The following is a 121,983-nucleotide window of genomic DNA, read 5'->3' on the forward strand; positions in this document are numbered from 1 at the left end:
CTGCCTCCTGGCCAGCCTGCCCACCCCAGGTCCAGCCTGTGGAGGCCGCGTCCTGGGAGCCGCCCCCTCCCGCCCCAGCCCTGTTCACCTGCAGTTCATCCTGATGACAGCAAAAGGAAGAATGGACCGGTCAGCGAGGCACAGCTTCTCCACAGCGCTGCTGTCAGCACGGTGCTCACCAAGCTGCTCAGCCTCGGCACCCAGGCACTGAGACTGGGTGTCCCTGAGGTTGCTTTAGTCTGGACAGGTATTGACGTACTGCACTGAACAGCCAGGTCTACACCGGCAGCATCCGGTTACTAGTGCTCCACCCTGGGCCACCCGGGAGACAGCGGATCTGCCACCCATGCCTCACAACAGGTGTGAGGTGACGCTTCCTAAGCAGGGCCCCCTCCGGGGTGCTCCCAGTGAGCTGCAGTCCACCCTCTAAGAAGGGTCAGCTGTGCACGGTGGCACTCTCCTGCAATCGCAGCACTTGGGAGGCTGACAGGATCGCAGGCTCTAGGCCAGCCTCAGCAACTCAGCGAGACCCTGTTTCAAAAAAAATAATAAGCCAGGCGTGGTGGGCACGCTTGTAATCCCCACGCTTGGGAGGCTGAGACAGGCGGATCACACAGTTTTGAGGCCAGCCTCAGCTACTTAGGCTCTCAGCAACTTAGACCCTATTTCCAAATAAAATTTTTTTAAAAAATAGGACTGGGAGTATAGCCTGGAGGTAGGAAGTCTCTGGGTTCCACCCCCAGTACCACCAAAAAATTTTAAAAAATAATAAATGGGGTAGGGAGTGTAGCTTGGAGGTCAAATGCCCCTGGGTTCTATCCCCAGACAGGCAAAAAAAAAAAAAAAAGATGATGCCGGGCGTGGTGGCGCACGCTTGTAATCCCAGCATTTGGGAGGCTGAGACTGGAGGTTCGCGGTTTGCGGACAGCCTCGGCTAAGGCCCTCTGCAACGTAGTGAGACCCTGTTTCAAAACAATAAAAAATAGGGCAGGGGGTGTAGCTCAGAGGTCGAACGCCCCTGGGTTCCATCCCCAGACCCACACACAGAAAAGATGTATTCAAAACGTGCCGAACTGCACCAGTGGCCGGCTTTGCCGTCCCAGCCCAAAGCGGCGCTGCTGCCCACGGCCGCGTTTCCATGTCATCTGCCTTTGTTCAAACAAGTGTGAAGACAACGCTTGCCCTCGGCTTGCCCAGGGAAGCCGCCCGTCTCCAGACCCATGCCTCCCGCGTGGTCCCGTCCTGGGGAGACGGGAGCTTCTCTGGCCCGCACGCCCCTCCCGGCCTGCTCACCACTCTGCTCGCCCGAGCTGCCTTCAGGGCAGAAGCAAGGGGCGCACTGTTGCGCACTGGGCCCAAGACAAGGCCGCCCTCAAGCCCCGCAGAGTCCCATCTGCGAGGAAGCCAGCAGCTCCAGTCCGGTTCTTGGTACTCCTTCGCCGCCCCTCCCTGCGGTGGCTTCCCGGCGCCTCTCCACCCACTCCCTCCTGCCCTGTGCCCGTGAAAACAGCCGCCATTGCCAGTTCCTTCGCCGTCCTGTCCCCAGTCTCTGACACCAGGAAGCCACGCGGCAGGCGTCCAGTGAGCGAGGGGTGGGCTGTGCAGCTCGACTGCGCAGCTGGGCCACTGGCAGCAGCCAGATGCCAGGCGCGGGTACCACAAGGTCGTGGGACCCTGCCTCCCTCTGAAGTTCTGGGCAGGGCCCGAGCGGCAGCCTCCTCCCGCTGGGACAGAGACCCAGGAGGCCGGGCCTCACAGCTGCGCACATGTGCACCAAGTGCACACTTGCTGGTGTGTTACTGCTGCCCGGTTAAAAGTGTTATGCCAAGCCAGGCGCGGTGGCACATTCCTATAATCCCAGCACTTGGGAGGCTCAGATCCATCGCCAGCCCCAGCAACCTAGTGAGACCCTCTTTCAAAATAAGCTGGGCATGGTGGCACACGCTTGTAATCCCAGCGCTTGGGAGGCTGAGACAGGAGGATCGCACAGGTTGGAGGCCACTCTCAGCTACTGAATGAGGCTCTCAGCAACTTAGGCCCTGTTTCCAAACAAAATATAAAAATAGGTCTAGGAGTATAACCCGGAGGTAGAAAAGCTCCTGGGTTCCACCCCCAGTCCTTCAATAAGTAAATAATAAAATAGGGCTGGGGGTATAGCTTGGAGGTAGAATGCCCCTGGCTTTAATCCCTAGTGTATACATACATATATATATAGCTATGCTAAGCCAGGCACAGCGGTGCACGCCTGTAATCCCAGTACTTGGGAGGCTGAGACAGGAGGATAAAGTTGGAGGTCACCCTGGGCAATTTAGCAAGGCCCTCCACAGCTTAGTGAGACCCTGCCTTAAAGAATAAAGTGGGATTGGAGGTGCAGCCAGAGGTAGAACACTCCTGGGCCCGGCATCCATGCCAGGAAAGTTACCACGGTTAAGAACGTCTTCCCTGAGAAGCTCGCCCTCCCCACAGCCCAGCGTCCCCAACAGCGCCCTGTCGTCACAGGTGGCCGTTCACGCACCCGTCCAGTCCTCGCCTCTCAGATGCTGCTGCCGTTCTGTGCTCGTGAAAGCCGCCCGCGCGAGCTCCGGGCGCCTGCCTTTGCCTCCAGGCGCCCGCTGCCAGCGCGGCACAGCCTCGGCTTGGTGGCTGCAGACTCATGGAATGCGCTGCTGAGGCTGAGGGCAGCTGGGGTGGGTGCATGCCTGGCGAGCCTGCACCGAGGGGCACACACCTGGAATCCCGGCGCTTGGGAGAGGGAACCCACCGCAGGGCAGGCCTAGGTGGAGAATGGCTGGGCCGGGGGCAGGTCCCAGGGAAGGCATCCACCCAGTGGAGGCCCGGCAGAAAGCCAGCCGAAAGCCACTTGTTCAAGTCACACGCAATTTCCGTAACATTTGATTCCAGTACCAAATGGCTGGAGAGGTCTTCAAAAAATAGTCTAGCCAGGCGTGGTGACACACACCTGTAATCCTAGTTCTTAGGAGGCTGAGACAGGAGGATCCTGGCTCAAGGCCAGCCTCAGCAACTTAGTGAGCCCTTGTTGCAAAACGAAAATAACATAGTGTTGAGGTGTAGCCCGGAGGCTGAGTGTCCCTGGGTTCCATCCCTAGCAGCGCAAACACCAGCCAGGGGCACGCGTCTAGGAAAGGGGCCCCTTGGAGAGGCGTGGCCCATGCCCCAGCCCACACCTCCCTGAGGGGTACAGGCGCAGGGCCATAGGCCTCAGGAAGTAAGGGTGAATCCTCAAAACAGAACTACCAAGATGAGTTGTTTAAACAGAAAAGTGACAAGAACATACCAACAGCGAGATCCGGACTTTACTGAGCAAAGGGGAAGGAAGCACACATCTGCTCTCCAGGCAGGAGACTCCGGAAGGGCAGGACGGGCGTCGGGGGCACAGCCGCGCAGTGTCCCGCCCCACGCACGGGCGGCCTAGTGTCTTATTCGTGGGGTGTTTTGTTTGGTGGTACTAGGGCTTGAACTCGGGGCCATGCCCCCTCTGAGCACCTCTCCAGTCCTTTGCACTTTATTTTTATTATTTACTTATTTTGTGGTACTGGGGATTGAACCCAGGAACATTCTACCTCTGAAATACACCAACAGCCCTAGTTTTCTTTTTCCTTTTTTTAAAATAAGGTCTCACTGAGTTGCCGAGGCCAGCCTCGAACCTGCGACCCTCTCGTCTCATTGCAGCACCCCGGGTGAAGGAGAGACCTCGTACCCAGCACCCAGTCGATGTACTTCAAGAGAGATGAACAAGTACTGGGGTTACAGGAGTGCACCTGGCTAAATTATTGTTACTTTAAACAACTTCGATGGTGGGAAAAGACTTTTCTTTTTTATGGTACTGGGGTTCCTGGAAACCCTCCTACCTCCGAACCGCGCGATCCTCCTGTTTCCGCCTCCCAAGTGTGGGGATTACAAGCGTGAGCCACCACGCCCGGCTTTTTTTTTTTTTTTTTTTTTTGGTGGTGGTACTGGGTTCCTGGAAGCCCTTCTACCTTTGGGCTACACTCCCAGACCTATTTTATACTTTTTTATTTGGAAACAGGGTCTCTTAAGCCAGCGCGGCTGGCTTCAAACCTGCGTGATCCTCCGGTCTCAGCCTCCCAAGCGCAGGGATTACAAGCGTGCCCACCACGACGGCAGGAAAAGACCTTTTGCCCTTGTCCCTTCCTTGACCATAAAACTATGAAGAGAAAATTCGGGAAAGCAAGCTTGCAGGACTTTGCAGGAGGAACCAGGAGCTCCGCTGGGGTCGGGCGAGGCTATGATCTTAAAGGCCCCTCACAGGCCGACCCCGGGCCCAGCAAAACGGCGCAGGGAGGGCTCCTCGGGCCGGCCGAGGCGGGGACAGGCTGGAGGCCTTGTCGCCAGCCTGTGGAGCCTGCAGGGCCTCCGCTGGATCCCCGTCCTCCTCCCCGGGAGCTGGCAGAGTCTCAGGAAAAGCCAAGACACTGGAGAGGAAAGGCTCGGGGAGTTGAGCGGCTCCGGAGAGAAGGAGGCAGACACCTGTCACCCTGCGTCTGCGAGGCTGAGGGGAGGCTCGGGCTCAAGGCCAGCCTCGCAACTTAGTGAGAGCGGTTCGGGACTGTAGAAAGGTGGAGGGGATGGATGGAGGTAGAGTCCCCGGGCTCCACCCCCAGCACCTCACACGGGAAAACGCAGCGGCCCAGGGCCTCACAGCGGGCACCAAGGACCAGGAGGAGCCCGCTTCCTCCCGAGGGGCAGAGGCGATGCCGTGGGCCCAGCAGGCAGGAGGGAGCTGGGAGCTCGGGCGCAGCAGAGGGGAGCGGGCCGGAGCGCGCAGCCTCAGCTCCTGGCGGGCTTGGGTCAGCGGGCGCCGCCTCCGCCAGGCAACTGGGCGCAGCAGGGACTTCTGAACTCCACCGGCTCCTCCTCCGTTCCTCGCCTCTTCCTCCTCCTCCTCCTCCCTTTCTTCTGTGACTTTTTTGCAGGTGAGGTATCTGATTACAGATAGAGACAGTTTAGCTCTGGTTTTCTGAGGAAACAGACCTGGGGAGCCCTCCACTCACGGCAGGCCACACACACACACACTCACGCACACACACGCACACCAGCCAGGGGCTCCGCACATGCCCAGCAAGAGCCAAGGCCGCGTGGCGTGGCGTGGCGTGGCGTGGCGTGCCTGGACTCCAGGCCAAGGTCTCTGGTGGACCCCAGCGTCAGCAACGTGGACAGATCAGCAGGGAGGGCTCTGGTTTGTCCTTTGTTGTTTCTTTTTGTGGCACTGGAGATGGAGCCCAGGGCTTCACTCCCAGACCTATTTTATACTTTATTTGGAAACAGGGTCTCGCTAAGTTGCTGAGAGCCTCACTAGTAGCTGAGGCTGGCTTCGAACCTGCGCGATCCTCCTGTCTCAGCCTCCCAAGCGCGGGGATTACAAGCGTGCCCACCTCGCCCGGCTCCCCAGCCCTTTCTACCTTGTATTTCTGAAACAGGGTCTTGCTAAGTCACTGTGCACCAACCTCCAATCTAACTTCCCTGCCTCAGCCTCTCAACCACTGGGCTGGCTGGCAAGAAGTTCTTGCAGACATGTGAGGTGGACATGGCGGCACACACCTACAATCCCAGGTCTTCGGAGGATCGCAGGTTCCAGGCCAGCCTCAGCAACGTAGCAACACTCTGTTTCAAAATAAAAAATAAAATAGGGCCAAGGCTGTAGCTCAGAGAACACCCTGGGGTAATCCGTAGCACAACAACCAAAGACACGAGGAACCACGCAGCTGGCTGGTGGGCCACAGACAACGGGCCCCAGCAAGGTCCCCGAGCTGCACCTGCACGGCGCAGCAGCTCACGGGACCAGGAGCTCGAGGAGGGAGGCCGGGGGGGTCTCTCAACAGTCTCCTTTGTAGAACGCACCCCACAGCCATGACCAAGAGTCGACGCCCGGCTGAGGACAGCGAGGTGCTGGGCTCACAGACCTGCCGAGGGGTGAGCGGCTTTGCACTGAAGTGACGCGGGGCGGCTGGCACCGGCTTGCAGCAAGAGAAATAAGGACACAGTGTTTTCCACAGGAGCACAGGAGTGCACGCTGGGCCTGGGGCGCACTCCTGGCACCCGGGACTTGCAAGGCTGACTCAGGAGGGTCGCAGATTCGAGGGCAGCCTCGGCAGCTTAGCAAGACGCTCCGTAAACAAGAAAGACCCTATTTCAAAAGTTTTAAAATTTTTTCAAAGGGTTGGGAGTGGGGGTTGGGGTGTAGCTTCAAGGTAGAACACCCCTTCAATTCCAGTACCACAAAAGAAAGGAGGAGAGAGGGAGAGAAAAGAAAGACCCCCCATCACAGCCACCCTCTCCTTGGAGGGTACTGGGGACTGAAGCCAGGGCCACTCTACCTCTGAACTATAGCCTATTTTATTGTTTATTTTGAAAAGGGTCTTGCAAGCCGGGCGTGGTGGGCACGCTTGTCATCCCAGCATTCGGGAGGCTGAGACCTGAGGGTCGCGGTTCGCAGACAGCCTCAGCTACTTAGTGAGGCCCTCAGCATCTCAGTGAGACCCCGTTTCAAAATAAAGAATAAAAAATAGGGCAGAAGGATAGCTCGGTGGTCAAATGTCCCTGGGTTCCATCCCCAGACACACACACACACACACACACACACACACACACACACAAGGGTCTCGCTAGGCTGCTTAGAGTCTGGCTAAGTTGCTGAGGCTGGCGGCGAACCCGCGACCCTCCTGTCTCAGCCTCCCAAGTGGGGTGCCAGGCCGCACCCCGGCGCCGGCCTCACGTGGCTTCGCAGCTCACAGGGGCCTCCTTGTGGACGCTCCTTCTCTCGCTGTGTCTGGCTAGGAGGCACAGGCTGCCCTGCAGGCTCTGAGCATCTCTGGCAGCAGAGGCTGCTTGACCTTCCTTAGAGGCAGCAGTTCAAGTGTCCCCTGAAAATAAATCCTGCTGTGAACCAAGGAACTGAGACCGCCTGGAGCTGCGGTTTGGTTCTGCCTTGCAGACGCTCAGGCTGCCGAGGGACACCTCCCACGTCTTCACCCTCACACGCGCCCGCGCACACGGCAACGAATCACTGAGCGTCCACACCCGTACCGAGCACATAGGTACCGCCTCGATGCGGGAGCAGGCGCGGTTAGCTGACGGCGCTTTCGGAATGTTCGATTATCCACTCGATGGCTGCCCAGCCCTGCAGCAACACAGGCGATTTTCAGGGTGAGCTTCACAGCGTGGCACCTCCTGTCGCCGTCACGGAGGGGCAGTTCCTCGGCTCAGAAAGAAGGCGGCATATTTTAGGGCTAGAGCTCTCTGCCGTCAGCAAGAGTGCGCAGCTGGGGTCCCGCAGGCAGCCCAACACATCCCAGAGGCAGTCCTCATCCCAGAGGGGCTGGGGAGCGGGGGCCCTGCTGCCCCCAGCACCCAGCCTACACCCCCACCCCGTCCACCTCCATCGCCACAGCGGTTCCCAGGCATCTCAGAACACATGCCCAGCCGGGCGTGGCAGCACACACTCATCCCAGTACTCGGGAGGCTGAGACAGGAGGATCACAGGTTCACAGCCAGCCTCAGCAACTTGGCAAGACCCTCCGAAACTTAAAAAAATAAAAAGGGGGCATAGCCTGGAAGTAGAATGCTCCTGAGTTCAATCCCCAGTACCCGAAATGAATTAAAATTGGTTAATTAATTAAAAATATAAAATACATGCCGGGCATGGTGGCGCACGCTTATAATCCCCGTGATTGGGAGGCGGAGACAGGAGGATCGCACAGGTTTGAAGCCAGCCTCACTGGCTTAAGAGACCCTGTTTCCAAATAAAATATAAAATAGGTCTGGGAGTGTAGCCCAGAGGTAGAAGGGTTCCATCCCCGGTAACACCAAAAAAATACAAAATACAAAACGGCCAAAAGTTCACAAAGCCGTGCTTGACGGCCTGCGCAGACCCTCTCTGCTGTGGCCAGTCTGCTGCTGCTGAGCCCGACCCGTGAGCTCTGGGCGACAGTGTGGCTACCCCTTGAGCTTTCCCTTTCAAGCAGGGTGGCCCTGGGACTCCCCTGCACCCACAAACACAGGCCCCTCAAATCCTGGCCAGCCCTTCCCTAGCACCCCTTCTTTCCCTTTGGCAGTGGGGACGGAGCCCAGGGCGTTCTACCTCTTAGCTCCACTCCCCGTTTTGTCTTTTCTTTTGGGTCCCACTACATTGCTGAGGCTGGCCTTGAACCTGTGATCCTGCCAGCCTCTCAAGTACTGGGATCGCAGTGTTTGAATGAAATGGGGGCATGGTGTGGGCTTCGGAGCTGGGGGGCAGGCAGCGCCCCGGCACTCAGGGCCTCGCAGCACCAACACATCCCCTCTTCCCGGCACCTGACGCACGCACCTTCCTCGCGTTGGACGATATGGTGCTGGCCATGAGGCTCTCCAGATAGCTGCCCAGGCCAAGCCCCTTCACGGCGATGACAGCCTCCTGTGTGAGCACCGTCCTGCGGGGTCAGGGGTCAGGGTCAGGGGTCCCACGCAGGGCTCCGCCCGCCCTGGGTCAGGCCACTCACTTTCCAGGGTTCTCCGGGTGAGGCGTGTACACCAGCCGCTCGCTCACTGATACCAAATTTGTGAGAGTGATCTTAAAAGAGGAAAAGAACGACTCAGTCTGTTTCCCTCTCATTTCTTCCCAAGCCGCCTGCCCGGATGATTCCATCCCCAATGAGCCCTTAGCAGAGCAGAGCGGACGCTCGAGCCCCAAAGGCGCCGCGCGCGACTCCAGCCCCGGGCCTGGACCCAGAAGGCTGCGAGGCCGCAGGCATGCCCAGAAATAAAACAGCCTTCCTGCTTAGCTAGGTTACGTCTGCTATTAAAACCCTTGTTTTTTAGCCGGGCGTGGTGGCGCACGCTTGTCATCCCAGCATTGGGGAGGCTGAGACGGGAGGATCACGATTCACAGACAGCCCCAGCTGCTTAGTGAGGCCCTCTGCAACTCAGTGAGACCCTGTTTCAAAAAATTGTAATCTCCGTGCTTGGGAGGCAGAGACAGAAGGATCGCGCAGGTTCGAAGCCAGCCAGCTGGCATAAGAGACCCTGTTTCCAAATAAAAGTATAAAAATAGGTCTGGGAGTGTAGCCCAGAGGTAGAAGGGCTTCCAGGAACCCCGGTATCACACACACACAAAAGCATCTGGAGGTGTAGCCCAGTGGAGCTCCCCTGGGTGCAATGCCCAGCACCACATTCCCACGTGTGCGCACCCACCGCGCACAAGGAGGCGCACTCTGGGCGGAGTACCCGCCTGCACACACAAGCGCCCGCTTCCATCCCCGCACCACCACCAAACCAAACAAAGCCAAGCCGCTGAAGGGGTCGCGGAGGCTGTTCTGGGCGGAGGCTGGCCACGCCGGGGCCCGTCAGCCGGCGATGTCGTCACTGTGTGCCTTTCTGTTTGCTCTTCCCGCGCACCTATTTATTTTTGTGGCCTGAGGATGGAACCTAGGGGCTAGTCCACCTCCGGGCTACACCTTTGGCCCTATTTCATTTTTTACTTGGGATCAGGGTCTCACTAAGCAGCTGAGGCTGGCTTCGAAGCTGCGCGATCCTCCTGTCTCAGCCTCCCAAGCGCGGGGACTACAGGCCCAGCCAGCACACCCGGCTCTTCCAGTGTTTGTGAAACACACGGGGCCTTTTCGTGACCTGCCATCCCCTGCTGTGCAAACACACCAGAATGGACCCTCACGTATAAGTTTATGTTCCTAGATGTTTATTGTACTTGAATAAAAAGTCATAAAATAGTCAAGTGTGGTGGCACACACTTGTACCGGGAGTACTGAGACAGAAGAATTGCAGGTTTGCAACCAGCCTGTTATTTACTGAGGCCTCTGCAACTCAGTGAGACCCTGTTTCAAAATAAAGAATAAGAATAGGGCAGGTGGTGTAGCTTGGAGGTAGAATGCCCCTGGGGTCCACCCCCAGTGCTACAAAAAAATTCATAAAATACTGTTAAATAAATTTAAACTTGCTACTAAACATGAGCCGTCACGTAGCCCCGAGCTGGGCTGGAGCAGCTCAGGGCTAGGGAAGGCAGCGGGCAGACAGGCACTGCCAACCCGCTCGCTCAGGCCGGCGCTACGCCATTGCTTACGTTGGTGGAGGACAGCTCCATTTTCTTCCCCAGCGGGTCCACGACGGAGTGCTCTCGGATGTACGTCACGGTCCTGCTGGTCCCCAGGATCTAAAACACACAACCACACTAGCAGAGTGCCGGGTGACGCATCCCACTGACCGGTGGGTCCACGCTTAGCAAAGTGTAACAGGAGGCGGAGGGGCCCGAAGAGGCCAGACGCTGCCTCCGGAGAGTGAAAAGTGACCGCAGGCAGAGCGCAGCTCCAGAGCTGGTGCTGTGGCAAGTAAGGAAGCAGGTGGCGCTCTCCTGGGGGTCAGGGGATCCTGGGGGCGGGTGATCCTGGGGGCGGGTGATCCTGGGGGCAGGTGATCCTGGGGGCGGGTAATCCTGGCGGTGGCACTATTCTTGGGGGGGGCGGGTGATCCTGGGGAGCGGGCAATTCTTGGGGCAGGTGATCCTGGGAATGGCGCTATTCTTGGGGGGGGGGGCTGCTGGAGCCACAGGTCCACGCCAGGTGTCCGAGTCCTGGTCGTGCTGCTATGCAAGAGCCAGCAGGGCCCCGAGGGGACGGTGAGCCCCGGCCGGCGCCAGGCCAGCCCCAACTCTGGGGAGGGAAGCGGGGTGCCGGTGTGAAGAAAGGCCTCCTCTGATTCACGCCCCGCCTGTCAGTTCTGAGAAAGAGCTGGCTTGCAAACAGGCCTGTCCCCACTCCTTAGGAGGCTGAGACGGGAGGACGGCGGCTGTGAGGCCAGCATGCATCAGCTCTGCAGGTCCCGTGAGCAGAGCCGGCGTACAGGGACCCCTGGTTGGACCCCAGAGCCAGGCGCGCACACCACTGCCGTGGACTACACTGCGCTGGGAGCCGTGTGCACCAGGCCAGGAGCGCTGGCCTGTGCTCTGCGGTCATTCTTTTGGTACTGGACATGGAGCCCGTTCACCCCCTGCCCAGCCCCAGCCCTTTTACTTATTTACTTTGAAACAGTCTCCCTAAGCTGCTGGGGCTGGCCTGGAACCTGTGACCTCCCGTCTCCGGTTCTGGGTTACGGGCGGCCCCACCACCCCGGCTGGCCGGCTGCAGCCTCGAACCTGCGGCCCTCCCGGCCGTCCGCTCACCGCGCGCACCAGGCCGGGCAGCCCCCACTCGGCGCGCAGCAGCCGCAGGCTGTGCAGCCGGCCCGCGCCGTCCACGCCGCGCTGCAGCACGTCCACGCCCACCACGCTGGGGTTCAGGGGGTTCGGGTACTTGCGCATGGCCGCCGCGATCACCGCGTCCCACGGGTGGCTGCGGAGAAGCAGAGGGAGCGGGGGTCGGCGGTCCTGCCGCCAAGCCCCAGCCTGGGGGTCGCGGGGGGGGGGGGGCGTCCCTGGCTCAACCCCAAGCCCGCCCACCGCGCTCACGAGGCCAGAAGGGCTGGGCCAGGCCCTGGCACAGAGGCAGAGGGCCCTACCCGGTGGGATCAGGGCTGGAGGCCGGGACAGAAGGACCCCGGGTCGGAGGCCGGGACAGAAGGACCCCGGGTCGGAGGCCGGCTCCGGCGGCGTGGAGAGGCCCCGGCAAGTGGGGGAGACCTTGTTTCATAAAAATAAGATCGGGCTGAGGATGTAGCTCAGAGGCTGAATACCTGGGTTCAATCCCCAGCACACACACACACACACACACACACACACACACACACACACACTTGCACTATTGTCGTGGTTGTGTAGAAAATTGAATATTTAAACATTTTTATGTGTGGCCAGGCGCGGTGGGCACGCCTGTCATCCCCGCTCGGGAGGCGGAGACAGGAGGACCGCGCAGGTTCGAGGCCAGCCTCGCTGGAGTAAGAGACCCTGTTTCCAAATAAAATATAAAATAGGTCTGGGAGTGCAGCCCCGAGGTAGGAGGGCTTCCAGGAACCCCGGTGCCACCAAAAAAAAAACAAAGTGTGTGGGCTGGGCCTGAATCCCGAAGCAAGCTATCTCCGAGCCACACCGCAGCCCCTTTAGACAAGACTTGTTTCGAAGGGTCTCGCCGGGTTGCTGGCCTCCTCTTGCTGAGGCTGACCTCTAACTTGCGATGCCGCCGTCTGGCCTCCCCAGTGCTGGGCGTAGAGAGCAGCGCCTCCCTGCCCGGCTTAAATGTTCTAGTTTCCAAGCCGGCATGGTGGCCTCCCAGCTCTTGGAGGGTCATGGGTTCGAGGACAGCCTCGGCTACTTAGGGAGGCCCTCTGCAACTTAGCGAGACCTGGCTTCCAAATAAAGAATAAAAAATAGGGCTGCGGGTGCAGCTCGGAGGTAGAATGCTCCTGGGTTCCACCCCAGTACCGCAAAAACATCTTTTTCTTAAATTCCCCTAAGCACGGCAAAATCGGCTTAAAATGGGCGACAGATCACAGCGAGCGGCCGGCGGTGCCAGCTCTATTGCAAGGGCTTAGGCCGCGGCCCGGCGCCCGGCGCCCTCCTCCCTCCAGGCCGCCCAGGCCCGAGGGGCGCCGAGGCCGGCCTCCGCGCGGCCTCCCCACCCGGCCTCCCCGGCTCCGGCCGCTCACCCGAACACGTGCTCGGCGCTCCAGGTCCGCATCCCCCGCCCGCGGTGCTGGCTGCTCGGTCGCCGCCGCCGCCGCTCCGCAGCCCCGCCCCGCCACGTGACCGCGCCGCCCGCGGGGGGGGGGCCGGGACGCGGCTCGGACGCCCCCGGCGCGGTGACACCGGCTTCGGGGAAAGTCACCTAGGGCTGCGGTGCCGCTCAGAGGCAGACGGCGCGGGGTTCAGTCCTCAGTACCCCGCACACACCCCAAGAAATTTAAAAAGGTCAGTTTCCTGGCCTGCAATGAGGGTAGCAACCCCCGCTGGTCACACGAGGTCAGCAGGTGCCGCTGTCCACTGGGACCTGGGGATCACACGAGGTCAGCAGGTGCCGCTGTCCACTGGGACCTGGGGGATCACACGAGGTCAGCAGGTGCCGCTGTCCACTGGGACCTGGGGGATCACACGAGGTCAGCAGGTACCACTGTCGTCCACTGGGACCTGGGGGATCACACGAGGTCAGCAGGTGCCGCTGTCCACTGGGACCTGGGGATCACACGAGGTCAGCAGGTGCCGCTGTCCACTGGGACCTGGGGGATCACACGAGGTCAGCAGGTGCCGCTGTCCACTGGGACCTGGGGGATCACACGAGGTCAGCAGGTGCCGCTGTCCACTGGGACCTGGGGGATCACACGAGGTCAGCAGGTGCCGCTGTCCACTGGGACCTGGGGATCACACGAGGTCAGCAGGTGCCGCTGTCCACTGGGACCTGGGGGATCACACGAGGTCAGCAGGTGCCGCTGTCCACTGGGACCTGGGGCCAGGCGCTGCGGTGGAAGCTGGGGTTGCCCTGTCCCCACCCTCCTGGGGCCTGTCTGCCGGGAAGTGGCCCCCACAGCCACTCCACGCGGCACCATGGCCTTGGCGCATACAGCAGGCTCTGCTTCCCTGGAGAAGGACCCGGTCAGCATCGGACACCGCCACAGGTCAGGAGGACCTCGGGGGGCGAGTGCGTTGTCCCAGAACACACAGGCGGGAAGGAGATTAGAACCCGGACCGGCCTGGTGCCATGGCCCCGCCTGGGTTTTGTCTGCCTGGTTGCTGGAGTCTGAGGAGGCTTAACAGACCATAATTGGCATTCATCAGGCCAGCGCGGCGGCCCACACCTGCAATGTCAGCACCCGGGCTGAGACGGGAGGATCGCAGGCGCAGGCCAGCCTCAGCTACCTAGTGAGGCCTCCACAACCTAGTGAGAGCCTGATTCAAAATAAAAAATAACAGTAGGCGTGGGGGTGTGGCCGGCAGGCAGAGGCCTGGGGCCGTCCTGCTCAGAGCCCTCCGGCCGACCCCGTGCTGGCCGCTGCCTGCCTGCTCTGCTCATAACCCCTGACGACTGCTGGAGGAAGCCCAGCGTCCCGGCCACGCAAAGCCCACAGGTGCCCTGCTTGCTCACAGGCCCTCCCGGCCTCCGGTGCGGCCAGCCCGGCCTGCGACTGGCTCCCGGTGTCCGCCCCGGGCTGGCGCTCGCTGGGCTTCTTCCTCTGAAGTGGAGAAGATCAAGGCAAGAGACCCACTGTCTGCTGCCGCCTGGCCCTTGGCTTCCAAACTGCGGGTCCACGCAGACTCGTCCACCCAGGCTGCCCTCGCCAGCCGCCACGAGTCAGGCTCCCGGAACGACAGACTGCGGCGTACAGTTCCCGGGAAGGAGAGCCGGGAAGGTAAGATCAAGGCCCCGGCTGCTCCGTGTCTGGTACGACTCATGTTGCTGGAAGGCAGAAGGCCCTGGCGTGGCCTTCCCAAGTGTTGACTCCTGAAAAAGCGCGTGTCTGACCTTGAAAAATACTCGTCTGACCTTGAGTAGGTTGTTGTAACTTTTCTATAAAGTGATCAAAGCTAGGTGTGGTGGCGGGCCTCTGTCTTCTCTCTCAGTACTTGGGAAGCTGGGACAGAAGGATTGCAGGTTGGAGGCCAGCCTCAACAACTTTGTGAGGCCCTCGGCAATTTAGTGAGATCCTGTTTAAAAATAAAAGATAAGCCAGGTGTGGAGGCACACATCTTTAATTTCAGTAATTGGGAGGATGAGACAGGAGGAACGCAGGTTTGAGGTCATCCTCAGCGAATCAGCAAGGCCTTCAGCAACTTAGTGAGACCCTGTTTATAAATAAAAGATAAAATGGGTCTGGCAGTGTAGTCCAGAAGTAGAAGGCCCCTGAGTTCTAGCCCCAGTATCACACACACATACACAAAATAAATAAATAAATAATAAGCTGTGCTGGGTGTGGGGGTGCATGCTTGTAATCCCAGTATTTGGGAGGCTGAAACAAGAGGATTGCAGGTTCAAGGACAGCCTCAGCAAGGGGTGAAACATCATACTAGCAAGCCCCCGTTTCAAAATAAAAGCTGGCCTTGAACCTGCAATTCTGCGGTTTTAGCCTCCCAAGTTCCAGGATTACAGGGCTGCGTGTCTGAAGTGGTACTTTCTTTTTTTTTTTTTTCAGTACTGGGGATGAAACCCAGGGGCATTCTACGTCCGAGCTAAAGCTCCAGCCCTGTTTTTTATTCTTTATTTTTGAAACAGGGTCTCACTGAGTTGCAAAGGGCCTCAAAGTAGTAGCTGAGGCTGTCCCCAAACTGCGATCCTCCTGTCTCAGCCTCCCAAATGCTGGGATTACAAGCGTGCGCCACCACGCCCGGCTTGAAGTGGTACATTTTATTTTTATTTTATTGTATTTATTTATTTGGTGGCACTGGGGTTCCTGGAAGCCTTTCTACCTCTGGGCTACACTCCCAGACCTATTTTTTATATTTTTATTTGGAAGCAGGGTCTCTTAAACCAGCGCGGCTGGCTGGCTTCGAACCTGCGCGATCCTCCTGTCTCTGCCTCCCAAGCGCGGGGATGACAAGCGTGCGCCACCACGCCCGGCATTTATTTATTTATTTATTTATTTATTTGTTTGTTTATTTATTTTGGTGGTACTGGGGTTGGTTCCTGGAAGCCCTTTTACCTCTGGGCTACACTCCCACACCTATTTTTTATATTTTTATTTGGAAGCAGGGTCTCCTAAGCCAGTGCGGCGGCTTGAACCTGTGTGGCCCTCATGTCGCCCCTCCCGAGCACGGGGTCACAGGCGCCCCACGCCCTGCGAGTGGTCCATTTTAAGGGCCCGGCGACCTTGGCTTCCCTAAAGCCAGGGAAGCAGGCTCGGACTCGGGCTCTCGAGGCAGGGCCGAGCCCGTTCTCCACTGCGTCCTGGCCCTGGCGCCGACCGGCCCCTGGAGCGCAGGTGTGAGCGAGGGCGTGTTTGATGAGTCAAGGTCACCCCAGGAGGCCGTGTATATAACGGGATGACTCCTGGCAGTGCTACGGGCGTGTCTTCAGTCCTGTTTGGGGAGACCCTCCCGACCGCCTGGCAGCAAACTGAGACGCTCCCACCCGTGGTCTTTCCCTTTTTCCTATTTATCTATTTATTTTTAGTACTAGCAATCAAACCCGGGGCCTCGAGCGTGCTCCACCGCTGAGCCACGCCCACAGCTGCCTTTCATTTAATCTATTCAGATGCTCTACACTGAGATCCCATGTCAAAATTCATTTTCTTAGCCGCGCGTGGTGGCGCACACTTGTCATCCCAGCACTCGGGAGGCTGAGACCGGAGGATCGCGATTCACAGACAGCCTCAGCTGCTTAGTGAGGCCCTCTGCAACTCAGTGAGACCCTGTTGCAAAATAATGAAAAATATTTTCATTCTTGAAAAAGACTGCAAAGTACTGCAAATAAACAAAAACAAAAACCGAGGAGCTTTCTGATGTTGAGTTTAGAACACCGCGTGGCCAAGAGAGCCACGCGCTCACCTGGGGCGGGGTGATCGCACCTAGCCTCTGCAGCCTTCCTTGGCTTCCACCCGCTGCACCCCCAGCCCTTTTTATTTTTATTATTTATTTATTTATTTCCAGGCCTGGAGATGGAGCCCAGGGCACTCAACCTCTAAGCTACACCCCCAGTCCTACATTTTTATTCTTTTATTTTGAAACAGGGTCTCATTAAGTTACGGAGGGCTTCACTAAGTAGCTGAGGCTGTCCGCGAACCGCGATCCTCCCGCCTCAGCCTCCCCAATGCAGGGATGACGAGCCCTTTTTATTTTTAACTTGGAAACAGGGTCTCATTCTATTTGCGGCTGCCTCTACCCGGCGCATCGTCTTAGCGATACGTTGACCTCTCCTGCCATCTAGTGGCAAAAGACGCACAGCGCGGCTCCCCTGAGCAATGGCCAGTCTTTTTATTTCTATTTTGCGACACTGGGGGTGGAACCCAAGGGCATTCTACCTCTAAGCTACACCCCCAGCCCCATTTTTATTCTTTATCTTGAAACAGTCTCAGTGAGCTGCAGAGGCTGGCCCCAAATCCGTATCTTCCCGTGTCAGCCTCCCAAATCTCCACTACTGCAAGGAAGAAAAAAAAAAATTCTGCCAGAGAAACAAAATTTAAAGCAATGAACATTGTATTTGAAACCATCCTACAGAGGTAAACATAATCTTGATTGACTACTTACCTAGGGAAGAAAGGACTGTGTTCATAATTTATTTTTTATTTTTAATTTCTTTGGTGGTACTGGGGTTCCTGGAAGCCCTTCTACCTCCGGGGCTACACTCCCAGACCTATTTTATATTTTTATTTGGAAACAGGGTCTCTTAAACCAGTGAGGCTGGCTTTGAATCAGCGCCATCCTCCTGTCTCCGCCTCCCAAGCGCAGGATTACAAACGTGCATCACCACGCCTGGCTATGTGTTCATAATTTTAAGGACATTTTTACTTTAGTCTCATGAACAAATCTTAAATTTACTCAGTTGTAAGATTCATTTATGTACTGGTAGTGGGAAGAGGTTTTAAGATTTATTAATGAAGCCGGGCGTGGTGGGCACGCTTGTAATCCCTGCGCTTGGGAGGCGGAGACAGGAGGATCGCGCGGGTTCGAAGGCAGCCGCGCACGCTGGCTTAGGAGACCCTGTTTCCAAAAAAAAAAAAAAAAAAAGAGTAAAAATAGGTCTGGGAGTGTAGCCCGGAGGTAGAAGGGCTTCCAGGAACCCCAGTACCACACACACACACACACACACACACACACACACACACACACACACTTATTAATGTGTCAGTATTGGGAAAGATTTCCAATTTTATAATATGTCTTCTTTACTAAGAAAGCCAGGGTTAGCTAACAGGAAGAAGAGACTTGTAATTTCCATTTGTAAAGGAAGGAAGGCTGGATCCAGGAGAAAAATATGTCTTTGCACTCCTAAGAAAAACTTCACACATTTTGGGGGATAAGACAAAAGGTAAAAGCCTGTGTCTGGACACAGAGATGCCTCCCCTCAGTCCATAAATCTGGCTGGGGCTGGAGGTAAGGGGTCACATTATCTCCAAAAACCAAAGGCACCTGCTGGACTTAAACAGGATAAAAACACTCAGTAAACTGGAGTTCTTTGGCATCTTCATTCGAATTGCCCCCCTGTGCCCCGCTGTGGCACAGGGCTGTTAACTACTTCTGTATTTCTATCTTTTTAATAAATTTCTTTAAGTCCTCAGCAGCTGTCCAAGCGATGAATACTTATTCTTAGCTTAGGACAAGAATCCGCGGTTTTTCTGTCTGTCTGTCTGTGTGGTGGTGGTGGGGATTACTTCTCCCCAAACACACCACGCACACACCCCCACCCCGCAACAATTTAGGTTGTGGAACTCAGGGGCATTTTATGTTAATTTTCTGAGTGTTCATTTATAAATGCCAATTTTGGGTGCCATGTCGACAATATGTAGATACATTACACCTAATGTGCTGGTATTGAAAAATTACTCTGGTATTGATTTCAATAAAAATGTAAAAGGCAGTCAGAGCCTGGATGCTATACAGGCCTCAGGCAGAAAATGCAGCTTCCTGTCGCACTTCAGAATCCTCCAGCCCCTCCTCTGCCTTGATGTTAACGCATAGTAAGAAGGTAGAGGCAATTAAAGCCTTTAGCCCTAAAGATATATCGAAGCAATTAAAAGCCCTAGGTCACAGGGACTCTGCCTGCACACTGCCCGCTCCCCTCCTCTTACATGTGACTTCAAGGCCCCCGTGGCTGATAGGCTGATACAGCAGGGTAGGAAAACCAGAAGCCACCACCTAAGAGATGTTACTACCCCAGCATTGTCTTCAGTGCTGATAAGAACATCCCAATAAGAAAGCAGCGTTAAGGGCCAGGGGCCAGGGGGGCAGAGCTCCACTCCCAGGCTCTCTCGCGTCTTCCAGGCTGCTTTTCTCTTCCCTTTCTCTTCCCTTCATTACAAATTAGCAATACATTTGTAATAAAGATTTGTTTAAGCTGCGACCTCGCTGTCTATTAGTTTTAATTTCCTGATTCAACATATCTATTTGAATGGAAGAAAAAAAGCCCACAGTGCTGTTACAACTAACACAAAGCACGACAAACGCGATCCTCCGGTCTCAGCCTCCCGAATGAGCATGCGCCACCACGCCCGGCATTTTCTCTTTGAAAGGGCTCCTGATGGGGCCAAGCTAGAGGTTACTGTCCCAACACTTTTGTTATTGCGTTTGTGACTTTTTTGCTTTGCCCTCCCAAGTTAGTTGTTTGGGCAGCTCCAGGGCCTTTCACCGTGCTGTCAGTGCCACTGAACTTAACTATTTGATGAATGAGAGAGAATGCTAGAACGTTAAGGATGGCTGGGATCCCCCGTGGGAAAGGACCTGCACCCAGCTGCCCTCCTAACCTGATCCTCCACGCCGGCCCACGCACCGCCCCGGGCCCGCCCTCCACGCCCCAGTCCTTAGGCCCCGCCCTCCACGCAGCGTCCTGAGGGCCCGCCCACCCGTGCCCTTCTCGCGGCGTCTCCCGCCCCGCCCCGCCCACCGCGCTGTGAGCTCTGCTAGGCCCCGCCCACACCCCGCCCTTCAGGCCTCCGCCACGCCCATAGCCCGCCCACCGCGCTCTGTGAACCCCTTTCCCTAGGCATCTCCCTCCAGGCACCTTCTTAACCCGCCCACCGCTCTCTGCGTGCCCTTCCTAGGCCCCGCCCCACGCGCCTTCCTCGCCCCGCCCACCGCTCTGTGCGTGCCTCCCTAGGCCCCGCCCATTGTGCGCTGCGCGCCTCCCTAGGTCCCGTCCCAAGCGCCTTCCTCGCCCGCCCACCGCGCTCTGCCTGCCTCCCTAGGCCCCGCCCGCCGCGCTCTGCGTAACTTCCCTAGGCCCCGCCCTCCGCGCTCTGCGTGCCTCCTAGGCCCCGCCCGCCGCGCTCTGCGTGCCTCCTAGGCCCCGCCCACCGCGCTCTGCCTGCCTCCCTAGGCCCCGCCCGCCGCGCTGTGCGTAACTTCCCTAGGCCCCGCCCGCCGCGCTCTGCGTGCCTCCTAGACCCCGCCCGCCGCGCTCTGCGTGCCTCCTAGGCCCCGCCCCGGCGCTCTGCGCGCCTCCTAGGCCCCGCCCGCCGCGCTCTGCGTGCCTCCTAGGCCCCGCCCGCCGCGCTCTGCGTGCCTCCTAGGCCCCGCCCTCCGCGCTCTGCGTGCCTCCTAGGCCCCGCCCCGGCGCTCTGCGCGCCTCCTAGGCCCCGCCCCGGCGCTCTGCGTGCCTCCTAGGCCCCGCCCCGCCCGGCGCGGGGAGGTCGCGCGGGCTGCCGGAGGACGTCGGCACGCCGGGCGGGCGGCCGTGGGCGCGCGTGTGGAGAGCGTGGGTCGCGCAGAGCCGCGGCGCCCGCTGCCGGCTCCGGGCTGCCGACGCGCACCGCCCGCGCGGGCCGGCGGCCATGGCGCACCGCTGGCTGCTGCTGTGGGGCCGGGGCGGCTGCCGGGCCCGCGGCCTGCCCGCGCTGCTCCGGCCCGGCGGCGTGGGCCCCCGCGGCCGGCCGGGCCTCGCGACGGTGAGTGCGGGCGCCCGCGGCGGGTCAAGGTCACGGCGGGCCGGCGGCGAGCGCGACCCCGGCCGGCCCGAGCCTCTCCCCGCCGAGCCTCCGGCCGGCCCGCGGGGCTGGCGGGCCAGCGGCGCTCGGCCGCGCGCTCCTCGAGACCCTGGAGCCCGTAGCTCTGTGTCCTTTTCTTTGGCTTTTCGCGGGGCTGGAGATCGAACCCAGGGCCATGCTACCTCGAGCCCCGTTTCCAGTTCTACTTTTTATTCTGCCTTTTTTTTGCAGTACTGGGAATGGAACCCAGGGGCATGCTACCTCGGAGCCACACCCCCAGCCCTATTTTTTATTTATTTTGAAACAGGGTCTCACTGAGTTGCCCAGGGCCTCGCTGAGGCTGAGGCTGTCCGCGAACCGCGATCCTCGTGTCTCAGCCTTCCGAATGTTGGATTACAAGCGTGCTCCACCACGCCCGGCTTAGTCTTTTTGGTTTTTGAAACAGGGTCTCACTAAGTAGCTAAGGCTGGCCACGAGCCTGGTGAACCTCCTGTCCCAGCCTCCCAAGTACTCGGATCACAAACGTGCGCCACTGCGCCCGGCCCAATTAGCTCTATTTGAAAGGGAAAATAATAGTGCAGTGGTCCCTCAGAGTGCGCAGGGAATTGGTTTCAGGATCCCCGTGGATGTCAAAGTCTACTGTGCGCGGGTTATTTTCATGAGACCCACGCATATCCTCCCATAGACTCTGTGTACGGTACTGGGATTGAACCCAGGAGCATTCTGCCTCTGAGCTACACCTCACCTCTATTTTATAACTTATTTTGAAACAGGGTCCCACTAAGTTGCTGAGGCTGGTCTAGAACCTGCGAGAGACAGAGATACTCCTGTCTCAGACACCCAGATACCAAGACTACACAACCCGCGGCTTTCCATATACTTTGAGCCTCCTTTAGATTATTCATAATACCCCCTACACTGTAACTGCTACGTGACGTGTTCAGTACACTTTTTAAATTAGTGTTTTGACCGTGTGTTGGTGGGATCAGAGGCTGCAGGACTCAGGGATGGGGGCTGAGGGCACCTGTGTTGATGGTTTTACTTTGAAGCTCCCTTGTCAGTTGAGTTTGTTCCTTACTCCATTGCTTTCTCACCCATTGCTTCCCCAGCAGAGCCCTCTTCCAGTTCCTTACATGGCATCCATTTTTCGTCTTCACTTGCTCGATCCTTTTCCTGTTGCTGATAGTGGGTATTGGACTCCGACATAGAGTGGGCAGTAAGGATCTGCCTAGTGAGTGTGCAGTTCTGTTGATAGAATCTTATCTGAGAGACCTTTCCAGTGACACTACTGCCCTGTGAGTCACCAGTGCTGATACAAGGAAGTCCTCTGCAGCTGACAGGGCTGGCTGACTGGAGGTGGTCTGTGACATAAGGGGGGGGGTTGCTGTGCTGCCTGGCAGAGTCTAAAAGAACAGGTTAAGTAGTGTTCTCACAGCAAAGTCATGGGGCAAAGATTTTGACGTGTGATGTGTTGAGACTGACGGTAAAGCTAGGCTTGGTGGCACATGCTTGTAATCCCAGTACTTGGGAGGTTGAGACAGGAGGTCGCAGATTAGAGACCAGCCTCAGCAAGTAGTGAGACTCTCATCAACCTAGTGAGACCCTGTTTCAAAATTAAAAAATAGGGCTGGAGGTGTAGCTCGGAGGTAGGTTAAATCCCCAGGAACCCCCCCCCCCCCACACACACACACACACGGTAAAGCAACTGAAAACTATAGTGTCAGACAGAAAGCTGTGGTGCTCTAAACTTTGTGAATTGCTAGCTCATGACCATTGAGGGATGAGACACCCGTAAGGAGTTACCTCAGTGAAGATGTGCTCATGGGGATTCTAGTTGAGAGTACCCCCTCAACACAATTTGAAAACAGCCCAAAGAGGGCTCTGCGTCCACAAACGTTCACGAAGTGTATGGTGTGCGCCTCGTTCTACGCCAAACACTGAGGTATAAAAGACTACCCCATGTTACCTCTTCCTTGCTTCTGCCCTGCATGCAGTTTGCCCTCCATATCCCATGGTGGGTTGAAAAGATGATATATCAAAAATATTCAGAAAAAATTTCCTTTGTATTCAACAGGCATAGGCTTCCTATGTTATTCCCTAGACAACACTGTAACAGCCTACGCAATGTTTGCATTGTATTAGGTATTGCGAATAATCTGGAGATGATACATAGAGGAGGTTGTGTATCAGTTTCCTATCAGCTACTATATATAAGAGCTGTAGATTTGGTATGTACTTAGAGGTTTTGTATTGTTGCAGTTATTGTGAGGTGTGAAACTGATTTGTTCCCAGGATTTTCTTCCTGTGCTCAAAGCTGTTTAGGGTAGGAACTGGTTCTGATTCCCCTGTTGACTAAGGCTTGGCGCTACCTGCCCCAAAGTAGCTGGTCAGAGCACAAGCATGATTTGTTGAGTTGTCTAACATGAATGACATTTTATTTATTTATTTATTTGCGGGTCTGGGAATGGAGCCCAGGGGTATTCGACCTCTGAGCTACACCCCTGCCCTATTTTTTATTCTTTATTTTGAAACCGGGTCTCACTGAGTTGCAGAGGGCCTCACTAAGTAGCTGAGGCTGGCCGCGAACCGCAATCCTCGGGTCTCAGCCTCCCAAATGCTGGGATTACAAGTGTGCGCCACCACACCCGGCATTTTATTTTAATCTATATCCTTACTGGGCTTAACACTGGAACTACTGTATTCACTTATGCTACATTCTTATTTATTACCATGTTTATTTTATGGGCTAAATGCTCCAACTGCTCAGGAGGGCCTGAAGCAACATAAGCCCTTATCCTCTCAGGCCAGCACTGGGGACAGCCACGTATGGGTCAGTGTTTCTGGCCGGTTCTGCAGTGTAGGATTGTATATTTATTGAAGTCAGATCAGCTATTTTTTTTTTTTTTTCCGTACTGGGGTTCGTGGAAACCCTTCTACCTCCGGGCTACACTCCCAGACCTATTTTATACTTTTTATTTGGAAACAGGGTCTCCTAAGCCAGCGCGGATGGCTTCGAACCTGAGGGATCCTCCTGTTTCCACCTCCCAAGCGTGGGTATTACAAGCGTGTGCCACCATGCCCGGCCTCAGCCTGATTTTTTTATTCTCTATTTTGAAGCAGGGTCTCACTGAGTTGCAGAGGGCCTCACTAAGTAGCTGAGGCTAACCACAAACCGCGATCCTCCTGTCTCAGCCTTCAGAATGCTGGGATTACAAGCATGTTCCACCATGCCAGGCTAGCTCTCTTTTTTGTTGTTTGTTTTGTTTTGGTACTGGGGGGTGGAACCCAGGGGCTTTCTATCTCCGGGCTACACCCCCAACCCTATTTTATAACTTATTTGGAAATGGTCTCACTAAGTTGCTGAGAGCTTCACTAAGTAACTGAGGCTGGCTTCGAACCTGTGTAGTCCTCCTGTCTCAGCCTCCTAAGCGCTGGGATTACCACGCCCAGCTAGCTCATTTATTTTAATTGGCACTTTTATTCACATACCATAAAATTCAATTTTTTGGGGGGGTGTGGTGCTGGGGATTGAACTCAAGGACATTCTGCTTCCAAGCTATACCCCCAGCCCTATTTTATTTTTTATTTTTTGGTGGTACTGGGGGTGGAACCCAGAGGCTTTCTACCTCCGGGCTATACTCCCAGACCTGTTTTATATTTTATTTGGAAACAGGGTCTCACTAAGTTGCTGAGAGCCTCACTAAGTAGCTGAGGCTGGCTTCGAACCTGTGCAATCGATCCTCCTGTCTCAGCCTCCCAAGCGCAGGGATTACCGGCGTGCGCTGCCACGCCCGGCTTCCCAGCCCTATTTTATATTTTATTTGGAAACAAGATATCACTAAATTATTGACTCTGGCCTCGAATCTGTGATAGTCCTGTTTCATCCTCCCAAATACTGGGATTATAGCCGTGAGCCACGGTGACCAGCTGAAATTCATCACCTTATTTAAAGTGCGTTTCAGTCAGGTGTGGGTCCACACTTGTAATCACAGTACTTGGAAGACTAAGACAGGAGGATCACAGGTTCAAGGCCAGCCTCAGCAACTTACTGAGGCCCTTACCCTGTTTCAAAATAAGAAATAAAATGGACCTGGGGGTGTAGCTCAGAGGTAGAATGCCCGAGTTCAATCTCAGTACCACACACAAATCATTAGTGTGAGATTCAGTGGTTGTGTAGTATTGTACTACCATTACTACTATCCCTAATTCTACAACATTTTTATCACTCCAAAAACCACTCTGTAGCCATTAACAGTCACTTCCAGTTTTACCCTAACCACCTCCTTGGCCCTAGACAACTCCTGGTCCGTTCACCATGCATATTTCTAATCTGGAACTTCATATAGTGTCAGTACTTCACTGCTTCTAGTGAGTGAGTGATATTCTGGATGGACACGCTGCTTTTTATTTGTTACTGGGTGGTAGACATTTGAGTGGGGACGCACCCGGGGCATTTCACCTCTGCGCCGCACCACGCCCGGCCTGCCCACTTCTATTTAAAAACGTCCCCGCCCCAGAAATCTGTCAGGAATTTCCACTCTGCAAAAGTGTGGGATTACTTAAACTTTCTCATGGCCAGATGTGGGTGTATTCCCTCAGTGCCTCTTATCATTGATTGCTTTTAGCTGAGAACTTCTTTTATCTGTTTGTTATATTTTTATTTACCTGGACTGTGTTTACAAACAGCTTTTTAGCAACATGTTATATAAAGTAGAGGTGCATCTTGTAATGGGACTTATACAACCATGGTTCCTACCAGGATGACAACTGGTATCAGTGTGCTTGTGTGTGTGTCTGTGTCTCTGTCTGTCTGTCTATGCGCACCTGCACTACTAGAGATTAAAGCCAGGGGCATTCTACCTCTGAACTACAACCCTGGTCCTATATGATTTTTTATTTTGAAACAGTGTCTCACTGGGCGTGTTGGCGCACTTGTAATCCCAGCATTCAGGAAGCGGAGATCTCAGTTCATGGACAGCCTCAATTACTTAGGCCCTCCACAACTTAGTGAGTCCCTGTTTCAAACTAAAGAATAAAAGATAGGGAAGTGGGTGTAGCTCGGGAGTCAAATGCCCCTGGGTCTCATCCCCAGACTTGCAAAAAACAAACAGAAAAAGACTCACTAAGTTACTGAGGCTGGTTTCGAACCCGGGATCCTCCTGTCCCAACCTCCCAAGTACTAGGATTACAGGCATGGGCTACCATGCCCAGCTATACGGAATATCTTTAGCAAATGTTGCTAGTGTAAAGATTATCAGTGGTGTTGGGCCATTACTTCTTACTGAATCAAGGTAAGTTTAGTATTATCTTTGCAAGCAGCACAGGTATGTAATTGCGGGTGAATACCTTGCAGTCACGGTGGAATTGGAATTCGGAGTGACTCCAGTGGCCCATGTTATCGGCCTCTTGGGTAGCGCTGCTGGGAGGAGGTGGGCCTGGTGGGGTGTCCTGGGGTGGTGGGGGCCCTTGAGTGGGTGGTAGCTCCTGGCTCTGAAGGGATCTGCGCCTCCACACAATCCCACATGGCATGCTCCTTGCTCAGCTCCCGGAGCAGCGGAGACAGCAGATCACAGAGTGAAAAGCCCACAGCTGAGGTTAGGAGTAGATTCTTCTCTCTCTGTAAGTTGGCTGTTGGCTAGGCCATTGCGGTGACAGGAAGCTGACTGGCAGACGAGTCACCAGGAAGCAGCAGGTTCTCTGTCAGTCTCTTGAATGCTGTAGTTAGGTGAACGTTGTTTTCAGATAATTAGAAATGGGCTGCAATCCTAACTATCCTAACTGTGTCTGGTTGTGAAGTTTTCTTGTCTCCTGCTTCTGTGAGAGTAGAGTGGCCCAGTGCCAGAAGACCCTGGCCTTTCTGAAAGGAGCGCTACCATGCGTGTACCACCTGTGAAAGGGAGAGACCGCTCGTCTACTTTGCAATATTAGGAGATGAAGTTCTTTCACTTTTTTGGGGGGGCGGGTCTGGGGATGGGACCCAGGGGCATTCAACCTCCTACACCCACAGCCCTTTTTTTAGTTCTTGTTTTGAAACAGGGTCTCACTAAGTGTCTGAGCCCGATGGCCAACCCGATCCTCCCGTCTCAGCCTCCTGAATACTGGGTGACAAGCCTGCCCTCTACGCTCTTTCCCATTTTTTGTCTTCATGTAATCCTCACGCTTCATTTTTACGTTGTGTTACAGCTTTATCGATATGCTACCTCTCCAGCAACAAGCAGCAGAAAGTCTCTGCTGACAGATGTCATTGCTGCTTATCAGAAATTCTGTTCTCGACCACCCAAAGGTAATGCTCAGCGACTGTGTTCTCTGGTCGGTGTGTCCTCGGCAGGCCTTTCCTGATAGCGTGCGCACAGGCTCAACTGAGGCTGGTCTTCTCTTCACTGCAGTGTATGTCAGCTTCATGGAACACTCTTGTATATGAGGAAATTGGCAGCAGGAGCCTGTTTCTTAACGTCTCTGAGCTGAGAACTCTATTACTTAGAGTCTAATGTACTTCCACACAAAAACTTTACTCTTTAAGCCAGGCACGGTGGTGCATGCTTGTAATCCCCGCGCTTGGGAGGCTGAGACAGGAGGATCGCGCAGGTTCGAAGCCAGCCTTAGCTACTTAGTGAGGCTCTCAGCAACTTAGTGAGACCCTGTTTCCAAATAAAATATAAAGTAGGTCTGGGGGTATAGCCCGGAGGTAGAAAGCCTCTGAGTTCCACCTCTAGTACCACACACACACACAAAAAAAACTTTTTAGATTATGCTTTTTAATGTGTCAGCCTGTTGAAAACAACATATATACACAAAAGCTTGTGAATTTTAGTTTGTTGAAATATAATCATCTTTTTTTTCCTAACAGGATTTGAAAAATACTTTCCTAATGGGAAAAATGGGAAAAAAGCTAGTGAATCTAAAGAAGTTACAGGAGAACAAAAAGGTACCTTCAAAACGCTTCTGTTTGCCTTTTTGCTTCCCCCAGCTGACCTTCTCTGGCTGAGCAGAGATACAATTCCGCCCTGAAGGCAGAGCCACCAGCCCATCGGCACTGGCCCTTCCCTTTCACTTGGCTTCTGTTGTTTTCCTTTCATTTTTCAAACCTAACTTAAGGTCGCCTTAGAGATATTGACTGAGATAGAATTCAATCATAATTTAAACCATTGAGGAAAGACTTAGAAACCTAATACCTAATACAAGCCGGGCGTGGGGGCGCACACTTGTAATCCCAGCATTTGGGAGGCTGAGACAGGAGGATTGTGGTTTATGGACAGCCTCACCTACCTAGGCCCTTTGCAACTCAGTGAGACCCTGTTTCTTTTTTTTTTTTTTTTTTGGTGGTACTGGGGGAACCCAGGGACTTTCCACCTCCGGCCTACACTCCCAGACCTATTTTTTATATTTTATATGGAAATACGGTCTCAAACCAGCTGAGGCTGGCTTCGAACCTGCGCGGTCCTCCTGTCTCAGCCTACCAAGCGCGGGGATTACAAGCGTGCGCCACCATGCCCGGCCGAGACCCTGTTTCAAAATAAAAAATAGGGCTGGGGTGTAGCTTGGAGGTAGAATGCCCCTGGGATCCATCCCCGATACTCAAAAAAATAAAATGAAATAAAATAGGGCAGGGATATAGTTCAGAGGTAGAATGGCTGTGGGTTCCATCTCCAGTACTACTAAAGAAAAACCTAATACTTAAAATTTATTTGAGACATACTTTAGTACAGTGAAGTTTTTTTATTCATTTTTTTTTTTTTTTTTGTGGGTCTGGGGGTGGAACCCAGGGGCATTTGACCTCCGAGCTACACCCCCTGCCCTATTTTTTATTATTTATTTTGAAACCGGGTCTCACTGAGTTGCAGAGGGCCTCACTAAGTAGCTGAGGCTGTCCGCGAACCGCGATCCTCCAGGTCTCAGCCTCCCGAATGCTGGGATTACGAGCATGCGCCACCACGCCCGGCTTTTATTCATTTTCTTTGTGACACTGGGGATTGAACCCAGGGGCATTCTAACTCTGTACCTCTGAACTACATCCCTAGGATTTTTTTGTTTTTTTGTTTGTTTTGTTTTTGGTGGTACTGGAGATAGAACCCAGGGGATTTTCTACCTTCGGGCTATAAACTCCCAGACCTATTTTATACTTTATTTAGAAACAAGGTCTCACTGATTTTCGAGCCACACTAAGTAGCTGAGGCTGGCTTTGAACCTGAGCGATCCTCCTGTCTCAGCCTCCCAAGTGCTGAGATTACAAGCGTGCACCACCATACCCGGTCCTAGCTTTTTTTTTTTTTTTTTTTATTATTAAAACTTTCCTTTGTGGTACTAAGTATTGAACCCAAAGTCATCCTACCTCTGAGCGATACCCCCCCCCCCCAATCCTTTTTCCCTTTTTTTGTGTGTGGCACTACGATGGAACCCAGGGACATTCTACCTCCAAGCTACACTCACAGCTCTATTTTTTATTTTGAAACAGGGTCTCACTAAGTTGCAGAGGGACTACTTTTTACTTTTTTTAGACAGGGCCTTGCTAACTTGCTGAGACTGGCCTTGAACCTGCCACCCTCCCTCTGTACCCAGCTTAGTACAGTAGTTTATTTTGAGGCGGAGTACTGGGGATGGAACCCAGGGGTACCTTGGAGCTACACCCCCAATCTTATATTTTATTTTGAAATGGGATCTAAGTTGCAGAGGTCCTTCCTTACTAAGTAGCTGAGATTCGCTGCAAACCTGCACTCTCCTTGTCTCATCCTCCCAAGTACTGGGATTGCAAGTATACACCACCAGGCCTGGCTTACAGTGTTTTGTCTTTCTGTCTGTCTGTCTGTCTTTCTTTCTTTTTTTTATTTATTTTATTTTGCGGGTCTGGGGATGGAACCCAGGGGTATTCAACCTCCGAGATACACTCTACCCTATTTTTTATTCTTTATTTTGAAACGGTCTCACTAAGTTGCAGAGGGCCTCAGAAAGTAGCTGAGGCTGTCCGTGAACCATGATCCTCCAGTCTCAGCCTCCCAAATACTGGGATTACCAGCATGCGCCACCATGCCTGGCTTGGCTTACAGGGTTTTAAAATTGCTGATGGGGCAATATGTGAGCATAGAGCCTCCAGCTCCTGTTTCAGCACTGGCAGCAGGCACGTGTTGGCATTCAGCTGACTTCTTTGCTTTTTAGGTAGTGCAAGGAAAAATATGTCAGCCTTTGTGGGTTTGTTGGTGATGGTGTTGGCAGTCACCTGGGGCCTCTCAAATGCTAAGTAGATGCTCTACTACTGAACTACATTCCCTGCCCTTGCTGGTCGTGTGTGTGTGTGTGTGTGTGTGTGTGTGTGTGTGTGTGTGTGTGTGTGTGAGTGATTCTGGGAATTGAATCTAGGGACATTCTACCTTTGAGCTACACCCCAGCCCTGTTTTTTATTTTTTGTTGTTCCTTCCAAGTACTGGGATTACAAGTATGTGCCACCATGCCTGGCTCCAGCCTGTGTGTGTGTTTTACTGAAGATTAAATCCAGGGACATTCTACCTCTGAGCTACAACCCCAGCCCTATTTGATTTCTTGAAACAGTGTCTTGCTAAGTGTTAGTGGGCCTCACTAAATTGCCGAGGCTGACTGCGAACCTGCAGTCCTCCTGTCAGCCTCCCAAGTCCTGGGATTTCAATCGTGCACCACCACGCCTGGCTCCAGCCCTTGATTTTTAAATACACTTGGCACGTAGTTGGAGAGAGAGGTATATGCTCAAAGAACACCGAGGAGTGAGAGCAAGGCCAGGGACGGGACAAGGCACGCTGTGTGGGCTGACAATGGCTAGAGCACTTTTAACTTTGAATGGAGACTCAGAATTCACTTGGCTGGGTTTAAATACCACTCTTAATTCACCTGGCAGCAAGTCACTAGCAAGTAACTTTAACTCCAGTTTCTTCTTCTATGAAATGGATAGAGCCGGGCGTGGTGGGCACGCTTGTAATCCCAGCGCTTGGGAGGCTGAGACAGGAGGATCGCACAGGTTCAAAGCCAGCCTCAGCTACTAGTGAGGCTCTCAGCAACTTAGTGAGACCCTGTTTCTAATAAAATATAAAATAGCTCTGGGAGTATAGCCTGGAGGTAGAATGCCTCTGAGTTCCACCCCCAGAACCACAAAAAAAAGAAAAAAAGAAATAGATATAATAATAGAATATTTTACGGCTTTTTTGTTTTCTGGGTTTTTTGTTTTTTTTGTGTGTGTGGTGGTAGGGATTGAACCCAGGGACATTCTACCTCTGAGCTTTATCCCAGCTCTATCTTATTTAATTTAATTAATTAATTTATTTTTTGCAGGTTTGGGGATGGAACCCAGAGGCATTTGACCTCTGAGCTACACCCCCTGCCGTATTTTTTATTCTTTATTTTGAAACAGGATCTCACTGAGTTGCAGAGGGCCTCAGTAAGTAGCTGAGGCAGTCCGCGAACCACGATCCTCTGGTCTCAGCCTCCAGAATGCTGGGATTAAGTGTGTGCCACCACGCCCAGCTTTATTTATTTATTTATTTATTTTGGAAACAGAATCTCACTAAGTTGCTGAGAGCCTCACTCAGTAGCTGAGGCTGGCTTCAAATCTGTGCGATCTTCCTGTCTCAGCCTCCCAAGCGTGGGGATTACAGGCGTGTGCCACCACGCTCAGCCCAGACCTATTTTATTTTTTATTTTTGTTTGTTTATTTTTGCGGTACTGGGGATGGAACTGAGGGTCATTCTACCTCTGAGCTACACCCCCACTCCCATTATGTATTCTTTATTCTTTATTTTTATTTTTTTGGTGGTACTGGGGGTGGAATCCGGGGGCTTTTCTACCTCTGGGCTATACTCCCAGACCTATTTTATATTTCACTTGGAAACAGGGTCTCACTAAGTTGCTGAGAGCCTCACTCAGTAGCTGAGGCTGGCTTCGAACCTGTGCGATCCTCGTGTCTCAGCCTCCCAAGTGTGGGGATTACAAACATGCACCACCACACCCGGTTTGTATTCTTTATTTTGAAACAGGATCTAAGTTGCAGAAGGCCTCACTAAGCAGCTGTACTTGGATTACAAGCATTTGTCACCATGCCCAGCTCTTTATTTTGAAACAGTCTCACTAAATTGCGGAGGGCCTCACTAAGTTACCAAGGCTAGCTGAAAACCTGCAGTCCTCCTGTCTCAGGCTCCCAAGCACTGGGATTACAGGCCTGTGCCACCGCACCCACCCCTACTGGGTTATTGTGTGTACTCATGAGATGTGTTGGCCAAGGACTCTTGAGCCTCCCTGAGTGCTGATGCATTGCATTGGTGTCTTAGTGTTTTACATAGTAACTGATCATTTGACTCAATGCAGTGACCCTTTATTAAAGTTGTGTGGAAACCTTGTTGATGCTACGAAACTCTGCAGTGCTGCTGTGTGTGCTCTTTTTCTGTGACAGAGGCAAAAACAGCTGGCACCCCACGCTCTTCTGGAGGAGGTGGAAGTGGCGGAGGGAAACGCCGGGGCAAGAAAGATGATTCCCACTGGTGGTCCAGGTTCCAGAAGGTTCGATTCCTAACCATGTGCTAATGTTGGAGCTTTGCTGGTGGCCCCGGGACAGGTCGGGAAGGCTCTGTGTCTCAGATGTGCAGATCATGCTGTGGGACTTCACTTTCACAGAAAGGGTCTCCCTCTTGCCTAGGGCGACTTCCCCTGGGACGACAAGGACTTCCGAATGTACTTCATGTGGACGACTCTGTTTTGGGGTGGAGTCGTGTTCTACTTCCTATTCAGGAGCTCCGGAAGAGAAATCACTTGGAAGGATTTCGTCAATAATTACCTTTCTAAAGGAGTAGTAAGTATTGTATGGAGTTGGTGGCTGTAGTGGTTCAAAATGTGAAATTCAGTCGATTTGACCGAGAAAGTGATAGCAAGTTAGCTTAGCCAGGCTTAGCCATTGCCATCCGTCCGTCCATCCTTCCTTCCTTCCTTCCTTTTTTTTTTTTTTTTTTTTTTGTGGTTGAACCCTGGGACATTCTACTTCCAAGCTATATCCCCAGCCCTATTCTTTATTCCTTTTTTTGTATGTGTGGTACTGAGGAATTGAACCAGGGGCATTCTATCTCCGAGCTATACCTCAGCCCTATTTTTTTTTTTTTCTTTATTTTGAAACAGGGTCTCACTGAGTTGCAAAGGGCCTTACTGAGTAGCTGATCCTCAAACTTGTGATCTTCCTGTCTCAGCCTCCCAAATGCTGGGATCACAAGCTGCGCCACCACACCCGGCCCACACTGGTTTTTTTTTTGGGGGGGGGTACTGGAGATGGAGGTGGAACCCAGGGGCTTTCTACCTCCGGGCTATACTCTCAGACCTATTTTATACTTTGTTTGGAAACAGGGTCTCTCTAAGTTGCTGAAAGTCTCACTGAGTAGCTGAGGCTGGCTTCGAACCTGTGCGATCCTCCTGTCTCAAACTCCCAAGTACTGGGATTACAAGCGTGTGGCACCATGCCTGGCCCACTCTGAGTGTTTTTTTGTTGTTGTTGTTTTGTTTTGTTTTGTTTTTGTTTTTGGTGATACTGGGGTTCCTGGAAACCCTTCTATCTCTGGGTTACACTCCCAGACCTATTTTATATTTTATTTGGAAACAGGGTCTTTTAAGCCAGCTAGGCTGGCTTCGAACCAGCGCGATCCTCCTATCTCTGCCTCCCAAGCGCGGGGATGACGAGTGTGCACCACCACGCCCGGCCCACGCTGGGTTTTTACAGAGCTGAAAAGTGCTGTAGTCAAGACCCCTTTCTGACCCGCCTTTCCCAGATTTACCAAGAGCCTCTTGTTTCACATTACACCAAACTCCTTTGGAAGCGCGGCTTCCAGCTTGCTCCTGGCTGTCCTCTGCTGCTCCGTGCCTCTCTGTGCCTTGGCGGCCTTTCTTCTGGCTGTCCGGGCGGCCTCTGGCAGCCTTGATGCCTCTACTGCTCCTTATCTCCTGGCTGGAGGTGGGCTCCAGGAGGCCCGGAGGGCGGGTGGACTTGAGCGGGCCCGCCTGGTGGGGAGCTATGTTACTACCTGCTGGGTGTCTGCCCAGGTAAGACCATGCTTTATATATTTCATAAGCCAGCGATGAGGAGGCACATATTGTTTTATGTACTGCCAAGAAAAATTTAACAAGCCATCAGTGAGACTTCAACACAACACACTATCAGTTTTTGTAAAGTACTAAATTCTCTCTTTTTGTGTTGTGTGTGTGTATGTGTGTGGTCCTAGGATAGAACCCAGGGGCATTTTACTTTAGAGCTGTACTCCCTCCCCACTTTTATTTTATTTTGAAATAGGGCCTCACTTAAGTTTCTGAGGCTGGCTCTGAACCTATGATCCTCCTGTGTCAGCCTCCCAAGTTCTGGGGTTGTAAGTGTGGGCCCTCACGCCTGGCTTAGATCCAAATTTCTGAGGTATTAAAATATGCAAAGCATATGTCTGGAGTTGGAGAATGTAGTGTGAGAGGACCGGCATTGGGTTTGCTATGACCTTCAGGAAGTTGCTTAACCTCTTTCTGTTAATTCCCCTAAGTGACATAGATAAAGAGGCAGTATGGAACCCTGAGCTGCTTCTGAGGACTGTGCAGGGGCGGGGATGACAGTAGTTTGCTCTCTCTGTGGCTGCGGTACAGACCCAGCAAACATAGGTGGTCAAGCACCATTGCTCCAGTGGGACTGTGCAGTGGCTCTGGCTGGCCTCAGACCTGTGAACTGTCCTGTCGTCGACTCCCAAGTTCTGCAGTTACAGGCCTGCGCCTCTATGCCTGGCTGACTGTTAAGACCAAGATTATCTAGGTCAAATTCATGTTGAGTCAGATGAAAGATGTGCTTAACTGTAAAAGAACACAAATGAAGAGGACAGAAAAAGAAAAGTCAAGGCAGGCTTGTCTTCCTAGTGAAGTCAAGCAGATTAAACCATGCAGGCCTCCGGCACATGCCCATGGTCCAGTGACTGGGAGGCTGAACTGAGGCAGGGGGATGCCACGTTGGAGGCTGGTCTCAGCAACCTAGAGAGACCACATCTCATAATAAAATTAAGGCCGGGTGTTGTGGTGCAGGACTGTAACCCCAGGACTCTGGAGGCTGAGACTAGAGGATTGTGTGTTAAGAGTACAGTGGTGAGACTCTCGGCAACCTTTTTATTTTCAAAATAAAAAAGGGCTGATATTTAGCTCAGAGGTAGAATTCCCTGAGTTCAATCTCTAGTACCACAGGAAAAAATAAAATAAAAAGAGCTGGCATGTAACCCACGCCTGGATTTCATCCCTAATACCATAAAAGAAAGAAAATGAGTGAAAAACCCAAAAATTAAAAAAAGAACCTGAAAAACCAAATGACTACAATTATTAATAAAGGTAACACCCAGCACTGATAGCTTACTTGAAATAGGCAGTCTGCGGTAGATTTGGCAATATATAAGAGTTTTACATCTTCACGTAGGGCCGGGCGTGTGGGCACTCTTGTGAATCCACGCTTGGAGGCGGAGACAGGAGGATCGCACAGGTTCGAAGCCAGCCTCAGCTACTTGGTGAGGCTCTCAGCAACTCAGTGAGACCCTGTTTCAAATAAAGTATAAAATAGGTCTTTACTACCCAGAGGTAGTAAAGAGCCCCTGGGTTCCACCCTCAGTACCACAAAAATAAAAAGTAAATCCTCACCTCCCTTTGACCCACTTCAGTGTTTAACCATAAGATAGATTCATAGGGGGATAAAGGAGGAAACCAAGTAAATGTCCAGTAAGAGGAAAGGTTAAATAATTGTACTAAAACAATCTATTTCTCTTCTGTGTCTTAGTCAGGGTCACAGAACTGAATAATGATAATTATAAAGGGTAATTTGCTTTTTATTTTAAACATACATTTCACCTTTGAAACAAGTAGTTCTTCCTTTCAGATACATGCTTTGTTTGTTTGTTTGTTTGTTTGTTTGTTTGTTTGTGATACTGGAGTTGGAACCCTTCTACCTCCAGGCTATACTCCCAGACCTATTTTTATATTTTATTTGGAAACAGGGTCTCTTAGGCCAGTGAGGCTGGCTTCGAACCTGCGCGATCCTCCTGTCATCGCCTCCCAAGCGCGGGGATTACAAGCGTGCACCACCACGCTCGGCTCAAATATGTACTTTTTTAATTTATTTTTTATTTTTTGTTTTTGGTTGTACTGGGGTTCCTGGAAACCCTTCTACCTCCGGGCTACACTCCCAGACCTATTTTTACATTTTTTAAATTTGGAAACAGGGTCTCCTAAGCCAGCGCGATCCTCCTGTCTCTGCCTCCCAAGCGTGGGGATTACAAGCGTGCGCCACCACGCCCGGCCTCAAATACGTACTTTTTTTAAAAAACTATTTTACCTGTGGTTCTGGGGATTGAATCATTCTACTTCTGAGCTATTTTTTAGTTTTTTTAAATTTTGAAATAGGATCTCACTAGGTTTGATGAGAGTCTCACTACTTGCTGAGGCTGTCCTTGAACCTGCAGTCTTCGTGCCTCAGCCCCCCAAGTACAAGGGTTACAGGAGTATGCCACCAAGCCTGGCTGAGGCACTGTCAAAATACAAAATAAAGTAGGGCTGGGGGCATAGCTCAGGAGTAGAATGCCCCTGGTCCAGTCCCTGTACTACAGTAAACCAACAAAGCAGGCTGCCTTGAATGTGTCATTTAGGCTGGCACAAGTGTCAGGATGGGCTCCAGGGATTCAGCCTCTGGTGTCACCTCAGGAGCCTCTCGGCAGGAGAGGAGGTATCTTCCCAGATTTGGTATTCCTTTTTTTTTTTTTTTCAGTACTCAAGATGGAACCCAGAGACATTGTACTTCCTAGTGACATCCAGCCCTACTTTAAGTAAGCTTAAAAGAATATCTAGCCAGGCATGAATGTGTATACTTGTAATCCCAGTATTTGGGAGGCTGAGACAGGAGGATCCAGATTCATGGCCAGCCTCAGCTCCTTAGTGAGGCCCTCTACAACCCAGTGAGATTTTGTTTCAAAATAAAGAGTAAAGCTGAGCATGGTGGCACATGCTTGTAATCCTAGCATTTGGGAGGCTGAGACAGGAGGATCGTGGTTTGCAGACAGCCTCAGCTACTTAGTGAGGCCCTCTGCAACTTAGTGAGACCCTGATTCAAAATAAAGAATAAAAAATGGGTCTGGGGGTGTAACTTAATGATAGAATCTCCCTGGGTTCGCCGGGCGTGGTGGCTCACGCTTGTAATCCCTGCGCTTGGGAGGTGGAGACAGGAGGATTGCGCAGGTTTGAAGCCAGCAGCGCTGGCTTAAGAGACCCTGTTTCCACATTAAAAAAAAAAGTATGAAATAGGTCTGGTAGTGTAGCCCGTGGAAGTGTAGCCGGAGGTAGGAGGACTTCCAGGAACCCCAGTACCACCAAAAAAATAATAATAAAATAAATAAATAAATAGATAAATAATAGAATCTCCCTGGGTTCAATTCCCAGTACTGCAAAGGAAAAAAAGAATATCTAAAGTATTTTCTATAAGTTTACATTTGAATATCTAACTTTTTCTATTTCTAGGTAGACAGACTGGAAGTTGTCAACAAGCGTTTTGTTCGAGTGACTTTTACACCAGGAAAAACGCCAGTTGATGGGGTAAACCCTGTGTTCATTACTGTGACTTTGTTGCATATTAACTGTAAATATTTATACCTCCAAGCATCCCTGACATGACAGTGGAGAGGTTTCCACTGGGGCTGGATGTGTGACGTCCCTGACTGGTGAAAACATGTATATGCAGTATGTTTAGCGCTAGTGGAGCGGAGCGTGTTGTGTTTCGTAATCATTTTGGCTATACGTTTAGGAAACAGTGAATGAGCTTTTAGTGGTTTATAATAGACTGATTTTTTTTAAGATAGTTGTTTTGTTAGTGAAAATTTGTTCACATCTGAATTGCTTATGTCTTGACACAGTTTTTTCACATTAGTATAAATTAGTATAAAGCGTTTCTGATGAGCTTTCCCAGCCCTTTGTATTGTTGTATTATCTAGTGTTGTTTTTGCAGTATTGGGGAGTAAACCCAGGGGTATTCTACCTTTAAGCTATACCCCCATCCTATTTTTTATTCTTTTTTTTTTTTTTTTTTTCCAGTACCAGGGATGAAAACCCAGGACATTCTACCTCCGAGCTGCACCCTCAGCCTTATTTTTTATTCTTTATTTTGAAACAGGGTCTCACTGAGTGGCAGAGGGCTTCACTGAGTAGTTGAAGCTGGCTGCGAACCGCGATCCTCCTGTCTTAGCCTCCTGAATACTGAGATTAGAAGCATGCACCACCATGTCCAGCTCTTTATTTTATTTTATTTATTTTTTGTGGTACTGGGGGTAGAACCCAGGAGCTTTCTTATCTCCAGGCTATACTCCCAGACCAATTTTTTTAATATATTTTATTTGGAAACAGGGTCTCACTAAGTTGCTGAGAGCCTCACTAAGTAGCTGAGGCTGGCTTCAAACCTGTGCAATCCTCCTGTCTCAGCCTCCCAAGCGTGGGGATTACAAGTGTGCTCCACCATGCCCAGCTCTTTATTTTTATTTTGAAACAGGGTCTTGCTAGGTTGCTAAGAGTCTAGCTAAACTGCTGACCTGTCCTCAAATGTGAGCCCCTCCGATGATGGTCTTCCAGGCACTGGGATTATAGGCATGCACCACCATGTCTGGCTGCTTCTTTATCTTTCTTTACAAAGAGAATGAAAGTAGCACTTGTTGCAGCCACAAGCGTAAATGAGGTAGAATGCCCCAGGTTCACTCCCCAGGACCAAAAATAAAGAAATTAATTAATTAAATGGGGTTAACACTTGCGAAATTAATACTTGGAAATACTTGTAGTATAAGCACCTTTTTTGTATCTAGTGAAGCTCCATAAATGTGAGCTGTTTTCCTTAGTGTCTCATGGTTGTGGAGAGGAGTGTGACAGTTGGAGCCAGATGTCGCTGTTCCCTAAGGAAGAGCATATGCCCACCATTTATCTGCCTAGCATTTCTGTTGTTTTAGGCATTTTGAGTTGAAGTACACAGGAGGTGAGGAGGTGACATGTAAACCCTGTGTCGTTGCTTAGAAGGGGCTTGAGCGTCCTTGGACTTGTTCTGCCTTGGGGAGTTTTGGAACCAGTTCTCCTTGGATATGGAAGTGGTCCTACTTCTGTGCCTCGGGTCCCTCCCTCGGGTCCAGCTGTGCTCAGACTGGAAGGTGCTGTGCCTTTCTAACAGCGGCTGCTGTCACCTGGCCTGCATAGCATCACTCGGGGTGACAGCTAGAGCGCTGCCCGGCACCGTAGATGCCCCGTAACTTTAACTGTTGTTGTCGTAGTCCTTTAGTTTTAGTTATGGAAATGGGGGAGAGGACGAGAGTGTGTATTTTCTATACAAAGGGTTATCTTTCAAATAGGTTTTTGATTCTGTTCTTTGAGTTTATAATTTTAGAGCCTGGCACAGTATGGCTAAAAAGTGTTTATTTCCCAGAGGTTGCCAGGTGTCCTCACTGAGTCAGATGTCATCGCTGTATCATAAAGCCAGTCTTTTATTATTGCTGTAATTTTAAAACTTGTAAGTCTTCGGTGTCTCTAAAAAAATTCTTAGGCTGAGGCCACTAGTGATTCAAGCCTTTCACTTTCTCTTCATTCTTATTTGCTTCCTATTTTTGTAGCAGTATGTGTGGTTTAATATTGGCAGCGTAGACACCTTTGAGCGGAATCTGGAGACTTTACAGCAAGAATTGGGCATAGAAGGGGAAAACCGGGTGCCTGTGGTCTACATTGCTGAAAGTGATGGGTAAGCAAGCTTTCTTCAATGATTTGAAAACTGTCCACTCTATGTAACCCATCTGGTGGTGGGTTACATTTTCTATTCTCAATCAGGCCTTTTCTCAGTTTGCCAGATTTAAAAAGAAATCCTCAGTAACTTAGTTTTTACACATGACTGAATTGTGCACCTATACATTTATCTTGCTTAAGCAACGGTTTGGGGTGTTAAGGTCCAGTGTAGGGTTTTAGCGTTAAGAGCTCCTTTAGCGCTAGGCATGGTGGGCACGCTTGTAATCCCCGTGCTTGGGAGGCGGAGACAGTAGGATCGCGCAGGTTCAAAGCCAGCCGCGCTGGCTTAAGAGACCCTGTTTCCAAAAATAAAGTAGGTCTGGGAGTGTAGCCCAGAGGTAGAAGGGCTTCCAGGAACCCCAGTAACACCAAAACAAAACATAAAAAGAGCTCCTTTATATGAGAAAGTTGCATTTCTACCTTAAAATATCATTTGCCTTTATATTTCAGAGTTTTCCAGGAATTTTAAATAATTCTTCCTCTCTCATCAGAACTTCTTAATGTATTTGTTCCTGTATTTGTGTTTAATAAGCCCACTTAAGAGGGTTGTGTTTAATAAGCTCACTTAAAAGTCTGGGTGGAGTGCTGGGCATGGTGGCGCAGGCTTGTAATCCCCGCGCTTGGGAGGCAGAGACAGGAGGGTCGCGCAGGTTCGAAGCCAGCCGTGCGCCCTGGCTTAGGAGACCCTGTTTCCAAATAAAAATGTAAAAATAGGTCTGGGAGTGTAGCCCGGAGGTAGAAGAGCTTCCAGGAACCCCAGTACCACCAAAAAAAAAAAAAAAAAAGTCTGGGTGGAACTGGGCATGGGTGGCACACACCTGTAATCCCAGGACTTGGGAGGCTGAAACAGGAGGATTGCAGGTTTGAAGTCAGCCTTAGCAAGTAGTGCTCTCAGCAACTTAGTAAGACCCTGTTTCCAAATAAAAAATAAATAGGAAAAAAATAGGGCTGAGGGTATAACCCATAACCCAAGGTAGCAGGCTTCTGGGTTCCACCCCCAGTATTGCAATAAAAAAGTGTGGGTGGATTTTTGCACTTCAAAATTCAGCTGAGCGTGATTGGCACATGCTTGTAACCCCAGTACTTGTGAGGCTGAGACAGGATGATTGCAAGTTTGCAGCCAGCCTGAGCTACGTAGTGAATTCGTGGCCAGCCAGAGTATCTTCAGCTTAGTGAGAGCCTGTTTTAAAATAAAAAATAAAATAGGGCTGGGGAGGTATCTCAGAGGTAAAATGTCCCTGGGCTTAATCCCCATGCCACCAAAAAGAAATAAACAAAAACATTTTGAGCAGCACATTGGTGCTCAAACAGTTTCAGATTCTTGCCGGGCATGGTTGGTGGCACACACTTGTGATCCCAGTTCTTGGGAAGCTGAGACAGGAGGATTCCAGGTTTACTGCCAGCCTTGAAAACTTGTGAGGCTCTCTGAGACCCTTTTTCAAAATAAAGAATGAGCCGGGTGTGGTGGCACATGCTTGTAATCCCAGTGCTTGGGAGACTGAGACAGGAGGATTGCGCAGGTTCGAAGCCAGCCTCAGCTACTCAGTGAGGCTCACAGCTACTTAGTGAGACCCTGTTTCCAAATAAAGTATAAAAAAGGTCTGGGAGTATAGCCCGGAGGTAGAAGGCCTCTGGGTTCCACCCCCAGTACCACCAAAAAAAAAAAAAGAAGAAGAAGAAGAATGAAAAATTGGGTTGGGTGTGGAGCTCAGAGGTAGAATGCCCCAGGGTTCAGTCTCCAGAACCACACACAAAATAAAAGTTTGGGACTCTCAAGCATCCCAGAGTCTCAGCTTCAGAGTGCTTAGGACCATTGTGAGCCTTTGTCACACGGCTGCTTTCCCTCTAGGAGTCCAGGTAAATTTTTATGCTCGTGCTGCTGCTTCTAGCAGCATTTAAAAAATTATAATAAAACTGGAAAGCAAATCCTGAATTTAGTTTTAGTTTTAACCTATACCATGTATAAGGTTTTGATCCGTATTTCTTAGAATAGGTTCAACTGACTTGTATTATGTTTTTTGGTTTGTTTTTGTGTATGTGCCTGCATGACTAGAGATTGAACCCAGGAACACTCTTCCTCTGAGCTACACCCCTAGCCTTATTTTTCTTTGTTTTTGAAAAAGGATCTCACTAGGTTGCCAAGGACCTCACTAAGTAGCTGAGGTTGGCCTTGAACCTGTGATCTTGTCTCAGCCTCCCAGGTACTGGGGTTCCAGGCGTGCGCCACCACACCTGGCTAAGAGAGATGTTTAAACATCGTATACATTATTGTCAAAATTGACATGCTGTTTAGTTAGCAAAAATTTGATATTTGAAAGACATTTAAGGATAGATTGAAGCCAGGTGTGTTGGTGCACACTTATAATCCAAGTACTTGGGAGGCTGAGACAGGAAGATTACAGTTCCTGGAAAGCCTCATCTACTTAGTGAGGCCCTTTGCAACTCAATGAGACCCTGTTTCAAAATAAAGAATAAAAAATAGGGCAGGGTTGTCACTCTGAGGTAGAATGCCCCTGGGTTTCATCCCTGGTACTGCAAAAAAAAAAAAAAAAAAAAGAATATATTGATATATCCTAAAAACAATACTGGAATTTCTATCCAGACTAACACCAGGACCAGGTTAAACTTTTGTTGTTTGTTATACTGGGGATGGGCATTCTACCTCCGAGCTATACTCTCGGCCCTATTTTTTGGTCTTTTTTTTTCTTCTTTTTTTTCTTTCTTGGTGGTACTGGGGATGGAACCAAGGGCCTTCTACCTCCGGACTACAGTCCCAGCCCTATTTTTTATTCTTTATTTTGAAACAGGGTCTCACTGAGTTGCAAAGGGCCTCACTAAGTAGCTGATCCTCGAACCAGGATCCTCCTGTCTCAGGCTCACAAGTACTGGGATTACAAGCATGTGCCACCATGCCCGGCAGTTTAAACTTTTTTGAATGAGTGCTTCCAGAGGAATTTCTTTGACCTCAGATGTAAGGGTATTAAGTAACTTTGCTGGGCCTAGGTGGCTGCTGAGGTAGGAACAGCGTCAGCAGCAGCATAGGTAGTGAGAACAGGCCACTCTTGGCTTACCCTTCGGGGTTTACACACCAAAATGTTCTAGCGTTTTAGCTGTGCCTCAGATGTACTACAATATTTAGGTCTTATGTATTTGTTTTATGGTACTGGGGATTGAGCCCAATGACATTCTGCCTCTGAGTTATACCCCAGCCCTGTTTTTATTTTCTCCTTCCTCCCTCCCTCCCTTCCTTCCTTCCTTCCTTCCTTTCTTTTGTGGTACTGGGCCTGGAACCCAGGGGTTTTCTACCTCCAGGCTACACTCCCAGACCAATTTTATATTTTATTTTGAAACAGGGTCTCACTAAATTGCTGTGAGCCTCACTAAGTAGATGAGGCTAGCTTTGAACCTGCGCGCAATCCTTCTGTCTCAGCCTCCCAAGCACAGGGATTACAAGCGTGTGCCACCACGCCCAGCTTATTTTCTTTTATTTTGAAACAGGTTCTTACCAAAGTGGCCAAAGGCAAAGCTGAGTTGCTAAAACTGGTTTCAAATCCGTGATCCTCATGTCTCAGCCTCCCAACTTGCAAGTGTGTGCCATCACACTTGGCTGAATATTTCGGTTTTAAAAAACAAAAAATGGCCAGGCATGGTGGCACACACCTGTAATCCCAGTACTTGGGAGGCCGAGACAGGAAGATTGCAGGTTTGTGGCCACCCTCAGCAACATATGAGGCCCTCCACAACGTACTGAGACCCTGTTTCAAAATAAAGAATAAAATAGGGCCGGGTGTTGAGCTCGGAGAAAGAATGCCCCTGGGTTCCATCCCCAGTGCCACACACACATACAAAGTGAATGTATTTGCGTTTGTATCTGAAGCAAAACAGTCTTAGGACATCGGCGCCGTTCCCTCCACAGCTCGTTCCTGCTCAGCATGTTGCCCACGGTACTCATCATCGCTTTTTTGCTGTACACCATAAGAAGAGGCCCTGCTGGGCTTGGTCGCACTGGCCGGGGAATGGGTGGACTCTTCAGTGTTGGGGAGACCACTGCCAAGGTCCTGAAGGATGAGATCGATGTGAAGTTCAAGGATGTGGCGGGCTGTGAGGAGGCCAAGCTCGAGATAATGGAATTCGTGAACTTCTTGAAAAACCCCAAGCAGTATGAAGACCTGGGAGCAAAAATCCCAAAGGTAATGTGGCCTTCAGAAGAGGAGCCCAGACATTTGAAGATTTCTTAGGTTGTTATTTTATCACGTTGGATTACTTATTGTAAGTAGCCCTTTTTTTTTCTTTTTTTTCTTTTTTTTCCGGGTCTGGGGATGGAATCCAGGGACATTCGACCTCCGAGCTACAGCCCCTGCCCTATGTTTTATTCTTTATTTTGAAACCAGGGCTCACTGAGTTGCAGAGGGCCTCACTAAGTAGGTGAGGCTTGTCTGCGAACCGCAATCCCCCAGTCTCAGCCTCCCGAATGCTGGGATTACAAGCGTGCGCCACCATGCCCGGCTAGCCCTTTCTGTATCTTTCTTTTCTTCCTTCCTTCCTTCCTTCCTTCCTTCCTTCCTTCCTTCCTTCCTTTCTTTCTCTCCTTCCTTCCTTCCTTCCTTCCTTCCTTCCTTCCTTTCTTCCTTCCTTCCTTCCTTCCTTCCGTAGTACTGGGAATTGAATCCAGGCGCATTCTACCTCTGAGCTATACCCCCAGCCCTATATTTTGTTCTTTATTTTGAAAGAGGGTCTCACTGAGCTGCAAAGGGCCTCACCAAGTAGTAGCTGAGGCTGTCCTTTTATTTTTTTTAGAAAGGGGTCTCACTAGGGCTGGGCATGGTGGTGCACGCTTGTAATCCCCGCGCTTGGGAGGCTGAGACAGGAGGATTGCACGGGTTCGAAGCCAGCCTCAGCTACTTAGTGAGGCTCTCAGCAACTTAGTGAGACCCTGTTTCCAAATAAAATATAAAATAGGTCTGGGAGTATAGCCCGGAGGTAGAAAGCCTCTGGGTTCCACCCCCAGTACCACCAAAAAAAAGGGGGGGTCTCACTAGGTTGCTAAGGCTGGTCTTGAACTTTCAAATCCTCCTGTCAGCCTCCCAAGTACTAGGATCACAGGTGGGTACCACCACACCAGGACTGGTGCTGGGGGTTAAACCCAGGTGCATTCTACCCCCCCCCCAGGTCTGGGGATGGAACCCAGGGGGCATTTGACCTCCCAGCTACACCCCCTGCCCTATTTTTTATTATTTTTTAAAATTTTTTATGGTATGAAGTGTGGTGGGTACCACCACACCAGGGCTTTTCTACCTCCGGGCTATAACTCTCAGACCTATTTTTATATTTTATTTGGAAACAGGGTCTCACTAAGTTGCTGAGAGCCTCACTAAGTAGTTGAGGCTGGCTTTGATCCTCCTCTCTCAGCCTCCCAAGCTCTGGGATTACAAGCAGGTGCCCCCATGCCCAGCTTTATTCTTTATTTTGAAACAAGGTCTCACTAAGTAGCTGAGGCTGGCCGTGAACTGCAGTCCCCTCATCTCAGCCTCCCAAATGCTGCGATTCCACGCACGCACCACATGCCCGGTTTCTACTTCTGAGCTGCATAAACAGCCCTGTTTTATCTTGATTTGGAAACAGGTCTTGCTGAGTTGCCGGAGCGCCTCACTCAGTAGCTGAGGCTGACTGAATCTGTGATCTTCCTGTCTGTCTTCCAAGCACTGGGATTTCAGGTGTATGCTACCGTGCCCAGCTAAACACTGTTTTTGTTCTTGATGTTTTGTTTTGTTTTGTTTTGTGCTACTGGGGATGGAACCCAGGGCTATTCTACTTCCTAGCTACACCCTCAGCCCTATTTTTTATTCTTTATTTTGAAACGTTCTCATTGAGTTGCAAAGAGCATCTAAGTGGCTGCAGCTGTCTGCAAACCGTGATCCTCTTGTCTCACCCTCCCAAATGCTGGAATTAGAAGCATGTGCCACCACACCCAGCTAAATAGTTATTTTTATGCTGCATTAATATGTTTTACTTTGCGCCGGGCATGGTGGGACACACTTGTAATCCCAGCATTCAGGAGGCGGAGGCCGGAGGATCGCTGACAGCCTCAGCCACTTAGCGAGGCTCTTTGCGACGGAGCAGTGAGACCCTGTTTCACAAATAAAAAGACTAAAAACTTGGGCGGGGGTGTAGCTTGGAGGTACAATGCCCCTGGGTTCCATCCCTGGTACCACAAAAAAAAGTTTTACTTGAAGGAGTCCTTGTAACAGGATCATTTCCTTGGTTTTCACGCTTTTTGTCGTGTTTCATGATCTCATCATTGGCTGTTACTTGCTCATTGCTTATTCACTCCCATCAAGGCATCTCCATAACTTAATAGTTTTATATTAAGTAAATGCATTTTTTTTCTTTGTAGTTATCACTGGTATTGGATTTTTTTCCCCTTGTGAAACCTATAAAGAAGAAAATAAGCAAAGTTTTAAAAATATCTTGAAGTTTTATTACAAAGTCTAGAAAAATATCTTGAGCATATTTCTTCCCACATGTAGTGTTTGCAGATAATTGTATCATGTCTATTTATAAAAAAGAGAAGACACTGTTTAGAGCTGATCACTTAGTGGAAAATATACCTCAAAGTGAATTAGAGTTGGTTTAAAAGTGCTTAAAACATAATGACTTATATACGAAAACAAAAGTCAGCTGTTGGAGTGTGCGTGCGTGTGTGTGTGTGTGTGTGTGTGTGTGTGTGCGTGCGCGCGTGCGTGTGTGGGGTACTGAGGATGGAATCCAGAGGCATTCTACCTCTGAGCTATACCCCCTAGCCTTACTTTTTTATTCTTTAATTTGAAACAGGGTCTCACTGAGTTGCAAAGGATCTTACCAATTAGCTGAGGCTGTCCTTGAACTGCAGACATGCCCGCTCTTGGATTTATTATTTGGGTTCAAAAATAAAATTTACTTGTAAAGAGTAAAGAATTATATAAATTGAGAGTGTTGTTTGGGTCTTGTGAATTATTTAAGTAAATTTCAGTTTTTTCATTGTAGATTCCTAGCTGAAGTCACATCTTTCATACTGTTGGACTGAAGGCTTAAAAATCTTCTAGGGAAAGATTTTAATGTGCCGGGTGTGGTAGGCACGCTTATGATCCCAGCATTTGGGAGCTGAGACAGGAGGATCGCTGTTCATAGTCAGCTTCAACTACATAGTGAGGCCCTTTGCAACTCAGTGAGACCCTGTTTCAAATTAAAGAATAAAAGCTGGGCGTGGTGGCGCACGCTTGTAATCCCCACGCTTGGGAGGTGGAGGCAGGAGGATCACACTGGTTTAAAGCCAGCCTCACTGGCTTAAGAGACCCTGTTTCCAAATAAAACTATAAAATAGGTCTGGGAGTGTAGCCCGCAGGTAGAAGCGTTTCCAGGAACTTCAGTACCACCAAAAAATAAATAAAGAAAAAAGGCCGGGCATGGTGGCACATGCTTATAATCCCAGTACTTGGGAGGCTGAGATGGGAGGATCACAGTTCCAAGCCAGCCTCAGCTACTTAGGTCCTTCAAAATGTAGTGAGTCTCTGTTTCAAAATAAAAAGAATAAAGGGCAGGGTGTGTAGCTCAGAGGTAGGATGCTCAACCCCCAATACTGTTAAAAAAAAAAAAAAAGATTTTAATGTGCTGGGTATGGTGGTGCACACTTGTAATCTCAGTACTTGGGAGGCTGAGACAGGAGGGTCACAGGTTCTCAGACAGCCTCAGCTACTTAGGCCCTCCCCAACTTAGTGAGACCCTGTTTCAAAACCCAACTTAGTGAGACCCTGTTTTAAAGAATAAAAATAGGGCTGGGCGTGTAGCTCAGAGATAGAATGCCCCTGGGTTACATCTTCAGTTCTGTGAAAACAAAAATGGTTTTAATGTGTATCAGTAAGATTTATTTTTATTTTACTCATTTACGTATTTTGTGGTACTGGGGTGGAACCCAGGGGCATTCTACCTCTGAGCAACACTCCCAGTCCTATATATATATTTTTTTTATTCTTTATTTTGAAACAGGTCTCACTGAGTTAGTGGCAAAGTAATTAAGTAGCTGAGGCTGGCTTCGAACCTGTTCAATCCTCCGGTCTCAGCCTCCCAAGCGCGGGGATGACAAGGGCGCCACCATGCCCGGCTCATCAGGAGGCTTTAGACTAGAGTTACACTTTCGGATCACTGTGGTCTCTCTTTACTTTCCTAAAGTCAGCTCAGGCCCGGCGCGGTGGGCACCCTTGTCATCCCTGCGCTTGGGAGGTGGAGACGGGAGGATCCCGCAGGTTCGAAGCCAGCCGCGCTGGCTTAAGAGACCCTGTTTCCAAATAAAAAAAAATAAAAATAGTTCTGGGAGTGTAACCCAGAGGTAAAAGAGTTTCCAGGAACTCCAGTACCACCAAAAAAATTAAATAAATAAAATAAGTTAAAAAATAGTTTAACACTGTTTCTCTTCTCTGTATCTGAAGGGTGCCATCCTTACGGGTCCTCCAGGCACAGGAAAGACACTACTGGCCAAGGCCACAGCTGGAGAAGCCAACGTGCCTTTTATCACTGTTAGCGGGTCTGAGTTTTTGGAGATGTTCGTTGGTGTGGGTCCAGCTAGAGTAAGTTTTCTATTATTCCTGTGTGTGTGCGCGCGCGTGCGCTGGGAACTGAACCCAGAGCATTCTACCTTTGCCCCCATTTTATTTATTTATTTACTTATTTTGCGGGTCTGGGGATGGAACCCAGGGGCATCTGACCTCCGACCTACACCCCCTGCCCAGTTTTTTATTCTTTATTTTGAAACAGGGTCTCACTAAGTTGCAGAGGGCCTCACTAAGTAGCTGAGGCTGTCCGCGAACCTCCAGTCTCAGCCTCCCAAATGCTGGGATTATAAGCATGCACCACCACGCCTGGCTTTTATTTATTGTTTTGAAATGGGGTCTTACTAAGTAGCTGAGGCTGCCCTTGAACCTGTGATCCTCCTGTTTGAGTCTCCCAAGTGCTGGATTAGAAGCGTGCGCCACCGCTGCCGCCACACCATCTGTTTTTATGTGTAATTTTGAGGCGGGGTGTCACTGTGTTGCCCAGGCTGGCCTTAAACCTGTGATCCTGCCTCAGCCTCCCAACCTGGGGTGACAGGTGACACCGCTGCGCTCAGCTGCAGCTCTGAATGGGAAGGTAGAGTGAGGCACTAATGCTTGTCTCCCGGGGCCGGAGGCTTGAGGCTTGTCAGCAGGTAACAGCGTCCGCCTGTCACGTGACTGTTGTGCTGCTTTTGTTGAGGTCCGGGACTTATTTGCCCTAGCTCGAAAGAACGCCCCCTGCATTCTCTTCATTGATGAAATCGATGCAGTGGGAAGGAAGCGAGGTCGAGGCAACTTTGGAGGGCAGAGTGAGCAGGAGAACACGCTCAATCAGCTGCTCGTGGAGATGGATGGTGAGTCGTTGAGCCCGATGTGCTGAAACCGCTCTTTCTCTCAGTTGACTTAACGTATCTCTAACGTGAGGCTTCTTACTATGGTCCTGTGCTTTTGGTGGCACTGGGGATGGAACCCAGGGGTGTTCTATCTCCAAGCTATTCCCCCAATCCTATTTTTAAGTTTTTACTTTGAAACAAGATCTTCCTACGTTAAGTTACTGAGGGTTTTGTTTTTGCGGTACTGATGGAACCCAGGGGCATTCTACCTCTGAGCTACACCCCCTGTCCTATTTTTTTTTATTCTTTATTTTGAAACAGGGTCTCCCTGAGTTGCAAAGGGCCTCACTGAGTAGCTGAGGCTGTTCACGAACCACGATCTTCCTGTCTCAGCCTCCCAAATGCTGGGATTACAAGTATGCGCCACCACACTCGGCTTATGCCTCTGTTTTTAAATAATTTTTTTATAACCAATACAAATAGTAATGAAATATTCTTGCCTGGCAGCCTGCCATAATTAATGTTGGTGAGAAGATGGTCTTAGATAAGCGATAAATGAAATGATTCTTAAAAGAATTATAATCTAATTCCTAAAGTCATCTGTGGTTCTGAAGCAGGGGCCATGGTTCACCTGTGATCCCAGTGATCAGGAGGTTGAGACAGGGTTGCAGATTTAAGGCCTGCATAGCATCGTAGACCCGGTTTCCAAATAAAAAAGGCTGGAGAGTCAGGGTGGTGCTCACGCTTAGAATCCCAGGACTTGGAAGGCTGATGCCCGAGGATTGCTGAGTGAGGCTCTCAGCAACTTAGTGAGACCCTGTTTCCAAATAAAATATAAAAAAGGTCTGGGAGTATAGCCCAGAGGTAGAAAGCCTCTGGGTTCCACCCCCAGTACCACACAAAAAAAAAAAAAAATAATAATAATAATAATAATAGGTCTTGGAGTGTAGCCCGGAGGTAGAAGGGTTTTCAGGAACCCCAGTACCACACACAAAAAAAATAGGGTTAGGTTTGTAGCTCAGAGGTGGAACTCTGCTAGGTTCTATCCTAGTACCACACACACACAAAAGTAGGAGATGCTCTTAATCCCTCACCCATGGCAGCTTAGCAACACAGCACACTGGAGCATGTCACACTCGCTGCTGCTGCCCAGCATCGCAAGAGGATTGGCCCACAGAGCACTGGCCCGGGGAGGCCCAGATTTCAAACTTCAAGTGCAGCTTTTGCTGATGCCTTTCGGCTTCACACTGTCGTAAGTTAAGAAGACTGTGAGTTGTGCCCTGTGACCAGGAGAGTGGCAGTTTTTCATGCCAGTCAGTTTGCCTTCATTCGGGAAAGCTAGTCCCTAGGATGTGCTGCCTCCTTCCTGCCGGAGGTTAGGGGGTGGCTGTGTGTGCAGAGGGGAGTGCAGAGCCGAGTGTCATGCTGGCCTAGGTGGTACCATGACGGCGTGGTGTGGGAGGGTGGGCACCCTGCCGCACTTCCGCCCCGCTACAGCAGTAGCTCACTGGGAAGTCAGCCCGTGCGCTCCTTCAGTGCCTGCCTACGTCCTGAGATGGAGTATGGCCCTGGGGTGGACACTGGAGAAATGTCTAATAGAACCGAGCCATGCACGTGTGGAGAAGAGGTGGGTGGTGGAGCTGACACCTGCCTTCACGTGTGCCCAGGAAGCTAGACAATCATTTACAAATTTAACCTGATGGTTCTTGTTCTTTTGGTAGTGGGGATTAAACCCAAGGACATTCTATCTCAGAGCTGTACCCCTCCCTTTTCATTTTTATTTGGAAACAGGGTCTTGCTATGTTGTTGAGCGTGTGGTCATGTAGCCAAGGCTAGCATTGAAGGGCTGCACTGTATCACATAAATATGTACAATGATGTGTCTGTTAAAAATAGAAATTATTTTGCTGGTGTGGTGGAGCTCGCTTGGAATCCCAGTACTTAAGGAGGCAGAGATAGGAGGATTGCGCAGGTTCGAAGCCAGCCTCAGCTACTTAGGCTCTCAGCAACTTAATGAGACCCTGTTTCCAAATAAAATATAAAATAGTTCTAGGAGTGTAGCCCGGAGGTAGAAAGCCCCTGGGTTCCTTCCCCCGGGTTACAAAAAAAGAAAAATTATCATTATTATTATTATTATTATTATTTGGAAACAGGGTCTCACTAAGTTACTGAGAGCCTCACTAAGTAGCTCAGGCTGGCTCGAACATGGGCAATCCTTCTGTCTCAGCCTCCCAAGAGCAGGGATTACAAGTGTGCACCACCATGCCCGGCTGAAAGAAATTATTTTTAAAAGCATACTTTTTTTTTTTTTTTTGATGTGGAACTCAGTGGCTTTTCTACCTCTGGGCTATACTTCCAGACCTATTTTATACTTTATTTGGAAACAGGGTCTCACTAAGTTGCTGAGAGCCTCACTAGGTAGCTGAGGCTGGCTTTGAACCTGTGCGATCCTCCTGTCTCCGCCTCCCAAGCGCTGGGATTAAAAGCGTGTGCCACCATGCCCAGCTCCATAAATATTGTTAAGGAACTCTTAAGTCTAACATATGATTATTGTCATTAAGGACAAGATTAATAAGCCGGGCGTGGTGGCACACGCTTGTAATCCCAGCATATTTGGGAGGCTGAAACTGGAGAATCGCGGTTCGCGGACAGCCTCAGCTACTTAGTGAGGCCCTTTGCAATTCAGTGAGACCTGGTTTCAAAATAAATAATAAAAAATAGGGCTGGGGCTGTAGCTTGGAGGTCAAATGCCCCTGGGTTCCAGACCCCCCCACACACACACAAAAAAAAAAGATTAATAGTAAGAAAAATAATTCAAGTCAGACATTGTGGTGCACGGTTCTAATCCCAGTACTTGGGAGGCTAAGACTAGAGGATCGCAGGTTCGTAGTGAGGCTCTTGGCAATTTAGTGAGACCCTATTTCCAAATAAAGAACAAAAAATAGGCCTGGGTGTAGCTTGGAGATAGAATGCCCTGGGTTCAATCCCTAGTTCCACCAAAAAAGAAAAAGAAAAAAGGAAAAATAATTCAAGTTTGTGACTTAAAACATGCTGGACAGTAAATAGAAAACCACCTTTGTAACACTCTTACATGCTTGGCAGGCCTGCTTTGTTTTCTGCCGTTTACTCATGAGTCATTTAATCGTGATTGACTAATTGTCATCATCTTCTCAGGTTTCAACACAACAACAAACGTGGTCATTTTGGCAGGCACCAACCGGCCAGACATCCTGGACCCGGCGCTGCTGAGGCCAGGGCGCTTTGACAGGCAGATCTTCATTGGTGAGATGATGCGCACTGTTCGCGCCGGTTTTGTGGGTATAGGTGTGACTGTCTCACTGACTTTTTTTTCCTTTAAAATAATTTCTAAAGGACCACCAGACATAAAAGGAAGAGCCTCTATTTTCAAAGTTCACCTCCGACCACTGAAACTGGACAGCACCCTGGAAAAGGAGAAGCTGGCCAGAAAGCTGGCATCTCTCACGCCGGGGTTTTCAGGTGCGTGGTGGTAGCCGCTGACCTCTTTCCAAGGACTTAGAATCACTGGCAGGTGCCGGGTACCAGGTTACTTCGCTGCCTTGCACCTGGGGCTTCCTGCAGGAATTTTACTTGTGGATTATGGGGAATTTCAAACATACATACAATTTAGAGGGAGTCATGTAGTGAACCCGTCAGACCCTTCAGTGGCTTCGGTAACAGTCAAGGATTCACACCTAGCCTCATTTCATCCACACATTCCCTGTGCCTCTGAGGTACATTGTTTTCGGTTCCTGATGGTATATTATTTTATCCATAAATATTGCAGGAATTATTTTTTGTGTTTTGTGTTTTTTGTGTTTTGTTGTACTAGCGATTGAAGCCAGGGTTGTTCTACTTCTGAGCTATACGTCCAGCACTATTTTATTTTTATTTTGAAAAAAGGTTTCTCTAAATTGCTGAGGGCCTCACTAAGTTGTAGTGACTGGTAGTGAACCTGTCCCAGCCCTCCAACTGCTAGGATTATGGGCATGTGCCATCATGCCCTGTTGAGTGTTGTTTTTTTAAAACAGTTCTAGCGTAGCCGGGCGTGGGGGACACGCTTGTAATCCCCGGACTTGGGAGTCTGAGACAGGAAGATTGCACAGATTCAAAGCCAGCCTCAGCTACTGAGTGAGGCTCTCAGCAACTTAGTGAGATCTTGTTTTCAAATAAAATATAAAATAGGTCTGGGAGTATAGCCCGGAGGTAGAAAGCCTCTGGGTTCCACCCCCAGTACCACCAAAAATAAATAAATAAAACAATTCTATTAAGATAAAACCGATAGGGCTGGGAACGTCACTCAGTAGGAGAGCATTTGCCTAGTGTACCCGAGACCCCGGCACTGTAAAAGGAAGGAAGACGCGGGCGAGGTGGCACAGGCTTGTGACCCCAGCATTCGGGAGGCTGAGACCGGAAGGTTGCAGTTCGCGGACAGCCTCTGTAACTTAGTGACACCCTGTTTCCAAATACATAATACAAAATAGGGCAGGGGGTGTAGCTCAGAGGTCGAATGCCCCTGGGTTCCATCCCCAGACCCGCAAAAACAAAGAAAAAGAAAATTTATATACCATAATATTCAGCATATAAAGTAGTTTGTGTGTGAGAGAGATGCTAGGAATCGAACCCAGGGTGTGTGTGTGTGTGTGTGTGTGTGTGTGTGTGTGTGTGTGTGTGTGTGAGAGAGAGAGAGAGAGAGAGAGAGAGAGAGAGAGAGAGAGAGAGAGAGAAAGTGAGTTGTACCTCAGAGCTACACCCCAGCCCTGTTTTAAGTCTTTTTTTTTTTTTTTTTTCTTTTCTTTCTCCTCTGGTACTGGGGATGGAACCCTGGGCATTCTACCTCCAAGCTACACTCCCAGCCCTATTTTAATTTTTTTATTTTTTATTTTGAAATAGGGTCTCACTGAGTTGCGAAGGGCCTCACTAAGTAGCTGAGGCTGGCCATGAACCGCGATCCTCCTGTCTCAGCCTCCCAAATGCTGGGATATAAGCATGCACCACCACGCCTGGCCTAGTCTTTCTATTTTTAAACAGGGTCTCACTGAGTTGCGAAGGGCCTCGCTAAGTAGCTGAGGCTGGCCACGAACTGTGATCCTCTGGTCTCGGCCTCCAGAATGCTGGGATCCAAGCATGCGCCACCACGCCTGGGTAACCCAGGGGCATTCTACCTCTGAGCTCCATCCCCAGCCCTATTTTGTTTTTTATTTGGAAGCAAGATCTCTAAATGGTCAAGAGACTCATGAAATTGCTGATACTGGCCTCAAACCTGCGATCCTCCTTGTCTCAGCCTTTTGGGCTGCCAGTTTTTCCACATCCCCACTAACACTATTGTCTGTCTTTTTATTATAGCCATTCTGGTGAATGTGAAGTGCTGTCTTGTTGAGGTTTTTCTTTTCCTTGGTGTTGTGTGTGTCTGTCTGTCACTGGGGATTAAACCCAGAGGCATTCTTCCTCTGAGCTGCACACCCACACTGTTTTATTATTGTGAGACAGGGCCTCAGCAAGGCTGCGCCGCCCACAAGCCTGGTGCTGACCCTCCTGCTCGGCCCCACGTGCTGAGCCTGTGCCCCTGGCCTGGCGTCACTGAGGCTCTGGGCCACATTGGGCCACGTTTCTCAAGTGGTTCATGTTGAATGTCTTTTCATGGGTTTCTTCCGGGAATTTTTCATTTTATTATTATTATTTTTTTTGGTGGTCCTGGGTTCCTGGAAGCCCTTCTACCTCCGGGCAACACTCTAGACCTATTTTATACTTTTTTAAATTGGGAAACAGGGTCTCTTAAGCCAGCGCGGCTGGCTTCAAACCTGCGCGATTCTCCTGCCTCCGCCTCCCGAGCGCGGGGATGACAAGCGTGCCCACCACGCCCGATTCAGGACTTTTTTTGGTGTACAATATGATCCTTTCTTTTTCACCCCCAGCTCCCTCCTAAACTGAAAACGAGCTGGAATGCAATGTTTGAGATGTGTTAGGACATGGCGCTCACTGTCCTGTCCAAAGTCACAGACCTGACTTTGGGATTCATGTTTTAATACTTGTCTTTCGAGCACACATGTTGTTATCACATACTTGACTTGAAATGTTTCCCATATTTTTAGTTGATTAAGTGAATTTACTAGTTTATTGTACTGCGTATGTCTTATTTTATGTGCTAATATACAAATAATTTTTCTAGCAGAGATGGTTAGAACCAAGTTAATTAAGCATTTCATTGATTGATATTGGGGATTGAACCCAGGGGCATTCTGCCTCCAGACTACACCCCAGCTCGATTTTATTATTTATTTATTTATTTATTTAGTGGTACTGGGGGTGGAACTCAGGGGCTTTCTACCTCCAGGCTATACTCCCATACCTGTCTTATACTTTATTTGGAAACAGAGTCTCACTGAGTTGCTGAGAGCCTCACTAAGTAGCTGAGGCTGGCTTCAAACCCGTGCGATCCTTCTCTCTCAGCCTCCTAAGCGCTGGGATTACAAGCATGTGTCACCATGCCCAGCCAATTTTATTTATTTTGAAACAAAATTTCACTGAGTTGCTGAGGCTGGCTGCGAACCTACTGTTCTCCTGTCTCAGCCTCCCAAGTACAAGGATTACAGGCATGCACCACTATGCCTGGCTTACCAAGCATTTAAAAGTACTGAATGCTTGTAATTTTAGCATTCGGGAGGCCGAGACCGGAGGATCATAGTGTTCGGACAGCTTCAGCTACTTAGTGAGGCCCTTCGCAACTCAGTGAGACCCTGTTTCAAAGATTAAAAAAGACTAAAATCCAGGGCTGGGGTGTAACTCGGAGGTAAAATGCCCTGGGTTCCATCCCCTGTACCACACAAAAACATAAAAATAAATAAAAATACTGAATTGTTATTATATATGAATACTATTTTTGTTTACTACTGATTTGTTTATGTCATTTCAAAGAGCCAAGATTGTGCCAGGCTAGAATGCTAGAATAGTTTGCGTTATTATGAGTCGGACTCGGCCCTTATCCAGTCTTTTGCTGGTGAGGAGTCGGCTGGACGCGGGCCTCCCTCACACATGACTGGTCAGTCTGAGCATGTTTGCGGTGGGTGAGCTGTTCTCCGTGTTCATTTTGTAGGAGCTGATGTTGCCAATGTCTGTAATGAAGCCGCTTTGATCGCTGCACGACACCTTTCAGATTCCATAAACGAGAAGCACTTTGAACAGGCAATCGAGCGAGTGATTGGTGGTGAGGCCGCTGGGGGGGCTCAGAGACACCTGTTATCATAGCAGTGTTAGGGAGGCTTGGGGAGGGAGGTCACAGCTTTGAGGCCAGCCTCAAGAGCTTGGTGAGACCTTGTCTCAGAATAAATAGGGCTGTAGCTCAGAGATAAACCGCCCCTGTGTTCAATCCCTAGTACCAAAAAAAAGAAGGGTTGATCATGTTGAATTTGAGGCCAGCAGTCTCTTTGTTTATGGTACTAGGGATGGATCCTAGGGGCTTTCTACCTCCGGGCTATACTCCCAAACCTATTTTATATTTTATTTGGAAATAGGGTCTCACTAAGTTGCTGAGAGCCTCACTCAGTAGCTGAGGCTGGCTTCGAACCTGTGTGATCCTCCTGTCTCAGCCTTGAGTCTTGGGTTGTGTTAACGAGTCCTTTTTGGTTTTTTTTTTTTTTTTTTTTTTTTTTTTTTTTTTTTTTTTGGCAGTGCCAGGGATGGAACCCCAGGGGCATTCTACCTCCAAGCTATGCCCCAGCCCTATTTTTTATTCTTTATTTTTAAACAGTCTCACTGAGTTGCAAAGGGCCTCACGAAGTATCTGAGGCTATCTGTGAACTGCAATCCTCCTGTCTCAGCTTCCCAAGTACTGGGATTACAAACTTGCGCCACCACACCCAGCATCGAGATCATTTTTTAAAATCTTCCAGTCTGTTTGTTTATTTTTTTTTTTTTAAGGGGTTCTTTTTTTTGTCTTTTTTGGAACCAGGGATCGAACTGAGAGCGCCACACCTGCAAAGCAGGCGCTTTGCCACTGAGCTACATCCCAGGCCCTATTTATTTTCTTAATGTGGCACTGGGAGTTAAACCCAGGAACATTCTACTTCTGAGCTATACTCCTCCCTAGCTCTATTTTAGTTATTTGCTGCTTTTGTTTTGTTTTGTTTTTTGCAGTAGGAATGGAAGTTTGAAACAGAGTCTCACTGAGTTGCAAAGGGCCTCACTAAGTAGCTGAGGCTGTCTGTTAACTCAGATCCTACTGTCTCAGCCTCCCAAATGTTGGGATTACAAGCGTAATCTGACCTCAGTTAAAAATATTTGAATTGTTGCTGGGCGTGGTGGCACACACGTTTGTAATCCCAGCACTTGGGAGGCTGAGACAGGAGGATTGCACAGGTTCAAAGCCAGCCTCACCTACTTAGTGACACCGTTTTGAAATAAAGTATAAAGTAGGTCTGGGAATATATCCCAGAGGTAGAAAAGCCCATGGGTTCCACCCCCAGTACCAGAAAAAAAAATTTTTTTGAAAAAGCTGGGTGTGGTGCTTGTAATCCCAGCACTTGGGAGGCTGAGACAAGAGGATCCTGGTTCAAGGACAGCCTCAGCTACTTAAGTGCTTTGCAACTCAATGAGTTGCAATTTATTTCACAGTCAACAATAAATGCCGGGCATGGTGGCACATACTTGTAATCCCAGTGCTTGGGAGGCGGAGACAGGAGGATCACGCAGGTTTGAAGCCAGCCACGCAGCTGGTTTAAGAGACCCTGTTTCCAAATTTAAAAAAAAAAAAAAAATGAAGCCGGGCAAGGTGGTGCATGCTTGTAATCCCAGCATTCGGGAGACTGAGACCCGAGGATCGTGGTTCACGGTTCGCAGGCAGCCTCAGCTACTTAGTGAGGCCCTCTGTAACTCAGTGAGACCCGGTTTCAAAAAATAAAGAATAAAAAATAGGGCAGGAGCTGTAGTTCGGAGGTTGAATGCCCCTGGGTTCCATCCCCAGACCCGCAAAAAAAAAAAAAAAAAAAAGTATAAAAAATAGGTCTGGGAGTGTAGCCCAGAGGTAAAAGGGTTCCCAGGAACCCCAGTACCACCAAAAAAAAAAAAAAAAAGAAGAAGAAGAGAAAAAAAAATAGGGCTGGGAGTGTAGCTTGGAGGTAGAATGCCTCAAAAAAAAAAATTGTTTTTTTGTACTGGGGGTGGAACCCAGGGGCTTTTCTACCTCCAGGCTGTACTCCCAGACCTATTTTATATTTTATTTGGAAACAGGCTCTCACTGAGTTGCTGAGAGCCTCACTAAGTACCTGAGGCTGGCTTCGAACCTGTGCGATCCTCCTGTTTCAGCCTCCAAAGCGCTGGGATTACAAGCGTGCACCACCACTCCCGGATAATAATAATTAAAAAAAAAAATAGGACTGGGGAGCCGGGCATTGTGACACATGTTTGTAATCCCAGCATTTGGGAGTCTGGGAGAGGAGGTTTGCAGTTTGTGGACAGCCTACTTAGTGAGGCCTTTTGTAACTCAGTGAGACCCTGTTTCCAAATAAATAATAAAAAATAGGGCTGTGGGTATCGCTTGGAGGTAGAATACCCCTGGGTTCCATCCCCAGTATTACAAAAGAAAAAAAAAATAGGGCTGGGGGTGTAGCTCAGAGATCAAATGCCCACAATCCCTGGTACGGCAAAAAAAAAAAACACAAAAAAACATTAATTAATTAAAATCAGGCTGGGGGGCCTATCTTGGAGGTAGAATGTCCTGGGTTCAGTCCCCAGCACACCCTCCCCCCAAAAAAAAAAAAAAATCATATTTTATTTATTTATTTACTTTGCGGGTCTGGGGATGGAACCCAGGGGCATTCTACCTCTGAGCTACACCCCCAGCCCTATTTTTTTATTCTTTATTTTGATACAGGGTCTCACTGAGTTGCAGAGGGCCTCACTAAGTAGCTGAGGTTGCCCGTGAACCTGGTTCCTCCTGTCTCAGCCTCCTGAGTGCTGGGATTACAAAAGTGCACCACCACGCCTGGTGGAAAAAATCACATTTTAGATAAGAGAATATATACCATTCTTTTGGTGTTGGTGTCACTTATACAGTTGTTTGGGAGCCAGGTGTGGTAGTGCACACTTGCAATCCCAGTACTTGGGAGGCTGAGACAGGAGGATTGCAGGTTTGAGGCCAGGCCAGCCTCAGCAAATAGACTCTCACTAACCTAGTAAGATCCTCTTTCAAAAATAAAATTGGGGCTGGAGGTATAGCCTGAAGGTAGAATGCTCCTGGGTTCACCAGTACCAAAAATAAAATAAGTTGTTTGGGTTTTTTTGTTGTTTGTTAGGCTTGGAGAAAAAAACTCAGGTTCTGCAGCCCGAGGAGAAGAAGACAGTGGCATACCACGAGGCAGGCCATGCGGTTGCCGGCTGGTACCTGGAGCACGCAGACCCACTCTTGAAGGTGAGGTGGGCAGGGTGTTGTGGGCCGGGGCTGGCCAGGCTCCACAGTGGGCAGAGGCCTGTGCGGGAGTCCCCCTCACAAAGGACCGCATGCAGGACATGTGTAACTTCAGAGGGATGTCCAGAGCTGTGGTTACACAGATCCTCTTGCGGATAATCTATAGAATTTGGACAGAAAGCTACTTAGAGTTGCTGAAGCTGGTCTTGAACCTGCAACCCTCCTGTCTCGGCCTCCCAGTACCGGGTTACAGGCCTGTGCCACCATGCTTGGACAGAAAACTATTTAAAGGTTTAAAGGGACTGAAAAGTGTCCAAAAGCCGGGTGTCGTGGCTCATGCCTATCATCTCAGTACGTGGGAGGATGAGAGAAGAGGATCCCAGGTTTGAGGCCAGCCTCAACAAGTAGCAACACTTTGAGCAATTTAGGGAAACCCCGCTTCAACACAGAAATAAAAAGGGCGGCAGGTGTAGTTGAGAGGTAGATGCCCCTGAGTTCAATCCCACACAGGTAGAAGTGTCTGGCAGCAGAGCGAACCTGGGTGAGGCCGGGGCGGCGCTGCTCTCCCCTTCACGTTGCTGGGGATGGACCCCGGAGCTCCTGCATGCTCGGCGGCAGGCACTCTGCTGCTGAGCTCACCCCAGCCCAGGTGCAGTGTTACGTCACCTACACGCTACAGTGGTGGAACACATCGGCCATCTTGAGGTGGCAGAGAGCTTCAGGACCAGGCGTGGCAGCATACACCTGTCGTTCCAGTGCCTGGGAGGCTAAAACAAGGAGGATTGCAGGTTTGAGGGCAGCATGCGATAATTCAGCAAAACCCTGCTTCAAAAGAAAAATGGGGAGCCGGGCGTGGTGGGCACACTTGGAATCCCCGCGCTTGGGAGGCGGAGACAGGAGGATCGCACGGGTTCGAAGCCAGTCTCAGCTACTGAGTGAGGCTCTCAGCAACGCAGTGAGACCCTGTTTTCAAAAAAAAATTAAAAATAAAATAAAAAAAATAATAAAAATGGGTCTGAGGATATAGCTCAGAACGACCCTGGGTTCAGCCTCCAGTGTCATACACACGTTCATACACATGTACACATGCACAGAATTTGAAGAATACTGCTGGGTGTGGTGGTGCACACTTGCAATCCCAGTACTTGAAAGGCTGAGACAGGAGGATCACAGGTTCTTGGCCAGCCTCAGCTGCTTAGTGACACCCTGTTTCCAAGTAAAGAATTAAGTCTGGCGTGGTGGCGCACACTTGTAATCCCTGCGCTTGGGAGGCTGAGACAGGAGGATCACACAGGTTCGAAGCCAGCCTCAGCTACTTAGTGAGGCTCTCAGCAACTTAGTGAGACCCTGTTAACCAAATAAAGTATAAAACTAGATCTGGGAGGATAGCACAGAGGGGTTCAAAAGCCCCTGGGTTCCACCCCCAGTACCATTAAAAAAAAAAAAAGAAGAATTAAAAAATAGGGCTGGGGGCATAGGAGATACAATGCCCTGGGTTCAATCCCCAATACTGCAAAATATAATAATAATAATTATTATTTTTTTTAAATACTGAAAAGTTAACAAAACTGCAAGAGTTTGAGACCCAGATCTGAACAGAAACTGCCTAAACTGTGGCTGACTGAGGAAACTCAGGGTGCACAGAGAAGCTCTGAGAGCGAGGTCCTGCAGAGATGGCGCACCTGCAAGGCCGGTGCTTTGTGCTTCACACGCCGCGGGTGCCCACCCTGGGCAGCACAGACAGCCGGCGGCCCCACCCGCCCGGCGGCCCGGAGACAGCTGGGAAGCGAGGCTCCCCCGGAGCAGGGACCGCAAAGGTCATCAGTGTACAGAAAGCATACTACAGAGCCTGCGGAGAAGCCCCTGGAACTGATAGGGTTCGCAAGTTGCAGAATCCAAAGTTGGCAGACAAAGACTAATTGTATTTCTGAGTGTCGTCAGTGATCATTAGAAAATGATTTTTTTTTTTTTTTTTTTTTTTCCCGGTACTGGGGATAGAACCCAGGAGTGTTCTGCGTCTGAGCTACATCCCAGTCCTATTTTTTATTTTTTATTCTTTTTTTATTTTATTTTCTATTTTTTGGTGGTATTAGGGGTGGAACCCAGAGGCTTTCTACCTCCGGGCTATATTCCCAGACCTTTTTTATATTTTATTTGGAAACAGGGTCTCACTAAGTTGCTGAGAGCCTCACTGAGTAGCTGAGGCTGGCTTCGAACCCGTGCGATCCTCCTGTCTCAGCCTCCCAAGCGCGGGGATTACAAGCGTGCGCCACCACGCCCGGCTTTTTATTCTTAATTTTGGAACAGGGTCTCACTGAGTTGCAGAGGGCCTCACTAAGTAGTAGCTGAAGCTGCCCGCGAACCATGATCCTCCCATCTCAGCCTCCCAAATGCTGGGATTACAAGCGTGTGCCACCACACACAGCTCAGAAAATGAAATTTTCAAGAGCATCTTAAACCATGAAATAAGGAGAAATAAAGTTAAAATATGTATAGGACCTGTATATTGGATTAAACGCTAGATTTAAATAAAAATACACTGCATTCATGGAACGTTCTGTTCTCCCCAAATTGATCTGTAGTTTCATTGCAATATTTCTCATAATTATAGCAGAGTATCTTCGTGGAGATTATGAAGCTGAATCTAAAATTGTATGGATAAACCGGGCATGGTGGCACACACCTGTAATCCCAGTACTTGGGAGGCTGAGACAGGTTTGTAGACTTAAAGTGGCCCTCTGCACCACCCTGTTTCAAAATTTAAAATTAAATAGGGCTGGGGTGTAGCTCAGAGGCAAAATGCCCCTGGGTTCAGCCCCCAATATCACACACAAAAAATCCTCAGTTAATGAAAAAGCAGCCCAGTAAAATAGTGGGGAAAACACATTTGAGCACATGTTCAGAAGAGGGCATGTGAGTTAGCATTAAGCCCACCAAGATAGTATCAGTAGTGGGTGTGGTGGCACAAGCCTGTGATCCCAGTATTTGGGAGGCTGAAATAGGATTGCAAGTTCAAGGCCAACCTCAGGAAGCTAGTGAGGCCTTCAGCAACTTAGCAAGACTCTGTTTCAACATAAAAAATTAAACAGAGCCAGGCATGGTGGCACATGGTTGTAATTCCAGTACTTGAGAGGCTGAGACAGGAGGATCACAGGTTCGAGGACAGCCTTAGCAAGTAGTGAGACTCATCAACCTAGAGAGACCCTGCCTCCTTCCCGCTCCCCTACACAAGGCGTGGCACCCAGCTCCATGCGGGGCACACCAGGCTGTGCCCACCCTGCCAGGTCTCCCACTGCACCTTATAAGCCAAAGGTGCTTTAATCAGAACTCCGAGATGGCTGTTGAAGGTGCCCGGGTGTGGCCCAGCAGTGACCGGAGAGGCAGATGGAGGGCAGTGGTTCTCCCAAGTAGGAGTCCTGGGCCTGGCCAGGCCAGGGTTTGGGCCTAATGGTTTTGGGTAAATTACCCCATCCTCCTTTCCAGAAAAGAGGGAGCCAGAGTCACTTGCTAGCGCTCTACTCTGACCTTGAGGGGGCAGCATTGGCCTGGCATCTGGCATGGACAGTCCACGGTGGAAAGGGCTGGGGCAGGAGGAGGTGGGGAGGGCCTGCGGAAGGGGGGTGGACCCTCAGCCCTGTGGCCTCCTAGGGTTTTTTGTTTTTTCTTTCTGTAAAACTCTGAAGCCCTTTAATGTGGCCCTCCGAGGGTTTTGATGTGCTGTGTTCATCCTGCGGCTGCCTTGGTGATCCTGCAAGTCATCAGCATCTCTCCTGCCTGCCTCAGTTCTTTGTAGCAGCCGGCCCTGCGAAGCCCCTCAGCTCGGGCTAGGGACCGAGGCTGCTAAGGGTATGGAACAAGGGCCCCGGGACTCTTGAGTGCTGAAGTCAGAAGACCGGCCTGCCCCCATTCCTGGGCCCGGGGCCAGCTTCCTGTCGGCAGTGTCAGAAGGGGCTCTCGGCTTTGCCTCTGTCTGGAGATGACGTCATTCCAAGGGGCGTTGGTCCCTCGGAGGCTCAGAGCAGCTGGCCCAAGTGCTGGAGCACCCTTAGAAACGACCCTGGCCAATGTCGCCGCAGAGCCGAGGCGGCCTTGTCGGAGCCAGTGTGAGATCTCTATCCGTGGCACTGATCCTCTGACTGCAGCGCCAGGTGGGACAGATTGAGGTCTCTGTGGCCTTGGTGACCCGTGTGCAGCTCCACTCAGGACCGCCTCCCTCTGCAGCCCCTCGCCTGCCTTCAGGGCCTGGGAGGGAGGAGGCGGCACTGCAGGCCAGGCCCTTGTGCTCGGAGGGAGGTCAGCCTTCCTGGGGCACCCACCGGGCTCTGTGCTCGCTCGGCCAGGGTCCTGGTGCCTCGCTCTGCCTCCTGCACGGTCACTGGGCAGGGCCTCGGGAGGGCCAGGGCGCAGTTCTGTATCTATCCATTCAGTTAGGACACTGAGTGAGAAGCTAACGGAGTTTTACTTTGTGTCAAGACTGATGTAGTGTAGGAGAGGAAACCGTAATGGTCCCAGAGTGCCTTGTTTCTCATAAATGTATTTAGAAGGACATACCCCAGTGGGCTCTTGGGTGTGCTCACCACATCGAGATTTTAGGGAGGGAGCAAATGAACGGTATTGTCTGAAAACAGGCCCGGTTCTGGGGCCCTTTGGTTGGGCATCTGAGGAGTGGAGTTAGGCCACACCCTACAGGGACCCTCCTGCGGCCGCCCCATTCTCAGGACCTTAGCAGGACATCTTGGTTTTAAGGCCCAGTGCTCCAAGCCTGGTCTCATTTGCTTCCCTGCGGGGTTCATTTGTGTGCATATGTACCCAGTGTCCTGAAGAGTTCATGTACCTATTTTATGTAAACAAATGAATATTTAAATGCCAACATTTCAATAATTTGATAAAGTCTTTGTAGCCACTCAAAAATAAAAGTAAATAAATAAGTTAGGGCTGGGAGGGTAGCTCGGAGTTAGAATGCTTGTGCATTCAGTCCCCAGTAAGCCCCCCCATGGGGCTGAGTGTAGCTTGGAGGTAGAATGAATGCTCCTGGGTGCAATACCACAAAAGAAGCAAAGATAGTATCACTGGTCATCAGGGACTGCAAATTAAACCACAAGGTACCAAAGCAGACTCATTAGAGTGGTAAAAACGAGAGCCGGGCGTGTGTGTGCGCACGCCTGCAAGCCCAGCACTCGGGAGGCTGAGACAGGAGGATCGTGTGTCACGGACAGCCTCACTCGCTTAGTGAGGCCCTTTGCTACTCATTGAGACCCTGCTTCAAAATAAAGACTAAAAAATAGGGCTGGGGGAGTAGCTCGGAGGTCAAATGCCCCTGGGTTCCATCCCCAGTACCACAAAAAAAAAAAAAAGTTAGAAAAACGTGGGCTGGGGTGTGGTGGCAAACCCTTATAATCTCAGTACTTGGGAGTCTGTAACAGGTCAATTACATGTTCTAGCCTCAGCAATTATGTGGCCAACTTAGTGAACATCCTGTTTCAAAATATAAAAATGGAGCTGCAGGTAGAGCTCAGATAGAATCCCCAATTCTTGCCGGGCATAATGGCACACGCTTGTAATCCCCGCGCTTGGGAGGCTGAGGCAGGAGGATCACAGGTTTGAAGCCAGCCTCAGCTACTTAGTGAGGCTCTCAGCAGCTTAGTGAGACCCTGTTTCCAAATAGTATAAAATAGGGCTGGATAGCTCAGAGGTAGGAAGCCCTGGCTTCCACCCCCAGCACCACCAAAAACAAAAGAATCCCCAATTCTATCCCCAGTACAGCAAGAGAGACAAGAACAAAAATTAGAAAAGCAAAGCAGCCTTAGTATTGGTGAGGGTGCAGTGCTGCTAGGAATATAAAAATGATAGGAAAGTAAAAATATGACCAAATAATTCCACTCCTGCTGTTTACCCAAGAGCAATGAAAATATATGTTCTTGTAAACACTGTTACTGCTTGAGTTAGAATACCAATAAACTGAAAACAACACTGGTGTCCATAAAGAGTGAAAGGGTATTTCACTCTTTATGAGTGGTATTCAGCATTAAAAGTGAGTGAACCGGCCGGGCATGGTGGCGCATGCTTGCAATCCCCGCGCTTGGGAGGCTGAGATAGGAGGCTCGAAGCCAGCCTCAGCTACTTAATGAGGCTCTCAGCAACTTAGCGAGACACTGTTTCCAAATAAAATATAAAATAGGTCTGGGAGTATAGCCCGGAGGTAGAAAGCCTCTGGGTTCCACCCCTAGTACCACCAAAAAAAAAGTGCGTGAACCAAAGCTGGGTGTGGCAGCGCACACCTGTAGTGCCCATCCTTGGTGGGCTGAGACAGGAAGAGTGCAGGTTCAAGACCAGCCTCAGCTATTTAGCAAAATCTGCTGAGGATAGCTCAGAAAGAAACTAGGGGGGACAATGAAGGTGGCTGAGTCCTTGGCTACACTCTGTTCTGGCGGCTGGCTGCAGGGAGTGCCAGGTGAGTCGTCTGCCGGGAGGTGCTCGGCAGCACCCGTTCGTCCAGGCGGAGCCAGCAGGCAGTGCAAGCTCTCCAGAACTCCAGGTCAAGTCGTGGCTCTCCACAGCAGTTCACCAGTGACTTGATCTCACCTGCAGACAAGGGTTGAGGTCACATCTGCATCTGGAACTGGGTTTCTGCAGCATTTTGTGTTTTCTGCTTACTAGGTATCCATCATCCCACGTGGCAAAGGATTAGGTTATGCCCAGTATTTGCCAAAAGAACAATACCTGTACACCAAGGAGCAGCTCCTGGACAGGATGTGCATGACACTGGGCGGCCGCGTCTCGGAGGAAATCTTCTTCGGGAGGATTACGACAGGTGCTCAGGATGACCTGAGGAAGGTCACGCAGAGCGCGTACGCCCAGGTGAGCGTGAGGAGCAGGGCTCTTCTTTTTGTTTCTCCAGAACTTAATAGTCACAAATGGTGGTGTCACCGGCTTAGGCTTCTTGAGCAATGAGTATTTCTTTACAGTCTATTTTAGGAAATCAGAAGTTAGGAAAAGAACCCATTTTCTTACAGCGCAGTGGTTAAAGCTTCTCCTGTAAGTACCGTATGGATCCCTGGATGTGCGTTGAGCCAGGCGATCCCACGGCAGGTTTTGAACTTTCCCACAGTGCCGTGTCACCACCCAGTAGCACTTTCGGGCTGTTTTTTTTTTCTGTTGCTTACTCGAACTGTTTTAATGCTGCGTTTAAGCTTTTTTGGGGGGGCTAGTCTTTTTTTATTTGTGTGTGGTGTTCTACCTCTGGACTATACCCCCAGCCCTGTTTTTATTTATTCATCAGATACTGAAGATTGAACGCAGGGGTATTCTGCGTACCTCTGAGGCGTACCCTGAGCCTTTTTATTTTATTTATTTGAAGTAGAGTCTCTTCTGGTTGCTGAAAGTCTCCTGTCATTGCTGAGGCTCCTTGGACCTGTGGTCCTCTTGTCTCAGCCTCCCAAGGACTGGGATGACGTGTGTATACCATGCCTAGCTTTTATTTTTTATTTAGAAACAGGGTCTCAAATCTGCAATTCTCCTATCTCAGCCTCCCAGGCTGAGGTTTGCACCACTGCCTCTGACTTACTATTACACCAATTTATTATTTTTAATATTATTTTTTTTTTCAGTACTGGGAATTGAACCAAAGGGCACCACCTCCAAGCTATACTTCAGCCCTATTTTTAATTTAATTAATTAATTAATTTATTTATTTATTTAGCGTGTCTGGGAATGGAACCCAGAGGCATTTGACCTCCGAGCTACACCCCTGCCCTAATTTTTATTTAATTAATTAATTAATTATTTTGGGGGGTGGTACTAGGGGGGGGGACCCAGGGACTTTCTACCTCCGGGCAATACTCCTAGACCTGTTTTATATTTTATTTGGAAACAGGGTCTCACTAAGTTGTGGAGGGCCTCACTAAGTAGCTGAGGCTGGCTTCGAACCTGTGCAATTGTCCTGTCTCAGCCTCCCAAGCGCAGGGATTAAAAGCGTGCGCCACCACGCCCGGCATCTAATTTTTATTTTTATTTTGAAACAGGGTCTCACTAAGTTGTGGAGGGCCTCTCTAAGTAGCTGAGGCTGTCCACAAATCACGATCCTCCTGTCTCAGCCCCTATGACTCTCCTGTCAGCCTCCTAAGTGCTAGGATTGCACCAAGACGCCCGGCTAGAGGGAGTGTTTTTGCCTGTTTCTCCCTGAAACGTGTCTTCCTGGCCTCTTGGGGCCAGGAGGCCAGGGCCTGACTTTAGAGGCCCTCTGTTGCGTGCGATACGGTGAGACTGCCCCTTGCTCTCTGGTTCCCCCTTTCTGCTCCCCACTTCTGTCTGGGCCTTTTCTCTTCTGGCCATTTGGGGTTTTTTTGTTTTTTGTTTTTTGGGGTTTTTTTTTGGTGGTACTGGAGTTCCTGGAAGCCCTTCTATCTCCAGGCTACACTCCCAGACCTATTTTTTACTTTTTTATATTTGGAAACAGGGTCTCTTAAGCCAGTGCGGCTGGCTTCGGACCTACGCCATCCTCCTGTCTCCGCCTCCCAAGCGCGGGGGTTACAAGCGTGCCCACCGCACCCGGCTGGCCATTTGGAATTTTACCTCCAGAGCTTCTTCATGTGGTGCCGCCTGGTTGGGCTGTCACGTGATCCACGTGGGCTCCGTGTCGCAGGGTCCCAGCCTGGCTCCCCGAGGGCTCTGCGGGGGCCGACGTGTCTCCAGTGCCACCAGAGCTCGCTGGTCGAGCCCCTGAACTATCAGGCTGTCCGGGTTTGTCCCCATCTCGTGACGAGCACTATCTGCTTCTGATTGGGGGGAGCTCGCTGGTGCTGCTGCGGCTGCGCTGCGCAGAGCCTGTCCTCCTACCAGCCCAGGCCACAAGGTCTGGCCAGCGGAGTCGCCCGAGCCACCTGCAGCCTCGTGCTCTGTTTCAGATCGTCCAGTTCGGCATGAACGAGAAGGTTGGGCAGATCTCCTTCGACCTCCCTCGCCAGGGAGACATGGTGTTGGAAAAGCCCTACAGCGAAGCCACCGCAAGGCTGATCGACGACGAGGTGCGAATACTGATCAGCGACGCTTACAAGAGGACTGTGGCTCTCCTCACGGAGAAGAAAGCGGACGTGGAGAAGGTGGGTCCAGCCAGCATGGCGGCCGTGCTGCAGGGAGGGCGAGCTGCAGCACGCTGGGTGCTGGCCGGCTATATTCCCATCCCTATTTTATTCTTTTATTTTGAAATAGGGCCACATTAAGTTGCTGGGACTGTCCTCCAACCTGTGATCCTCCTGCCTCAGCCTCCAGAGTACTGGAATTACACGCATGTGCCACCATGCGCAGCTTATTTTTGTTTTGAAACGGTCTTGCTAAGTTGCAGTTGGCCTCACACTGATCTTGTGCCTCAGCCTCCAGACTCTGCAGTGGCAGGCTGGCCCAAGGCTCACGTGCACACGCTCGCATCCACCTTCCTGGCTTCGCTTCGTATCTTCCTTGCGCTCTTTCTTCCACTCACTTGATCTGTTCACTGCTCACCCCATTTCCCTCCTCCCCCACCATGGGCCCCCTTGTTACACTCTCCGTATCCTTCAAGAATCTGTGGTGAAGAACTGCTAAAAGGGATGGAAACTTAGGCCAACAAGTTAAGTTTATTTGAGCAAAAGACAATTCATGAATCAGGCCGTGCTCAAACCAGAGGATTTTTTTTTTGGGGGGGGCAGGTCTGGGGAAGGAACCCAGAGGCATTCGGCCTCCGAGCTATACCCCCTGCCCAGTTTTTTCATTCTTTATTTTGAAATAAGGTCTCACTGAGTTGCAGAGGACCTCACTAAGTAGCTGAGGCTGTCCGCGAACCACGATCAAGCCAGAGGATATTTAGAGAGCTTGGGGCAGCAGCAGGAACAGCGAGCCTGTTCCTGACCCCGAGCCCTGAGCCTTTGGAGCTGAGGAGAGAGGCCGCCCAGCTGGCTCCCTTACAGTTTGGCATGGCCGTGGGCACCCGTGGTCCGTGACCCTCCCGCTGCTCTGCTGAAGGCAGCGGGAGTCTCACAATCAGTCTCCAGCAAGGCCTCTCTGTGGTTTTGCCTTGCTGTGTAAAGGGCTCCTGCTGAGAAACACCCCAAGGAAAGGTCCTGAACAGCACATAGAAGAATATGTTCTTCTCTTCCAGGAGGACCGCAGGTTCACGCCTGCCAGGGCAACCTGGCAAGACCGTCTCAAAATAAAAATTGAAAAGGGCTGGGGGTATGGCTCGTGATGCAGCGCCAGTGAGAAAGAAAGGCAGTGCGGCCTACTCAGACGCTGCCCTTTCTGTTTATCTTGTCGTTGGAGTCTGCGTCTGAGATGAGCGCAGAGCAAACGCGCTCCCTCCGCCCTTAGAGCCGGTTGCTCCTGCCCTGACCGAGCAGGTGTGTGTACTTGTTTTTTTTTTTTTTTTTTTTTTTTGGCAGTGCTGGGAATGGAACCCAGGGGCATTCGACCTCCGAGCGACACCCCTAGCCCTATTTTTATTTTGAAACAGTCTCACTGAGTTGCAAAGGACCTAAGTAGCTGAGGTTGTCCATGAACCGTGATTCTCCTGTCTCAGCCTCCCACATGCCGGGATTGCAAGTGTGCGCCCCCACGCCTGGCCAGATGCCTGTATTTATGAAAGTTGTTTGTATTTCAGGTCGCTCTTCTGCTGTTAGAAAAAGAAGTATTAGATAAGAACGACATGGTTGGACTTCTGGGCCCCAGACCATTTGCAGAAAAGTCTACATATGAAGACTTTGTGGAGGGCACTGGAAGCTTGGACGAGGACACCTCACTGCCGGAGGGCCTGAAGGACTGGAACCGGGAGCGCGACAAGGACAAAGAGGAGCCCCCGGGTGAGAAGGGTGAGAAGGCCGCCAGCCAGATGCGCGGGTGGAGGCCCCTTTAGGTGGAGGCCCTTTAGCCCCTCCTGTGCTTTCACTTGCACCTTGTCTGGCTCCGGCTCCCAGAGGAGCAGCAGCCCCGGCCCTGGGGCTGAGACCGGCCGAGGTCCCTGCAGCCTCCCCTATGGAGGCCGGCTGGCACTTCCCCAGCCCAGGCAGCTCCCCACCCCACGGCCTCGAGGGCGTGGGACCCAGCGCCCTGCAGCAGGCGCCCAGAGGCCAGGCCTAAGCTCAGAGCCCCAGAGCAGGATGGACGTTTCCCTCTCGTCGCCCTCTCCATTCCTGTCCTCTTCCGTTTCTCCCGCAGACGAGCTGTGAAATTAAATTGGAATACTGATAAAAATATTTTGATTTGACTTGGTATTTTAAGATTGAATCTAAATCACTTGCTGTTATAACAGAATGGTTTTTCTATAGAGAACTGTAACATATTGAAAAATGTGAATGTATTGTGTAAATATGGCTTCTTTGCATCAAAAATAAAATGTAAACACTGCATATTTTTTCCTGAACACACAAAGGTCATTTTAAGCTCTGGTTACTCTTAGAAAACATAATGACAAGCCGGGCGTGGTGGTGCGTGCGTGTAATCCCAGCATTTGGGAGGTTGAGACAGGATTGTGGTTTGCGGACAGCCTCAGCTACTTAGTGAGGCCCTACTTCAAAATAAAGACAAAAAATCGGTGTGGGGTGTAGCTGGGAGATAGAATGCCCCTGGAACATCCCCAGTTCTGCAAAAATAAAAAATAAAAGTTGGGCTGGGGGTGGAGCTCGGAGGTCGAATGCCCCTGGCTTCCATCCCCAACACTGAAATGAAGGAAGCAATGACAAACCAAGTGCCCCTCTTGGAGGGGTGGTCCCTGACAGCTCAGGCCTTGCTGGTTCTCTGAAGCCCGGCAGAGGGGCTGTCCCTTAGGTTGTCCTGATGTGGCCTCTGCTCTGAGTCGGTCGGCAGTGTCTGTGGTCGCAGCCCGGCCACCTGGCGGCTCTGCCATCCTGTGCTGTCCTTGGGTGTCCACGGCTCCACTTGGCCACCTCAGTGCGGTGTGATCTTGGGTGCTCACTCTGCAGCTCCAGATGAAGACCACAGTTTTGCTTTTTTTTTTTTTTATTATTTTTATTTTTATTTTTTTTTGCAGGTCTGGGGATGGAACCCAGGGGCATTCGACCTCCGAGCTACACCCCCTGCCCAATTTTTTATTCTTTATTTTGAAACCAGGTCTCACTGAGTTGCAGAGGGCCTCACTAAGTAGCTGAGGCTGTCCGCGAGCCGCGATGCTCTTGTCTCAGCCTCCCAGTAGCTGGAATTGTGCTGCTTGTAGTATTAACCTGAGCGTTGATGTGGACAGTGACTTCAGATTGAAGGCAGACTGCAGTGGAGTGGGAACACCTGGCCACGCACATGTCATCCTTGTGGCGTGCACCGCTGAGCCGTACCCCACGAGGTTGAGAACAGAGGCTGGTCTCTCGCTGTCCCTCCTGCCTCAGCTCCTAGTACTAGGATGAGACGCGTGCCCAGCTGTCCTGTGTCTCAGGGAGGGGAGCCACGCCCGGCTCCGGCCTTCGCTGGCCAGCTGGCCCCCGACAGCTGCTCAGTCCTGTGCACGTGCCTTGTCTGTGTGCGGGTGGCCCGGGAGCCTCCGTCTCCTGGTCAGACAGCGTACTCCTGGCAACTGGGCGTTGAGGGGACCTGCGCTGGCCCCTGGCTGTGCCATGAACACTGAACGGGATGGGGTCCCAGAACATGGGCATTCTGGTTACATGGGGTGACCCTGTCCAACAAAGGCCAGAGTCTCTGCTGGGCATGGTCCTGGGGGCCCTGACCGAGCGGGCACCGATTCCTGGGGCTGGAGCAAACCCACACCTTCGCAGCCAGCCCAGCAGAGCGAGCCACACCACTGACTAGTGACCATAAAGCTCGCGGCCTGTGCAGGGCCCTGTGAGTCAGCTTCAAAGCCCCGCAGAGCTGGGGCTGCCATGGAGCCAAAGGGGCTTCAGGGTAGAAAGGAGCCTCTGCCTGCCGTGCAGCTCCCAGCTTCCTGGGACCCATCGGCAAGAAGATTGGGAACCACCCCAGGGGAAAGAGGCCAGGGACTACCTCAGGGGCAGCAGGGTGTGTGGCTCAGCAGAACAGCGCTCGCCCAACAGCGAGGGTCTGCTCTATCTCCAGCACCACGGGCACGCGTGCACACACACACACACACACACACACACACACACACCCCACACACACCCCAAATGGGCAGAAAGGGATTTGTCTGTAGTACTGGGGATTGAGCCCAGGGACATTCTACCTCCCAGCTATACCAGCTCTGTGCATGTGTGTGTGTGTGTGTGTGTGTGTGTGTGTGTGTGTGTGTGTGTGTGTGTGTTACTGGGGATGGAACCCAGGGGCATTCGATCTCTGGGCTTACACCCCCAGCCTTATTTTTTATTCTTTATTTTGAGACAGGGTCTCACTGAGTTGCAAAGAGCCTCACTAAGTAGCTGAGGCTGTCCCCGAACCACAATTCTTCTGTATCAGTCTCCCAAATGTTGGGATTACAAGCGTGCACCACCATGCCTGGCTCTTCTATTTTTATTTTAAACAGGGTCTCACTAGGTTAATGAGTCTCACTACTTGCTAAGGCTGTCCTTGACCCTGTGATCCTCCTGTCTCAGCCTCCCAAGTACTGAGATGACAAGCCTGTGCCACCATGCCCAGCCAAAAGGTTTTATTTATGTTCACACTATGCCCAAGCTTAGGAAAGTTTTGGCAGCTGCCCTTAAAGCTTCCAGTTTAAGAAAAGCCCTTTCTGCCGGGTGCGGGGCTGCCTGCCTGTAATCCCAGTACTTGGGAAGCTGAGACAAGAGGATTTAAATTCAAGGGCAGCTTCTGCAACTTTGTGAGACCCTAAGTTTCAAAATGGAAAGGTTGGGGGACAGGAAGCTCGGAGGTTCAGTCCCCTCGCTCTGCTCCTCCAGCGAGCTGTGGGTACGGTCACCCCAGTAAGATGAGGGCCGAGCACAGTAACCGTCCAGCAAGCACACGGCCAGACAACAAAGGAAAGGTTTGCATTTATTATGAGCAGGCCGTTTTGTGTTTCCACACTGCGTGTTCAGACGAGCCACACCGCACAGCTGTTTGCATCCCAAGGACGAGGGCACCCCGCTGAGCCGGCTCATCTCCAGAGGGCTGAGCGCGTCCGGAGGGGAGCCTTCTCTCCTCAGGACTTTCTTTCAAGGCCTCCCGCACAGAATCTCCATGGCTCATCCTCAGCTGAGGGCTGCCGTGCGGCTGGCTGTCGTGAAGCTCCTCATCCCATACGACCTGTCTGCGGCACTTCCGGGGCCTCTTCCAACACCTCTAGACCAAGGCGCCATCGCCACTCCGCCGGCCTCTACGCCATGAGCTCCTCCTCCTCGGCCTCCTCCTCAAACTCGCCCTCCTCAGCCGTGGCGTCCTGGTACTGCTGGTACTCGGACACCAGGTCGTTCATGTTGCTCTCGGCCTCGGTGAACTCCATCTCGTCCATGCCCTCGCCCGTAAACCAGTGCAGGAAGGCCTTGCGCCGGAACATGGCGGTGAACTGCTCCGAGATGCGCTTGAACAGCTCCTGGATGGCCGTGCTGTTGCCGATGAAGGTGGCCGCCATCTTGAGCCCCCGGGGCGGGATGTCGCACACGGCCGTCTTCACGTTGTTGGGGATCCACTCCACGAAGTAGCTGCTGTTCTTGCTCTGCACGGCCAGCATCTGCTCGTCCACCTCCTTCATGGACATGCGGCCGCGGAAGACAGTGGCCACCGTCAGGTAGCGGCCGTGGCGGGGGTCGCAGGCCGCCATCATGTTCTTGGCGTCGAACATCTGCTGGGTGAGCTCGGGCACAGTCAAGGCACGGTACTGCTGGCTGCCCCGGGCCGTCAGGGGCGCGAAGCCGGGCATGAAGAAGTGCAGGCGCGGGAAGGGCACCATGTTGACGGCCAGCTTGCGCAGGTCGGCGTTGAGCTGGCCCGGGAAGCGCAGCGAGGTGGTGACCCCGCTCATGGTGGCCGACACCAGGTGGTTGAGGTCGCCGTAGGTGGGGGTGGCCAGCTTGAGGGTGCGGAAGCAGATGTCGTACAGGGCCTCGTTGTCGATGCAGTAGGTCTCGTCCGTGTTCTCCACCAGCTGGTGCACGGACAGCGTGGCGTTGTAGGGCTCCACCACCGTGTCCGACACCTTGGGCGAGGGCATGACGCTGAAGGTGTTCATGATGCGGTCAGGGAACTCCTCGCGGATCTTGCTGATGAGCAGGGTGCCCATGCCCGAGCCCGTGCCGCCGCCCAGCGAGTGGGTCATCTGGAAGCCCTGCAGGCAGTCGCAGCTCTCGGCCTCCTTCCGCACCACGTCCAGGACCGCGTCCACCAGCTCCGCGCCCTCTGTGTAGTGGCCCTTGGCCCAGTTGTTGCCAGCGCCTGTCTGTCCTGCAAGACAGCCAGAGTCCACGGAGCTCCACAGGGCCCCAAGAGAAACCGAACCTTATGACTAACGTTTTCATTTTGGTGCTGGGGCTGGAACCCAGGGGCATTCTGTTTCTGAGTTATGCACTCAGCCCTATTTTTTTTTTTTTGCAGGTCTGGGATTGAACCCAGGAACATTCTACCTTTGGAGAATGTTATACCTTCAGCCCTATTTTTTAATCTTTATTTTGAAACAGGGTCTCACTGAGTTGCAGAGGGCCTAAGTAGCTGATGCTGGCCTCAAACCTGTGGTCCTCCTGTCTCAGCCTCCCAAGTACTAGGATTACAAGCGTGCACCACCATACCCGGCTACTTTTGTACTTTGAAACAGGGCCTCATGCCGGGTGTGGTGGTGCACGCTTGTAATCCCTGTGCTTGGGAAGCGGAGACAAGGAGGATTGCGATCGCGCAGGTTCGAAGCCAGCCTCTCTGGCTTAAGAGACCCTGTTTCCAAATAAAAATATATATAAAAAAAATAGGTATCTGGGAGTGTAGCCCAGAGGTAGAAGGGTTTCCAGGAACCCCAGTACAAAAAAAAAAAAAAAAAAAAAAAGAAAGAGAAAGAAAGAAAGAAAGAAAAAGAAACAGGGCCTTGCTAAATTGAAGAGGCTGGCCTGGAACCTGTGATCATCCTGTCTCAATCTCATAAGTACTGGGATTACAGGCATGTGCCAACACATCTGGTTCCTTTAGCCCTTTAAAAAAATTTTTTTTGAGAGAGAGAGGAGAGAGAGAGAGAAGAGAGACTAGCCAGTTGTTTTTTTTTTTAAATTCTTTTTTTTGTGTGTGTGGTGGCACTGGGGTTCCTGGAAACTCTTCTACCTCCAGGCTACACTCCCAGACCTATTTATATATATTTTTTTAAATTTTGGAAACAGGATCTCTTACGCCAGCGAGGCTGGCTTCGAACCTGCGTGATCCTCCTGTCTTTACCTCCCAAGTGCGGGGATTACAAGCGTGCGCCACCACGCCCGGCTTCAGCCCTTTTAATTTTAATTTCATTTATTTACTTATTTGTGTGTGTGTGGTACTGGGGATTGAATTCAGGGCCATTCTACCTCTGAGCCACACCTCTAGCCCTTTTTATTTTAATTTTATTTTATTTTGTGGCACTGGGGATGGAACCCAGGGTCCTTCTACCTCCAGGCTAAACTCCCAGTCCTATTTTATATTTTATTTGGAGACAGGGTCTAAGTTGCTGAGAGCCTCACTAAGCTGCTGAGGCTGGCTTCAAACCTGTGTGATCCTCCTGTCTCAGCCTCTCAAGTGCCGGGATTATAAGCATGCGCCATCATGCCTGGCTATTTTTCGTTGTTGTTGTTTTGAAACAGGGTTTCTTTAGGTTGCTGAGGCTGGCCTCGAACCTGTGATCCTCCCAATCCAGCCTACCACATACTGGCATTACAGGTACGTGTCAGCATTCCTGGCTTACTTTTAGTATTTGATTTGTGGTGCTGAGCACTGTGGTGCTCAGGGCATTCTACGCCTGAGATACACCTTCCACCCTCCTTACTTTCAAACAGAGTCTCACTAGATTGCTGAGGCTGAAGCCAGGTATGGTATAACCCCAGTACTTGGTAGGCTGAGACAAGAGGACCACAGGTTCAAGGCCAGCCTCAGGTATTTAGGCCCTCCACAACTTAGTGAGATCTTGTTTCAAAATAAAGTATAAAAAACAGGGCTGGAGTAGTATAGTTCAGAAGTAGAATGTCCCTGGGTTCAATTCTCAATACTGAAAAAAAAAAAAAAAAAAAACTGCTGAGGCCGTTTTCTTGAAACCTACGGTCCTGTCTCAGCCTTCCAAGTCCTGGGATTAAAGGGTGTACTAATAGGGGAGAAAGGCTGTTCTTAATTTATATTTTGAAACAGTCTCCCTAGGTTGCTGAGAGTTGCTAAGTTGCTGAGGCTGTCCTGGAATCTGATCCTCCCATCTCAGCATCCCCAGGACTGGGATTGGAGGGACATTTTTTGACGCAGCAAAGGAAAAGACGTGTTTGGCATGCTGCCTAGGGCAGGGCTGGCTCTCACCAGCACCTTGGCCGGCAGGTGACTTGGCATTCTTCGCCTGTGTGTTCCCTGCGTTGCGTTGAGCCCCGGGCGCTGTGGTCGTTTAGACCACGGTTCCAGCACGCCGGGAACCACAGGGCCTGGGAGGCCAAGACAGGATCACAGGTTCCAGGGCAGCCTGAGCGACTGAGCGAGACCCTGATTCCAAGTAAAACGTAAAAACCGGGCTGGGGATGTAGCTCAGAGGTAGACTGTCCCTGGGTTCAACCCCCAACACCACAAAAACAGAAAACAAAAAACAACAAAAAAAAAGAAATTACGCAACAGAAAGCTGGGCGTGGTGGCGCACACTTGCACACTTACCATCCCAGCATTTGGGAGACAAACAGGATGGCGGTTCACAGACAGACTCAGCTACTTAGTGAGGCCCTCTGCGACTCAGTGCGACTCTTTCAAAATACAGAATAAAGAATGGGGCTGGTCCTATTCTTTATATATATGGGCGACTCAGAGGTAGAAAGCCCCTGGGTTCCCACCCCAGTAAGTACTGCAAAAAAAAAAAAAAAAGGAACAAAATGTGTCATTCTGACTTGTCACCCAACTTTAAGCCCTATGGAGTTGCTGTTTCCTTCTGGCTGTCAGACAGGCTTCTGAAAGTCCCTGCGCTCCCTGAACCAGCCGCCGCTCCGGGCTTCCTATGATGGCAGGGCTTTAAGCAGGTGCGCGATGCCCTGCTGAAGGTGTCTCTCGTTCACGCTCCTATCTGTTCGGGCGATGTCTCCAGAGAGGACGCCCGCCACTCTGCTCAGAGCCTAAGGCGCCCTCTCGTCCCTGAGGCCCCGGTGCCGCACGAGGCTTCTGGGGGCCGCTGGCGTCTGGGCACTGCTCCCCCGCGGGGGGATGCGGACGTCCAGGTCAGACTGTTAGGGAGCAGCCCACCCCTGGTCCCGGCCGGGGAGTGACTGGGCCCGCAGCAGGCGCCGCTGGGGCGCCAGCGCGCTCCTGCTCCTGGAGTACGGGCTCAGCGAGAGGGCTCGGCCTCCGCACACCTGGGCCCTGGACTTGTGCAGAGCCAGGATTGTTAGATCTGGGGACTCTTGGAGATGGACGGGGTGAAAATGTTCCCTTTTGTGCAGTACTGGGGATTGATCTTGTGTGGGGGGATACCTCTGAGCTACACCCCCAGCTATTTTATTTATTTATTCATTTATTTACTTATTTATTTTTGGTGGTACTGGGGTTCCTGGAAGCCCTTCTACCTCTGGGCTACACTCCCAGACCTATTTTATACTTTTTATTTGGAAACAGGGTCTCCTAAGCCAGCGAGACTGGCTCAGAGCCAATGCGATCCTGTCTCCGCCTCCCAAGCGCGGGGATGACAAGCGCGCCACCACGCCCGGCTATTTATTTTTTGAAATAGGATCTCTCTAAGCCTGGAACACGCTATCGCCGCGCCCTGACAGTGCGGTTCACAACGTGGGGTGGACTGGAGCCTCGGGGACAGCACTGCTCGGCGTTGGCTTGGTCCCCAGCCAAGACCAGTCTCAGCTGTTTACTGAGACTCTTAGCAACTTAGCAAGACCCTATTTCAAAATAAAAAATATAATCAGGCTGAGGGGGCTCAGCTCGGAAGTAGGACGCCCCTGGGTTCAATCCCTAGTACTACAGACACACACAAAAATAAAAGTGGCCCCTAAGGCCCGGTGTGGGGTGCACACCTATACTCCTTGTTCTGGGAAGGCGGAGACAGGAGGATTGCAGGTTCTAGGACAGCCTCAACCTCCAAGCGCTAGGACTACAAGCATGCGCCACCACGCCCAGCTCCAATTTTATTTCTTGTTTGGAAACAGGGTCCTACTAAGTTGATGCGAATCTCACTACTTGCTGAGGCTGTCCAGGACTTGGGAGGCTGAGATAGGAGGATGACAGGTTTGAGGACAGCTTCAGCAAGGAGTGAGACTTCATCAACCTAGCAAGACCCTGTTTCCAAATAAGTAAAATTGGGCTGGGGGTGTAGCTCGAAGATGGAATGCCTCTGGATTCAATCCCCAGCACCACACACACGCACACACACACACGCACACACACACACGCACACACACACGCACACATGCACGCACACACACACACACACACACACACACACACACACACGAAGCTTGCTTTGCTTTTGTTAGGAAAGATCTACTTTGGTTGCAGTTTCAGTAGCCACTGAAACTGCACCCCAAGTACTGGGGTTACCGGTGTGCACCACCATGCCCAGCTCGAGTCTAGCTTTTTGGAGGCCAAGCTGCAGTTTTTACATACAAGCCATTTGCAGAACTCTTAGCCTCAACTGAAACCGAGGGAACAAAACCCTTTTTTTTTTTTTTGGTATTGGGGGTGGAACCCAGAGGGTTTCTACCTCCGGGCTGTACTCCCAGACCTTTTTTTTTTTTTTTTAAATTTGGAAACAGGGTCCCACTAAGCTGCTGGAAGCCTTACTGAGTAGCTGAGGCTGGCTTCGAACCCATGCGATCCTCGTGTCTCAGCCTCCCAAGCATGGGGATTACAAGCGTGCGCCACCACGCCTGGCGTTTTTTATTTTTACTTTTATTTTTTATTTATTTATTTATTTTGTGGTATTGGGGGTGGAACCCAGAGGCTTTCTACCTCCGGGCTATACTCCCAGACCTATTTTATATTTTATTTGGAAACAGGGTCTCACTAAGTTGCTGAGAGCCTCACTAACTAGCTGAGGCTGGCTTCGAACCTGCGCGATCCTCCTGTTTCAGCCTCCCAAGCGCAGGGATTACAAGCGTGCGCCACCATGCTCGGCTTATTTTTACTTTTAAACAGGGTTTCATTAAGTTGCTGAGGCTGTCCTCAAATTTGTAATCCTCCTGTCTCAGCCTCCCAAGTACTGGGATTACCAGCATGCACCACCATGCCTGGCTGTCAGGAGGCTGAGACAGGAGGATCACGGTTTGCGGACAGCCTCAGCTACTTAGTGAGGCCCTCTGCAACTCAGTGAGACCTGTTTCAAAATAAAGAATAAAAATTGGTCTAGGGATGCAGCTTGGAGATGGAATGCTCCTGGATTCCATCTTCAATACTGCAAAAAAAAAAAAGATAAGTTGGAAGCCGGATGTGGTGGTGCCCCCTTAAAATTCCAGTACTTGGCCTGGCGTGGTGGCGCACGCTTGTAATCCCTGTGCTTGGGAGGCGGAGACAGGAGGATTGAGCTGATTCGGAGCCAGCCTCGCTGGCTTAAGAGACCCTGTTTCCAAAAATATATATAAAATAGGCCTGGGAGTGTAGCCCGGACGTAGAAGGGTTTCCAGGAACCCCAGTACTACCAAAAAAAAAAAAAAAAAAAATTCCAGTACTTATGAGGCTAAGACAGGAGCATCACAAGTTCAGGGCCAGCCTCAGCCACTTAGTGAGGCTCTCCACAACTTAGACCCTCTTTCAAAATAAAGAATGGGTGTAGCTCGAGATAGAATGCCCTTGGGTTCAATCCCCAGTACTGAAAAAAAAAAAGACACAAACTCAGCTGGGGTGACTTTGATGTCCATGCACTAGCCTGGCACGTGCAAGACTCTGGCTTGATCCCCAGCACCAGAATAAATACATGAAAAGCGAAACAGAAAGGTGGAACCTACCAAAGATGAAGTTATCAGGCCGGAAGAGCTGCCCCAGAGGCCCGGACCTCACGCTGTCCATGGTGCCGGGCTCCAGGTCCACCAGGGCGGCCCTGGGCACATATGTGTGAGCTGGAGGAGACAAGGGCCCACAAGCGTTAATGCAGGCATCGAGAGCCACCAGCCGCCCTCGCGGGTCCCACCGGCTGCAGCTGCCTGGGACAGATGCTGCTGCTACGGCCCAGAATCACAGATCTTGGCTGGGCCCGGGAGCGCGCACCTGGGATCCCAGTGGGAGGCTGAGACAGGAGATCACAGGTCTGCGGCCAGCCTGAGCAGCTTAGCAAGGCCCCATTCCCAAATAAAATAAGATAGAGCTGAGGGTGTAGTTAAAGGCCGAACACCCTTGGGTCCAATCCCCAGTAGCCCCCCAAAAAATTACAGAATCTTTTTTTGTGTGTGTGGTACTGGGGGTGGAACCCAGGAGCTTTTCTACCTCCGGGCTATACTCCCAGACCTGTTTTATTCTTTATTTGGAAACAGGGTCTCACTAAGTTGCTGAGAGCCGCACTCAGTAGCTGAGGCTGGCTTCGAACCTGCGCGATCCTCTGATCCTCCTGTCTCCGCCTCCCAAGCGCGGGGATTACAAGTGTGCCCCACCACGCCCCCAGCTGGAATCTTTTATTTGTTTGAGACAGGATGGTTGTTGGGGGGGGGGGGCGAAGCCTGAGCCAGAGCAATCCTCCCACCCGGCCTCGGTGCTGGGACGCTGGGTGAGCACCGCCCTAGAATCCCAGCAGGAGATGGGGACCAGCCCAGGAAGAGACGGTGGAGAAGGGAGCTCCTGCCCACGCCAGCCCGCAGTATTTCCCAGCTCGCCCTGACGCCTCCCTCCTGATGATGGTTTTACTTTTTCAGCTGCAGAGGAAAAGAGACTCTGGCAGCACAGTGCCACATCGCAGCACATTCTGCCTCCGCCACCTCCACAGGCGCCACGACAGGCACCAGAGCTGAGCTGGCCTCAGCACCTCCAAGCAGCCGCCGCGGCTGCGCCTCCAGAGACTCCACTCGGGGAAGAGCCCACGCAGCGTCTTTATCTGGAAGTGCGTTCGGGACGAGCGGCCGTGATCCCCAGAGAAGGTGCCCAGCCGCCTTACTGCCTGCACTCCACGCCAGACCTCCCTCGGGCCCTCGGCCGCCCTCGCACTGGGGCCAGCCTCTGCACAGCTGCTCAAGGGAAGGAACACCGTGACTCATAGCTGCCCTTCCCAGCTCCTGCGGACCAACAGGAAGTGACTTCAGGAGCCTGGCGATTCAAACCCCTGCCACGAGGGGCGGGGACTGGGGCTGAGCGGGCAGAGGCCGCGGGGCCACCGGCCCCTTCTGGGTGTTCGATGTTTCAGAGTTTTGTTATTTTCTGAAGACCATGCAGAATGGCAGTTTCTTTCTTTACTACTGGGGATGAGACCCAGGGGCGTTCTACCTCCAAAACCTCCAGCCCGTTTTACTTTTTGAAGCAGGGTCTTCCTAAGTTACTGAGGGTCAAGCACAGGTATTATAGGTGTAAGCCACCGCGCCTGGCAGAGTTGTAGCAATAGTGTAGAGAATAGTTGTAGAAATAGCGTACACATGCAGTCACTTTATACATGTGACCACACGCATTAACAGCTGGGAGGCCCTACCGTGGCGCACGCTGGTAATTCCAAGACCTGACCAAGACCTGAGGATCGGTTTGCAGACAGCGTCAGCTACTTAGTGAAGCCCTTTTCAACTTAGACCCTGATTCAAAACAAAGAAAGAATAGGGCTGAGGGTGGAGCTGGAAGGTAGGATGCCCCTGGCTTCCATCCCCAGGCCCGCAGAACACCCACACAGGAACTGGACAGGAGCTGGGTAGTTCACTCGGGGCTGTCCCTCCAAGCCCTCGTTTAGATTCTGAAAGTCGCACTCAGTGGCTGAGGCTGGCTGAGCGACCTTTGGAGGACAAACCACCAGAAAAGATGTTCTTCAAGTCTTTGGCCAAAAAGTTTCAGCAACACATTTTAAGCCAGAGGGGAAAAGAATAGACTTTCTCCAGGGCTCCGGTGCTCCCCTCTCTAGTGTCCATTCCTGAGAGAGGGCGGCGGCTCACCCGCGGACTCGCTGTAGTAGACGCTGATCCGCTCCAGCTGCAGCGCCGAGTCGCCCGCGTAGCGCCCGGCCGGGCCGACGCCGTGCTCCCCGCTGATCACCTCCCAGAACTGCGGCGGGGGTCGGTCAGCCCCGGGGCGGGGTCGGCCAGCCCCGGGGTGGGGGTCGGTCAGCCCCGGGGTGGGGGGGGGTCGGCCAGCCCCGGGGGGGGGGGGTCGGCCAGCCCCGGGGTGGGGGTGGGGGGTCGGTCAGCCCCGGGGCGGGGGTCGGCCAGCCCCAGGGCGGGGGTCGGTCAGCCCCGGGGTGGGGGGGTGGGGGGTCGGTCAGCCCCGGGGCGGGGGTCGGCCAGCCCCAGGGCGGGGGTCGGCCAGCCCCGGGGTGGGGGGGTGGGGGGTCGGTCAGCCCCGGGGCGGGGTCGGCCAGCCCCGGGGTGGGGGGGGGGTCGGCCAGCCCCGGGGTGGGGGTGGGGGGTCGGTCAGCCCCGGGGCGGGGGTCGGCCAGCCCCAGGGCGGGGGTCGGTCAGCCCCGGGGTGGGGGGGTGGGGGGTCGGTCAGCCCCGGGGCGGGGTCGGCCAGCCCCGGGGTGGGGGTGGGGTCGGTCAGCCCCGGGGCGGGGGTCGGCCAGCCCCAGGGCGGGGGTCGGCCAGCCCCGGGGTGGGGGGGGGTCGGCCAGCCCCGGGGTGGGGGGGGGATCGGTCAGCCCCGGGGCGGGGGTCGGTCAGCCCCGGAGCGGGGTCGGTCAGCCCCGGAGCGGGGGGGGGGGGGGTCGGTCAGCCCCGGAGCGGGGGTCGGTCAGCCCCGGGGTCGGGGCCAGCCCCGGGGTCAGTCCCGGGGTCGGGGGTCCGGGTCAGTCCCGGGGTCGGGAGTCGGGGTCAGTCCCAGGGTCAGTCCCGGGGTCAGTCCCGGGGTCGGACTGCCCCCCGCCCGCCGCGCCCCACCTTGGTGCCGATCTGGTTCCCGCACTGGCCCGCCTGGATGTGCACGATCTCCCTCATGGCCGCGGCTCTGGCGGCGCCGGCGCGGGGACCCCAGCGCCGCTCCCTCCGCCCGCCCGCCCCCGGCCAGGGCCCTCCCGCGGGGGTGTGCCGCGCCCAGGCCCCGCCCCAGCCACCCGCTCGCCACCGAGGCTAGCCTCGAACTCGGAGCCTCCCGTCTCAGCCTCCCAGCGGGCCCAGGCTGCGTCCCGGGCCGGCTCCGGGAAAGACCGGAGGGCGAGGCCGGCGTGGAGGAGGGAGGACGAGGACAGGACAGCCGGGAGGAGGGAGGAGGAAGGAGGGAGGACGAGGATGGCGGGAGGAGGGAGGACGAGGACAGGACAGCGGGGAGGAGGGAGGAGGAAGGAGGGAGGACGAGGGAGGAGGGAGGAGGAAGGACGAGGGAGGAGGGAGGAGGAAGACGGTGGGGAGGAGGGAGGACGAGGATGGCGGGAGCGGGGAGGACAAGGACAGGACAGCGGGGAGGAGGGAGGACGAGGGAGGAGGGAGGAGGGAGGAGGGAGGACGAGGGAGGAAGGAGGATGGGAATAGCGGGGAGGAGGGAGGAGGAAGGACGAGGGAGGAGGGAGGGCGAAGACGGTGGGGAGGAGGGAGGACGAGGATGGCGGGAGGGGGAGGGCGAGGCCGGCCAGGAGGCGGCGGGACACCAGGCCGGGCCGGGCCCCCTGCCCGCCCAGCCGCCCTTGCTGAGCCCCTCCGGCGGCCTCTCCCTCGAGGTGACCCGGTGCGGCCCGCGAGTCCTGCTGCTTCTGGATGGGAGCGCACGTCTACGCAGCCGCCCTCCTGACTCGGGTGGACGCGGGTGCGGGGCGCAGGCAGGGGCTGCACCAGACCTCGGTCCCTCCGGTTCCCGCAGACCCCGCGGCCCCCCAGTGCGGAGGGTTCTGCTGCGAAGCTGTGTCAGCGCCCCCTCCCTCCTCCCTTGGCCTCCCCTCCGCCCTGCTTGGCTCGCAGGTCCAGGCCGCATGGATGGGCGGCAGGCGCCCACGACTGTGCACCAGCCTGGGTGGGCACGCTCCACCCAGGCACGGAGAACCCTCTGGAGGGAGCCCCGTGGTCTCACCCGGAGGCCACTGGGGCGGGCAGTTTGAGGGCAGCCCACTTCGGAAGCGGGTAGCTTACTGAGTGGCCATGGGCTGATTTGAGTGGGGGTATCAGGTGGGGCTAGGACGAGGCGTCAGGGTGGCCTAGGCGCTGCTGTGACTTGTATTCGCCGGGGAACACAGTGACTTACTGGAGTTCCCCTGCGGCTGACAACTCGGGGCGGCCAGGAGGGCGGGAAGTCGGGAGGCTGGTGGCCGGGAGGTGCGCAGGACTTGCAGGGTCTCATCGGCCTCCACAACGGCCTCGCAGGTGAGAAAGCCGGGCTTGGCTCAGACCGTCCCCTTGCTGACGGCTGGGTGGCAGGGTTCTATGCAGGGCTGCCTCACGTGAGGCCACGGTGAAGGCCGCAGGGGGGTCATGTCTGCACGCTCCGAGGCTGACGCTGGCCTCGAGCCTGGGAGCCTCCCGACTCAGCCTCCCGAGCACTGGGATCACAGGTATGCCCCGCCCTACTAACGCTGCCACTCACACTCATTCATTCACTTCTTTCTTTCTTTCTTTCTTTCTTTCTTTCTCTCTTTCTCTCTCTTTTTTCTTTCTTTCTTTCCTTCTTTCTTTCTTTACTTTTATTATTATTTTTTTATTTGGTGGTGCTGGGGTTTCTGGAAACCCTTCTACCTCTGGGCTACACTCCCAGACCTATTTTATATTTTTATTTGGAAACAGGGCCTCTTAAGCCAGCGAGGCTGGCTTCGAACCAGAGTGATCCTCCTGTCCCCGCCTCCCAAGTGTGGGGATTACAAGCGTGCGCCACCACGCCCGGCTACTTATTTATTTTTATTGTTTTATTGTGTGTGGTACTGAGGATGGAACCCAGGGGCACTCCACCTCTGAGCTACACCCCCAGCCCTATATTTTATTTTTTATTTCTTTTTCTTGTTTTGTGGTACTAGGGATGGAACCCACAGCCCTTCTCAGGCCTTCTACCTCTGGGCTGTACCCTGACCTATTTTATATTTTATTTGGAAACAGGGTCTCACTAAGTTGCTGAGAGCCTCACTAAGTAGCTGAGGCTGGCTTCGAACCTGTGCGATCCCCCTGTGAAGCCTCCCAAGCGCGGGGATTACAAGGTGCACCATCATGCCTGGCTTTTTATTCTTTATTTTGAAGCAAGGTCTCACTTAGTTCCAGAGGGCCTCACTAACTAGCTGAGGCTGACTGCAAACTGCAGTCCTCTTGTCTCAGCCTCCCAAGTAGTGGGAAGTAGTGGGGTTGTAAACATGTGCCACCACACTCGGCATATTTATTATTTATTTATTTATTTATTTATTTATTTATTTAGTGTGGCACTGGAGATGGACCCAGGGACCTTCTACCTCTGAGCTACAATCTTAGCCCTATTTTTCATTCTTTATTTTGAAAGGGTCTCACTGAGTTGCTAAGGGCCTCACTAGGTAGCTGAGGCTGGTCTTGAACTGCGATCCTCCTGTTTCAGCCTCCCAAGTACTGGGATTACAAGCATGTGCCACCACCCTGGCTCTATGAAAACTTTTAAATACAGCCGTACAGTAAGCAAGGCCCATCTGTCCACTTCTGGGCCTGCAGGACTGAGGGGTGCTGTCCCCTCCTGTCTCCGCCCCCTCCACCCCTGGGCCTCCCAAGTGATGGGGTCACAGGTGTGCGCCGCAGAGCTGGCCTCTGGGTTAGGGCTTTCTGGGAAGGTGCGCAGAGTTCTCTGCTGGGATGAGACAGCATCGCTCGCGGGAGCCCCGGCTGGCCTCTTACCTCTGGCCTGGCCCCTCCGCTTTGCATGGGGGCCCAGGGTGGGCAGCGCTTGTTGAGGCCCCCGCAAGGGTGCAGCTGGACACCCGCAGCCAGACAGGATCGGATGGACCGCTGTTGGCTCGGGGTCAGCGCCCGGCCTGGAGGAAGGCAAACCTCCTTGGCCTCGCTGGCTCCGTCGGGGACAGGCTGGAGGAGCCCGGCACCGCGGTCCCCGGCCTGATTCAAAGGACGACTGTGCATCTGAGTGCGCCCCGGGACTGGGGCCAACAAGCGGGGTGGACGGGCCCAGGCCTTCCGTGGCGATCCTCCTGTCTCAGCCTCCCATAGAATGGGACTACAAGTGTGTGCCACCACACCCAGCTTCCAGTTGTGTTTTTTTTTTTGTGTGTGTGTGTGTGTATGTGTGATACTGAGGATGGAATCCAGAGGCATTCTACCTCTGAGAAACACCCCCAGCCCTAATTTTTTATTCTTTTTTTTAAACCGGGTCTCACTGAGTTGCAAGGGGCCTAAGTAGCTGAGGCTGTCACCGATCCTCCGGTCTCAGCCTCCCGAATACTGGGATTACAAGTGTGCACCACCACACCCGGCCTCAGTTTACGTGTTTTATTTTTTTAGTTAGTTATTTGCGGGTTTGGGGGTGGAACCCAGGGGCATTCGACCTCCAAGCTACACCCCTTGCCCTGTTTTTTATTCTTTATTCTGAAACCAGGTCTCACTGAGTTGCAAAGGGCCTCACTAAGTAGCTGAGGTTGTCCCCGAACTGAGATCCTTCTGTCTCAGCCTCCCGAATGCTGGGATGACAAGCGTGGGCCACCATGCCTATTTTTTATTTTTTATTTTGAAACAGGTTCTCACTAAGTTGTGGAGGGCGTCACTAAGTAGCTGAGGCTGGCTGCGAACCTGCTGTCCTCCTGTCTGGCCTCCCAAGTACTGGGATTACAAGCATGCGCCACCACGCCTGAATCCCCAGCCGTATTCTATTCTTTATTTTGAAACAGTCTCACTAAGTTACTTCATGCTGGCCTTGAACTTGTGATCCATCCATCTCAGCCTTCCAAATACTGGGTATTGCAGGTGTGTACCACCAACCTGGCCTGGGCTTCTATCTCTGTCCTCTGCTTGGACCCCTGACTCTGTCCACCCACCTCTGGGGCGTCTACTTGTCAGCTTCTCAAGACAAGCTTGGGCCGCCGCCCTCCATTCTCTTGGCTCAGCCTATCCCTGCACAGACACCCCCCTGTGACCAAATGCCCTGCGCCTGTCCCAATTTGCTGAATCAAATAATTGGGACAAGCCTTTGGGAAGAAAGAAAATGAAATGTATTGATTTGCTAGAAAATCAGAGAAACCAGTGAGCTTAGGTATTCAGAAACAAGCCCTGGATTCTCACCAAACAAAGGAATCAAGTTCTTTGTAGCCAGGTGTGGAGGCGCACGCTTGTAACCCCAGCATTTGGGAGGCTGAGACAGGAGGATCATGGTTCGCAGACAGCCTCAGCTGCTTAGTGAGGCCCTCCACAACTTAGTAAAACCTTGTTTCAAAAAAAAATAAAATAAAATATAGGGCTGGGGGTGTAGCTTGGAGGTTGAATGGTCCTGGATTCCATCCCCAGACCCTCAAAACAAAACAAAACAAAACAAAAAAAAAAACCAGGGCTGGGGGTAGCTCTTCGGGGTGCTGCTGGTGCCCATCAGAAGGGCACAGCTCGCGTCTGAGTCTTCCTTGACTTGGTTCTTACCCTTCCACCCATAAACTGCTAAGAGCTACCTGATGTCAGGGGTGAAGCTTAGGGGAGAGCACAGAGGGAAACATGGGCTTTGAATCCTGAGGGCTGGTAGCTGCCCGGTGGGAAGCCGGGTCCTTGGAGGCTCAGGGCTCTTCCCCAGCTGGGCTGCTGGGCAGGAAGAGGCACAGGGTTCGGAGCCGCGCAGCCAGAGCTGGTCTCGCTTCTGTCCCGCGGAGGGATGAATCAAGCTCCCCGGCCCCCGTCTGTTCCTGGTGCTAGGCGCTGTTCAGTGACATTACCGCAGCTCACCCCGCCCCACAGCTCTAAGTTTCTGAGGGTCTTGACATTTTGCTGAGGCTGGCCTTGAACCTGCAAGCCCTGTCTCAGCCTCCCAAGTATGGGGTTACCTGCCTGCGCCACCACACCCAGCGATCCTTTACAAGACTTAGAAGTCTTGCCTCCTGAGCCGGGCGTGGTGGCGCACGCTTGTAATCCCAGCGCTTGGGAGGCTGAGACAGGAGGACCGCACAGATTCAAAGCCAGCCTCAGCTACTTAGTGAGACCCTGTTTCCAAATAAAATATAAGAAAGGTCTGGGAGTATAGCCCAGAGGTAGAAAGCCTCTGGGTTCCACCCCCAGCACCACACACACACACACACACACAAAGGCTAGACTGTGTGTGTAGTGCTGGGGACAGAACTTGAGGTCTGTCTTGTGCCAGTCAAGTGCTCTACCACTGAGCTACACACGCCCAGCCCAAGACTATGCTTTTGATACGTTGCCCATGATTCCCAGCACAGCACCTGATGTGGAGATGCGCTTGGGTGGTGCACACCTGTAATCGCAGCTATGCCCGAGGGTGAGCAGGAGGGTCACAGACTTGGGCAACTTAGCCAGACCGACTGCCTTTCAGAAAGTAAGAATCAAAAGGATTGGGGGTGGAGCTCAGTGTTAGATTAGTAAATGATTGTGAAGGAAGGAAGGAGCTGGGCCTGGGTCCCAGGCCGCTGAGACAGGAGGATCACAGGTTCAAGACCAGCCTCAGCTACTAGTGAGCCCTCTACAATTTAATGAGACCCTGTTTCAAGATAAAGAATGAAAACTAGGGCTGGGGTGGAGTCAACTTCCAGTACCAAGACCCCTGAGGCTGTTTGGAGAGTCTAGCTTGCAGCCCCGCCCAGCAGCTGTCGCAGCTGTTCCCAGGAATCCTGGGGCAGCTCTTTGCTCACCCCCTCCTCGCTGGTCTCTAACCCTTATCTGCTAGGGGGGAGTTGGTTCTTTGAAAAGATTAATAGAATTGATAAACCCCTGGCCAACCTAACCAAAAGAAAGAGAGAATCAACTCAAATTATCAAAATTAGACATGAAAAAGGAGATATCACCACAGATAGTGAAGACATTCAAAATATTATCAGAAACTACTTTAAAAATTTATACTCCAATAGATTTGAAAACCTGGATGAAATGGACAGATTTCTAAGCACAGTTAACCTTCCTACACTCAACCAAGAGGACATAGCAAGCCTAAACCAACCAATAACAACCAAAGAAATAGAAATGGCAATAAAAATTCTTCCACCAAAGAAAAGCCCAGGCCCAGATGGGTTCCCAGCTGAATTCTACAAAACCTTCAGCGAACAACTAATACCAATACTTCATAACGTGTTCCGGGAAATTGAAAGAGATGGAACTCTTCCAAATTCCTTCTATGAGGCCAGTATCACATTAATCCCCAAACCAAATAAAGACACCTCAAGAAAGGAAAACTACAGACCAATATCCTTAATGAACATAGATGCAAAAATTCTAAACAAAATACTAGCTATACGCATTCAAAACTATATCAAGAGAATAATACATCATGACCAACCCCTATTTTATTATTTTACATTTTATCTTATTTGTGTGTGTGGTGCTGGGGATTGAACCCAGGGGCATTTGACCTTCAGCTATATGCCCAGCCCTATTTTTTATTCTTTCTTTTTTTTTATTTTTTTGTGGTACTGGAGATGGAACCTAGAGGCATTCTACCTCCAAGGTGCACCTCCAGCCCTATTTTTTATTCTTTATTTTGAAACTGGGTTTCACTGAGTTGCAGAGGGCCTTACTAAGTACCTGATCGTGAACTGCAATCCTCCGGTCTCAGCCTCCCGAATGCTGGGATTACAAGCATGTGCCAACATGCCCGGCTTATTCTTTATTTCGAAATGGGGTCTAATTAAGTTGCAGAGGGCCTCACTAAGTAGCTGTGGCTGTCCATAAACCTGAATCCTTCTGTCTCAAACTCCCAAGTACTGGGATTACAAGTGTGCGCCACCATGCCCAGCTCCTGTTTTATTTTTAATTTTGAAACAGGGTCTCACTAAGTTGCTGAGGCTGACCTCGAGTCTGTGATCCTCCTGTCTCTGCCTCCGAAGTACTGGGATTATGGGCATACACCCCAGGCCTGGCTTGGACCCAGATTCTTAATCAAGAAAGGGTGCCAGAGCCCGAGTTTGTATCGACGCTGGGAAAGCTCACGGGAACACCTTCGCCACAGCGGAGCCGAGTGGATGCCCTGCGGTCCTGGCTCCCCGCAGGCTCCCCAGGGCTCCTGGGCTGTCTTCTTTGCTGGCTGAGATGATTTCTCAGCCCTGCCTCTTTGAGGTGCGTGGGCAAGAGCTCCTGCTGCCCCACCCTGTGTGATGGAGCAGCTGGGGCCTACCCCTGAGCCTGGCCGGGGACATTCCTGCCCTACTGCTCTCAGGCTTCCCTCAAAAGAACAGCTGGGAAGAGGCCCTCAGACGGCGCCTCCGCTATTTTTATGCGACCATCTGCCACCCAGACCAGGTCTGGCAGGCGGCAAGGGGCCCAAGGGATGCCGGAACAGGTGTCCACCTCCCTGTGGGGTGGGCACTCACCACATGGCCACGAGGAGAGGAAGAGGGGCCATTGCTAGAACGTGCCAGGGCCAGGGTGCTGGCGGCCAGAGAGTGCAGGGCAGGTACAGCGCTGGTGCTGGCCGGCAGGGAGATGCCCCGCAGAGATGCGAGTGCACAGAAACCTGGGCTTCCATTGGTGACGAGATCCTGCAGATCCGGGCCCAGCGCTGCTGAGCCTGACACCGAGGGTCAAAGTCACTGTCCAGGAGTCCAGCAGCCTGTGCCCAGAGGTGTGGTCGGGGGCTTGCTGCAGCCCCGCCCTGGGGAGGCAGGCCCTGAGCTGCAACCTAATGCACTCTAGGAAAAGAATTTTCACCATCCTGGAAATCGACACCCAAGGGTGCTCTGCTGGGGTGCTAACTCCCAGACCTTTTTATGTTTTATTCTTTAATTTTTTGGTACTGGGGATTGAATCCAGGGTCTCTGCCACTTAGCAGTTTACTTTGAGACAGTGTCTTGCTAATTTGCGTAGGCTGCCCTTGAACTTTCAATCTTCTTGCATTAACCTCTGCAGTCACTGGGGTGACAAGCATGTACCGACCTTCCCAACTTTGTTCTAGAAAAATTTTAAGTCTGTACAAATTGGAGACTAGATGAAACCCCAAATATCCCACACCCAACTACATGTAGAAGGTAGGTGTGTGTGTGTGTGTGTGTGTGTGTGTGTGTGTGTGTGTGTGTGTGTGTTACAGGGATTGAAATCAGGAGCCTTCTAAACTGAGCTACAACTCAAGGCCTTTTTTTTGTGTGTGTGGTATTGGGGGTGAAACTCAGGGCATTCTACCTTCCAGCTACACCCCCAGCCCTATTTTTAGTCTTTTTTATTTTTTGAAACAGGGTGTTACTGAATTGAGAAGGGCCTCACTAAGTAGCTGAGGCTGCCCACAAGCCACCATCCTCCTGTTTCAGTTTCCCAAATGCGGGGATTACAAGTGTGCACCACCATGCCCGGCTTGGTCCCCAGTTTTGGCCACAGCATGTGGGGCCGAGGAAGCTGAGGCCCCAGCCTGCAGGTGAGCTCCCTGGGGGAGGCACTGTCTTGATGTGTGCTGAGATGACAGCACTCTCAACCTGGCACCTTTTATCCTTGAGGATAGAGATTAGATTGTAGGTTCAAGGCCAGCCATGACAATTTAGAGAGACTCTGCTTCACACTGTAAGAAATAATAAAATAAGAGGCCAGGCATGGTGGCACAGGCCTGTAATCCCAGTTCTTGGGAGGCTGAAAAAGGAGGCTCTAAGGTTTGAGTCCAGCCTCAGCAATTTATGAGGTGGTCCACAACTTAGTGAGACCCTGTTTCAAAATAAAAGCTGGGTGTGGTGGTGCATCAAAATAAAAACTAGGGCAGTGCTTATAGCTTAGAGGTAGAACGGCCCTGGATTCAGTCTCCAATTCTACAAGAAGAAGAGGAGGAGGAGGAGGAGGAGGAAGAGGAGGAGGAGAAGGAGCTCCAAGCTTGGGGGGAGAATACCCCTGGTTCAATCCTTGCTCCACAAAACTGAAAAAAGGAGAAGTTTCATGTACCAAGCATCTCAGAGCCCAGGGTGAGTGGACAGAGCCCGGGGCTCCACACCCTGGCTCCCTGGAATCCCTCCTTCAAACGGGCCTGATCCCGGGAGGAACAGGAGGGCCTGGGGCAGGCTGCCCGGCTGTGCTGACTCACAGGATCAGGCCACGGTGAAATTCCCTTTTTTGGAAGCCAGGCGACTCTTCCTGGGGCCAGAATTCCTTGGGAAGTGACGCAGGCCCAGATGCAGGAGGGGCCGGAGCCGCAGCCGGGAGGCCCTGCAGGTGGGTGCTGCAGAGGGGCAGGCAGGACGCTAACCACCTGCCTCACACGTCAAACACAGAGGCAGGGTCAAGTGCAGCCTGTGACCCCAGGGCCAGGAGGCTGAGACCGGAGGATCCAGGCCAGCCTCAGCCACTCAGCAAGACCCTGCTTCAAAGTGAAAACTACAAAAGGGCTGGGGTGCAGCTCTGGGGTAGAGTGCCCCGTGCCACCCAGTGCCCCGTGCACAAGCGGGCGTGCGCACACACACACACACCACACAGGAAGCACCGCAGCAGAGAGTGATGGGTTTATTGCAGTGGCGAGGCCCCCAGGGCTCCAGAGCCCTGAGCTGGTCCCTCCTGCCGCGGAGGCCCCTCCCCTCCGCATGCCCTCCACGCTGGTCCTGAGCGGGATGCCCTATCTGTAGGTAAACCAGCCCTTGGTGGGCGACTTGGGAGAAGACGCCTCTTCAGTGTCACCCAGGACCCGGAGCATGTACGTGCCGGTGTAGACAAGGAACTGGCCTGTCACCTGGGCGGCGTAGGACAGGAACCGCAGCAGACTCCTGTAGCAGAGCAGGACGGGCCATGAGCCTCAGGCGGCTGCCTTGCACCCCGCCGGCCATCAGAGGGCCCCTCCAGAGTGGGCACAGGGGGCCTGGCGCGGCCAGCTCTCAGCTGCACTCCCCGCACAGCCTGCAGGGACTCAGCCCAGACAGGCCGGCGCCCTGGGGCCTGGTGGCTCCATCAGGCCAGGATGAGGGGAGAGTAGGGCGAAAGGAAGGTCTTCGCTCCTCTGAGGTCGGGATTCTGCCATCTCGGTTTTGACAAGGCTGGGGCATTCTAGCTTGCTCCCAAAGGTACAGGAGGGACCTTCCTGCCCAGTCCTCAGCCTTGACTAAAATTCTTATTCCCTATCTACTCCCAAATTCAAAGATGTGTTATTGTTGTTGTACTTGGGACTGAACCCAGGGACATTCCCAGTCCTATTATATATATTTTTTTTCTTTTTTTTTTCTTTTCTTTTCTTTTGCAGTGCTGGGGATGGGACCCAGGACCATTCTAACTCTGAGCTACGCCCCTAGTCCTACTTTTTTATTCTTTACTTTGAAGCAGGGTCTCACTGAGTTACAAAGGACCTCACTAAATAGTTGAGACTGGCAAAGAACCTGGATCCTTCTGTCTCAGCCTCCCAAATGCTGGGATTACAAGCGTGTGTCACTATTCCCAGCTTTTATTTTTAAACTGGGGATTGAACCCAGGGGTATCCTACCTCTAAGCTATACCTCAGCCCTGTTTTATATTTTTATTTATTTATTTTTGGATAATACTGGGGATTGAATTCAGTGGCACTCTACCTCTGAGCTACCTATTTTATTAAAAAAAACTTTCATTTGGGAGGCTGAGACTGGAGGATCGCGGTTCACGGACAGCCTCAGCTACTTAGTGAGGCCCTTCACAACTTAGTGAGACCCTGTTTAAAAAAAAAAAAGGAATAAAAAATAGGGCAGGAGGTGTAGCTCGGAGGTCGAATGCCCCTGGGTTCCATCCCCAGTGTACAGCAAAAAAAAAAAAAAAAAAAAAGGTAGCTCTTGCCAGCCGTAGCCTCATGCCTATAATTAATGATGCTAGCTGCAACGCTTAAGTGAAAATTTTGGTCTTGCATTTCTTAATTAGCTTGTTTCCATTTAGTATTTAATTGTCAGTTGGAGGGAAAATACGTGCTTTGGCTTGACCTGTGTGTTCTGGAGAAGAGTTAAGCCGGGCCCGCCGTTGCCCTGCGGTTACCTCAGCACGGCCTTGAGCCCGGTGCACTGCATGTCGTAGGACACCGAGTACATCTCCCACATCGTGGCCTTCACGTGGAGGCAGCCCAGGAAGTCCTTGGGGTTCAGCTTGTACAGGTCGAAGGTGACCCTGGCGATCCCCGACTTCTTAGGCTGCTTGCAGACGGGAACGTACTTCTTGCCCTGTGGTGGGGAGGCAGGGGTAGATGCGGAGCTTCCCTCTGAGACGCAGGCCACACGCCAGCGTGCGCTCCGCAGAGGGCGCTGCAGCCGTCCTCACCCGGGAGCCGCACCTGCACACCTTTTGGCTCTTTGTTTTTGGGCCAGAGGTTAAACCTGGGGCACGCTACTTTGGAGCTGTACCCCTAGCCCTATTTATTTTTTATTTTTATTGAATTATTCTGTATGTGGTACTGGGGAATGAATACAGGGGCATTTTACCTCTGAGCTACACCACCGGCCCTAATTCTTAGTGTTTTATTTGGAAACAGGGTCTCACTAAGTTGCTGAGTCTGGCCTTCAACCTGGTATCCTCCTGTTTCAGCCTCCCAAGGACACTCGGTGAGCTGTGCATGTCTTAGCGACCACCATGCTTACCCCCTTCTGCATCCAACACAGCGCCCTCCTCTCCTCTGCCTCCGGTGCTGACAGGGATGAGCCTGGGTTTGAGGACCTGCGGCCCGCCGTGCGGAGGCTCTCTGGCCCCGAGGTAGGGCTGGCACACACTGGCAGTTGAGGCCAGCCTCGACACTGGTGAGCGGGCAGCCCTTCCTGCGATGGTCCTGGAGGAGCGGGGCGCACCATTTCTATTTCATGGCTCTGGGCAGAAAGTGCCAGAACCAGTCAGGCGTAGTGGCACACGCCTACGATTTCAGGGAGGGTTGAGACAGGAGGATCACAGGTTCCAGGCCAACCTCAACAATTTTGCAAGGCCCTTAGCACCTCAGCAAGACCTTGCTTCAAAAAATAAAAATCCAAGCCGGGCGTGGTGGGCACGCTTGTCATCCCAGCACTCGGGAGGCTGAGACCGGAGGATCGCGGTTCGTGGACAGCCTCAGCTACTGAGTGAGGCCCTCTGCAACTCAGTGAGACCCTGTTTCAAAATAAAGAATAAAAAATAGGGCAGGGGGGTAGCTCAGAGGTCGAATGCCCCTGGGTTCCATCCCCAGACCCACATTAAAAAAAAAAAAAAGCATGTGCTATTTATTGTGCGCCAATTATAACTCAGTAAATTTCTTAAAAAAAAAAAAAGAAAAGAAATAGAACACCCATGGGTTCAATCCCTAGGACCAACAAAGAAAGAAAAGAGCGTGTCTCGGCTCACCCTGCAGCGCCTTCTCATGGCCTGACTCGTGTTCACTCCTTTTTTAATTTGGAAGTTTTTATCCGACTCTCCCTAAACAGCTTTCTTTAGTCTTGGTCATAAACCAAGACAGCCGCACAAATCTGATGCCCATGACGGGATGTGCAGGCATGTGGGTTCCTGTGACCCGCTGAGGCTCAGGAAAAGGAGCCGCCTCACGTCCGGCTGCCTCACGTCTGGAGCCTGGAGGCCAGGAAGGCGACACCTGGTGGCCGTGTCTTGGCTGGATGTTCTTGTCCACGCCAAAATGAGAATAAAGCTGCCCGCTGGGTGCTTCTGCACACACCTGTAATCCTGGTACCTGGGAAGCTGAGACAGGAGGATGCCAGGTTCGAGGCCAGCCTCAGCAACTTAGTGAGAACTTGCCTCAAAAAAAAAAAAAAGTAAAAAGGTCTGGGGTTGTAGCTCAGAGACAGAATGCTCTTGGGTTCGATACCCAGGCCACAAAAGCCACTTTCAGTCAGGTGTAGCACATACCCCTATTCCCAGTGCTTGGGAGGCTGAGACAGGAGGATCACAGGTTCACTGCCAGCCTTAGGTACTTAGTGGAGCTCTCAGCAACTTAGACCCTGTTTCCAAATAAAAAATAAAACAGGCTGGAGGTGTATCTTTTTTTTTTTTTTTTGGTGGTACTGGGGTTCCTGGAAGCCCTTCTACCTCCAGACCTATTTTTACATTTTTTATTTTGGAAACAGGGTCTCCTAAGCCAGCGCACGCGGCTGGCTTTGAACCTGCGCGATCTTCCTGTCTCTGCCTCCCAAGTGCGGGGATTACAAGCGTGGGCCACCACGCCCGGCTGGAGGTGTATCTTGAAGGTAGAATGCCGCTGGTTCAATTCCCTAGCACCACAAAAACAAAACCTATTTCACTTCTCAATTTCATTTTGTTTTAGAATAGTGTCATTTTTTAGCCTGGCTTGGTGGCGCACGCTTGTTATCCCAGCATTCGGGAGGCTGAGACCGGAGGATCACGGTTCACGGACAGCCTCAGCTACTTAGTGAGGCCCTCTGCAACTCAGTGAGACCCGGTTTCAAAATAAAGAATAAAAAATAGGGCTGGGGGTGTAGCTCAGAGGTCGAATGCCCCTGGGTTCCATCCCCAGACCTGCAAGAAGAAAAAAAAAAAATATAGAGTCATTTTTAACAAAATTGTGTGGTTTAAATTAACCTATGTTGGGTTGCTATTTTTAATTACTTATACATATTTTTAATTCTTTTTTGTGGTACTGTGGATGGAACTCAGGGGCTTTTCTACCTCCGAGCTACACGCCCAGACCTATTTTATATTTTGTTTGGAAACAGGATCTCACTAAGTTGCTGAGAGCCTCACTAAGAAGCTGAAGCTGTCCGTGAACCACGATCCTCCTGCCTCAGCCTCCCAAATGCTGGAATTACAAGCGTGTTTTCTTTCTCTCTCTCTTTCTTTCTTTCTTTCTTTCTTTCTTTCTTTCTTTCTTTCTTTCTTTCTTTTTCTTTTTCTCTTTATTTGGTTGTACTGGGGTTCCTGGAAACCATTCTACCTCTGGGATGCACTCCCAGACACCTATTTTTTATATTTTTATTTGGAAACAGGGTCCCTTAAGCCAGTGCGGCTGGCTTCGAACCAGCGCGATCCTCCTATCTCCGCCTCCTAAGCGCGGGGATTACAAGCATGCACCACCATGCCTGGCTTATTCTTTATTTTTTAATTATTTTTTTGTGGTACCGGGGATGGAACCTCTGAGCTATACCCCCAGGAATAATTCTTTTAGTCTCTTTTTATTTTTGAAACAGGGTCTCACTAGTTGCGAAGGCCTCACTAAGTATTAGCTGAGGCTGTCCGCAAACTGTGATCTTCCTGTCTCAGACTCCCAAATGCTGGGATTACAAGTATGCTTTTATTTTCTTCTTTCTTTTTTTCTTCTTCTTCTTCTTCTTTTTTTTTTTTTTTTTTTTTTTTGCGGTACCAGGGATGGAACCCAGGAGTATTGTACCTCCGAGCTATACCCCAGCCCTAGGTTTTTTTTTTTTAGTCATTTATTTATTTATTTATTTATTGGTGGTACTGGAGGTAGAACCCAGGGGCTCTCTACCTCCAGGCTATACTCCCAGACCTATTTTATATTTTATTTGGAAACAGGGTCTCCCTGAGTTGCTGAGAGCCTCACTAAGTAGCTGAGGCTGGCTTTGAACCTATGCGATCCTCCTGTCTCAGCCTCCTAAACGTGGGGATTACAAGTGTGCGCCACCACGCCCAGCATCTTTTTTATTTTTGAAACCAGGTCTCCCTGAGTTGCAAAGGGCTTCACTAAGTAGCTGAGGCTGTCCACAAACTGCGATCCTCTAGTCTCTGCCTTCCAAACGCTGGGATTACAAGAGTGCACTACCACCCTCGGTCTGTATTTATTTTTGATAGGGGATGGAACCCTTCTACCTCCGGGCTACACTCCCAGACCTATTTTATATTTTATTTGGAAACAGGGTCTCTTAAGCTAGTGAGGCTGGCTTCAAACCTGCGCGATCCTCCTGTCTCCGCCTCCCAAGCGCGCGGATTACAAGCGTGCACCACCACGCCCAGCTCTATTTTTATTTTTATTTTTATACTTTATTTGGAAACAGGGTCTCACTAAGTTGCTGAGAGCCTCACTAAGTAGCTGAGGCTGGCTTCAAACCTGTGCAATCCTCCTGTCTCAGCCTCCCAAGCGTGGGGATTATAAGTGCACCACCACGCCCGGCTCTATTTTTATTTTTAAAACAAGGTCTCATTAGGTTGCAGAGGGCCTCACTCAGTAGCTGAGGTTGTCTGCGAACCTGGACCCTCCTGTCTCAGCCTCCAAGGACTAGAATTACAAGCGTGTGCCACCATGCCTAGTTCAGATCTTATTTTTTAGTTTAAAATAAGGCCCCACTAAGTTGCTGAGACTGGTTGCCAACCTGCAATCCTCCTGTCTCAGCCTCCAAGGACTAGAATTACAAGCATGCACCACCACGCCCAACAATAAGACCCTGTTTTAAAGCAAAAAATAAAAAAGGCTGGGAGATAGAAAGTCTACAGGTTCAATTCCCAGTAACCAAAAAATTAAAAAAATATATTAAAAGATTCACAGAGACACGGCGTTTCCGAGGAGCAGCCGCCTGCGGGCCTGGGTGAGGCGTGCACCCTGCACCTGTCGGCACCTGGCGCCTGGCACTTCTGTGCTTCGGTCTGCCGCCTGTGGCGCAAGGCTTGCTTACCGGCGTCCACTTCTGTCCTTTCTCCAAGATCATGAAATGCGTATTGTCTCCGAGGGTCTGGAAGAACTCCTCCGTGTCCACCACAGTGCCGTCCTCCTCCAGCACGAGTGTGACCAAGCTGGCTGTGATGACCAGGGCCTCCAGGGTCTAGGGTACAATGGTGGAGATGCAGGAGGGGCATCCCATCAAACCCCCCCAAGAGCTTTGTAAGCAGGCTCTCACAAGGTTGGCGGACTTGGAGGACATTTTTAACGGGGCTTTTATTTTGTGCGTGTGTGGTACTAGGGACACTCTACTACAGAGCTATATTCCCAGACCACTGCACTTTCTATTTGGAAACAGGGTCTCTCTAAATTGCTGAGGCTGGCGGTGAACCTGCAATCTTTCTGTCTCAGTCTCCCAAGTACTGGGATTGCAGACATGTGTCACCGTGCCTGTCTTATTTATTTTTTTATTTGGTGCCGAAACCCGGGAACAAACCATTATTTTTTATTTTGAAATAGGATTACGGGTGTGTGCCATGCTTGGCTTATTTTCTATTTTCAAACAGGGTCTTACTAAGTTGCTGAGAGTGGCCTTAAACCTGCAATCCTCCTATGTCAGCCTCCCAAATATTGTGATTACAGGTGTGATTAATAGCACCAACTTATTATTATTATTTTCAGTCAGAATCTTGCTATGTTGCCTAGGCTTGCCCTGAACTCCTGGGCTTAAACAGTCTTCCCAGTCCAACCTTCCAGTGGCCGGGACTCTTGGCACACCCCACCACACCTGGCCTGGATAAACCTTACTGGTGAGGATACCCACTGAGCCAGGCCGACTGGCACCTCCCGTCGCCCCAGGCACACACCACCCTATTTTCTTTTAATTTTGAAGCAGGGTCTCACTAAGTTGCTGCAGCTCTTGCTAAATGGCTGAGGCTGGCCTCAAACCTGTGGTCCTCCAATCTGAGTCTCACAAGTGTTGAGGCTAAGACAAGGGAGAATCACAAGTTCCAGGTTAGCCTTGGCAACGTAAAAAGACCCAGTCTCAAAGTAAAAGATGAGATAGACTGGGGATATAGTTAAGTGGTAGAGCACCCCTGGATTGGGTTCCCCAGTACCAGAAAAGAAAGAAAGAAAAGAAAGCAACAAAGAAAGAAAAAGAAGCTGAGCATGATGGTACATGCCTGTAATTCCAGTTCTTGGGAGGCTGAGGCAGGAAGGTCTCAGGTTCAAGGGCCCCCTCAGCGATGCGGCAAGACTCTCGAGCCTAATGGACCCTGTTCAACTTGCTCTTGCGTGTGGTGCTGGGCGGAGCCCAGGGCGTCCCACCTCGGAGCTACACTCCTGGTCCTACTCTTAGTCTTTATATTTTTTGAAACAGGGTCTCACTGAGTTGCGAAGGGCCTCACTAAGTAGCTGAGGCTGTCCCTGAACTGCGATCCTCCTGTCTCAGCCTCCCGAATGCCGGGATGACAAGGGTGCACCACCACACCCAGCTTATTATTTTTTATTTTGAAACAGGGTCTCACTGAATTGTGGAGGGCCTCACTAAGTTACTGAGGCTGGCCACGAACCTGGGACCTTTCAATTTCAGCCTCCTCAGTACTGGGATTACAAGTGTGTACCACCATGCCTGAATTGAGGGTTTTTGTTGTTGTTGTTTTGGTCTTGGGGATGGAACCTGGGGGCATTCTACCTCCAAGCCACAATCCCTGCCCTGTTTCATTGTTTTTATTTGGAAACAAGGTCTCACTAGGTTGCTGAGCGCCTCAGTATTTGCTGAGGCTATCCTCAAATTTGCAATCCTCCTGACTCAGTCTCCCAAGTATTGGGGTTACAGACTTGTGCCACCGTGCCTGTTTTATTTTTTATTTTGAAACAGGGTCTTGCTAAGTTGCGGGGAGACTCGCTTAGTTGCTGAGGCTGACCTTGAACCTGCAATCCTCCTATCTCAACTTCCCAAGTCCTGGGATTACCGCTGTGCGCTACCAAGCCCAGGTTAGGACTCTTCTATCCTGGCCTTTTGAAGCCAAGTGTTCAAGCCCGTTTCTTCCTGTCAGGGAGACAGCCCACTGTCCACTCTGCTCTCTGGGTGGTCGCGGCAGTGCCCTTCGCCGTTAGACAAGGAGGCCGGCGGCCGCGAGCTTGCTGCGGCCTTCTCTGCCTCGCTGCTTGGTCCTGCGGGGGACCTGTCCTCGGCCCTGGGTCGGTCGGGGCGCCTCGGGGGCTGGGTGGCTGTGGGCCTGGTACCTTGCCGAGGAGCTCCTGGAGGGTGCTGGCCATCACCCCGCGGCGGCTGCTCCGGTCGTGGTTGGAGACCCGGAAGGGGCGGGCTGGATGCATGAGCGGCGTTAGCAGGACTTTCTTGGTCTGTGATCCCATGAACGTCAGGGGCCTGGGCAAGGAAGAAGACCAAGACCACCTCACTCTCGAGGGTCAGCTGGGGCCGCCACCCCAGCACGGGGGCGCAGGCACGGGAGGAACTGAGGCCCGACCTGAGTCCCGGCAGCAGCCGGCCAAGGCCGTGAGGTCGGTGTAAGACCAACCAGAACGGGACTTCTGCTGCATGGACAGATCTTTAGCCCTTTGTCACGGGACGCTTTGGAATAAGCTCCGCATCCCCAAAGAGCCAGAGCTACTTGCCTAGCCCTGAGTCAGGCCGAAGTTCTTAAAATACCGCACATGCGAGGCGATTCCTTTTGTCTGTTGGCTTCCTGCTTCTTGTGAGGTTTCTTTTCTCTTTTTCGCAGTGCCAGGGATGGGCCGGGGCTCGCATGTGCTCGGCAGGTCTCTGCCCTGAGGACATCTCCAGGCAGCAGATCTGCAGGCTGCCGTCCGCCCGGACGTGCCCGCTGACTCCCGTGCCCGCCTCGTGCCCGCCTCGTCACTGACTCGCTTTTTATCTTCTTGGTACTGGGTGTGGAACCCAGCACATTTGACCTCTGGGCTACACGGTCCCCTCTTTTTAATTGTCAAACAGGGTATTGCCAAGTTGCAGAGGCTGGCCTTGAACCTGGGATCCTTCTTTCTCAACCTCCCAAGTGCTGGCATTAAGGTGTGTGGCAGCAGGCCTGGTGGTGCGCAGGTGCTTCAAGAGGAATGAAGTCATGCCGGTCACGGACGCTCACCTGGGTAACCCCACTACGTGGGAGGCTGGGACTAGGGGCTTGCCTATTTTTTTGTTTATTATTTTTTGTGGTATTGGGGACGGAACCCAGGGGCTTTTCTACCTCTGGGCTACACTCCCGGACCTATTTTTTACTTTCTTTGGAAACAGGGTCTCACTAAATTGCTGAGAGCCTCACTAAGTAGTTGAGGCTGGCTTTGAACCTGTGTGATCCTCCTGACTCAGCTTCCCAAGTGCTGGGATTACAAGTGTACGCCACCACGCCCTGCTGCCTATTTTTATTTTGAAATAGGGTCTTGCTAGGTTAATGAGAGTCTCACTGTTTGCTGAGGCTAGCTCTAACCTGTGATAATCCTGTCTAAAATTCCCAAACATGCTGGGCGTGGTGGGCACGCTTGTAATCTCCGCGCTTGGGAGGCGGAGACAGGAGGATCGCGCAGGTTCGAAGCCAGCTGCGCGCTGGCTTAGGAGACCCTGTTTCCAAATAAAAATGTAAAAATAGTCTGGGAGGGTAGCCCGGAGGTAGAAGGGCTTCCAGGAACCCCAGTACCACCAAAAAAATAATAAATAAATAAATAAATAAATAAAATAATAATAAATAAATAAATAAATAAAATTCCCAAACATGGAGATTACAGGTGTGTACCACCATACCTGACTAAAACTTTATTTCTTTAAAACTGTCTTTGTTACAAACTTAAAATCTGGGGAGGCTATTTTTCCGTACCCCAAGAGTTTGTAAGTATGGACAGCAGAGTAACTTTCTCATTTAAAAAATTTTGTCAAGCTGGGCATGGTGGCACAAGTTCATAATCCCAGTACTTGGAGCCGGGCGTGGTGGCGCACACTTGTAATCCCAGAGTTTAGGAGGCTGAGACAGGAGGATCGCAGGTTCGAAGCCAGCCTCAGCTACTGAGTGAGGCTCTCAGCAACTTAATGAGACTCTGTTTCAAAATAAAGTATAAAATAGGTCTGGAGCCGGGCGTGGTGGCACACGCTTGTAATCCCAGCATTCGGAGGCTGAGACTGGAGGATCGCGGTTCTCAAACAGCCTCAGCTATTTAGTGAGGCCCTGTGCAACTTAGTGAGACCCGGTTTCAAATTAAACAGTAAAAAACCAGGGCAGGGGGTATAGCTCGGAGGTCAAATGCTCCCGGGTTCCATCCCCAGAACCGCAATAAAGAAACAAACAAATAAATAAATTAAAATTAAAATATAAATAAAATAGGTCTGGGAGTATAGCCCAGAGGTAGAAAAGCCCTTGGGTTCCACCCCCAGTACCACACACACACACACACACACACACACACACACACACAAATATTCCCAGTACTTGGGTGGCTGAGACAGGAGGATCTAAGGTTCATGGCCAGCCTCAGCTACTTAGGCCCTCCGCAACTTAGTGAGAACCTGTTTCAAAATAAAAAATAGGCCAGGAATAGTGGTGCATGCTTGTAATACCAGCATTCAGGAGGCAGGGACTGGAGGATGGCGGTTTGCGGACAGCCTCAGCTACTCAGGTCCTTCGCAATTCAGTGAGACCCTGTTTCAAAAATAAAAAGACGCCGGGCGTGGTGGCGCACGCTTGTAATCCCCGCGCTTGGGAGGCTGAGACAGGAGGATCGCGCAGGTTCGAAGCCAGCCGCGCGCGCTGGCTTAGGAGACCCTGTTTCCAAATAAAAATGTAAAAATAGGTCTGGGAGTGTAGCCCGGAGGTAGAAGGGCTTCCAGGCACCCCAGTACCACCAAAAACAAAAACAAAAATAAAATAAAATAAAATAAAAAGACTAAAAAATAGGGCTGGGGTGTAGCTTGGAGGTAGAATGCCCCTGGGTTCCATCCCTGTACCAGAAATAAAAAAAAGCCGGGCGTGGTGGCGCACGCTTATAATCTCAGCACTTGGAAGGCTGAGATGGGAGGATCGGTTACTCAGTGAGACCCTGTTTCAAAATAAAAAATAAGCTGGGTGTGGTGGCTCACTCCTGTAATTCCAGTACTTTGGAGGCGGAGACAAGGAGGATCACAGGTTTGAGGCTAGCCTGAGCAACTTAGTGAGGCCTTCAGAAACTGTGTGAGACCCTGTTTCCAATAAATAAATAAGTAAATAAATAAATAAATAAATAAATAAATAAATTAGAGCCGGAGGTAGAAGGCCCTTGGGTTCCACCTCCAGTACCACCAAAATAGATAGATAAATAAATAAATAAATAAATAGGGCTGGGGGTATAGCTCAGAGGCAGAATGCCCTAGGTTTAAGCCCTAGAACCATGCATGCGTGCACACACAGCCCAGGGAAGAGTGCTAGGTCAGGGGTGCTAGACTTAGGCCGCCTCAGATGGCCTGGGGGCCTTGGCTGGCACCTGTTGAGGTCAGAGCCGGCCCAGGCGCGGCAGCTGCGCCTGCACGGGGCTCTGAACCTCTGCCTCAGTCTGGAGGAGTCAGACCAGGCTCTGTTACTCAACACAGTGAGCGGAGGTCCACACACTGCGGAGCTCACACTGGGGATCACACATCCTGGCTCCCCGCGACCAGCCGGGCAGGGCAGTGTGGAATGACCACCTTCTATTTCTAGGTCCTCAGCCTGATCCAAGCCCGAAACTTTAACTGGCGAAATCCCCAGAAAGAGGAAAGGAAGACACGGTTCCCACCCCACGGCAAACACCTGCAGTTAGCACCAGTCACTGCAAGCGGAGTCTCACTGCCGCCCAACCCGGAGGCCGGGCGACGAAGACAGCAGCCCAGCAGTCTCTGGAGGTGTGAATCCAGCTACGACTTTCCCACCATAGTGTCTCTGCGCCAGGACAGGGATCCTGGGCCTCACCGCAGGACCCTGTCTTCCCCCAAAGAAGGAAGTCGCCTGGAATGGCCTGAGCCAGGGCCCGCCCACATGCCCTGCTCCCCACTGCACCCCGCTGTTGTGGAGTCCCCTTCTGGCTTGAGAAACCAAGCCAGGAAAAGGTCATGGTGGGGTTTTGGTACTGAGGTTTGAGCCCAGGAGCATTCTACCACGGAGCCGCACCACCACCACCTCTCTCTCTCTCTCTCTCTCTCTCTCTCTCTCTCTCTCTCTCTCTCTTTTTGGTGATCCTGGGGTTCCTGGAAGCCTCTGGGTTACCACCCGGCTTACCACCATCTCTTAAAAAAATAAAAATATTTGGCTGGGCATGGTGGCGCACGCTTGTAATCCCCACGCTTGGGCGGCTGAGACAGGAGGATCGCACGGGTTCGAAGCCAGCCTCAGTTACTTAGTGAGGCTTTCCGCAACTTAGTGAGACCCTGTTTCCAAATAAAAAATATAAAAAAGGTCTGGGAGTATAGCCCGGAGGTAGAAAGCCTCTGGGTTCCATCCCCAGTACCACCAAATAAATAAATAAATAAATAAAAAATAAAAATATTTGAAACAGTGTCTTACCAAGTTGCTGAATGAAGGACTCACTAAGTAGCTGAGGCTGGCCACAAACCTGTGATCCTCCTGTTCCAGCCTCCTGAGTCCTCCCAAGTCCACGCCTGGCTCAGTCACCTATTTGAGGTGGTCGCCCCTAGTGGTCAGGGGCTCAGTTCTGACCACTTCGTCAGGGCCCGTGCCTCCCAGTTGGCTGAGGTGACGCAGCCTCCGGGGGCCTTTGGTCCGGAGACCCAGTGCAGCCGAGGTCTCAGGGTCCGGTTGTCATTTCCCGCCAACAAGACCAGTGTGGGCACTCACTGCTGCCCCCAGCCCCAGACAGCCACTGCCGATAGGAACAGGTCCACTAACCAAGAACGGCCTGTGCCAGAGGACGGACTCATAGAGAACGCACAATGTCCTTGGAGACATGAGATTACAGCCCGGGATGAGCGCGGGCAGCCCAGTGCTGAGCAGCACTCCTGGCCCCTTTATTTCATCCTGATACAGGGCTAAGCTACCACTCGCTGTCCTTGGACCTGGGATCCTCCTGTCTCCAGCTCCCAAGTCCTGGGAGAGCACCAGCGTGGAGTGAACTTTTCTGCAGACAAGTATCACAAGCACGCTGCCTCTGCTCCAGGGGGATGATCACCGGGCTGGGTTGCTAAACACATTAGTCCAACTCCCTCTGCCCACTGAAAGAACAGACTGTATCAAAGGCCATTACTTAATGCCGGCGATGAGCTGCTGTTCTCCTGCCCGCCCACGGCAGCCGGTCACAGTTAAAGCAGGCTCACTGAGAGTTTTAGCCAGGCAGAAAGAAAAACCAAGATCATGACTTTGCAGGGAATGGTGGGGCCGAGAACATCAAGCTAGGTGCGATCGGCCGGACTCAGAAGGTCGAGGGACAGAGGTTGCTCTCGTATGTGGCGGCTGGAGAGAAAAGAAGAAAGGCTCTGTGAGGCTGGAGAGGGAGCCAGGCCGTGGCCCGGTACTCAGGGCCAGAGGCAGGAGGACCGCAGCTTGGAAGCCAGCCCCAGCAGTGTAGGGGGCCTCTCAGGGACCGGGTGAGACCCTGTTTCCACATGAAAGAGCTGGGGTGTAGCTCAGAGGTACACTGTTCCTGGGACCGTAGCTCAGTGAATGGGAGGGGAAGGAGCGAGCTGAGGCATGTCTTGTGTGTGTGTGTGGAGGACTGAATCTCGCTGCCACATTGCAACTTGTCAACAGAAAACAAACTGGAGGTGGGCACGCCTATAATCCCGGTGCCTGGGCGGCCGAGATGGGAGGAGCGAGGTTCAGGGCCAGACTCAGAAATACAGTGAGGTTCTCAGCAACTTAGTGAGGTCCTGTTTCAAAACACTAAACTAGGAGCCGGGCGTGGTGGCGCACGCTGGTCATCCCCGTGCTCGGGAGGCTGAGACAGGAGGATCGCGCAGATTCAAAGCCAGCCTCAGCTACTCAGTGAGGCTCTCGGCAACTTAGTGAGACCTGTTTCCCCAAATAAAGTATAAAATAGGTCTGGGGGTGTAGCCCGGAGGTAGAAAGCCCCTGGGTTCCACCCTCAGTACCACAGATAAATAAGTAAGTAAATAAATAAATAAATAGAAATAAATAAAATAAGGCTGGAGGTGTGGCTTGGAGCTACCAACACACACACAGACCAAGGGGCTGGGATCAGCTCAGGGCTCTGTGGTAAAGTATGGCATGTTCAAAGCCCCGGGTTCAAGCCTCAGCACTGCCAAAAATAACAAACAAAAGTAAACAAACACACACAGGGCCACTAACACTGGCCGTGTATATAACCCAGACTCGGGAGGCTGAGACAGAGGGTCACAGGGTTGACGCCAGCCTCAGCTACTTAGCAAGACCTTGTTTCCAAATAAAAATAAAATAGAAAGCTGGGCATGATGGCACACGCTTGTAATCCCAGCAATTTAGAGGCTGAGACAGAAGGATCACGGTTTGAGGCCAGCCTCAGCTACCTAGTGAGGTCCTCTGCAACTCAGTGAGACCCTGTTTCCAAATAAAGAATAAAAAATGGGAATGGATTTTTGCCTGGAGGTAAAATGCCCCTGGGTTCCATTCCTAGTACTGCAAAATAAAAATAAATAAATAATATAAAAATTAATAAAAATATAAAATAAAATAAAATAAAAATATAAAATAAAATAAAAATATAAAAATATAAAATATAAAATAAAAATATAAAATATAATATAAAATAAATAAATAAATAAATAAATGGAACAAATAAATAATAAATGAATAATAGGGCTGGGTGTAGCTCAGAGGTGGCGTGCTCATAGGTCCATCCCTAGAACTGCAAAAGAAAACACAGGAAATCCAGGACCACGAGGCACCTTGCGGCTGCGCCGTCTGCGGGACGCGCCAGGTCCTGGGAAGGGGCTGCTTCTCATGCTATGAAACAGGAAGGAAGTGACTCACTACGAGGAAAAACAACAAGGAAACAGCTGCTTCAGGAAGTAGGTTGTTGGGAGGAAAAGGAACCAGGAAACAGGTTGTTAAGAAAATAGGTTGTTTCAAGAAAATCAAGATGATAACAATCCTTCACACATTTTCCTGGAAATTGTGAAATGGCCTGCCTCCCAGAGAAGGGGAGACAGCCGTCTGTACTTTCCCTGGGGAGCTGCCGACTCCATGGCCGCGCGGCACAGGCGATGCACGAACAGCAGTGGGCGCAAACGTTTCTCCCACGCCCGACCCTCGCCCTTGGGAGGCTGGCCCAGGAGGGCCACAGGTCTAGGACAGCCTCGGCAACTAGTGAGGCCGCGGCAACTCAGCAAGACCCTGTTTCAAATTTTAAAATATAAAACTTTAAGCCATGCGTGGTGGCGCACGCTTGTCATCCCCGCGCTTGGGAGGCTGAGACAGGAGGACCGCGCAGGTTCGAAGCCAGCCTCAGCTGGATTAAGAGACCCTGTTTCCAAATAAAATATAAAATAGGTCTGGGAGTGTAGCCCGGAGGTAGAAGGCCCCTGGGTTCTACCCCCAGTACCGCAAAAAAAAAAAAAAAAAAAAAAAAAAAAAAAAAAAATATATATATATATATATATATATATATATATCTTTAAAAATAAGGCTGTGAGTATAGCTCAGAGTTAAACGCCCCTGGTTCATCCACAGTACTACACAACTACACACACCTTTGTATTACACACACATACACAAAGGTGTGTGTGCTGGGGCTCGAATCCCCTGAATTCAATCTCCAGTGCTGCATGTGCAAGTGCTGGATGTGCACGCCACACACACACACACACACACACACACCACACACACACACTAAAACAGCTGAGCTGCCCTGCTGGACCCCGGCCGCGGAGCCTGCGCACATAAGGGCCACCTGATATTAGTGTCCCTCACAAAGAGGCTGCAGTCCCAGCCATGTGAGATGTCGCCCGGGGAGGCCCCTGGCACCAGGTGGCTGAGGGAACCCACCTTTCACTGTTAGTGAGAGGAGGAGGAGGCCCCAGAGACAATAAGGAGCTCGATCAGAGCGACAGGTAAAGTGGAGGAAGGCGGGCGGGGGGCCTGGGCCGCGCTGGGCCAGTGTCCACCCTGCAGAGGCACCATGCGTGCAGCGAGGCCGGCGTCCATGACCCTGAATCTCACCAAAGCACCCCCCGTGGAGCAAGGGTAGAGAGGCGGCTCCCACTGCAGGGGTCCCGCAGATACCTGCACACACACGGCCTGGCCAGGGCTGTGTGTCAACACAGGGCTCTCGAGCCCTTGAACACTTTGAAGCATTATTTATTTATTTATTTATTTATTTATTTATTTGTGGTACTGGGGATAAAATCCAGGGGCCTTCTACCTCTGGGCTACACTCCCAGACCTATTTTCTATTTTATTTGGAAACAGGGTCTCACTAAGTTGCTGAGAGCCTCACTCAGTAGCTGAGGCTGGCTTCAAACCTGTGCGATCCTCCTGTCTCAGCCTCCCAAGTGAGGGGATGACAAGCGTGCCCACCACGCCCTGCTTGAAACATTATTTAAAAAGGGAATTTAGAGCTGGGCGTGGTGGTGCACACCTGTAATCTCAGTACTTGGGAAGCTGAGATAGGAGGATCTCGGATTTGAGGCCAGTCTCAGCAACTTAGCAAGACCCTGTTTCAAAATAAAAAATAAGAAGGGTGGGGGATAACTCAAGGGTAGAATGTTCCTGAATTCAATCTCCAGTACCACAAATAAGTAAGAAATTTCTCTTCAAGAAGCAGAAAGTGGCTTGTAATCCCAGCATTCGGGAGGTTGAGACCGGAGGGTCACAAGTTCATGGCCTGCCTTAGCACTTAGTGAGGTTCTCTGCAATGTAGAGAGACCCTGTTTCAAAATAAATAAAAAAAAAATAGGGCTGGGGGTGTAGCTCTGAGGTCGAAGGCCCTTGAGTTCATCCCAGCACTGAGAGTCGGGGCTGGAGCGCTGGCTGGCGAAGCGAGCCCTCACGCGCGCGGTGACCACAGCACTTTCCTGCACACGCGCTCTTTGCTAGTGGACGCAGGAACGGCACGCTACCGCAGGTGGGAAACGAAGGTCACTGCCAGGAGGCGGAAGTGTGCTCGGTCGTGTTTAGACAAGGCTAGCACTCTGCCTCTGCTGCGGTGGCCTGGGCTTTGAAGAAGGGAAGGGAGGAAGCATTCCCCTTCAACACGCTGCTTTCGGCCACTTTGGTTTCTGATCAGAAGCCTGGAAGCCCGTGGGTTTCAGAGAACCGCGGTTTCCCCGACAGTGTTCCTCCCACTCACAGTGAGCTCCCACTCACGAGTCTGCAAGAGGCACTTCTTAGGAGACAGACTGCACTGTGCCAGCGGCGCACGAGCCATCGGCTTCCACGAAACTCTTGTCCCCATGAGACCTCACACAGATCCAGTGGGGTTTTGGTGAACCTGGCTTACTTAGCCGTCCTCACCCCGTGCTGGGGACTGAGCCCAAGGGCGCTGCGCCGCCCATTCCCAGCTCCCCTCCCCCTTCGTTAGCTTTGAGACAAGGTTTCATGAGGGGGCCAAGGCTGGCCTTCAACTCAGATCCTCTGGCCTCGGCCTCCCGCACACCTGGGATTACAAGTGTGGACTGCCTGGCTGGCTGCTTAGCACAACTGTCCTACTCCAAGACAAGCCTGTCAGAGGTTAGTGAGCTCTGGCCATCTCTCGCCTCACACCACCACTCCTTAGTGCTGGGGAGGACCCGAAGGCAGCTGTGCCGACATCATCAGGAAAGGCCAAGCAGGTGGGTAAGAAAAACTTTCAAACAGAAATGAAAGCAAGCGTGTTGGCGCACGCTCGTAATCCCCACGCTTGGGAGGCCGAGACAGGAGGATCGCAGGTGTGAGGCCAGCCGCAACAACACAGCAAAACCCTCAGCAACTTTGACCTTGTTTCAAAATAAAAAATAAAAACAAGCCGGGCGTGGTGGCGCATGCTCGAGTGAGGCCCTCTGCAACTCAGTGAGACCCTGTTTCAAAAAAAAAAAAAAAGAATAAAAAATAGGGCTGGAAGTGTGGCCTGGAGGTAGGATGCCTCTAGGTTTTATCCCCAGTGCTGCAAAAATAAATAAATAAACAAATAAATAAAAACAGGGCTGTGGGTGTAGCTCAGAGGTAGGACACTTCTGGCTTCAATCCTCGGGACTAAAAATAAATAAACCTGGTAAGACGCGCACTGTTCCTTGTGCCTAGACTCATGTGACCCTTGAGTAGCTGGAATTAGGGTCATGGAATCTGCTGTACATTTAAGAATTTTTAAAGAAAAAAAAATTCGGGCGTGGTGGCGCACGCTTATAATTCCCGCGCTTGGGAGGCTGAGACAGGAGGATCGCGCAGGTTCGAAGCCAGCCTCAGCTACTAGAGAGGCTCTCAGCAACCTAGTGCGACCCTGTTTCTGAGTGTAGCCTGGAGGTAGAAAAGTCCCTGGGTTCCACCCTCAGTAACACACACACACACACACACACACACACACACACACACACACACACAAGTGTTGGTAAAGATACATGAACAAGCCTGTCACCCTCCTCTTCCACTGTGACAAGCTGTGAGTATGTGTGAGTGTGCGTGTGTGCGAGTGGGTGTGTAAAGGGAATGCCTGCACCACCCGGAAAGGCCGTCCTTCTATTTCGGTGGCGGTCTAGCCTGGGGTGTTCGGCCGGCTCCTTGTGACGCCTGGCCTCCTTTGCCCGAGTTTTGTAACCTGACTCTCCCCCCACACACTGCTGGCCCTGGGCCTCCTCTGGATACGCAGTGGGGAGCAGGCAACCTGTTCTCCCAGGACTTGGGAGGCTGAGACAGGAGGATCGCAGGTTGCAGGACTGCGTTGGCAATTTAGTGGGAGCCTGTTTCAAAATAAAATATAAAATGGGCTGAGGGTTGAACCCAGTAACTGGGTAGGTAGATAGCAGGTAGAATGCCCCTGGGTTCAATGCCCAGTGCCAAATAAATTAATAAAATGAAGAGGAGAAGGAGAGGGAGACGGGGCATGATGGGATGTCATCAATGAAATCCTATATTTGAGCGGAGGCCCAAGCCTGCAATCGAGAGGCTGAGACAGGAGGAAGTTTGGAGGCCAGTCTAGCTACTTACAGAGTCCTCTGCAACTTAGTGAGGTGCTGTTTCAGAATACAAAGTAAAATAGGGCTGTGGGCGTAGCTCAGAGGCAGAAGGCCCCGGGGTCCCTCCCCAGTATCAGGGAGAAAGAGGTGCGTTCAAGGAGTTCTCCATCCTCTGGAGTACACTGCGGCTGCTCAGAGAAGCAAGCGCTCTCCCCAGAGCTGTAAGGTCCCTGCCACGCACTGTCCAGGACTTTACCAAGACCAAGTGGCCCTCGCGCAGTGACCCAGCGCCCCCCACAGGGCCATGCTGGCCTGGCCCTCCCCAGCCCCGGCGCCACAGCCACAGGGAGAAGCGGCGCCCAAGGTCCCCAGGCCCCGCGGTGTCTGCCAAGGCGGCCAGCTGTCTGCCCCCTTCCGCGCTGCCCTGGGACACCCATGCTCCTGGGGCCACACCTGGCATCTGTGGCCAGCTGGAGGAGACATGGCCAGGGGCGGCGGGGCGCAAGGGCTGAGCTGCTGGGCGACAGGGACATGGGGACGCGGGTGCAGGGGACACGGGGCCGGGGCGTAGGGACGGAGGGGCGGGGACAGGGGGCGGGGGTGTAAGGGACAGGGGGACGGGGAACGGGGCGATGGGGGACAGGGAGACAGGGGACAGGGGGACAGGGACTCGGGGAAGGGGGACGGCACAGGGGCAGGGGCCAGGCCTGGGCCGGGCGGGGCGGCGGGCGCGCACTCGCCTGACCAGGGCTCCAGCGTAGTCCCGGGCGGTCTCCATGGCGCGCTGCCGCTGTCGCCGCTCACCGCCTATAAAGGCGCGGCCGCCCGCCCCGCCCCGGCCCGCCCCGCGGAGTCAAGTCTGTGGGTTCCCGCGCGTCTGTCCAGGGTCCACGCCCCCCGGGCCCTGGCAGCGGGCACCCCACTCCCCAGGTGCTCGCCAGCCTCTCGCCCCTTGGCAGCCGTTTTTGGCGCACTTCTGGGCAGGGCGATTGGGGACCTTGCCCAAGCGCAGCAGGCTTAGGGGCACACGCTCCGGAGGCGGAGACAGGATTGTAGCCTTGAGACCTGCTTTGAGCAATTTAGCAGACCCTCAACAACTTAGCCAGACCCTCTTCCAACACCCACCCAAAAGTCAGGTGTGTTGGTTTTAGGCCCAGGACGCACAGAGGCTCCCGAGGCCAGGACAGGTCTGAGGGGCACCTCGCACTGGAGCCGCCCGAGGTCGGGATTGTGCAACTGCCTCCTCTAGCCACGAGGAAGTTGCCCAGATGCCAGGACCGCAGCCCTGCAGGTTCCGGGAGCGTGCGGGCTTCCTGCTCCTTATGTGGACTTCGCAGGGGCCAGAGGCATCTGGGGACAGCGAGAGAGCGAGAAGGGCTATGGGGAGCGAGGGGCAGCCGTCCTCCAGCCGTGGGCCAGGGGACTCCTGAGGGTGGGGAGGGAGGCTGACCAGGGCCAGGGGTTTCCATGCCAGCCCCATCTCCCAGGTGACCCACCCGGACAGGGAGGCAGCTTCACACCCTGGAGAAGGTGGGATGTGTTAGGATCCAGCAGAGGTCTTCATCCCAGAATCCAGCGGCAGGGAACCCTATAATTCCAGCTCTTTAATCCGTGTAGATTTAGCCAGCCCTGGTGGCCCACCCTGGGACCCTCGTACTCCAGAGGCTGACAGGAAGATCGCAGGTGCCAGGCCAGCCTCGGCAATTTAGCCAGATCCTGTTTCAAAGTACAAAATAGAATAGGGCTGAAGGTGAGGCTCAGAAGCAGAATGTGCCTAGATTCAATGCCTACCAACACACACGTGAACTTCTTTGGCAGGGACATGCGCGGTCAGGTGTACAGCTGCTCACCTGGGACTGCGAAGTCCTTCTGACTCTGGCCCCACCCTTGGTTGCTTCTCCCACACCTGGCCGCTGTGGTGGCCCTTCCGCCTGGCTTTCCCTCAGTTTGGCTCACAGAGACAAACCCATCTCTCCCCCGGGGTTATCAGTGTCAACAAGTCTCACATGGCTCGCAGGAATGTTGAAACAGATTTCCCGGAATGCCTGCCGGGCCAGGCTTACAGAGGGCTGTTCCTGTCCAGAGCCTTTGGGCAGACAGACCAGGCCGACCGGCAGTGGCCTTCAGAGATCCTTGGCTGTGCCTCCTACCCACACCTGCAATTCGAGAGGAAATAGAAAATGGGTCCTTTCGGCCGGGTGTGTGGCGCACGCTCGAAATCCTAGCATCTGGGAGGCTGAGACCTGAGGCTCGCCGTTCGCAGACAGCCTCAGCTACTTAGTGAGGCCCTCCGCAACTTAGTGAGACCCTGTTTAAAAAACAAACAAACAAGGAATCAAAAATAGGGCAGGGGGTGTAGCTCAGAGGTAGAATGCCCCTAGGTTTCATCCTCAGTACCGAAAAAAACCCAAAAACAATAACAACCCTTTTTATTGTAAAATAATTTAAAAAACAGAACAATGGGCACCCTTGTACCCAACTAACTCCTGGATTCAAATGTTATTAACATTTTGCCTATTTTCACGGTGTTTGAGGTAGAATGGCTTTGAGTTCCATCCCCAGTACCACTTAAAAAAATTATATGAGCCAGGTGTGGTGGTACATGCTTGCAATATCAGGACTTGGGAGGCTGAGACAGGAGGATCACAGGTTAGCCCTCTGCAACTTAGTAAGACCGTTTCCAAATGAAAAATAAAAAAGAGGGCTGGGGGTGTAGCTTAGAGGTAGAATGCCTCTAGTTTCCATCCCCAGTACTGAAAAAGAAAAAGCACATGAAAAATTATATGCCCTATGACATACACCTGTGTGTGTGTGTATGTGTGTGTGTGTGTGTGTGTGTGTGCGCGCGCGCGTGTGCTGGCAAGTGAACCCAGGAGAAAGGCCTGGAATCAGCCCCAAACAAAGGGTTCTTTGGGGACTTAATTTCTTTGGGGGGGAACGGACCTCAAATTGAAGTCAGCAGAACCTCATCTTTGTTCCTATTTATTTTTATTTTGAAGCAGTCTCTCTCCAATGTGCGAAGGATCTTGCCAACTTGCTGGGGATCTTGTAAGTTGCTGAGGCTGGCCTTGAGCCTGCAATCCTCCTGGTTCAGCCTTCCAAGTGCTGGGATTCAGGCAGGTGCCACCAAGCCCGCTCTGCCCTACATTGAACAGGGCCATGCATCGATCCTAACCTTTTGGGTTTCTAGATCACGTACACAGCCCCTCTTTCCAAAGAGACTCCTCTAGCCCCCAACAGCTGGCTAACAGCCTGGGTTCCGCCCAGGGCTCGCTCTAACAGGCGGCCTGTGCTATTAACAACCCGGGCACCGCCTGACGTGTGCTGTGTGTTTGGGTTGCCGGGAAGCCTTGGGTGGCTGTTTCCCTTCCTTCCAAGTATAGGAACAAAGGTGATCTTTTCTCTCCAAAGAAAGTGCCCAAAGAACCCTGTGTTTTGGGGCTGGTTCCAGGCCCTTCCCAATGGGGCAGAGGGCAAGCAGAGCGCCTCTGTGCAACCTCTCAGCTGGCAGAGGCGCACCTGTGGAGCACAGGGCTTTTATGAAGCCCTGGGTCTTCTCCGTTTTTCCCTTTGTTGACTGGGGATTGAACCCTGGGGCATTCTACTTCTGAGCCACACCCTCCCCAGCCCTATTTTATTTTTTATTTTGAAACAGGGTCTCACTAAGTTGGGGAGGACCTAACTTGATGAGGCTGGCTGGGAACTTGCGCTCCTCCTGTCTCAGCCTCCCAAGAGCTGTGATTACAGCGTGCACAGCATGCCCGGCAAGTCTCCTGATCTTCCTAAAAGACTAATAAGCGGGCGTGGAAGCCACTCCTGTAATCGCAGCGGAGTGGGAACCAGACTCGCTGCTCTGCCTCCGCAGAAAGTATCCCGGGAAACCCAGTGCGAGTCTGAAAAGTAAACCTGGATTCCGTTTCGGGCCCGCTGCTGGGAGACCCTACCAAGGTGCTGCGTGCTCTTGGGGTTGGTCGCTGCAGGACCTGGTGCCACCCAGAGCCGCAGACGCGCTGTCTTCCTAGAATCTGGCCTTATTAATACCGAGTCTCGAAATAAACATCTTCAGCCTCTGCCCTCCCTGGCGCTCCCGGCCTCCTGCGGTCCCTTTGCCCGTGCACTTCGTCCCTAAGGAGCCCACAGCCGGCCCTGGTGAGGTCGCAGACTTCAGAGGACAGCCAGCTCGGCCCAGGGGGCAGGTGGGCTCGGTCCTGGAGGTGCCAGCACCTCCGAGGAATGGGTGCGCCCCAGGCACACCTCCCGTAAAAACGCAGCGCCCTGCTTCAGCGCTGCCCTCACAGGGTGTCTTAGGACAGACCCTTCCTTCTTAGGTGCTGAGGCCGAGCTTGGGCCAAACAACAGGGCCTGTGTGGAGAGGGCTGGCCCCGGCATTTCAGGGAGGTTTGTTTGGACGGAGGCAGCGGAGCCTGTGTTTCAAGTTATTACGCTTTATTCATTTATATATTTTTTTGCAGGTCTGGGGATGGAACCCAGAGGCATTTGACCTCTGAGCTACACCCCTGCCCAATTTTTTATTATTTTGAAACCGGGTCTCACTGAGTTGCAGAGGGCCTCACTGAGTAGCTGAGGCTGTCCGCGAACCGCGATCCTCCGGTCTCAGCATCCTGAATGCTGGGATTACAAAGGTGCGCCACCACGCCCAGCTACGCCTTTATTTATTTGCAGTACTGGGGATGGGACCCAGGGGTTTTCTACCTCCAGGCTACATTCCCAGACCTATTTTATATTTTATTTGGAAACAGGATCTCACTAAGCTGCTGAGGCTGATTTCGAACCTGAGTAATCCTCCTGTCTCAGCCTCCCAAATGCTGGGATTACAAGCGTGCGCCACCACACCCGGCTCAAGTTATTACGCTTTAAAGTATCGGGCGTGGTGGCACACACTTGTAATTCCAACATTTGGAAGGCTGAGATAGGAGGATTGCAGTTTGCAGACAGCCTCAGCTACCTGGTGAGGCTCTTTGCAACTCAGTGAGACCCTGTTTCAAAATAAAGAATAAAAAATGGGGCTAGGGGTGTAGGTTGGAGATAGAATGCTCCTGGGTTCCACCTCCAGTTGCCCCTCCGCACACACAAAGCAAACACATGGGTGTTTTCATAAAGAAGGCATGGTAGTGCACGCCTGTGATCCCAGTACTAGGATCACAGGTTTGTAGCCAGCCTCAGCAACTTGTGAGAGGCCCTCTGCAACTTAGTAAGACTGTTTCAAAATAAAGAATAAAATGGAGTTGTGGTGTGGCTCTGAGGTAGAATGCCCCTGAGCTCAATCCTCAGAAACACACACACACACACACACACACACACATTAAATAAATAAATAAATAGAATAAGAAGAGCTTGGGGGCTTGGAGGAGGAACGCCCAGCGTGATCCCCAGTGCCGTACACATGTCGGGGCTGGGGCGAAGCTCAATGGCAGAGTGCTTACCTAGCATGGCGGCTCCATCCCCTGCACTGAAAAGAATGGTGCCAACCCAGCCTGAGAAATCTCCACTTTATTATTCTACGACACCCAAGACTGGTCAGGGGACAGACATTTCCCGCCTTCTCACTTTATAGTCAAAGCCAGTTTGCAAAGCAGAATCCCAGGATCACGTAAGTGAAAGTTGCCCAAAGGAGAGGAAGACAAAGGAACTAAACCAACCCAGAAGCCCAGGGATTCAACCCGGATGGCGATGTACTCCCGCAGAGATCCTGCCGCCTAAGGACAGACTGGGACAGGCTGGGAGCGCCACCCCGGCCGAGCGGCCTAACGAGCACAAGGCCAGGGCCATCCCCAGCACAGCGAAGGAACAGAGGGGCCTCGGTGCTGACTTCCTGAGCCCCTCCACTCCTTTTCTATGATGTTTGCAATTTCTCTAGTGGGCATGGTGGCACATGCTTGAAATTCCAGTACTTGGAAGGCTGACAGATGGGAGAATTGCAGGTTCAAGGCCAGCCTCAGCAACTCAGCCAGGCCACGCACAACCTAGTGAGACGTCTCGGAGTAAAAACTACAGTCAGGCAGGGGGTTGGTTGAGGTAGGAGGCCCCTGGGCTGCTCCCGGCACCCTGGCCACTGCCCACCCGTCTTCCTCCGCCCACACGCGGCTCTCTCGGTAAGTGGGTCATACTCTCCTTTTGTGGTTGGTTAGCTTATGCCGCTGACGCTAACACCTGGAGATGACTCGAGTTGGAGCCCGTGCACAGCTGTCTGACTTGCTGAGGCTGTCCTCTTCCTCGCGCACACGCCACGCTCTTTACCTTCTCTGTCCACGGACCCGTGGCCACAGGACTGCACTGCGAGCATGGGGTTGATTTCCTAAGGAGCCAGGGAAGGGTCCAGAGACCTGTGGGAGGCCGCACGGGGACAGAGCCACACCAAGCCCAGCCCCGAATCTGGCAGTGGGCTGGCAAGCTGCCGTGCACGTCCACAGGCCTGTGTCGGACGCAGAGTAGACATGGCTGGAGGTCATGCCAGCCAGAGGCAGCAAAGGCTGTCTGCATGGGCACAGGGACAGACCCTCTGGAGTGTGGGGAGCGGCGAGGCTGGCCCCGCTGTGCGGACAGGACACACGGACCCCGGCCAGTTTGGCTCCCAGACACCCCCACAGGGAGGTGGGCCGGCAGCAGGGGACGGTGCCTTGCCGTGGCCAGCCACCAGGGGCAGTGTGTACCACCCGTGACCGGCAAGCCCTGAGGGTCGCAGTTTGGCTGTGTTGCTTTGCTGGATGAGCCGCAGGGGGCACGAGCAGACCGGCCAGGGTTTCTCTGGCCTGCTGTACAAAGAATCTGCATAAAGATCCCCCAGCAGGAAAAATCAAAACAAAAATCCATTTGTTGGTTGCATGGTTGCAAGCCTGCCTTTGCACAGAGCTGTGGAGAGGCTGGCCCAGAGCAGATGCTGCTCACTGGGGTAAGGGAGCACAGAGCTCCTAATGTTTAGCGTAAACAGAAGCCAGCAGCCAGGCCTCAAGCACACATCTGTAAACACAGTACTTGGCAGGCCAAGGAGGATGGCAGGTTCGAGGCCAGCCTCTAATTTACTGAGGCCCTTGGCAATTTAATGAGACTTTTTTTGTGTGGTACTGGGGATGGAACCCAGGGGCATTCTATCTCTGAGCTACATCCCACAGCCCTATTTTTATTTTTTATGTTGAAACAGGGTCTCAGAGTTGCAAAGAGCCAGTAGCTGAGGCTGTCCATGAACCACAATCTTCCAGTCTCAGCCTCCCAAATGCTGGGATTACAAAAGTGGCTGGGTGTGGTGGTGCATGCTTGTAATCCCAGTACTCGGGAGGCTGGGACAGGAGGATCAAAGGTTCACAACCAGCCTCAGCTACTTTATGAGGTCCTGCAAGACTGTTTCAAAAGAAAAGCTGGGCGTGATGGCGCACGCTTGTCATCCCCGCGCTTGGGAGGCAGAGACAGGAGGATCGCGCAGGTTCGAAGCCAGCTGCGTGTGTTGGTTTAGGAGACCCTGTTTCCACATAAAAACATAAAAATAGGTCTGGAGTGTAGCCCGGAGGTAGAAGGGCTTCCAGGAACCCCAGTACCACCAAAAAAAAAAAAAAAAAAGAAAAAAGGGAGCCAGGTATGGTGGTGTACGCTTGTAATCTCAGTACTTGGGAGGCTGAGATAGGAGGGTTGCAAGTTTATAGCCAGCCTTGGCAATTTAGTGAAGCTCTCAGTAACCTAATGAGATTGTGTTTCCAAATAAAAAATAAAATCAGGCTGGGATATAGCTTGGAGGTAGAATGCCTCTGGGTTCCATCCCTAGCAAAAAAAAAAAAAAAAAAAAAAGTGGGGTGTAGTTCAGAGGCAGAACTCCCCTGGGTTCCATCCCCAGTACCCCCTCCCCTCAAAAGAACTCCACAACAAACGCCTCTGCTCGTCTGGTTCCGTGAAGCATCAGTCGGTGCCTGCGTCCCACTCAGCCAGGATGTGGATGGGAACTCTGATCCTGCTTCTCACCTCACCTGGGAACGGAGGCAAAGGTTCCGGATCTGCTCAGGAGCACTGCTTGCTGCCAGTGATGGTCGACTGCCCTTGGTCCACCCCAGCACCCCTGAGAGGGAGGCGGCAGGCCAGAGGGCTGGGAGCTGGGACTGGGATTGGGTCTGCTGGCTGCATTTTTTTTTGTGTGTGTGTGTGTGGTACTATGAATTGAACCCCGGAGCATTCTACCTCTGAGCTACATCTGCAGCCAAAGTTTTTATTTTTATTTTGAAACAGGGTTTTGCTAGGTTGATAAGTCTACTTGTTGACGCTGTCCTTGAACCTGTGGTCTTCCTATCTCAGCCTCCCAAATCCTGGGATTACAGGCGTGCACCATCACACCCAGCTGCTGGCTGCAAAAGCCAGTGTTTCTTCCTCCCGCTGCACGGGCTCCAGCGGGTGCCAGAGCAGCACCTTAGAGTAGCCCAGGGCACAAGGGATCAGCTCTCCCAGTGGGCTCCACACCAGAGCTTGGCTGACCAGCCTGCAGCCCTGGCCCCCCATGCTCCTCTCGCTGAGAGGCTTCCCCTTTAAGGCTGCCATTGGAGAACCGCAGAACTCTACAACCAGGCTTCTCGCCTGTCAACTCGTAGCTGGCTCTGGCCCAGGATTGGCCTCTAGGCTGCTCCACGCCGCTAGGCCCACTGCGCAGAGGTGATCAGGGTCACCTTGCAGACAGGACGGCTGCAGGAGCCTCTGAGGAAAGGCTAGGCCAACGTCACAGCGCAATGTGATTTTGTAGCCTAGAGGGTGAAGTGCCACAAATAAATGGTTTAAGGGAAGATCATTAGAGTAACTTTCTCTGCAGCGTAAGCTGACAGGACCTAGAGACGATGGAAAGGACTCTTTTGGTGGTGCTAGGGATGGGACCTAGGGCAGTCTACTCTGAGTAGCACCCCTGCCATATCTTATATTTATTTACAGTGCTTGGAATTGACCCCAGGGGTGTTCTACCCAAGCTACACCCCCAGCCCTATTTTAAAATTTTATTTTATATATTATTTCCTTTATTTGAGGTACTGGAGATGCCTGTCTTATTTTTCAGAGGCCTCATCAAGTTACTGAGACTGTCCTTGAACCTGCGGTCCTCCTGTCTCTCTCCCACATACTGGGACTGCAGGTGTGTGCCACCGTGCCTGGTAGCGCCACTTTGTTTTTTTTTTTTTTTTTTTTTTGGTGGTTCTGGGGTTCCTGGAAGCCCTTTTTGTATACTTTTTTATTTGGAAATAGGGTCTCTTAAGCCAGTGTGCCTGGCTTCGAACCTGTGCGATCCTCCTGTCTCCGCCTCCCAAGCGTGGGGATTACAAGCGTACACCACCACGCCTGGCTTAAGTAGCGCCATTTTGTTGGCGCTATCCCGGGCGGGTGTGAGGCCAGTTCTGCAGTGTCTGCTGTGCCCTGTGGGAACAGAAGGTGGCGCCCATGCCTTAGTGGGCATCAGGCTTCTCACCCAAATGAGTCAGCTGGGCTTGGTGGCGCATGCTTGTAATCCCAGAATTCGGGAGGCTGAAACCGGAGGATCATGGTTTGCAGACAGCCTCAGCTACTTAGTGAGGCCCTCTGGAACGCAGTGAGACCCCGTTTCAAAATAAAGAATAAAAAAGTAGGGCAGGGGGTGTAGCTCGGAGGTTGAATGCCCCTGGGTTCCATCCCCAGACCTGGAAAAAAAAAAAAAGAGACCCAGTCCTCATACACTTGGCCCTTGGCCACGCCTCATTCACCTGCCACCCCATTCAGGGGAAACTCCTTCCTTTAGACATGAACTGATGAAAGCACTGGGCATTTTGTCCACACAGGGGACAGTCAGCCACAGCCTTCTCTAAACTCGCTGGTCTGGGGTCTGAGCCCTGCAGCAGCTCCCTGGGGACTATAGGCTGTGCAGGGGCCGCAGCTCGGAGCACCCGCATGTCTGCAGCAGGGGCCGCACAGCGACAGTACTTCCACGGGCTCGCCTCCAAGGGTGAGGCTGAGCAGCCCAGAGGAAGACTCCCAGACACGCCCCACTTCTAGGCGGCAGGTGAAGACGATGAGAACGTGAGAGTGTGGTATGCCTGTAACCCCAGTACCTGGGAGGCTGAGATCGTAGGTT

The 121,983-nt window shown here is 51.9% G+C and overlaps 4 protein-coding genes across 4 annotated transcripts; 1 reads left to right on the top strand and 3 right to left on the bottom strand.

Moving 5' to 3' along the window:
* Positions 1–7,105: 7,105 nt before the first annotated feature.
* On the bottom strand, positions 7,106–12,635 carry PRELID3A (PRELI domain containing 3A; the record flags this gene model as incomplete). The annotated part of the gene is made up of 6 exons (XM_080714796.1): positions 7,106–7,159; positions 8,345–8,447; positions 8,517–8,587; positions 10,091–10,180; positions 11,186–11,354; positions 12,604–12,635. 6 exons carry the CDS (start codon positions 12,633–12,635, stop codon positions 7,106–7,108), a joined length of 519 nt encoding a protein of 172 aa, XP_080570922.1.
* Positions 12,636–20,367: 7,732 nt separating this feature from the next.
* AFG3L2 (AFG3 like matrix AAA peptidase subunit 2) lies at positions 20,368–70,007 on the top strand (the record flags this gene model as incomplete). Its single annotated transcript, XM_080714742.1, has 17 exons — positions 20,368–20,481; positions 26,704–26,803; positions 27,368–27,445; positions 31,925–32,031; positions 32,168–32,320; positions 37,027–37,101; positions 39,147–39,271; positions 43,229–43,502; positions 47,775–47,912; positions 48,577–48,730; positions 51,883–51,990; positions 52,081–52,206; positions 55,820–55,930; positions 59,016–59,131; positions 65,786–65,986; positions 68,032–68,226; positions 69,756–70,007. The coding sequence occupies 17 exons, from the start codon at positions 20,368–20,370 to the stop codon at positions 70,005–70,007; spliced, it is 2,427 nt and encodes an 808-aa protein (XP_080570868.1).
* Positions 70,008–73,382: 3,375 nt separating this feature from the next.
* On the bottom strand, positions 73,383–83,235 carry TUBB6 (tubulin beta 6 class V; the record flags this gene model as incomplete). The annotated part of the gene is made up of 4 exons (XM_080714743.1): positions 73,383–74,446; positions 80,134–80,244; positions 82,243–82,351; positions 83,179–83,235. The coding sequence occupies 4 exons, from the start codon at positions 83,233–83,235 to the stop codon at positions 73,383–73,385; spliced, it is 1,341 nt and encodes a 446-aa protein (XP_080570869.1).
* A 9,667-nt stretch (positions 83,236–92,902) lies between these two features.
* Positions 92,903–112,680, bottom strand: CIDEA (cell death inducing DFFA like effector a; the record flags this gene model as incomplete). Its single annotated transcript, XM_080714836.1, has 5 exons — positions 92,903–93,050; positions 94,273–94,454; positions 98,847–98,993; positions 101,081–101,225; positions 112,643–112,680. The coding sequence occupies 5 exons, from the start codon at positions 112,678–112,680 to the stop codon at positions 92,903–92,905; spliced, it is 660 nt and encodes a 219-aa protein (XP_080570962.1).
* Between the last annotated feature and the right edge of the window lie 9,303 nt (positions 112,681–121,983).

Source organism: Muscardinus avellanarius (assembly GCF_963383645.1).
Source record: "Muscardinus avellanarius genome assembly, chromosome: 17".
NCBI classification, from domain to species: Eukaryota; Metazoa; Chordata; class Mammalia; order Rodentia; family Gliridae; genus Muscardinus; species Muscardinus avellanarius.